Source organism: Saccopteryx bilineata, chromosome 6 (assembly GCF_036850765.1).
Source record: "Saccopteryx bilineata isolate mSacBil1 chromosome 6, mSacBil1_pri_phased_curated, whole genome shotgun sequence".
Taxonomy (NCBI): domain Eukaryota; kingdom Metazoa; phylum Chordata; class Mammalia; order Chiroptera; family Emballonuridae; genus Saccopteryx; species Saccopteryx bilineata.
Window position 1 is genome coordinate 16,283,265 of NC_089495.1, and position 144,179 is coordinate 16,427,443.

Below are 144,179 nucleotides of genomic sequence, written 5' to 3' on the forward strand. Positions count from 1 at the left end.
CGGCATGGCATGCAGGAGTCCCAGGTTCAATTCCCCGTCAGGGCACACAGGAGAAGTGCCCATCTGCTTCTCTACCCCTCCCCCTCTCCTTCCTCTCTGTCTCTCTCTTCCCCTCCCGCAGCCAACGTTTCATTGGAGCAAAGTTGGCCCGGGCGCTGAGGATGGCTCTGTGGCCTCTGCCTCACGCGCTAGAATGGCTCTGGTTGCGGCAGAGCGATGCCCCAGATGGGCAGAGCATCACCCCCTGGTGGGCATGCCGGGTGGATCCCGGTCGGGCGCATGTGGGAGTCTGTCTGACTGCCTCCCCGTTTCCAACTTCAGAAAAATACAATCCCCCCCAAAAATAAACTTAATATTTAATAGATGCAAAGTATACTTACTTAATTCAAGGAAGCTCTTTTTTACTAATTTGTTTCCACGACATCTTTGTAAAGAACTCTTTGTGTTTATGACTATTTCTTCCTAAAACAATCCAGAAAGTAGAAATAGTGGGTTACAAACTATGGGCATGTAATATCAAGAGTCTTAACATTAACTGTCAGGTTAGCCTTATAAATATAGAAAAAAATTACACTCCTTTACAACTGTATAAAAATGTCCCTTCACATGTTACCAACTCTGGGTGTCTTCTTTGTTTTAAATCTTTGCCAAATTGATAGGCAAATAGTAATAAATTGTTTAAATTCATGTATCATTAATATTCTCTAAGACTGAACAGTTCTTTTAAAACATTTTTTGACAACTTATTATTTTTATGCATTGTTTGTTCATGTTTTTTGATCATTTTCCTTTGAAGAATTTGTCTTTTTTATAAGCTTATCAAAGTCCTCAAATACACGTTGTCACTTTTTATCCAGTTAACTGTGTGCTTTTAATGCATTTCAGTTGTGATTTTCTTATCTATGTTCCAAACTTCATCAGTATTTATTGATTATTCCTTTCTTTTGTTTTTATGTTTGGGGGAAATCTTTTCCAATTCCAAGGTCAAGTAAATTATTATCTGTATTGTAATTCATTGATGTTCCTAATTAAGATTCTATTTAAGTACAAGTTAAGTGCATCCTGTCTGTGGTTTCAAGTAATATTTTTATTTTGAAGAAGTGTAAATTTATAACTCAATACTCAATGTTTCTTCTGAAATGCTGATCAATATTCACTGGTTATAATCTACCATTATTACTTTGGTATCAAATATTCATCTAAATTTAAACCAAGACAAAAACCTGATTTTATCTTTACTTCACAAATAATTTCGTCATCCGAGCAGGTCTTTCTTGATCAAACTAGATAAATACTTCTCCAACCATACAAGACTTAAAGCTATTATTCTCACCCTATTACTCTGCTTTGATTTTCTTTTAAGTAATACTTATTGCCTAAAATTAGACTGCATATGTATATATGTGTTAAATATTTTCCCCACATTTCCTAGAATATACACTACTTGAAAGTAGAAACTTTACACTTCATATCTGTTGCTGTAGCTCAATAATAGGCTTTGAACACAGTCACTACTAAACAATATTTTTAAAAGAAAAGTAAAGAGAAAAATATATATTTGTCTTTAACAAATATCTGCTTATGTCAATGAAATTATTAACTTATTTCTATATTTGTAAATGTTTATCTTTCTTCACTTTCTAATGAGTTATAGTTTCTCATTTTGGGCATCTTAATTTTTTCCTACTATGATAATATTTACAATTTTTTAAATTAAATTTATTAAGATGACACTAGTTAACATAATTACACACATTTCTTAAGAATTCTGAAACATTAATTTGAAAGAATATATGCACCCTTTATTCATTGTATTGTTATTTACAATAGCCAAGATCTGGAGACAGCCCAATACTGTACATACAATTTTAACTTCAAAACCTTCTTTTCTTTTTTTTTTTAAATCTGGCTGAAACATCTAGAATTCTTTTAAATAACAGTGATGATAGTAAAGATTCTGGTCTTGTTCCAGATCTTGAGAAAATGTCTTTCATTTTCATTACTAAGTCTCATATTTTCTTTTGTTTCGAGGTAGTTTTTATCACTAAAAAATGCTTCTGATACCTCATTCACAAAGAATTTTAGTCATGATAATGTTTATTTTTCTCTTCAAAAAAGCTTTTTGGCAACTGTCTAGATTATCATAGTTTCTCTCATTTGACCTACTGCTGAGATAGCTTGTGTTAATAAGTATCTAAACTGGAACCTTCTAATAGATTTGAGTTGAATCCTACTTTATCATGGACACTTTCTTGTCATGCTTCATTATCGGAATTGCACTAGTTTTAAACAACAAATTGAGAACATTTATTTCTTTTCCTAGTTTGGAATAGCTTATGCAATAAGAATTTTGTTTTTAAATGGTATAAAATGTGTTATCCCTAAAAGAATGCTCAGCCTAGAAAGAAGCTCAGGCAATATGTTGATGCATGTTTCAGTTGATGTCCTTGTCAGTGATCTATCAGGTGTTCTAAATCTTCTTAAATTATTTTTAAGTTACACTGGACATAAATTCATCTATTTTATTAACATTGTAATATGGTTTTATTGTGCATAGTACTCTTTCAAAAGTCAAAGTAATGTTTCAGCTTTATCTTTATTTTCTTGTATTTAATGTGGGAAGGTTGTTTTATTTTTTTCTAGATTAGGTGCGTTTTATTTTATTAATTTTTTCATAAGCAACCAACTTTTTTATTAATTCTTTTATTTTTTCTCTTTTCAAATTACTCTATTATTTATTTTTGTATATACATCTGTATGCATACATGTATTTGTGGGTATATTATATAATGAAGTTTTAAGGAGCACTGGAGTAATTCTGAGTTTGAAATTTAGCACCATCACTCATTAGATATGTGACTTTTCATAGCTTCTTAATCCTTCTAAATACCACAGCTCCCTCATACACAAAATATAGTAATAATATTGCTCATAAGGAGGGCTTGAGCTAAGACATATAAGGCAATTTCAATATCTGTACGTAACAAGTGGTCAAAAATTTGCAATCAAATTTTCTTCTGGTTTTTAAAAAGTTAGTTTTCTGACTTTTACATTTAAAACACCTATTTCAAGTCATCTTTTTTCACCTCTGTTTCTTCTTATTTTAGATCATTCTATTGTTGCTTCTTTAAAGTCATCATCCCTGATCCCTAACCCTTTATTCTTGGGTAGACTTAAGTACTCCTTTTTTTGCATTCTCATTATATCTTATTCATAATTGTATTTTACAACTACATGCAAGAGTTTTTCTTTTGAAATAAAAATGTGCATTCTTTTAACACTTTAATAACTAGAAATAAAATATTTTGGAGCAAGAGTTTTATTCCTAGAATGGACTCCAATTACCCATTTAAAAAATACTCTGAATACAACATTGGTTAAACAATCAATGACTTGCCCTATTTATTTGGGGTAAGAAAGCAATATATTACGTTTTAAAATTTATTAAAAAATACAGTTAAAAATCTATGTCATGTCTTTTACTCAAGTCTCTGATCAAAAAGTCAGAGAAAAATAACTATAAATAAAACAAAAACTTTATGATAGTTCCTCATTGTTCCTCAAGTGAGATTCTAATTATTCTCAGGCCAAAATGATTTTTTGTATTTTGCTAAAAATTCATACAACATTGAATCTTTTAATTTTTTTCTTTAAATAATAAATTGAGTTTTTAATATTTGTTGGTGTATCTTTAAACAGTTGTTGTTTATAATTTTTTATTAATAGAAATATTGTCCTGAACGTTCAGTATCTATGTTTTGATTTAGCTGAGCCTATAATGCAGACATTAAATAATAGATGTCAGATAACAGTTTCAAGCATTCATTTATGTTTTTTTGTCCTAAGGTGCCACTAAAATGCAAGTCAATAAAAACAGCTGTAACATAATAAATAAATCTAGTGGTTACAGATTAAACTATTTATGGATCATTGATGCTAGCTCACCAAGTTATGAAATATTGATTCTTTAATATTATAGCAAATAGAAATTGAAAAATGTATAACTTTTACAAATACTTTTAATTTATGTATCTTTAAGACTATATTAATTATAAAGTTATAAATCCCAAATAGTTTAAGTTACATTTTCTATAGGAAATAGAACTACTGATTTTTGCATCCCAAAATATTAAGTTAAACAAGTAAAATTTTTATAACCCATTGAATTTTTGCAAAGTTTTTATGTAAGAAAATAACCTACAGTTAGCCTGACCAGGTGGTGGTACAGCGGATAGAATGTCAAACTAGGATGCAGGGGACCCAGGTCTGAAACCCTGAGGTTTCTGGCTTGAGCATGGGATCATAAACATGATCCCATGGTCACTGGCTTGAGCCCAAAGGTTGCTGATTTTGAAGCTCAAGGTTGCTAGTCTGAGCAAGGGGTCACTAATTCTGCTGTAGACCCCCGGTCAAGGCATATATCGGAAAGCAATCAATGAACAACTAAGGTGCCACAATGAAGAATTGATGCTTCTCATCTCTCTCTCTCTTTCTGTCTGTCTGTCCCTAGCTCTCCTTCTGTCTGTCTCTATCACACCTACACACAAAATAAATCTACAGTTCTATAACGCTAATTATTAGAACAAAAACATGGATGAAAAATATTTAAAATATATTTCATGAAATATTTACTACCATGTGACAAAAGTCATGAATTAGGAGATGTCTGTAGTTTTTTTATATTTAGTTGATTTTGTCTTAATCAGATTTATTTATTTTCTAATTAAAAGCAAATTTTGTTCAACGATATTTACCTAAAACAGTAGCTGAACTCTCTAAAATGGGATAATATATATAATATGCTATGTCTGGTATATTTTTCCTCATCTATTCATACAAATTTATTATGGATCTTTTAGTTCTTCAACCAAGCTACTCAACCGGATTTCCTCCTGAGAAACTTCCTTTCTAAGAACTTTCTGCAAACTCATGCTTCATTGGCTTTGTGTTTTCAGTTCTAACATACTGTAGATTTTTAAAATATATAAAAATTTAAAGTATAAAACACATTTTCATCACCAAGATAATTATCTATAACTAACAAGGTTATTAGTTGCAAATGATAGAATTCATTCTCATTCATTAAAGAATTTTATTATAGATAGCTCCAGAGTCAGTGGGAGGACTTGGGAAACTGACTGGAGGCTCTTCCTCCAATAGACATGTTCAGAACCACTCTGCAGACCTGTTCTTATTGAACATAGCTACCACTGCTGCAAACATCGCAGGGCACTCACGACAGGAATTCTTTCTGCAAGGACCCCTAGAGCATCATCAATACCGTTTCTGTGTCAGGGACTTTATCTTGTAAACTCTGTTGTCCACCTTCCTGACTTTTCAGAACCAAATCAGGAGGTCATTCATAATGGCAAAATGCAAACTCTGTTCAGACCATGGCCCATCATACTGCTCTTTCCAATCAGGACAAGAAAAGCTGTCTCATACTTTCTAATGATTGAATCCGTTAAAGGTATGTACCATAATTTAACTGGATCCTCTTACTGATCACAACTTTATTAGATTTTTTCTTTTTTCACTATTGAAAACTTAAAATAAACACTATAGAATATAAAATTTAGATTTAGGTATGCTTTAGTTTAAATTCCTACATCAATGGAAAGGTACACATTAAATTTTGAGAGGTGTTGCTAAATGCTCTCCAAAGAGTTACACCAATCAATACAGACGCAAAACTTATGATCATGTATTTTTTATATACATATATTTTATATACTTGCAAACATGTGTGTTACTACAGTATACAAAAATACTATCTACTTTAAGAGCTGCATATTTCTGTTTCTTACAATTTTGGTATATATTTGTTTAAATAAAGGAAATCAATGATATTTGTCTTATATTTTCAGTTGTTTCAGTTAAAGAAATTATGTATAATTTAATTCAAGTAAAAAATGAGGTAGAGTTTTATCTTATTTTTTTCTCCCAAGTGGATAGTTAATTATCCCAGTCCTATGTGTTGGTCACTGAATCATCTGTGACCCCTATTCAGTCTGAACTAACACATTAAAATGCATTTTTTGAAGTCTGTTTTTAAACTACCTATATATTTGTTTTCTAAGATCAACCTTTTAATTGTTTTAAAATAAACTTTATTTTATCATCGTTATCTATTCTCTTATTTATCCAACTTGGTTCTTAACCCTTATATTTGTGGTAATTGTCCCAAATTATTCCTCTATTTTTCTTTTTAAACATGTCCTTCTTATTTTTTATTTATTTGTTATTTTTGCAATAAATGTTTTCTTTCTCAATTCTTAGCAATATAATCTCCCTTTTCCCTCCATTATTTTGCCATTGTGTAATTAGTATCTTTTTCCTGTTGAATTTATATCCTCCTGTAATTTTGTTTAAACTAAAAAACACTCAAGGGAAGAGTTTTTTCCCCTTTATTTTTGGTTTTGTTATTTCCAGAATGGATTTTCCCTCTTTACTCAATACTCTTCCTTTCTTTTTTTAAATTCATTGTAATAGTTTTGGCTACCTACCATTTCATTTACCTTTTTCATGTATAATATGGAGAGCTCCTCTATTTTGTAGAAAAGTATTATGAATAAAGTTATCTTCATTTAATTCTATCTTTTCTATTTTAGCCGAGAATTGCATTTTTTTCTTATGTTAAAATATGTGTATGTCTTGTGTTTTTCACACCTGAAGGTATTTTCTAGGCGCATATATATATATATATATATATATATATATATATATATATATATATATAATTTAAGGGTGAGTTTGTAGTATCCTTAACTCTAGGGCTAATTTAACCTCAGAGCTAAGACATGATATCTCTTCCATCACCATTTAATGCTTGAGGTGTTAAGGTGTTTCTATTCCAGCAGATAAAACCATTAAATGATTCCCAGCCTTATATGAGATTTTGCAGTGGTTCCATTTTAGCTTCCTGGCAATTGTACTTTCTCTTCCGTTAACTTCTTTACAAACTTCACAGTTTTATTCTGTGCCTGTACAAGTGGGTATTTTGGTAATCAACAAGAGACTGGAGAAGATGCTCATACAGAGCACTGGAGCTCTTTCTCTCTTTCCCTTTCCTTTTATTTCTGGCAGTCGGCCCCATAATTTGCAGCCGCTTACGCTTAGGACTCCTAAGTACTGGTCAGTGTCTTCCTTAGTGCAGCAAAACTGCTGGACCCTTTTTGGATTGACCCTTCCGGAAACAGCTTTTAGGAAAAAGAGTTTGGTTGCTCATTGAGATCACTTAGCTGATTTTCCTTTTATTATTAAGGATTGTAGCCCTGCACTGCTCACTGTCCAATGTCTAAATACTATTGTTTTATGTATTTTGACAAATTCTCTGTTTTTTGTTTGTTTCTTTCTAAGGGAGAGAAATTTCTGTAGCCATTGGTTCTCCATAGGCTACCCCTACATACTAGATTTTATTTTATTTTTTTATATTTTTCTGAAGTGAGAAGCAGGGAGGAAGAGAGACAGACTCCCACATGCACCCGACTGGGATCCACCTGGCAAGCCCATTAGGGGCCGATGCTTTGCCCATCCAGGGCGTTGCTCCATTGCAGTCGGAGCCATTCTACTGCCTGAGTTGGAGGGCATGGAGCCATCTTCAGCTCCAATGGAGCCTTGGCTGCAGGGGAGGAAGAGAGAGACAGAGAGGAAGGAGAGAGGGATAGATGGAGAAACAGATGGGTGCTTCCCCTGTGTGTCCTGGCGGGGAACTGAACCCGGGACATCCATCCACATATCAGGCTGATGCTCTACCACTGAGCAAACCGGCCAGGGCCCCTACTTCCTAGACTTAAATCCTGACTTTGTCACTTAGCAGATGTTATGCCCTGGAACATAATAACTTCTTACCTCTGTTTCTTTGTTTGTGAAAGGGGACAAATAATAATATTTACTTGATAGAACTGTTGTGATGATTAAATAATTTATTGTTTGCAATATGCTTAGAAAATCTCCTGCATATTTCAGCTCTGTGGAAGGCAGAAATTGGAGCTTCACTGGGGAGCAAATATAGACACTGTCCCTGTCCACATGGAGCACAGAGGCTAGCATGCAAAATGCTCCAGTGGAAAGAGTCACAGTGAAGTGTAACACTGATCCCGTGCCCCAGTGATCACTGTGGGAAAGACTTCCCCAAAGAACTGATATTGGAGGTGAAGTCTCTGGCAAATTGATATTGGCAGTGAAATTGGTTATAACCAATTACCCTAATTCTCTCATTCTTTAAAACAGAGTATTACAAACCATTTTCTTTTTTTTTTTTTAGTCCTGTATTAGATTACAGTGGGTTATTCCCTAAAGTTTGAAGAATAGATGCAGTTTACTAAAGTCTAAAACATAAAATGTTTTTAAAATGTGTATTTCCTCAGCACATTTGGATTACACAAAGGGCAACATATCTACATTCAAAGGTTAGTCCATATTTTACTTTCTTCTCTAAAAATAAACCAGAAAGCTCAATTTTGTGTTTTCAATCTGATAGACATTTGATTTACTATAGATAGTTTTTAAAATTTCTAGTAAGGACAATTGAATATGTTTCTTCCTAACTGAAGGGTACTTTTACACTCCAGTGGTTTACAACATGATCACTCTGTCGATCTTTATAAAAACCTAGATGCACTTCCTTGGACTTTGCAAAATGTAGGTAATTGTTGGTGCTTGTTCCTGACAATATAAAAATTGAGTGGGTGATGATGCATAGAAAATTTATTCATTGTCTCCATTTCCTAGAAGTTTGATCAAAGAGGCAAAAGATTGATTTAAAACATGAATTAGGTCCTGATCAGAAGGTGGCACAGTGGATAGAGTGTCAGACTGGGATGCCAAGGACCCAGGTTTGAGACCCCAAGGTCGCCAGCTTGAGCACGGGCTCATCTGCTTTGAGCAAAGCTCACCAGCTTGGACCCAAGGTCACTGGCTCGAGCAAGGGGTTACTTGGTCTGCTAAAGGCCCACGGTCAAGGCACATATGAGAAAGCAATCAATGAACAACTAAGGTGTCGCAATGTGCAACAAAAAACGAATGATTGATGCTTCTCATCTCTGTGTTCCTGTCTGTCTGTCCCTATCTATCCCTCTCTCTGACTCTCTGTCTCTGTAAAAAATAAATTAATTAATTAATTAAATAAAATATGAATTAGGAAAATGGAAACCACATTAGTGTTCATTTTGAAGCTAAGAAACAATAGAATTTTAAAAACCTATGGGCTTGCTAAAAGAGAGTAAAGGCATGAGTATAATTAATAAATTTTGGTTGGGGGAGGGGAGGGGCACAAAGAAAACCAGTTAGAAGGTGACGGAAGACAATTGGACTTCGGGTGATGGGAATGCAGCATAATCAAATGTCAAAATAACCTAAAGATGTTTTTTCTGAACATATGTACCCTGATTTATCAATGTCACCCCATTAATATTAATAATAAAAATAAATAAATTTCTTCAAAAAAGTTTTATGTAACTTTTACAAGAAATTTTGCTATTAGATTCTAAGTAAATTCCCTTGATTTATCTAATAAGTGGTACTCAGAGAATTAAAAAGTTTTTCATGGATGCATGGAGAGAATAAGAGCTTTTCTTAGCTTTCCTGAAGAGGACACATTTTCTTCGTAGACAGCTAAGCTTTCTTCTCAGCCAAGATCTTCACAGCCCATCAGATGTCTAAAAATCAACCTTATTACCAATAGAGGGCTTAATTCATTTTACACTGAAGTAAATATAATTTCATTCTTTTTATAAATGAATTATTAAGATTGTATCTACTTTGTTTATAATTTTATATGATTGCCATATAACAAAAGGAAAAACATGACTTTCCCTCTTTCCTCATAAATAACCACTAACCTGGGGTTGTTCATTCATCTTCCCCATGCAGAGTTTTATTTTCTTAAATTTATATATTTGTATCCATAAACAGAGTATAAAATTTTCAACCTGGCTAACATTTATTTGAATATCATCTTATCTGCTTCTCCATCCCTTTCCCTCTTGCTTCTCTCTCTCTCTTCTCTTCCCTTCCTGCAGACATGGCTCAATGGGAGCGAGCTGGCTCAGGCACTAAAAAATGGCTCTGGTTGCAATGGAGCAGGGGCTCCAGATGGGCAGAGCATTGCCCCCTAGTGGGCTTGTCGGCTGGATCCTGGTCAGAGTGCAAGTGGGAGTCTATCTCTGCCTCTCCTCCTCTCATTAAATAATAATAATAATAATTTTTTAAAAGATACAGGGATTATAGTTTTTTTTAAAGTGATGTAATACTCAATTATAAAGTTTTTGATGGCATGAGTTTTAATCATTAATTCATCTTAATAGGATTTTTAGATTTTTAATTAGAGAAATTGATGTTTTCTACAACATATTTTTGTTAACAAATTTTCAGGCATTGGCACTGCACATTTTCTGATAGTTTAAAAGTACCTATTGTTTATGAAATTATATCCTAAAATAGTTATTTTCCCTTTTGTCGTGATTAGTTTTTCTAGAACTGTGTCTATTTTTAAGCAATTTTAAAGGTACAAAATTAGCTTTTTTCATTTTTAAATGTTTTACTTTTTTTAATTCTTTTTCCTTTTTTTCAAATTAGAGGAGGGGAGATAGAGAGAGAGACTCCTGCGTGTGCCCTCCCCAGGATCCACCCAGAAAACCCTGTCTGGGGCCCGATGCTCTTCCCCACTGGGACCAACTTGCAACTGAGTTATTTTTAGCACCTAAAGGGGAGGCTCTACTGAGCCATCCTCATCCCCTGGGGCCGATGCGCTCAAACCAATCAAGCCATGGCTGCAGGAGGAGAAGAGAGAGAGAGAGAGAGAGGAGAAGCAGATGGTCGCTTCTCCTGTGTGCCCTGATGAAGAATCAGACCTGAGACATCCATATGCATGGGCCACACTCTACCACTGAGCCAACTGGCCAGGGACAAATGTTTCATTTCTATGATGCTTGTCTTTTAATATTTTTGAACATTCTGCTATGCTTTTCGTAATATTTTGAGCTGACTAACCTTTTAATTACAAGAAATCAAGAAAGCTCTGCAGTTTGAATGAGTCATTAGGACTGAAGATGACATATTTAGATACTTGGCACCTGGGGAGAGGGATTTGAAGGGGACTTTAATAGGAGTTGGAAAAGCTACTCCCTAAAAGGTCTAATTTAAAAGGCTGGTCATTAGCTGAGAGGGCATACCATAAAGTTTCTGATGCCACAGACCTTAGGCTGGTTAAATGTACCTGGGATGCTTTAACATAGGAGCAGAAGCAGAGTCAAAAAGATTCTGCTTCCTCCTAATATGGTAGTTTGGGATTTGGGGGACATTGTAATCTGATTTTACGTGAATAGGTTTGGAGAGTGGATGAAATTGGGGTCAGGCCAAACGCTTACTCCCATCTACTGTGAGTGTTGGCTGATAGTTGACGGCTGTCTTCCTTCCTAGAAAATGGCCATTTTACCCTAGGGATCCACCTCCCCAGATAATGGCTCACTCTCACACCCACCCCACTCCCACCCATGCGGACAGCCATGGTCAATAACTGATGGCTGGAGGGTGTGAATGGTCAGCCCTCTTGCTTCCATCTGTGCTTCAGTTTCTCAGGGGGTTCAAGCTGGAGTTAGGGGTGAGCAGACACCACATTCTCACTTGGCTTTTACTCTCCTGCTTATCTTACTGCTTTCAGAACCCTTCTCCTGGGAGAACTCCACTCCCTTGTATAAAAATCCTATAATACGGGTTTTGTTTTTTAATGATGTCTTGACACATTGAAGGAAGGGACCTGACTGGGGCCAGTCAGTTCTGCTTCTTGAACAGCTGATGAAGTCTACACCCCTACCTCCTCCATTATTGGGTCTTATACTCCAGACCAAAATACCCCCTACCTCATTGTCCCAGGGCCAGCTACCAGGCAACTAAGGACTGCTGGCCCTATGTCTTGGATCCTGAAATTTTTGAAACGAGCCAACCCTAAGTGCGCTCATCCTGCTTTGCCTTTTTCTTTCCCTAGAAACCACAGTGAAGATACGTGACCCCAGTTCCCTCCTCTCCTTCTGCCTCACGACTGACTCTGGTGCATCTCCTCAGAGGTACCTGCCTGGATATGTTCTCCTCGGGGAACTGTGAGTAAAACAAAACTGAAAAATCTTCCAGATTAGTTTCTCTTGATCTGCATCTAGCTTCATCCTAACTTACCCAAGGTAATATGGTTAAAACAAGTCCCCACCTCAGGCTCTGCTTAGAAAATGTGTTTAAGACAGGTGGTGAAGCCTGGGAATATCAAGATTTCACATACATTCTGGAGAAAATCTAAATCATGGAGTTATTTGTTTGTTTTTTATTATGAGCTATACATTGGAGTCACACATCATGGTAATAGTAAATTGTTTTAAAGTGTGTACATCTATCAGCTATTCCAAAGATTCAAATTTACTGAAACTATGATGAAGCTACAAGTGTCTGTATTTTTTTAAATCTTCATAAGTTTGTGACACAGTGCCATGATTAAAGACCACTGCTTGAGTTCTTCTCTTTCTATTTTGTAGCTGATATATCCTTTTATATATTCACTGTATTCATGTAGAAGCAAACTATGAGATGAGGACATCTTTCTTACCCTTAGGATTCCTCTTACCGCCTACCTTTCTTTCTCATTACTTTTTTCTTAATCAAATTTCACTCATTTTACTTGACCTTGGGAAAATTACCTGACTATGCAAAATTATTTTTTCTATTATAATAAATTATTAGGCTCTGGTCAGTTGGTTCAGTGGTAGAGCGTTGACATGGTGTGTGGAAGTCCCGGGTTTGATTCCCAGTTGGGCACACAGGAGAAGCAACCATCTGCTTCTCCACCCTTCCCACTCTCCTTTCTCTCTATCTCTCTCTTACCCTCCTGCAGTCAAGGCTCCATTGGAACAAAGTTGGCCTGGGCACTGAGGATGGTTCCATGGCCTCCGCCTCAGGTGCTAGAATGGCTCCGGTTGCAACAGAGCAATGCCCCAAATGGGCAGAGCATTGCCTCCTGGTGGGCATGCTGGGTAGATCCCAGTGGGGCACATGCAGAAGTCTGCCTCTCTGCCTCCCTGCTTCTCATTTCAGAAAAATACAAAAATTAGTTAATTAAGTTATTCTTAAACAATTTGCAAGATAGTATACAGAAAAAGTAGGAAAAGTGCAAATGTTTAGACAGCAACTGATACAGACACAGTAAGCAGTCAACCTATTTCCTTTTTTCCTTCCTTTCTTTCTACTTTCTTTCTTTCTTTTAGAATCCTTTAGATCAACTGAGGATATGGGGTTCATGTAGCTAACTTGCCATGACGTACCTGCATATGTGAAGTATATCAAGTATTTATCATTTTGATGGAAGTTCCCTACTTTAGAAGTACCTGTCCTTGGATTATAATAAAACAACATGGAGGCTAAATAATAAAGCCTTAGGGGAACCAAAACATGTAAAGTTCAGAATTTTAAGTAAATAAGGTTTATTGAACATTAAAAATGAATATATTGGCCTTTCCATGGAGAATAGTTTATCCTTGGTTGAACTGAAGATAAATATTAACAACATAAAAAAGATGCAAATACACATTCTTGGTATGCAAAACATCAATTTTATTTGGCTTCCAGCTCTGATGTTGTAATGCTAGTGTTCACTGACATTTAATTCTTGGTATAATATTATCCCAACTGCTGCCTGCCTTTACACTATGTAATACAAGCTATTGTCAAAAGCGACTTTGAGAAGCCTTAAGGGGCATTCATTAAATTTATAGCATTTATAGAAAAGAGAGCTTGGTGAATACAAAATAAATACAATTAACTTTAAATTTTCTTTGGCAACATAACTTTGCAACACATTTTGAAACTTTCTTACTCTCCAATGCCATGCATATTTACTAAACATTTTTTTTGTTATCTCTTCAATTCCCACCAAAGGGAAGTTTGTTATTTAAAGGGAAGCATTGTCTAACAGGTAGCCCATCTTCATATCTTAGAAAATGTATCCATATATATCTGTGTAACTATATATCTATTGTTAATAAGATCTGTTTTAAGTATGACAAATGAACAGTCTGACTCAGTAACTTTTTTTTTTTGACTCAGTTACTTTTGGAAGTAAAATTCACTAAAATGTCTTCAATCCTTGGGTTGAAACTATTTATAATAATATAAATACAAATACTGTATTGATAATACAATATAAATTAAATATAAAATTAAAACTGAATTGTGCATTGTGGAAACGTATAAAAGCTGACATAAAGAAATTTAAGATTGCTATTTTTCTGTTTGCAGGAATGAGATGTACCTTTTAAAGGTGTCCCTGGGTCCAAAGAAAACAGATTATGACTGCAGAACTATAGTAATATAAAAGGGTTGTTATATTGAGTTTTTATTTTAATCTATTACATGTTATTATATAACATTTTATTTATTGTGGATTTGTTTTTGTAAAACACTTCCTTACACAAATCAGATATATTTCCCCATATATAGTTTTCTAACTATAGTTTTATTTGTTACATTTAATTTAGTAGCTCAAATGAAATTTTAATATTTAGTATAAAATTAAAAGTTACATTTCTTTGTACATAGTTTATCAATTTTCTCAGCACCATTTTAGAAAACAAGCTACTGATTCAAACCATCTATTTAACTAGGGTTAGCAGATATAAAATAAAAATATAGGATGCCCCGTTAAATCTGAATTTATGTAAAATAAATGTTGTTTAGAATATGTATGTCCCATTTAATATTTAAGTCATACTTATAGCAGATTTTTTTGAAATTGGTATTTAGTAGGACATCTTGTATTTTACCTGACAACACTATCTTCAGCCATTATTAATTTTTTGTCTTTTTTCTATGAGTTGGCAAGAGGAGTGCTCATGTCTTAGACATATTTTACTCTCACCTAGATTTTTCAACCACCTGAGCTACAAGTTCTTAATATAAACTCTTTAAAAAAAATCTAAGACAGTTTTTTAATATTGGAACCTGAAAATATTTAACTGACATAGAATGGGTTGCTTTTTTGTAACTGAAATTTCTGTGCATTTTAACTTATTTGGAAAGATATCATTGAATTATTTTATAAAACAACCACTTAATATCTATTAGATATAACTTAATTTTAATATATTTCACATTTAAATTCATCACAGTATTGCCATTGTAAAATCAAGGATCAGAGAAAACAAAAGATAGTGGAATCTTTAAAATAACAGTAAAATTTTTAAAAAATTTTGTTATTTATTCATTTTAGAAAGGAGAGATAGAGAGAGAAGGGGGGAGGAGCAGGAAGCATCAACTCCCATATGTGCCTTGACCAGGCAAGCCCAGGGTTTCGAACCGGCGACCTCAGCATTTCCAGGTCAACACTTTATCCACTGCGCCACCACAGGTCAGGCTCAAAAGGCTTAGTCTTTTTTTTTTAATTTTTTTAAAATTCATTTTAGAGAGGAGAGAGAGAGGGAGAGAGAGAGAGACAGAGGGGAGGAGCTGGAAGCATCAACTCTCATATGTGCTTTGACCAGGCAAGCCCAGGGTTTCAAACCGGCGACCTCAGCGTTTCTAGGTCAACACTTTATCCACTGTGCCACCACAGGTCAGGCAAAAAAATAACAGTAAATTTTTTGATATCGTGGTTATTCACCTCCTAATAGAATAGGATAGGATAATATGCACGAAGTCTGAAGAGAAGCAGTAATTTTCATCACAACTATATTTCATCATATTCTTAGCCATTTCACTGGGGCTTCCCTGCCGTTTGGGGACAGTTAATATGTTAAAAACATTGCAATAAAGTTATTGCCTGGCAACGGGCTCATCTTGAGGGACAGAGTATCTCAAGATGGCAACAGTTCTCTGGGAGCTAAAGAAGCCATTATCTATGTGACCACTGCTTCTCGGTGCACCTCCCTGAAAGTAGAAAGTCTGCATTTGAATTCAGCAACACTGCAGGATACACTGCAGGATACACTGAGCTGATGTTAACAATATCAGAGAGTAGTAAGATGAAACGAGGAAAATCTAAGTTTCTGAAGGTGGTAAAAATAGGAGTATAATTTTCTCAACATTATTAGCAAGAACAACTTGAGCATGTACTGGGAACATACATCGCCAGTTTGAATGGAATTCCAGTTAGTTTTGGTCTCCTGCTCCCTGTCCTGTAACGAGGAGACATAGAAATGTACTTTCTCTTTGTTGATTCTCTAAAGCGTTTTCATCGTCATTTTTGAGTGGAAAGGACTAAGAGAGACACCTTTAAACAGTACAGAAAGATTTTAGTTCATTGGAGAGGGCCTCCCTGTGTAGCCAACCTCACTCCACCTCATTCCTTCAATGCCGCATAATTGTAAATCAGAAAATGGAACAAATAGTTTAAAAAACTATTTTATCACAATATGAAAAATGCTGCAATCTCTCTAAACAAAACGGGAAATAAAATAATATGTTTAAGTGAATTGTATATTTGTTAAAATTAAAAGTTTTTAAATATTTGTTACTGTTTGTTTCTAAACAGATTGTCAATAATAGTTTATGCACAACACTCAATTATAATATAGGCGAGGTCTAATATATAATCTTATTTAAAATTCATTATTATTTTGTGTAACACAGGAACGACTAATGAAGAATGTGCTGAGAAATGGTATTCTAACAAGGAATGCATTTTAAAGAATGATGGGTGATGATTTTATTTTAAGATAAAGACCACTTGAAGGAAATGAAGGTTTTCAGACATCTTAAAATATCAGTAAAATAGTGCTTCATAGAATTTTAAGGTTGGAAAGATACATGACTGGTTGGGTATTTTGTCACGATGGTAAAAATAATTGTGACTAGCTAAAAACTGAGTACTGACATTTTTGAAATAGTAAAGTTAAATTAAAATATATTTGATACATGCTTCTTTTAATTTTCCCTTAAGAAAATGAATGGGTGCGTCGTATTCATTTGCACACACTTTTGGTTATGGAAAATACTTTTCTAACTTTCATTTGTGGTGGCTCTGACGATCTTATATACACTTCTGTGAAGCTACCTGTTTGTTCAGTTATTGCTGTCAAACGTGGGATACCTTCTTTTTATCTGAGCAAAGCATTATAAGAGATCAATTACAACTATTTCTTAAAATCTGAAAATCAGAGTAAAGTGCTACCTCCATTTTCAAAACAATAAACAGAAAAATAAAAACAATGCATTTTGTATTGTTATTTTGTAGACAAAAGGGAACTCCATCCGAAGGGAATAACAATAATTCTTATTTATTAATGTAAAAGGATTCTAAGGTGGGCTTTTTTTTCTGCTTCAGGTATTCAAATAACTTTATTTTGTTCACTGTATTTTGCTATATAAAATGATTCATAGGTTTAGGGGTCATTTGATTGACATATGTAAGAGATTATTCCATTATGCAAGTTAATTCTTCTTAGGAGAATATATTTTTAAAAACCTATTCTCCTAGGCTGCATTGTAAATGGCAAACTGAATTGACAATTAAATTATGTGCATGTCAAATTTTGTCCCTCATTGCTTGACAGGAACACCGGCTGACAGAAATACCGAAAGTCTTACTCAAAAACCTCATTTTTCATTGTTAATTACTCATGAAAACCAGAGTATGAAGATATGTCTTATATTAAACTAATTTTCCTTTTTTTGGTCAGAGTTTTATAATAAAATATAAAATTAAACTGAATTGACTTATATCTGTCTTTGGAAGACATTTGGCATTAATAGAAATAATTATTCTATCCTTCCCAGAATGTCTGGATAAATTGTGAATTGAGCACAATTTATCACAATGTTATTTTTTTTTCTAGCAATGAGACAAAGAAGCACTATAATGCATTCACTTTCCATTATGCCATTTTGTTCAGACACTTGCCACATTATGAGCTCCTACAGGGAAATCATTATCTTTTTCATAAGGAAAAAAATGAGGCTAGTCACCATTTCATTACCTATATTTCAAAAAGCTAAATGATTTAAAATGCTATCCTGGGAGATCCCTGCATTTGCTTGTCTGTGCTTTCACAAGCACTATTATCCTTAGCTATCATTCATGTTGCAAATGCCAAAGCGGAGGTAGAGTAATGTTTACCAGACATAACCAAGTTCATTTTATTGGTTAAAATGAAACCATTGAACATGTGCAGAGGAGACGACAGAGCCCATTCACAGACATAGCAAAATAAGTAGGTGCGTCTAGAGATGCACGGGTACAATTAATAGTATTTATTTGTGGGACTTTACATGGTTAAATTGTTAGGCTGATTTATGACAGGCACTAATTAAGTATACAAACAACAAAATAAATATATATGTAAGGATGACAGGTTAACACAAGTTCTGTATGAACGTGAAAGTGGATACTTGCATTGTGACTTAGCGGACTTTGGAGCAAAACAAAACCATGGTTTCAACCTTAAGTCTGGCACTGTGACCGTGGGCAACTTACTTACACTTACCTGCAGTCTGTGACATCTGGGCTCTGCTACCCAGATCTCTCTTGGGGGTTGAAGTATTTTTTTCTCCCGCTTAGCAGCTTAGAAGGTTGTCCCATAACTGATCTAAGCTGCTGGTTCTTTCTTCTGAAAAGAGCTGCCTTCTATACAGTCATGCCCTCCCTCAAAGACAATCCACCACAGAAAAGGGAACCAAAAGGTCTAGCAGGTCCCTTTGGTTTCTGACATTGACACATTTTATACCAGGGAATATTAATTTGACCTTCACACAGGATGATATAAATCTTCTCAACGTGGGGTGGAGCCCATAATATCAAAGTCCAGGCTAAGGGGCAAGGGGCCCTGTCTCGCAGATCAGATGACCCATGTGACTAGCTCTATTAGTAATGGTTGTGTGTTGTTTCTGGCACGTCCCAATGGAAAAATCACAAAGCCGGCTCCCGGGAGTCAGGACCAAGGCCATGGCATCTCCAGGGAAAGGTGGTTCGCCAGCTAACAGCAGAAGACACCAATGCTTGCTTCACAGACATGTTGGCACACTCCAGCCCTGCCTGTGGAGTGTCTTGAAAGACAATGGGAAGAGAAATCCTCCTCGTCAGTAGGGTTTCGGGTGGTGCATCAGTGACTTGTTTTGTGTAGAAAGAGAATTGTCCTTTGAACGGAATGTACGTTGACTCATGTGCAGTAGTGAGGAGCTAGGAGAGCTGAGCAGGGTCAGGAGGAAATTCTCAGAAAAAGTGGGCTGACGGATCTATGCAGGTGGGCACAAGGTCTGACTGTTACTGTTACTGCATGGCAGAGACAGAGACTATACTGGGGTCTAACAGAAGGCACTCCTTCTCACCAAGCCCTATCTATCTACTGCCATTGATGAACGTCCAGTGTGCCAGCAAGGGACTAACTCTGTCTGAGCTTCCAGAAGAGTGCCATCCCACAAGGAAAGGAGCCAGGTCCTTGGCACTGACTACTGTGTACCTCTTTCGCCCTGAGACAGTAACGTATCCACACAGGGACTGTCAGATTCTAAACATCAGCTCCCCTTTCTTACCAGCAGGGCTTGCAGGGAGACCATTATACAATGGCTCACAGAGTTTTGATCACGAATCATGAACTCATATGACGTCATATCAAAGGACCCACTTTGTAAGTAATGAAATGAGGTTGCGGTCAAGGGATAGGATGAGCAGCTCCTGACACATATGATACCATTCAGAAGTGCTGACCTACCAGAGTGATAAAACAGCCTACTGAGCAGGCAACCTCAGCACAAGGGAAAGCATCCTCCAAGGTAAGGATACTCATTACATCAGTGATCACAGCATGGTGCTGTGTCCTTCAATAGGTAAAATACAAAAGTCTGGGATTTCTGGAGTGAAAGAAGTGGCCTCATTTACCAATACTCTGAACTCTATGGGCTTTGGAAGTCCTGGCTCCCAAAGTAAGGTTGCTGCCACAGGGTAGGTCACAGAAATAGTATTAAACATAAACCTGCAGCTGGAAGCCAGAGTTTAGGCTCTGTTTGCTAAAGAACAAATAGGAAGAAAGATCTCCCTGTAGTGAGGGTGAGGGATAATGGTGTTGCTCCTATTGTACACTGTGAGTAGGTTGGGAGGGGCTTTAGTATCTATGTGATACACTTGGGCATTATTAAGGCACACTCACCCAGCTTTGATGATAAAAGGACAAATGCAGAAGCTGTAGCCTGCAAAGCCATGAGGACAAAACACTTAAACTATTCAGGGATCAAGTTCTGGGTAACCTTAGACGATAAGATGCCTAGATCAACACAGATTGTGGTCAAGGGTGAGAAGAGTCTAGAATGAACAGTAGAAAAGCAAGAAGACGAGTCTCGTTGCCATCTTTCAAACGGCGAGAGAACAGAGACTGTTTCACTCCATAGGATTGTTCATTAGCCACTCAAACATCACTCCCTCCCAGGAAAGGAAGCCCAGCAGAATCCTAAAGGAAAAATTATAGAATTTATAGGAAGCAAGCGAATCCTTGCAATGCATAGGATGCTGTTTTGTAACACTGGGATCGCTTTGAGGCCTGAAAGATGTAATTCCTCAGCACCTGAGAAGGTTGCCCCCTGAGAGAATAACTTCCAAGAATTACCCTTAGCTACAAAGAGCTTTTTGACCTGCTCAAGATCATGTCACTTCTTCCAAGGGCAGCCACCATCCCATCTCACTACAATGAGATAAAGACCCAGGCTCTCTGTCTCAACTCACAATATCTCTAAGTGGGCATTCCAATTTTAGAAGTCCCCAGTGTCAACAGAGGCTGGCACTACCACCCAGCTCCTCTGCCTGCCCAAGTGTGCTTCTGCCTCTTCCACCCAGTTATCGACTCCGAGATCATTTCCGAATTCCTACGTGCTCATCCACCTTGCAGAACTGGCTCCCTGTCAAACAGTGTGACGCAGTTTACTAATATGTAAATATCAATAATCATATCAACATTCAGGTTGGGAAGATCAGATGAATTCATGTACTAAAGCAGCATAACCAGCCCTTAGTTTTTTTGTTTTTTTTTAAATAATTAATTGCTTTGCTACTAAATACAACTGAACTAACACAGGAGTCGTGTCAGCATTTTCTCTGCCGACCATGCCTTTCCCGAAGGTAGAAGACACGAAACCACTTGGCAGCACGCAAGCTCCGCCTCAGGCTCCCTCGAGATCTCACGCACGGAGTTACCTTCTAATAGAATTCAGTTTTCTCAGCCAACTCAAACTATTTAGTTCAATTTTTTTGTGATTTACCTTCCTCTCTTGTCCTGTTCATTCTTACTAGGACTTTATTATTTTTATTTATATTTGCATTCTGAAGTACATGATATGTATCTCCATATGTGGAAAGCAATATATTTTTTGAAAAACGAAGTAGCTGTTTTTTTTTTTTTTCACAAAGCCACCGGTGAGGTAAAAATGTGAACAGAAAACATAATACGAATGGGGCTTCTGAAGTGGAGTTAAGGTGTTGGTATTCAAAATCATGAAAGGGGTGGTAATTCACTTTGGTTTATTATCAGATTATTTTTATAAAATAGACATGTTTCTGGAGATATCTAATAGCCAAACGTTTTATGTAAGAAATTAGAAACACAAAAGCAGGGGCCACTTCATAATACATTTTAAATTGCCTGGTACACAGTTTTGATCACACTCTCTCTGTAAAAGCAATTTAGTTCATTTGGAAATAAATCTCCTAAGAAATTTCCTGTACACTTAGGAAGGTCATTTCAAGCTAAGGGTCAGGATTTGGGATTTTCAGTCCAAACATTCCCAACTCCACTTCTTATATATGCTCAAACCAAGATTGAAGTCAATAACACGTTGCAAAAGTAGAGAGAGATATTAAATTTTCTACTTGATAGATGAAATTTTAAAAAATATATCAAATTGAGGAAATATATCATAGTCTATTACAGAGGAGCAAGATTAATTTCTTTAAATAAATCAAGAAGACTTATCATAAATTTAAAACCAACTTAAAAAATCGATTAAATACAATACACCATGATAATAAGATGAAGAATATAGGCTGTCAAAAATGGAAGGCTTGAGTTTGAGTGCCTGTCTGCTCTCTGCCATGCTAACTCTGCTCTTGGTAAGTCTGTCAATTTCTTCCAGCCTCCCTTATTAAAACCTAACATGATGCTAATATGTCTACAAACTTTATCTCTGCCCATGAGCAAACTTTTGAAGTTTCCTTGCCTGTAAACATTTGGTCTTCTGTAAAAGCAGAAGACTAAATAATCTTTAAGTCCACAGTCTAGAAATCTAATATTTGTACTTTCCAATTTACAAGCTAGTTTAAAAATTAGATAACTAATAAATGCAAAGTGATTTGTGACTGATAAATACTATGTACAATTAACATAGATAAACATGTGTGGACAAGTCCTGCCGTGGGTGAGGACGACGGAGACACAGAGATCCGACTCAGGGGACCAGGTTCAGTGATGCAGATTCGCTTCATTCAGGAAGCAAGCTAACTTATATACATGGGTTCAGCCTATAGGGTGTTGCAGCGTGTCTTTCACAGCCAATGGCTGAAAAGGTCAGGAAGCAGCCTGGTTGGCGCTGAGTCACTTCCTTATAGTAGGCGAGCTCCCTCCTGGGTGTGCCTAGGAGGGTTTCAGGTGCTGGAGTGTTCTCACAGCATCGCATCAGCCACAGCTGCTAGGAATGCACTCTGCACTCTACCCACAAACATGTAAAACTTTTACTTACAAATAAGCAGAACAAAACATGACAGCAAAAGCATATACAAATAATAAACAAAATAACTACTCTATGAAATATTAACTAAAGCGTTCTTAAAAAAAACATATCAGATGAAATTTAAAAAATATATCAAATTGAGGAAGTACATCCTAGTCTATAATAGAGGATATACCCATGATAATAGCAAATATTACTGCCGTATAAGAAGCAAAAAGAAAAAATTTAGATAGGTCTCACTTACAGAGTCTTTGCTGTTAGACTAAACAGAACAATTGTTCACATGAAGCTGATTTCAAGGTTGGGGAACCAGTAGCACAGGTAAGACCATTAAAAAGTAAGAAAAGGAAGGAGGGGAGAGAGAGAGAGAGAGAGGGAGAGAGGGAGAGGGGGGAGAGAAGGGAGGAAGGAAGGAAGGAAGGGAGGAAGGGAGGAAGGGAGGAAGGGAGGAAGGGAGGAAAGAAAGAGAGAAAAAGAAAACCTCTAGCTTGATGGCAAAGTCTGCTTAAAGGATGTGTCAGAACCTTTTCTCCAATAATTTCTACACTGAGACTCACTTTAAATTTTTTGATATCCACTAGATTCTAGGTTCTAGAAACTCATTGGGTTCTTTTTTCAAAAAATGTTTTAACTGTTCTTTGTTATCTAAATAAATTAATCATTTAAAAAATGTACGTGTGTGTCACTTTATAAAGTCAACTCTGCTTTGTGGAGACTGTCCCTAAAGAGCGATTTTTTTTTTCCTTTTCCTTCAACTCATACATATTTCTCAGAAACACCAAACAATGTGGAATTTCCAATAAAAATTTCAAATGTCTCAGTAATTACTTAAAACCCGGTATAATTACTTTCATTTCTTTTCTGAATAGTTGATATGAACCTTAAGTTTATATGAGAACAGATGGCAAAACAGAGTTCAGAGTACTGACTACTTCAGAAGACTATGACCTGCAGGGGCATGAGGGGCGCAGGTGATTGGGACGGGCTACTCTTCTACGGTGGGTGGATCGGTGTCAATTTTATTCCTTGTCAAGCTCAACCTTTACATGGAAAAGTCATTTATTTTACATACGGTTTATCTTATTATAAGGTATATGCATGTTTTGAATATAAGAAACTCCTAAACTCTGCATGAGGGGGCACTTTTAAGGTAGACAATACATGTAATTAGACATAAAAATAATAAGTAGGTGATTTTTATAGAGCCTTTGTTTTTGAAGCAGAATTAACCCTAAAGGGATATAAAATTGTAGACAAAAATCAAGTACTAAAACCATGCACCAAGGACGTCAGAGTAATGGCGGAGTAGGAAGCGATACCGATAAATCTCCCCCAAAACTCAACAAGATCTTCAACCAGAAACAGAAAAACCTATACTTGGAGCTTCCAGATTCTTCGCAATACACCCAAAGGTATGATTGAGTGAAAAATTGGCTAAATATATAACCAAACCCCGAAGGAAATAGGGAGTAAGAAATGCTCCGCCTTCCTCACTAACCTAAACAGGGCGGCTTTCTCTGGTAACTGTGAATATAGAAACTGAGGCGGGCAAAGGGGGTGAATAGATCCAGGCCGCCGCAGCAAAAACGGCCGAACCAGGCTGTGGCTCAGAGATCCAAGCCGAGGAAAATCTGATCCTGTGGCAACCCGGGCAATACAAGCTAACACTCGCGCCAAACCCAAACAAAGAAAGACAAGCGGAGCGGCCATTTTACCCGGTCTCCTGGTCGGTGCGCAGTTAGTGGAAGAGAGATTTCTTCCTAAGCCGCGGAAGTGGGTGCCCGTGTTGCCCCACGGAGAGGCAGGGTCAGAGGCCTTTCTGTGGGCTGAGGGCAGAGTCTCTGGGCAGCCCCAGCGCCCTGGGAAAGCCACGCACGGGAGGGAGTGAGAACTAATCCCAACAGTGGAGATTTTCCGTGCTGGAGGCTGTTTCACTCAGAGGGAACCGCGGCCGGCCTCATATCCCGGTTTGCACGCGCAGATAAGGAGTGAGCGATTCCTCCGAGTGCCTCGGCAGTGCGCGCCCGTGTTATCGCAGAGAGGGGCAGAGTCAGGGGCCTTTGTGTGGGCCAAAGCGGAATCTCGGGCCGCCCCAGCGCCTTGCAAAAGCCGCACACGGGGACGGAGCGAGACTCAATTCCAACGCTGCAACTTTTCCCTGCGGTTGGGGGTTTCACTCAGAGCGTGAGACTGCTGGCCGGATATCCTGGTTGCAGACAGTGAGTGAGAGTTTCCTCCAAGCCCCCCGGAAGTGGGCGCCCGCTTGTGTTACCGGATAGAGTGGCAGAGCCAGAGGTCTTCGAGTGGGCGGAAAGCCCACCTGATTATGCTAGCAGCTCTGACTGACTGAGCCTTACCCAGAGCCCTGTGCTGAGTGGAAATAGAGTGGGGAGTTGCCAGCAATTTGAGCCTCTTACTATCCAGGCAGAGGCAGCAGCAACCCCATACCTGGACTATCAGGCTACTAATTGAGGAAGGAAAGACTAGGAGAAAGGCTCCAGGAACACGGACTCTCTCACTGTCGGAGCCTATAAATGCTAATGAGCCTCGACTCCCAACGAGAATAAAGCACAATACATGACATTGCCATAGAGACTTATCAACTGCAAACCTCTACCTGAGCGTGCCAAAGGGGCAGATCCCGGGGTACAGAGTCACCGACCAGGAAGAGGGAGAGAAAAGAAAAAGCAAGAAGATAACCTCTCAAAATCAAGAATAATCTGCAGACTTTATAACCTATCCCATTTTATTATATTTGTTCGTTTGTTTCTCTTATCTTCATTCTTGAGACTTTTTTTTCCTCCTCCAATTTGGCCGATTAACTCTCTACCGGTCTTACTCTCTCCTCTCCCTGAACTACACTACCCATAAGTGTTACATCTCCCATTATCATTTCTCTTCTCTTCCTTTCTCTCTATGAGGGTTGCACTCCAAAACCCTTAACTCTCTCTCTCTCTCTCCTTTCTTTTTTCTTCTTTTAGTGGTTCCCTCTTTTTTTCTCTCTCTCTCTTTCTTTTCTCCCTCTATATTAGTTTCTTCCTTTCTCCTTTACATCTCCTCTCATTCAAACCTCAATAACAAACAAATTATCTTATCTGGGACTCAAACCTATGTTTGTGGCATTTTGGGGGGTTTTTACTTCACCTTTTTAACTCACTAGCAGTGCTCCCATCCCTGGCTCTCCATATTATCTAGTTCTTGTTCCACTAAATACAATAGTAAGTTTTTAATTTGTCCCCCCATTTTTCCATTTTCCTCTTATTCCTCTCATCATAACTCTTAGAAAACCAACACCTAAAAGCAAATCATTTTATTCTTGACCCAAATTTTTTCCTTATTTGCTTTTTGTGGGTCCATACGCTCTTTTTTTTTTCTTTTTTATTTTTTTTTTTTTTTTTTTTCCTTTTTTTTTTTTTTTTTTTCTCTTTCTCTCTTTTTTGCCCCTTTATTACTTTTCCCCAATTCAGGCCCTCCATCACAGGCATTGTTTGTTATAACTCACAGTCCACCACAAGATTTTCTCAAGAAAGAGGGGAGGGGAGAGGAGAGGAGAGGAAAAAAAGAGGGGGGGAATAATTTCCTTTTTTAAAAAATTTTTATTTTATTTTATTTTTCTTTATTTCATTATTAATTTTTTTAAAAAAAAACAACTCTTTTCAATTTGTTATTTTTTATTTTTTTTAACTTTTTATTCTTTATTAAATCTCATTAATACTATCAACAAAACCACCCTCAGATGCCATTAAGGAAGAGAAAATCGAATATCATGGATACAAAAGAAAGAGAGGTAACACAGCTAGAAGAGGAAAAATCTATGGAGAAAAAATTTAATATATTGGAAACCTTGGAGCTAAATGACAGAGAATTCAAGATAGAAATCCTAAAAATCCTCCGAGATATACAAGAAAACACAGAAAGGCAATATAGGGAGCTCAGAAAACAACTCCATGAACACAAAGAATATATGTCCAAGGAAATTGAAACTATAAAAACAAATCAAACAGAGATGAAAAATTTAATTCATGAGCTGAAAAACGAAGTAACAAGCTTAGCTAATAGAACAGGTCAGATAGAAGAGAGGATTAGTGAAATAGAAGACAAGCAACTTGAGGCACAACAGAGAGAAGAAGAAAGAGACTCAAAAATTAAAAAAAATGAGATAGCCCTACAAGAATTATCTGACTCCATCAAAAAGAATAACATAAGAATAATAGGTATATCAGAGGGAGAAGAGAGAGAAAATGGAATGGAGAACATACTTAAACAAATAATTGATGAGAACTTCCCAAGCCTGTGGAAAGAACTAAAGCCTCAAGTTCAAGAAGCAAACAGAACTCCAAGTTTTCTTAACCCCAACAAACCTACTCCAAGGCATATCATAATGAAATTGACACAAACCAACAGCAAAGAAAAAATTCTCAAGGCAGCCAGGGAAAAGAAGAATACAACATATAAAGGAAGGCCCATTAGATTATCATCAGATTTCTCAGCAGAAACTCTACAAGCTAGAAGAGAGTGGACCCCAATATTTAAAGTCCTGAAAGAGAGGAACTTTCAGCCACGAATACTATACCCATCAAAGCTATCCTTCAAATACGAAGGAGAAATAAAAACATTCACAGATACAGAAAAGATGAGGGAATTTATCATCAGAAAACCCCCACTCCAGGAATTACTAAAGGGGGTTCTCCAATCAGATACAAAGAACAAAAAAAAACAGAGCCACAAGTAAAAGCTCCAAGAAGAACACAATAAAACCAAATTTAAACTGTGACAACAACAAAAAGAAAGAGGGGGAGAAGACGGAGATTAACAGTAGCAAAGGACGATGGAGTGCAAAAGTACTCACAAAATAGTTCGCTACAATGAACAGGGTAGGGACCCTTTTCATTACTCAAAGGTAACCACCATTGAAAAAACCACCACAGAAGCACATGAGATAAAAAAGATAGCAACAGAGGAAAGATGTATGGAATACAACCAAATAAAAACAAAAGATAGAAAAACGAAAGAGAAGGATCAAACAAGACACAAAACTAACAGAAAGCAAGATATAAAATGGCAATAGGGAACTCACAAGTATCAATAATTACACTAAATGTAAATGGATTAAACTCACCAATAAAAAGGCACAGAGTAGCAGAATGGATTAAAAAAGAAAATCCAACTGTATGCTGCCTACAGGAAACTCATCTAAGTAACAAGGATAAAAACAAATTCAAAGTGAAAGGCTGGAAAACAATACTCCAAGCAAATAACATCCAAAAAAAAGCAGGTGTAGCAATACTCATATCGGATAATGCTGACTACAAGACAGGAAAAGTACTTAGAGACAAAAATGGCCATTTCATAATGGCTAAGGGGACACTGAATCAAGAAGACATAACAATTCTTAATATATATGCACCAAACCAAGGAGCACCAAAATATATAAGACAGCTACTTATTGATCTTAAAACAAAAACTGACAAAAATACAATCATACTTGGAGACCTCAATACACCGCTGACGGCTCTAGATCGGTCATCCAAACAGAGAATCAACAAAGACATAGTGGCCTTAAACAAAACACTAGAGCACCTGGATATGATAGACATCTACAGGACATTTCATCCCAAAGTGATTGAGTATACATTTTTCTCCAGTGTACATGGATCATTCTCAAGAATTGACCATATGTTGGGCCACAAAAACAATATCAGCAAATTCAGAAAAATTGAAGTTGTACCAAGCATATTTTCTGATCATAAAGCCTTGAAACTAGAATTCAACTGCAAAAAAGAGGAAAAAAATCCCACAAAAATGTGGAAACTAAACAACATACTTTTAAAAAATGAATGGGTCAAAGAAGAAATAAGTGCAGAGATCAAAAGATATATACAGACTAATGAAAATGACAATACGACATATCAGAATCTATGGGATGCAGCAAAAGCAGTGATAAGAGGGAAGTTCATATCGCTTCAGGCATATATGAACAAACAAGAGAGAGCCCAAGTGAACCACTTAACTTCCCACCTTAAGGAACTAGAAAAAGAACAAAGACAACCCAAAAGCAGCCGAAGAAAGGAGATAATAAAAATCAGAGCAGAAATAAATGAATTAGAGAACAGAAAAACTATAGAAAAAATTAATAGAACAAGGAGCTGGTTCTTTGAAAAGATCAACAAAATTGACAAACCCTTGGCAAGACTTACCAAGGAAAAAAGAGAAAGAACTCATATAAACAAAATCCAAAATGAAAGAGGAGAAATCACCACGGACACCGTAGATATACAAAGAATTATTGTAGAATACTATGAAAAACTTTATGCCACTAAATTCAACAACCTAGAAGAAATGGATAAATTCCTAGAAAAATACAACCTTCCTAGACTGAGTCAAGAAGAAGCAGAAAGCCTAAACAGACCTATCAGTAGAGAAGAAATAGAAAAAACCATTAAAAACCTCCCCAAAAATAAAAGTCCAGGCCCTGACGGCTATACCAGCGAATTTTTTTTTTTTTTTCGTTTTTTTTTTTGTTTGTTTTTTTTTATAATTTTATTTTTTTAATGGGGTGACATCAATAAATCAGGATACATATATTCAAAGATGACAAGTCCAGGTTATCTTGTCATTCAATTATGTTGCATACCCACCACCCAAAGTCAGATTGTCCTCTGTCACCCTCTATCTTGTTTTCTTTGTGCCCCTCCCACCCCCTATCCCTCTCCCATTCCCCCCTACCCCCCGTAACCACCACACTCTTATCAATGTCTCTTAGCTTCACTATTATGTCCCACCTACGTATGGAATAATACAGTTCCTGTTTTTTTCTGATTTACTTATTTCGCTCGTATCATGTTATCAAGATCCCACCATTTTGCTGTAAATGTTCCGATGTCATCATTTCTTATGGCTGAGTAGTATTCCATAGTGTATATGTGCCACATCTTCTTTATCCAGTCATCTATTGATGGGCTTTTTGGTTGTTTCCATGTCCTGGCCACTGTGAACAATGCTGCAATAAACATGGGGCTGCATGTGTCTTTACGTATCAATGTTTCTGAGTTTTGGGGATATATACCCAGTAGAGGGATTGCTGGGTCATAAGGTAGTTCTATTTTCAGTTTTTTGAGGAACCACCATACTTTCTTCCATAATGGCTGTACTACTTTACATTCCCACCAACAGTGTATGAGGGTTCCTTTTTCTCCACAGCCTCTCCAACATTTGCTATTACCTGACTTGCTAATAACAGCTAATCGAACAGGTGTGAGGTGGTATCTCATTGCCGTTTTGATTTGCATTTCTCTAATAGCTAAAGAAGATGAGCATCTTTTCATATATCTGTTGGCCATTTGTATTTCTTCCTGGGAGAATATACCAGCGAATTTTATCAAACATTCAAAGAAGACTTGGTTCCTATTCTACTCAAAGTCTTCCAAAAAATTGAAGAAGAAGCAATATTTCCAAACACATTTTATGAGGCCAACATAACCCTCATACCAAAACCAGGCAAGGATGGCACAAAAAAAGAAAACTACAGACCAATATCTCTAATGAATACAGATGCTAAAATACTAAACAAAATACTAGCAAATCGAATACAACAACATATTAAAAAAATAATACATCATGATCAAGTAGGATTCATCCCAGAATCTCAAGGATGGTTCAACATACGTAAAACGGTTAATGTAATACACCATATCAACAAAACAAAGAACAAAAACCACATGATCTTATCCATAGACGCAGAAAAGGCTTTCGATAAAATACAACACAATTTTATATTTAAGACTCTCAACAAAATGGGTATAGAAGGAAAATATCTCAACATGATAAAGGCCATATATGATAAACCATCAGCTAACATCATATTAATTGGCACTAAACTGAAGGCTTTCCCCCTTAATTCAGGAACAAGACAGGGTTGTCCACTCTCTCCACTCTTATTTAATGTGGTACTAGAGGTTCTAGCCAGAGCAATCAGACAAGACAAAGAAATAAAAGGCATCCATATCGGAAAAGAAGAAGTAAAGGTATCACTTTTTGCAGATGATATGATCCTATACATTGAAAACCCCAAAGAATCCACAAAAAGACTACTAGAAACAATAAGCCAATACAGTAAGGTCGCAGGATACAAAATTAACATACAGAAGTCAATAGCCTTTCTATATGCCAACAATGAAACAACTGAGAAGGAACTCAAAAGAATAATCCCCTTCACGATTGCAACAAAAAAAATAAAATACTTAGGAATAAACATAACAAAGAATGTAAAGGACTTATATAATGAAAACTATAAACCATTGCTAAGGGAAATCGAAAAAGATATAATGAGATGGAAGAATATACCTTGTTCTTGGCTAGGAAGAATAAATATAATCAAGATGGCTATATTACCCAAAGCAATATACAACTTTAATGCAATTCCCATCAAAATTCCAATGACATTTTTTAAAGAAATAGAGCAAAAAATCATCAGATTTATATGGAACTATAAAAAACCCCGAATAGCCAAAGCAATCCTAAAGAAAAAGAATGAAGCTGGGGGCATAACAATACCTGACTTCAAACTCTATTATAGGGCCACGACAATCAAAACAGCATGGTATTGGCAGAAAAATAGACACTCAGACCAATGGAACAGAATAGAAAGTCCAGAAATAAAACCACATATATATAGTCAAATAATTTTTGATAAAGGGGCCAACAACACACAATGGAGAAAAGAAAGCCTCTTCAATAAATGGTGCTGGGAAAACTGGAAAGCCACATGCAAAAGAATGAAACTGGATTACAGTCTCTCCCCCTGTACAAAAATTAACTCAAAATGGATCAAAGATCTAAACATAAGACCTGAAACAATTAAGTACATAGAAGAAGACATAGGTACTCAACTCATGGACCTGGGTTTTAAAGAGCATTTTATGAATTTGACTCCAATGGCAAGAGAAGTGAAGGCAAAAATTAATGAATGGGACTACATCAGACTAAGAAGTTTTTGCTCAGCAAGGGAAACTGATAACAAAATAAACAGAAAGTCAACTAAATGGGAAATGATATTTTCAAACAACAGCTCAGATAAGGGCCTAATATCCAAAATATACAAAGAACTCATAAAACTCAACAACAAACAAACAAACAATCCAATAAAAAAATGGGAAGAGGATATGAATAGACACTTCTCCCAGGAAGAAATACAAATGGCCAACAGATATATGAAAAGATGCTCATCTTCTTTAGCTATTAGAGAAATGCAAATCAAAACGGCAATGAGATACCACCTCACACCTGTTCGATTAGCTGTTATTAGCAAGTCAGGTAATAGCAAATGTTGGAGAGGCTGTGGAGAAAAAGGAACCCTCATACACTGTTGGTGGGAATGTAAAGTAGTACAGCCATTATGGAAGAAAGTATGGTGGTTCCTCAAAAAACTGAAAATAGAACTACCTTATGACCCAGCAATCCCTCTACTGGGTATATATCCCCAAAACTCAGAAACATTGATACGTAAAGACACATGCAGCCCCATGTTTATTGCAGCATTGTTCACAGTGGCCAGGACATGGAAACAACCAAAAAGCCCATCAATAGATGACTGGATAAAGAAGATGTGGCACATATACACTATGGAAGACTACTCAGCCATAAGAAATGATGACATCGGAACATTTACAGCAAAATGGTGGGATCTTGATAACATGATACGAAGCGAAATAAGTAAATCAGAAAAAAACAGGAACTGTATTATTCCATACGTAGGTGGGACATAATAGTGAAACTAAGAGACATTGATAAGAGTGTGGTGGTTACGGGGGGGAGGGGGGAATGGGAGAGGGATAGGGGGTGGGAGGGGCACAAAGAAAACAAGATAGAAGGTGACAGAAGACAATCTGACTTTGTGTGGTGGGTATGCAACATAATTGAACGACAAGATAACCTGGACTTGTTATCTTTGAATATATGTATCCTGATTTATTGATGTCACCCCATTAAAAAAATAAAATTATAAAAAAAAAACAAAAAACCATGCACCAATTCATATTTTACCCTTTGCACCTGCTAGTACCATTTAAATGTAATTGCCATAATTAATGAACAGTCTGCTAAGAGAAGCGGTACCAGCAGTCAAAGGAAATGGTTTCGTGTACTCCCTACAGTTTTGGAGGCTCCATAAAAGTACTGCTTGCAGGAAGGAGAGGGGAGGATGAATGACCTCTGGCCTTACCTAACGTTTGTGCTTGATTGCTTTATAAGAATTGTGCCCTTGAGAAAGGCTTAAGGTGGTCATAAAATTGTAACCAAGCCCTAGAATTCTAAAATTAGAATATAATCCATTCCAGAAGCATAATAAAATTAGTGATAACCTATAGCTATATAAATCAGCTCTGAAGTGGCTTCCAAAGCCCGATAAAAGGAAATTCTGCTTAGAAGGATGTTTTACTACTTTAGAATATCACCGGCGTAGGTTTTCCTGTCCCTGCCATTGCAGACAACAGTCTGCTTCTCTATGGGCTAGGAAGTAAATTTCACTAACGCCTGCATCTTGGAGGTGGAGACCCGTGTACACAGAGAGCAAATGGTAGAATGCACGCCTGTCCTATCTTGAAAAACTGATCTAGTTACCTTAGCTGTTAAACTTCAATTGGTATATATTTTCTGAGCTAAATTGAATCATTTTCCCTCCTCGCATTCTTATGGAAGTTAAATTTTTAAGAATCCATTATTATCAATGAATATCATTGTTATTAATGTTCCTTCCTTAGAAATATAATGACTCCTCTAATGATTCTTCTTTTTATCTTGTGTAGGGACTGTGCCTCTTCCTGTTTCTCAAATATGACTTGTGAACAGGCAGAAGGGATTGAAAAGAGAGATGTTACAAAGATACCCATCTCATGTAATATGTATCTATATATGTATATATAATTCAGCCTTAAAAAATAAAGAAACCCTGCATTTTGCAACAATGTGAATGGCTTTTGAAGGTATTAAAATAAGTGAAATAAGCCAGAGACAGAGAAAGACAATCATTGCATGGTGTCATTTATACATGGTATCTAAAGAAACAAAAAAAGTCGAACTCAGAGAAACAGGGAATAGAAAAGGAATGGCACATGGATAATATAACCATGAGGATAACACATAATATAAAACACAGTGACCTTAATTGATAACACATTGTATAGTTGAAATTTCCTAAGAGAGTAAATCTTATATATTCCCTCAACAAGAAAAAATTGTAAATCTGTAGGTGACAGATGTATAAACTCATTGGGGGGGGGGATCCTTTAACAATGCGTGTGTATTTCAAATTATTACATTGTATACTTTAAATATCTTTTAATTACATTTATCAAATTATGCTTCAATTACTTAAAAAATAAAATAAAGTTCTCAGTGTGGTAAGAAGCCAGGTGTCTTCTGGGACAGCAACACTAGGAGTTAATGAACTATAATTCTAAGTACTCTACCTTACTTATAACTCAGCTTATTTCTTTAAAAAAAATTTTCAATTACAATTTACATTCAATATTATTTTGTATTAGTTTCAGGTATATGGCATATTGGTTAGACAATCATAAACTTTACAAAGTGTTCCTCCTGATAATATCTTCAGTGCCCTATTAGCCCCATACGTAGTTATTACAATAGGATTAACTCTATTTCCTATACTGTATTCCACCTCCCATAACTATCTGTAACTAGCATCTGTTCTTCTCAATCCCTTCATGGTGTTCACCCAGTCTCCTAACCCCTTCCCTCTAACAACCATCTGTCTGTTCTCGGTATCCATGAGTCTGTTTCTATTTTGTTTGTTATATTGTTCTTTAGATTACACATATAAGTGAAATCATGTGGTATTTGTCTTTCTCTGATTTGTGTTATTTAGAATAATACCTTCTAGGCCCACCCATGCTGTCACAAAGAGTATAATTTTGTTCTTTTCAATGGCCGAGTAGTATTTCATTATATATATATATAATTTATATATAATTCATTTATATATATATATATATATATATATATATATATATGGCACAGCTTTTTTATTTACTCAGATCTTATTTCCACTTCTGTACACTGGTTCTAAGGACTATGAGAATTGAGTCTGTTTGAGACTCAATTCCAAATTTTCGGAGGAAAGTCTGATCAGTTCAGTTAGTCATAAAAACCAGGAGCATGGGACCATTTACACCTGCTGGACCTCTGTGTGTTTAAACCTAGATGTGGAAGGAAATTGACCAGCAACAGCATAGTAGGTAGTAATTCATGGACTTGGAAACCCTAAGTAGGATTTTGGGTTAGTATTAAATAGCTCAGCTCAAAAAAATGTTTGTCTCTCTCACTCATGTGTTCATATTCACTTAGTGAATTGCTCAGTTTGCTCAATAGACATTTATTGCTTCCTGAATTTAGTAGAAGGAACTGCAGTGAGTGAGAAATGTTTTCGAAGTTCCCAATCATACTTGAGCTGGTTTACCTGACATCTTGATATCGAGCTCATCAATGGAGAGATAATATTATTACTGTCTGTCTTTCTAATACTCAGAAAGCATGAGATTCCCTCATGTAATAGGATAATATACAACGCCTTTAAAAAATATGAAGCAATATTGAAAGTAGAGAGTTACTATTATTTATAACAGATGCTATGAAAATATAGAAAGTGATTTATAGAATATACAAATGAAAATCTCTGACTTTTAGGAGGTCATGAAGTTGTAGTGTTTTCTTTCTAATCTATGCTTCTTCAGGATGGTTAAAAAACAAAATCAAAAGAGTGAAAAAAATAATTAAAGACAAGATGATATATGACATATTGGGAAGGAACATGACTTTTTAAAAAAAATTTTTTAATCTCCTAATTAAATTATGTATTAAACACTGAAAGCTGCTTTAGAATTAAGACTTTTAAAAATAATAAAAAAGTAAAGCCTTTTAGTGATATATACCTAAGTGTAGTGAATTATTATTGTGTTCAAGTAAACGTTTTCAAGTTTTATTAACAGTTTTCTAAACAATCATCAGCTGTTTTGTGTGTGATATAAATATATGATAAGCACCTAATAGTTTAATAACATATAGTTTTCATGATTGGAATGTTCATAGTTTATAGTGAGCAGACTCAAAAATTATAATAAATTATTTAGATTTTCTAAAACCCTAATATACATAAACTTGATTGTGAGGCATGCATTTCCCGTATGAACAGAAATGGAACACAGAAACTTTTGTTCAGAAAACTGGTAATGGTTCAACAATGAAATACAAAGTATTTTCTTATTACTCAGAAAGTCAAGTGACAATTTTGTTGTTAAGAAGAAAATAAATCAAAGGACAAAGAGGATTAGAAACATACAGAAAAGGCAGTAAAATCGGCTAAGTAAACAAGCAGCATGTTTTAAATTAAATAGCTTTCCCCCAGAACACATTTTGCCAAAGGAGGAGAAGATAAATTGCCAAGATAGCTGGTTAGTTTTTGCTTGTTTTGTATTCAGCTGTGCCCACCTCTCTGTCAGGCATTGTATTTGGCGTTAGAGATGCAAAAATAATAAGATACACCCTGTGCCTCTTGCCTTTCGGATAGCTGGAGGAAAGGAGCAATGGGGATTGTTGTGGGTTTGGAATCCTTTGCAAAGAGGTGGAAGGATTCCGTGTTTTGCCCAGTCGCACCCCCTATGCTACACAGAAGCGGTAAGAGATGTCCTTTCACCGGTCCTGCTCTCGGTTCTTTCTGGCACTCAGTCTTGCCTGAAAGAACATCTCTTTTAGCCATTCCCTTCTATCCCTAGGGGGTTTTACTATAAGTGGATGTTAAATTTTATTCCATGGCTTATTTGTATCTAGTAAAATAATCCCATGATTGTGTGTTGATAAGGTCATTTCCGTTGATTTTTGAATGTTAAATGAACTTGCATTCCTGCGACACACCCCATTGGGTCACGATGTGCCATCTCTCTTATACATTACTGGATTCAGTTTGCTAACGTTAAGAATTGTTCTGTGTTCATGAGGGATATTAATTGGTAGTTTTCTTTTTTGTTTTTATAACTTTTTTTTCTAATTTCATAGGAGACTAAGACTAGCCTTTTAGAGAGCCTTTCAAAGTGTTTCAATCTCCCCTGTTTTCTGAAAGAGATTGTGCAGAATCAGTATTCATTAAAACCTTTTCAATAAAGTCTGAGCCTACATATTTCTGTGTGGGGATGTTTTATTTATTTATTTTTGTGTGTGGGGGGGATGTTTTAAAATAAAAATTTGTTTCAATAGATTTAGGATAATTTGGGTCATCTATTACATTTTTGGCAGTATATATATAGAGAGAGAAAGGGATAGATAGGGACAGACACACAGGAACGAAGAGAGATGAGAGGCATCAATCATCAGTTTTTTGTTGTGGCACTTTATGTGTTCATTGATTGCTTTCTCATATGTGCCTTGACCGCGGGCCTTCAGCAGACCGAGTAACCCCTTGCTCAAGCCAGCGACCTTGGATTCAAGCTGGTGAGCTTTGTTCAAACCAGATGAGCCTGCGCTCAAGCTGGCGACCTCGGGGTCTCAAACCTGGGTCCTCCACATAGTCCAATGCTCTATCCACTGCACTACCACCTGGTCAGGCTTGGCAGTTTATATTTTATCTTTCCAAGAATCAAAGCTATTTTCATTTAAATTAGCAAATTTAATAGCAAAAAAGTGTTTCCTAATATTGTTTTGTCTTTTAATGTCTATTTGATTTACAGTGATGTAGCCTCTCTACTTTCTAAAATGAGTAATGTGTGTTTTTTCTGTTTAATTCATGATCATTCTAGAGGGAGTTTTATAATTTTATTAATATTTTTAATAATGAGTTTATATTTAGTTAATATTCTCTCTTATTCTTTTTCTACTTTAAATTTTATTGATTTCTGCTATTTATTTATTTATTACTGCTTATTTTAGGTTTCATTTGTTTTTTCTTTTTAATTTCTTTTTATTTTTGAGAGGAGGGAGATGAGAAGCAGACTTCTTCATGCACCCCGACCAGGATTCACCTGGCAAAGTTCATCTAAGGCCGATGCTTGAATCAACAGAGATATCCTCAGCCTCTGGGGCTATGCTCAGATCAACCGAGCCACTGGCTGTGGCAGAGTAAGAGATAAAGAAGGGGAAAAGGAGGGAAAGAGAAGTAGATGGTCACTTCTCATGTGTGCCCTGACTGGGAATCAAACCTGGGATGTCAGCATGCTGGGCTGATGCTCCATCCACTGAGCAAATAGGCCAGGACTCTTTCTAATTTCTTAACATGAAAGATTAAATCATTGGTTTTGAGCACTTTTCTTTTTTCTAAAATACATTTTTGCTATGAATTTCTCACTCAGCAGTGCTTTAGTTGAGCCCCACGAATTTTGTATGTTATACTTATGTTCAAATCCAAATATTTTCTAACTTTCTGACTTCTTTTTGACGAGTGGGTTGTTTAGAAGTAACCTAATTTCAGATATTGCTATTGCTATATTTTAGATATCTATTTGTTATTGGCTTCTAGTTCATTTTCATCTGGTCTTATATCATACTTTGTATATTTTTTTATTTTAATATTATTAAAATTTAGCAATATAGACCTGTATATAGTCTGTTTTGAGGAGTAATCTATGCTTATAAAGAATATGCATTCTGCTTTTGGTTGAGTTGGTTGATAAAGTAAGTTGTTTTTATCTTCTCTTTATTGATTAATAATTTCCTATTTGTTCTATTAATAACCAAGAAAGTAATGTTGAAGTCTCCAACTATACTTTTGAATTTTTTATTTCCTCCTTACGGTTATTTCTGGTTTTCTAAAGTTTTATTTTTGAGGCCCTATTAGTTAGCACATAACTATTTAAGATTATTGAATTTTGATGACTTCATCTCTTTTTAGTTATATAAAGGCCCATTTTCTTGAAATGTATATTTCTTGTAAGATCCACATTGGTGTATATAAATAGAGCATTACCACTCTTGTAGAATTAAAGTTTGCAATGTTTATTTTTTCCATTCTTCAGGGTGTTTTTTTTTTTTGTGTGTGTGTGTGTGTGATAGAGACAGAGAGAGACAGAGAGAGGGACAGATAGGGACAGATAGACAGGAAGGAAGAGAGATGAGAAGAATCAATTCTTCATTGTGGCACCTTAGTTGTTCATTGATTGCTTTCTCATATGTGCCTTGACCGGAGGGCTACAGCAGACCAAGTGACCCCTTGCTCAAGCCAGCAACCTTGGGTTCAAGCCGGTGAGCCTTGCTCAAACCAGATGAGCCTGCGTTCAAGCTGGCAACCTCGGGGTCTCAAACCTGGGCGCTCCGCATCCCAGTGCGATGCTCTATCCACTGTGCCACCGCCTGGTCAGGCTAGGTTTTGTGTGTGTATATATATGTATTCATATATATATGTATTTATATTAAATTTCTCATAGGCAAAATGTACTTAAGTCTTGTACTCTATCTAGTCTGACAATTACTGATGTTTAATTATTGTTTTTAAACTATTTATACTTATGACAACCGTTGACACTGTGGGAATTTTAAATCTGCCACCTCAATAGTTCCTCCCTACTTTACGTGTGCTTTGTTCCTGTTTTCTGGTTGGCCCTTCCTTGAATTTGAACATATATATTTATTCTCCATTTTATCTTATTACTGGCTTATTAGTTTGCATCTTTTAAAAATATTTTCAGTTGTGGTTTCGGTGTTTACTATATGCATCTTTGATTAATCAAAGTTTATCTTCCAATTATATTATACCACTTCCGATATCATTTAAGAATCTTACAGCAGTGGATTTTTAACATTCACAGTCGCATTCTTTGTGCTCTTTGTGTCATACATTTTACTTAAAATATGTTTCAAAACCTTGTTTTTATTTCTATGAAAAGTAGTCAGTTATCTTTTTTTTATAATTATCCCTATTTTTTCTATTTCTCCTGATTTTTATTTCTTTGCGCTAGTCTAAATTTTCATTGTGTATTATACTCTTTCTGTCTGCAGTTTTTTCTTTAATGCTTCTTATAGTTCAGGTCTGCAGAAAGTGAATTATCTTTCAGCTTTTGATTGTCTGAAAAAGCCTTACCTCATTTTCATTTTTGAAAGCCCTTTTCATTGGTAAAGAATTCTGAGTTATAGCTACTTTTCTCTCAGTACTTTACAGATGTCACAGCGGCCTTCTAACATGTATAGTTTCTGACAAGAAGTCTTTGTACTCTTCAGATATGTATTCTGCTCCATTCTTTAAGAATTTATGAAAATTTAAGCTTTTTTTCCCTCTTATCTTCCTTAATGGTGGCTGCCTCTCCCTGCCATTGTGTGCCGAATGTGAAACAGTTCGTGGTTTCTAATGCCTCCTGAATGAGCTTGTCATCCTTTGAAATTCAGGTTAGCTGGTTATCTTGTGAAATTTGCTGTGTGATGTGCTCAACGGTAAGGTCTGGTTTTATAGGTTATCCAGCTTCCTCTCACTGTTAGGGTGGGGGAGATATCCTCTTGCAGTTTATTTCATCCTAAGTATGACCAGTACTCTAGAAGGCCACGTTTGATGGATTATTTTAAATATCTGTATAAATGTAAGACAAGGGATCTGCTAAGAGTGAAGAGTCTGATTGTGGTATGAAAATTTTAAGAGAATGAGAAGAGTTGGATAAAGGGAGGAAAAACTTGTTATAGAAATATAAAAAAAAATTTCAAAGTAACGTGAAGATGTGTTTGATGCTGGGTATCGTACTTTGCCATGGTACCAATAAGTATCACTGTGAATTTCATTTGCAGCATCTTGTTTCTATCATCAGTGATTTAAAGGGCATTCTCATTGGGATGTGGATACTTGCATGTGTAATTTACTAAAAATGAACAGGAAGGCTGAGACCAAACCTATGTGTTTATGGAGTCAGGTAAACTCATCCAGGCCTTTTCGGTGAAGCCAAAGCAGAAAGGATGAGAGTAAAGAAGCAGAAGATTAACCCAGGTATGGAGATATTTAGTTCAGTTTATAGAATAACCAGATAAAAAGTTTGAGGACACTCACTGAAGTAATTTAACAAAGTATAAACTTGCTAAAGAAAAAACTGAAGAAAAGAAATAGCAGATGATCTGGGAGAACATATCACAGTCAAATCAATGGCAGAAATGAAATGTGTTCCAAGACGATTGGAATTTAGGAAGCAAAAGAACAGGGAGACTAATATTCAGTAAGTTATCCATGTAGCTTATGACTATCAGCCACCTACAGACCTCAAAAGAGAGACAATCTTCAGAGAATAAGAGCAAGTAACAAGAAAGTACACTCAAAGATGTACTTTGAGGGATACAGAAAAGTAGCGGTCTGGAAGTGGCTTAATGAGCATGAAAGACTTGTGTGCATATCCTAATAATGAGTTATGTGAGGAATGGCAGAATTAGTACATACATTCTGGTCCCTGTGCAAAGAGGTGGAGGAAACATTCAGTAAAGAAACTGGTGATTCCAGCCTGACCAGGCAATAGTGCAGTGGATAGAGCATTGCACCGGGACGCAGAGGACCCAGGTTCGAAACTCCGAGGTCACCAGTTTGAGCGTGGACTCATATGGTTTGAGCAAGGCTCACCAGATTGAGCCCCAGGTCGCTGGCTTGAGCAAGGGGTCACTCAGTCTGCTATAGCCTCCCAGTCAAGGCATGTCTGAGAAAACAATCAATGAACAACCAAGGTGCTGCAATGAAGAATTGATGCTTCTCATCTCTCCTTCCTCTCTGTCTGTCCCTCTCTCTGTTTCTCTCTGTCTCTGTTACAAAAAAAGAAAAAGAAAAGAAAAGAAAAGAAAAGAAAGAAATGGTGATTCCAGAATAATCAGTAGAACATTTTGGGAGGGAGGACAGTAATTGATATTTGAGTCAGATATCACAAGATTTAGGGAAACAGAAGAAGGAAAAAATGATTAAAATCATTTGGGAAATCAAGACTAGCCAAGGCAATTTTGAAGGAAAATGAGAAAGAACTTAGCCACTCAACAACAAGCTTTGTTATAAAGCTACTCTGATAAAATAGTATGGAGAGACAAGTACACCAATGGATTAGTAGAGTAAATGGGGAGAAAAAAATCTAGATAATAAGTGGAAATTTGATACATAATAACTGTGAAATTACAGAGCAGTGGAAATAGAAAAACTATTTCAGTAAAAGGTTCTATGTCAGGTAGAGAGACTCATTGAAAAGGAACAGGAAATAATTCCTATTTTTTTTTATAATTTTTTTTATTTTTTATTTATTCATTTTAGAGAAGAGAGAGAGAGGGAGATAGAGAGACAAAGAGAGAGAAAGACAGAGGGGAGGAGCTGGAAGCATCAACTCTCATATGTGCCTTGACCAGGCAAGCCCAGGGTTTCGAACCGGCGACCTCAGCATTTCCAGGTCGACGCTTTATCCACTGCGCCACCACAGGTCAGGCCCTATTTTATAACATGTAGAAAAATGAAGCCCACATTGTCTGTAGATTTAAATGGTATAGGACAAACACATTTCTTGAATTGAAAGAATCAATACTGTTAAAATGTGCATACTACCCAAAGCAATCCATGGATTCAACGCAAACTCTATCAAAACTCTACTAGCATTTTTCACAGAAATAGAAAAAAAATAACTTTAAAAAATAATATAGAAAAGTATCTTCATGACTATGAGGCAGGAAAATTTTTCTTATTCAAAGTAGATAAATATTATCCATAAATAAAAGATTGTAATTTGAGGTTAAACTTTAGGGCCTTTAAATATCAAAGGAATTCATTGTATTTAAAATAAACCTGAGAATAAGTCAATCAGGGCAAGACAAGTAAAATATGATTTTACTTATATGTGAAACCTAATGAACAGAATGGACTAACAAGCAAAATAGAAACAGACTCATAGAGAGCAGGTGAACAGCTGTCATGGGGAGGAGGGGTGTTGGGTGAGGGAGGTAGAAGGATAGAGCGAAAAACAACAACAAAAAAGAAAAAGAACAACAGTGTGGTGACTGTTGGGGGGTTAGAGGTAGAGGATGGTGTAGGGGGGGTAAATGGAGAGGGACAATGACTTGACTTGGGGGGGTGAACACACAATATGGTGTGTACAGAGATGTGCTATAGAATCAGGCACCTGACACCTGTAAAAGTATGTTAACCAGTCTCACCCCAATAAAATTCCATTAAATAATAATAAAATATAATAATATAAACCTGAGAAAAGCAAGCCATAGTACGATTGTTTACACGAATTGTTTACAAGCCTGAAAGTAAGGAGAACTGAGAGTGACAAGGCCAGCCACAGACTTGACAAAACATTTCAGTGCATGTAACGTCCAGAAGGCCTGTACTTAGAAACAACAACAACAACAAAGAGCCTCAACTCGGGAAGGGAAACAATAATGAAACAAATACATGAATAGATCTGAAAAAGGTTTTTCTCAATGACGGAATCCAAAAGGGCAGACGAAGAAACGTTCCAACCCGTTAGCAATGACAGACATGCACCTTAAAACCAAGGAAGTACCTCTACTCATCCGCCAAAGTGACCAAAATTAAAATGTATCCAAACCAAGTTTTGGGAAAAATATGAAGCAAAGATGAGAATATAAATTTATAAATCTATTTTAGAAAACTGGTTATTGTCAACTAACTTTCAAAATAAATATGCATACCTTAAAAAAAAAATTCAGCCCTGGCCGGTTGGCTCAGTGGTAGAGCATCAGCCTGGTGTGCGGAAGTCCTGGGTTCAATTCCCAGCCAGGGCACACAGGAGAGGCGCCCATCTGCTTCTCCACCCCTCCCCCCTCCTTCCTCTCCATCTCTCTCTTCCCCTCCCGCAGCCGAGGCTCCATTGGAGCAAAGTTGGCCCGGGCACTGAGGATGGCTCCATGGCCTCTGCCTCAGGCACTAGAATGGCTCTGGATGCAACAGAGCGACGCCCCAGATGGGCAGAGCATCGCCCCCTGGTGGGCGTGGCATGCGGGAGCCTGTCTGCCTCCCCATTTCCAGCTTCAGAAAAATACGGAAAAAAAAACCCTCAAAACAAAATATGCATACCTTATGGCCCTGAAATTCTACCCCCACGTGTATATCTTACATAACATTTGAGCCCAAAAGTATAGTATATTCATATAAGGTAATACTATATAGCAATAAAAATGATTAAACTTCTGCAACATGAAATAATATGGCTAAATGTCACAAACATGATAGTGTTTCAAATAACTTTAAAAAGGGAAAAAATGGGAGGAAATACATACTGTATAATTCTACATATGTAAAATTCAACATAGGCAAAATTAGTATGCCAGTAGATACTGTTGGAGATGAGGGCGATGAAGAGAAATAAAGGAGGTTTTGGGGGTGCTGCTCATATTCTGTTTCTTGTCTTAGGTGAAGATTACACAGGTGTATTCATTATAAAATAACCTATCCATCTATGCATTTATGATTTGAAAACTTTTTCTAATGTTATCTTTCAATAACAGTTTAACTAAAAAGATGCATTTCAAAATTAAAAACTAAAAATATGTGAAAGTCAGGGTCTAATTTCTGGAGAAGTACATATTACCAAATTCCTAATTACCCACTTCCTTTAGACTTAACTTTTATGGTATATAGCTTCACTTCCATCAATAGTTTAATGTAGTTCTTTTCTCCTGTATGTAGACTCAACTGGCTTAAGTCCAATAAGCAACTCATTAAGATTAAAGATTCTCTGTTCTCAGCATACCTCCTAATCAATAATTCCTTAACTTTATGAAATTTGTGACACTTTTGCTTTTTCCCAGCAACAACATTTTATTAATGTCTACATAATTATAAAAGTACAATGTAACACTTTAATATTTCTACAAACCCAACTATAGCTAAAGTCAATGACAAATAGTATTAATCACTGGCAGGCTGCAACAATATATGATGATACAAAATACCCACATCATAGCTGATAGACACAATTTTGCATATAAAAGTTATTATAATTATGTAACTGTAACTTACTATAGGGTGAGTTATTCAAAAGCATAATATATTAAAATTAATAAGCACTTATATTTTAAATTATTTTATAATAGATCTTACTGTTTCAAATATCTCCATACGCTATTTCCCTGACCCACTGCCTGCTCTATAAGAACACCCTTTGTATATTTTGTTAAAATTATCTTTAAAAAGTGCCCTATTTTTAGATATGTCAGATCTCATGATGGAAAACATTTTCAGAAAAACTTTCATTGTATGCAACCAATAAATTACTGTGAATGCCTGAATTTTACGTATATTACATTAGGCACTCAAGGACTACCTACACATAGTTCACTGTGGGCAAGAGGATTAAAATTACACATAGAATGAATGGTTGATGTAGCTGGATATAACCCTAATAGGTCTTTATTTCAAGAGCCCTAGTTTAAACAATAAACACACTGGGCAGTGTTCTCATTTTAGAAAACAATATTCTTCCACATCTATGTTATTACATTAAAATATGCTCAGAAATAAGCATTGCACTGTGAAACATAAAAAAAGAATGGGGAAAGACGTGCCATTTGACTGAAATATATTTTATTATAGTTATATTTTACAGTTACAATCGATTGCATTTCTAGAAGCTTAGATGGCAAGTATATAAGAAAATATAGAGCCTAATTATTCCTAATACTTTTCTTTTTCCTATATTATCTAAAATTAGCTTAGTGAACAAATATTGTTGATTGGGCACATAGCTGAGCATCACTCAACCTTAAAAATATTTTCCTCAAATTTGTCATCAGCTAAATCAATGCCATTAACATGAATAGTTCAAAAGATTTCTCACTCCCTGATCATTTGATAAGGTTCACTGGCGTGCACTTAAGTTTAAATGTAGAACAGGGGTCGGGCCCTCTTCCCGGAAAGAATAAAATAATCTATGATAAAGAGATAATGAAGAGCAATGTTTCAGTTCATAAAAATATCAGTGCAGACAGACTCCTAGACTTAGAGATGGCATGTTCAGAATATTCCGCAAATTCAAGCTCGGATTGCACAGTTTGTTCTGTGTATTGTCCTACTGTCCTCAGTCACACGGCTACCACTCTGGCAGTCTGTGCAAATGTGTCAGCTCCCAAAGAGCAGGGGGTACTATCCAGGCTGAGAATATGCCTCCCATATGTTTCAGAATCAATGACTAATGTTATGAATAAGAAAAGTTGCCTCGGGCAGCCTTGGGGCGCCAAATTAGCTCTCAGAGCCCAGAGAATAACAGATGAAAGGGAAACCCAATCCGGGGTAGAAGGTGGAGGCAATCTCACAAAAATACTTGTTTTCTACTGATTATTTTCAGTAGTTGACCTGTGACAATGTAAGTATATCCCACCTGGGGACCATTTGCAAACACTTATCTTCCCCAAATACATGGGGTGGGGTATAAGTAGGTTTACAGTTGTGAGTAAGTGAACACAGAGTTAATAAAACTCTTGTAATAATCATAACCTGCTTGCCTCTTTCCACACGAAAAAACTGTAAACAATCCTTTGGCCCACCCTGTAAAGTGTGGTGTTACCTACGTCACAGAAAATGCAGAGTGCTTCTGGTTTTTGTATACATGGTGATCTGCACACTAGACGACTTGGGGGTAAAGGGATGGGGGTGTGAGTTATTCTGTGTGGCCACTGAGTTCTTCAGACCAACTTTTGCATCATTCTAGATTTGTCACCTAAGAAAATCTACCCAGGCTCATAGCACACTAAATAGAAACCCTGAGGTATCTGTTTTCCCCAAAAATCGAAGTTTTAACTACCTCCCAGTATTTTTATTAAGAAGGGCATTAGGGAGTGATGTCACGGAAATGGCACCGTGAGCAGCGCGTTCGACAGCTCTCCCCTAAATCACAACAAATTTATCAACTAGAAACAGAAAAATTTATCCTCGGAGCATTCCGGAGTTCCACACAAACTGATAGCGAAAGGACTGTTATCACTTGAATCTGAGAGACGAGGGTGTGGAGGAATCGACCACAGGGACGTTCTTTCAAACCGCAAGGAAGTGCGCCTGTGGTGAGTCAGCCCATATACTTGGGAACCGCGAGCCGCCGCGAGCGGCCGACGCGAGCCGCCACCGCGAGCCCCCGCAGGCCGCCGCGAGCAGCCGCGCACGCGACGGGTCCGGTTGAGCACCGCTGACGTTCCCAGCGGCCCGCACACAGCGAGTGGGGGTCGCCGGCCACCGGTGCCCGGAGCGCCCCATTCGCGCGCGTGCCTTGGGCATTCCACGCGCCCAGGGCGCCCTGCTGGCCCGCTCACCCAGGGGGCTCCATTATCCTGCGCCTGGTGCGGTCCAGCCGCCAGCGGCGGGGCGAGCGGGAGAGGCTTGGGAGATTCTCTCCGTGGGCGGGGCACCTCACTCAGCCATTCAAGCTAACAATCAAGCGTTGGGGGAGGGGCGCGCGCAGGCAGCCTAAAATACCTTCGGAAGCACAGCTGCGACCCAATCACTGAAATTAGCTTAACCCATGAAATCTGCGCACCCTCGGTTCTAATTGATAAGATCTCTCTCAGTTCAGCGATCCAAGACAAGAGGCGTGATATTTTTTAGTGCCTCTCGCTAAAGGGGCGGGGGCAACTTCTGATTGATAGAGCCTCCATATTCAGGGATAAACGCTAACAAGAAGGACTTGGCAGATAATAAGGTCTATACTACACTAGTCGTAAGCAGAGACTAGTGCCTCTTCTTCCCTGCAAAAACAGGCTACAAAGTGTGGAAAGCCTGGGTTGAGAGGTCCAACTAAATGATAGGCGCTGAACAGTCACCTTGACAACAATTGACTCCCACCCCCGCCTGATTACACTGGAGGCCCTGACTGTCAGAGCCTTTCCCAAAGCCTTGCACTGAGTGGGGATAGAGTGGGGATTTCCCAGCTCTTTGAGCCTCTTACTCCCCAGGCAGAAGCAGTTGCAGCCTTATAGCTGGATCACCAGGCTGCTAATTCAGAAAGGGGGGACTAGGAGAGAGAATCCAGGAAAGCAAACTCTCTCATCGTTGGACCCTGCAAACGCCAACAAGCCTTTACTTCCAGCAAGACTAAAGCCAATTATATGACATTGCCATAGAATCCCATCAACTGCAAATCCCTACCTAAGAGTGACACAGGGGCAGAGCCTGGGGTACAGAGTCACCGACCAGGAAGAGGGAGAGAAAAGAAAAAGGAAGAAGTTAACCTCTCAAAATCAAGAAAAACGCACAGACTTTACAACTTGATCCACTAATTTTTTTTTGTTGTTGTTGTTGTTGTTGTTTGTTTCTTCTATCTTTTTGCCTTTATTTCCTCCACCTCGGTCCTTCTATTCTCTGCCCATCTTATGCTTCCCCTTTCTTGAACTACACTACCCATGAGTGTTGCATTTTATTTTTCTTCTTCATCCTCACCCTCCTTTAAGGTTATACTCCAAAACACTTAACTCTCACTCTCTCCTCTTTTGTTTTGTTTTTTTTTTTGTCTTGCTTTATTTTGTTTGTTTCTCTTCCTATTTTATCTCTTCCTTCGTTTTTCTCTTTTTCTTATTTTTTCCTTTCTATTCGTCTTTTCTTTTCTCATTTTACTTTCCTCCCATATAATCCTCAATCACGAACATATTAGTTAATTTGAGACTCAAGGCTTTTTTTTGGCTTTATTTCTCTTTTTTGCTTTTGTTTTTATTTTTTTTCCTTGTTTGTTTATTTTTGTGGCATTTTGGGTCCTCCCAACCCAAGGTCTCCATTGTATTTAGTCTTTGCTCCACTTAATACAACAGATTTTTACTTATTATTTTTATTTTTTCTTCTTTATTATTCTTTTTTGGTCCTTTTTTCTGGTTCCCTCTTATCCCTCTCATTATATCTCTTAGTTGACCATCACTTACAAGCAAATCATCTTATGCTTGTCTAAGATTTTCTTCCTTTTTTTTTTTTTTTTTGCATTTAGTAGGTCCCTACTCCCTTTTTTTTGCCCCTTGAACTCTTCACACCAAATCAGGCCCTCCATTATAGGCACAATATTTCCCTGAGGAGGGGAGAGGAGGGAAAGAAAAGAGAGAAAAAAAGGGGGAAATAATAAATTATTACTGTTTTTTTTTTGTGGGGTGTTTTACCTTTTTTTTTTACTTTTTACTCTTTATTAATTCTAATTAGTGCTATCAATAAGACCACCCTCAGATGCCGATAAGAAAGAGGAAATCGAATATTATGGATACAAAAGAAAGAGAGGTAACACAAATAGATGTGGAAAAATCTATGGAGAAAAGACTTAACATATTGGAAGCCTTGGAGCTAAATGACAGAGAATTTAAACTAGAAATCTTAAAAATACTCAGAGATATACAAGAAAACACAGAAAGGCAATATAGGGAGATCAGAAAACAACTCAATGAACACAAAGAATATATTACCAAGGAAATTGAAACTATAAAAACAAATCAAACAGAAATGAAAAACTCAATTCACGAGCTGAAAAACGAGGTAACAAGCTTAGCTAACAGAACAGCCCAGATTGAAGATAGGATTAGTGAAATAGAAGACAAACAACTTGAGGCACAACAGAGAGAAGAAGAAAGAGACTCAAAAATAATAAAAAACGAGAAAGCCCTACAGGAATTGTCTGACTCCATCAGAAAGAATAACATAAGAATAATAGGTATATCAGAGGGAGAAGAGAAAGAAAATGGAATGGAGAATATACTCAAACAAATAATAGACGAGAACTTCCCAAGCCTGTGGAAGGAACTAAAGCCTCAAATTCAAGAAGCAAACAGAACACCAAGTTTTCTTAACCCCAACAAACCCACTCCAAGGCACATCATAATAAAGATGACACAAACCAATGACAAAGAAAAAATTCTCAAGGCAGCCAGGGAAAAGAAGAGTACAACATATAAAGGAAGGCCTATTAGATTATCATCAGATTTCTCAGCAGAAACTCTACAAGCTAGAAGAGAGTGGACCCCAATATTTAAAGCCCTGAAAGAGAGGAACTTTCAGCCAAGAATACTATACCCATCAAAGCTATCCTTCAAGTATGAAGGAGATATAAAAACATTCACAAATACAGAAAAGATGAGAGAATTTATCAACAGAAAGCCCCCACTCCAGGAAATACTAAAGGGGGTTTTCCAACCAGATTCAAAGAACAAAAGAAAACAACACCACAAGTAACAGCTCCACCAAGAAAACAATAAAACCAAACTTAAACTGTGACAACAAAGGAAAAAAAGGGGGGAGAGGATGGAGATTAACAGTAGCAAAGGATGATGAAGTGCAGAAATACTTATAAGATAGGGTACTACAATGAATATGGTAGGTACCCTTTTCATTACTTAATGGTAACCACCCTTAAAAAAACCACCACAAAAACACTTGACTTAAAAAAGGTAGCAACAGAGGAAAGAAGTATGGAACACAAACAAACAAAAACAAATGATAGAAAAACAAAAGAGAAGAATCAAACTAGATACAAAACTAACAGAAAGCAATTTATAAAATGGCAGTAGGGAACCCACGAGTATCAATAATTACACTAAATGTAAATGGATTAAACTTACCAATAAAAAGACACAGAGTAGCAGAATGGATTAAAAAAGAAAATCCAACTATATGCTGCCTACAAGAAACACATCTAAGCAACAAGGATAAAAACAAATTCAAAGTGAAAGGCTGGAAAACAATACTCCAAGCAAACAACACCCAAAAAAAAGCAGGCGTAGCAATACTCATATCTAATAATGCTGACTACAAGACAGAAAAAGTACGCAGAGACAAAAATGGTCATTTCATAATGATTAAGGGGAAGTTGAATCGAGAAGACATAACAATCCTTAATATATATGCACCAAACCAAGGAGCACCAAAATATATAAGACAGCTACTTATTGACCTTAAAACTAACAAAAATACAATCATACTTGGAGACCTCAATACACCGCTGATGGCTCTAGATCGGTCATCCAAACAGAGAATCAATAAAGATATAGTGGCCTTAAACGAAATACTAGAACACCTGGATATGATAGACATCTACAGGACACTTCATCCCAAAGTGACAGAGTATACATTTTTCTCTAGTGTACATGGAACATTCTCAAGAATTGACCATATGTTGGGCCACAAAGACAATATCAGCAAATTTAGAAAAATTGAAATTGTACCAAGCATATTTTCTGATCATAAAGCCTTGAAACTAGAATTCAACTGCAAAAAAGAGGGGGAAAAACCCACAAAAATGTGGAAACTAAACAACATACTTCTAAAAAATGAATGGGTCAAAGAAGAAATAAGCGCAGAAATCAAAAGATATATATACAGACAAATGAAAATGAAAATATGACATATCAGAATCTCTGGGTTGCAGCAAAAGCAGTAATAAGAGGAAAGTTCATATCACTTCAGGCCTATATGAACAAACAAGAGAGAGCCGAAGTAAACCACTTAACTTCACACCTTAAGGAACTAGAAAAAGAAGAACAAAGACAACCCAAAACCAGCCGAAGAAAGGAGATAATAAAAATCAGAGCAGAAATAAATGAAATAGAGAACAGAAAAACTATAGAAAAAATCAATAAAACAAGGAGCTGGTTCTTTGAAAAGATCAACAAAATTGACAAACCCTTGGCAAGACTCACCAAGGAAAAAAGACACAGGACTCAAATAAATAAAATCCAAAATGAAAGAGGAGAGATCACCACAGACATCATAGATATACAAAGAATTATTGTAGAATACTATGAAAAATTATATGCCACCAAATACAACAATCTAGAAGAAATGGATAAATTCCTAGAACAATACAACCTTCCTAGACTGAGTCATGAAGAAGCAGAAAGCCTAAACAGACCAATCAGCAGGGAGGAAATAGAAAAAACTATTAAAAATCTCCACAAAAATAAAAGCCCAGGCCCAGACGGTTATACTAGTGAATTCTATCAAACATTCAAAGAAGACTTGGTTCCTATTCTACTCAAAGTCTTCCAAAAAATTGAAGAAGAAGCAATACTTCCAAACACATTTTATGAGGCCAACATAACCCTCATACCAAAACCTGGCAAGGATGGCACAAAGAAAGAAAACTACAGACCAATATCTCTAATGAATACAGATGCTAAAATACTAAACAAAATACTGGCAAACCGAATACAACAACATATTAAAAAAATAATACATCATGATCAAGTGGGATTCATCCCAGAATCTCAAGGATGGTTCAACATACGCAAAACGGTTAACGTAATACACCATATCAACAAAACAAAGAACAAAAACCACATGATCTTATCAATAGATGCAGAAAAGGCTTTTGATAAAATACAACACAATTTTATGTTTAAGACTCTCAACAAAATGGGTATAGAAGGAAAATATCTCAACATGATAAAGGCCATATATGATAAACCATCAGCCAACATCCTATTAAACGGCATAAAACTGAGGACTTTCTACCTTAAATTAGGAACAAGACAGGGTTGTCCACTCTCTCCACTCTTATTCAACGTGGTGCTAGAAGTTCTGGCCAGAGCAATCAGGCAAGACAAAGAAATAAAAGGCATCCATATCGGAAAAGAAGAAGTAAAGCTATCACTTTTTGCTGATGATATGATCCTATACATCGAAAACCCGAAGGACTCCACAAAAAGATTATTAGAAACAATAAACCAATACAGTAAGGTCGCAGGATACAAAATTAACATACAAAAGTCCATAGCCTTTCTATATGCCAACAATGAAATATTAGAAAACGAACTCAAAAAAATAATCCCCTTCACGATTGCAACAAAAAAAATAAAATACCTAGGAATAAACATAACAAAGAACGTAAAGGACCTATATAATGAAAATTACAAAGCATTGTTAAGGGAAATCGAAAAAGATACAATGAGATGGAAAAATATTCCTTGTTCTTGGATAGGAAGAATAAATATAATCAAAATGGCCATATTACCCAAAGCAATATACAAATTTAATGCAATTCCCATCAAAATCCCTATGAGATTTTTTAAAGAAATGGAACAAAAAATCATCAGATTTATATGGAACTATAAAAAACCCCGAATAGCCAAAACAATCCTAAGGAAAAAGAATGAAGCTGGGGGCATTACAATACCTGACTTTAAACTATATTATAGGGCCACGATAATCAAAACAGCATGGTATTGGCAGAAAAATAGACACTCAGACCAATGGAACAGAATAGAAAGCCCAGAAATAAAACCACATATATATGGTCAAATAATCTTTGATAAAGGGGCCAACAACACACAATGGAGAAAAGAAAGCCTCTTCAACAAATGGTGTTGGGAAAACTGGAAAGCCACATGCAAAAGAATGAAACTCGACTACAGCCTGTCCCCGTGTACTAAAATTAATTCAAAATGGATCAAAGATCTAAATATAAGACCTGAAACAATAAAGTACATAGAAGAAGACATAGGTACGAAAATCATGGACCTGGGTTTTAAAGAACATTTTATGAACTTGACTCCAATGGCAAGAGAAGTGAAGGCAAAGATAAATGAATGGGACTACATCAGAATTAAAAGTTTTTGCTCAGCAAGAGAAACTGATATCAAAATAAACAGACAGCCAACTATATGGGAACTGATATTTTCAAACGACAGCTCAGATAAGGGCCTAATATCCAAAATTTACAAAGAACTCATAAAACTCAACAACAAACAAACAAGCAATCCAATAAAAAAATGGGAAGAGGATATGAACAGACACTTCTCCCAGGAAGAGATACAAATGGCCAACAGATATATGAAAAGATGCTCAGCTTCATTAGTTATTAGAGAAATGCAAATCAAAACTACAATGAGATACCACCTCACTCCTGTTAGATTAGCTATTATCAACAAGACGGGTAATAGCAAATGTTGGAGAGGCTGTGGAGAAAAAGAAACCCTCATTCACTGTTGGTGGGACTGTAAAGTAGTACAACCATTATGGAGGAAAGTATGGTGGTTCCTCAAAAAACTGCAAATAGAACTACCTTATGACCCAGCAATCCCTCTACTGGGTATATACCCCAAAACCTCAGAAACATTGATACGTGAAGACACATGTAGCCCCATGTTCATTGCAGCACTGTTCACAGTGGCCAAGACATGGAAACAACCAAAAAGCCCTTCAATAGAAGACTGGATAAAGAAGATGTGTCACATATACACTATGGAATACTACTCAGCCATAAGAAATGATGACATCAGATCATTTACAGCAAAATGGTGGGATCTTGATAACATTATAAGAAGTGAAATAAGTAAATCAGAAAAAAACAAGAACTACATGATTCCATACATTGGTGGAACATAAAAATGAGACTAAGAGACATGGACAAGAGTGTGGTGGTTACCAGGGGTGGGGGGGGGGAGGGAGGACATGGGAGGGAGGGAGGGAGAGAGTTAGGGGGAGGGGGAGGGGCACAGAGAACTAGATAGAGGGTGATGGAGGACAATCTGACTTTGGGCGAGGGGTTTGCAACATAATTTGATGACAAAATAACCTAGACATGTTTTCTTTGAATATATGTACCCTGATTTATTAATGTCATCCCATTACCATTAATAAAAATTTATTAAAAAAAAAAAAAAAAAAAGAAGGGCATTAGGTTTTACAATTTCCAGAAATTATCTTATTGAATATTGTGGGAATCTAAATAAAATCTGCAGCTCTATTCTACTTATCATTGAATCCTCTGCCCCGAGGATGGAAATGACCACAGAACATTAGACTATACTTTTCTACATTTGATTCCCAAACTTGACAGACACAGTGATTGAAAAAACTCAATGGGGTATCTATTTGTCACTTACAGGAATCTTTTAACATCTCTATTCCAACTTTGCCATATAACTATAAACATTCAAGGGTACATAGGAAATATTAATAACGTTTGTTTTTAAAACCTCATTCCTAACATCTTTCCATTTATTGTATTTTCTTATAATGTAGTTCCCAACTTCTATAAATGTAGCAATAAATCTTGAGTATAGATCTTAATAAGATTAATTTGGTTCATAAATAGATAAAAAATATGTTTTAAGATTTGTTTTTTCTCTCTCCCTTTCTTTGTTTCTTCTTTTCCTTCCTCCCTCCCTTTTTTCCTTCTTTCTTTCCTTTCCTCCTTCCTTCTTTCCTTCCTCCCTCCCTTCCTTTCTTCCTTCCTTCCTTCCTTCTTTCCTTCCATTCTCTCCATTCTGTCTTCCTTTCTTCCTGCCACTCTTCCTGTCTTTTTTATCTCCCTCGTTTCCTTTCTTCTTAATTTCTTCCTTCCTATTAGAGCTACCAAAAATGTCAAGTGACTTGTCAGACAAAATATATTCCTGTCAAACCCACATAACTCTGAGAAATCACAGTGAATCATCTAGTTCATAATACAGTAAGATATCACCATTCTCTCTACTTGGACACATGCTGAAAACGAATGCAAATCCTACTTCAATAAATGTGCCCATGTCATAAAAACAACAATAAATGTAAGACATGCTCATAAAAGTCTACTCTATCTTGTTTAGGATCCAGGGTCGAGTTATAAATTTAAGATGCTCAGTGATAGTTATCACTCCTTCGCCTTCCTGCTGCCATTGTGATCCAAAGGAAAATTAATGTGAAACTCTAAAATAAGAAGAAGGAAGCCATTCAAGTTCAAATTTTCTTCATGGTGATTATTTCAATGTGCTTTGCATTGCAGGTGTCGCTGTTCCTTCACAAAGTGTCTAATTTTTCAATGGCTATTCCTGCACTGTTTATGTCCTAAGTTCTTTAAGTCCATCTGTAAGTGATCTAGCATGGTCACCAGTCTTTCAACTTCATTGGTCACTAGGGGAAGAGCTGGTTTATGCTTATGTTTCCCTGCCACCTTCCAAATAAACCTCTTCTTCATTGCTCATAGTTATTCTTTGTGGATTTAGATATATCCATAGACCAATCAGCACATGCTTATAAAACAACCAACAGGAGAAACAGATTGTAATAGGTACTATGTGCAGACCAAAAATAAAGACAAAGGAAAATCCCTTTCCCTTAGACTTTTTTAAAGTTGCTGAAATGATGAAAGACCATGGAAAAATTGAACATATTGTAGCAGTTCAGGGGCAGAGAAGTCAAGTGAAAAATTAATGCTAGAGGCATCCGGATTTAAGATTAGCATAAAACTCTCTGGATTTTGTTTCTCATGAAGAAATTCTGACTTGATCCCTCTTGAAAGATAATTAAGGTATTTTATAGGCAAAGAAAAATGGGCCAAAAATCAACGGTATCTGAAAGGTATAGGCAAAGAGAATGTATAAATCATATTTGAGCTCTGGTAAATGATCAGCTAAAGTGAAAGCTTTTAATAGGTGGATAGTGGGAGATAAGTATATTAAATAGTTTAGTTCACATGATAAGAAACCTCAAGTACACTGCCAATGAATAAATCATGTATAAATGAAGAGCCACTGAAATCTTTTAGCAAGAGAATGAAGCAGGTTTTCCGGATAGGCTTTGTAGCAACATGCAGTGTATGCCAGAGCCAGGACACCCGGGTACTGCCATGCCCATTATTTAACATTCTTACAGTTTTGAAACAAGTCAAAAGCTCTTTTTAGATATCATATGATAGTGTAAGAGTTCCCCTTTCCCATCTAGCATGGCATTATACTTCTCAACATGAACTCCTCTTGACAGCAGATGTCAGAGAGGAAGCTTTCCCCAAAGCTGTTCCACATGTTCACAATCCGTCCATCTCTGAATAAGCCAGGCACACCCACGAACACAACATGTTTGTCCAAGAAGAAAGTTTGGCAATTCCAAGCTGTTCTCCTTTCCTAACCTTTCAGTTATAAGATGTCCTTGATTTGTAAGATGGTTTCACACTCTAATTCTTTTCTTCCTAGTTAGTAGAAGGTCCAGCATTCACTTCCTCCAATGCCCTTGAAGGGTATTGCTTTCTACCGTGTATTATTGTGTTTCTCAAATTTATTTTGCTTGGCTTGTAAATTACAATCAATTATATGCATCTGTAATGAATAAAGAACAATGAAAGCTACTATTCTTTTCTCAGCTAAGTCATCCATACTTTTAAGAAGACTCTAGCTTTCTAAGAGCTCATGGACTCACTGAGTGGTGTTGCACAGTTTAGTGGGTGCTGTTAACTTGTCTTTAAAATTTGGTTCTTCGTCTTCCTAGGGACTCAACTTTACTTATTTTCAAGTTTGCCTTGAAGTTAAATGTTTTCATGTTGAACTGAGTTGAAATCAATGGAATATAATCAAAAGTAATAAGTGATAGTTGAGCACACTGTTTAAAACTTTTATATATACTTGCCACATCGTTTCTCCTATGGCAAACTGGAAGAAAGATAATCCCTAGGTGGACTTCATAAATCACATATGGAGGGTAACAAAATCTTTTTAATCCATATCCTTGATGATTTAGGACAGTAGGTCATCCTATCGATGTGTTCACCTATCCACTATTGGTACATGAGTAAGAAATTGACTTATACTCTTACAGAAGCTGTGTTCTGCTCTATTTTATTCCATTCCTTCCCATTCTGTTTCATTCCATATGAGACCAGTGTATATTTTGCAAACTTATTTTTCCATAGCAGTTAGTTTTCCATAACTACACACAGACAACATTTGGTTTGTTCTATCGTGAATAACACAAAAGTGGTTTCAAAAAGATACACATTCTTGAAAAGTAAAATATTAATAATTAATTTTGTGGTTAACAAAGCTTGAAAATATAGAAATTAAAGGGAAGCCTGGTTACAGGATTATTCAAACATTCACCATAAATACAACATAATTGGGCATATTTAGATGACTAATTACTGTCAAGGCTTTTTATTTAGTGTGCTTGGTTGAAAGTAGCTTTTTAAAATATTTGTGTGTCACCAGTCCCATTTTTATGTGTCTTATCACTTTATTTTCTAGGATTTAAGTAAGGTGAGTAAAGAATTACTATTTGCCATATATAAAGGCAAACATATTTTGAAGAAACTTTTTTAATCATGTTTTTCAAATATAAGTTCATATGTGGACTGTATATCTATCTATCTTTCTATCTTTCTATCTATTGATCTATCTATCTATCTATCTATCTATCTATCTATCTATCTATCTATCTATCCATCCATCCATCCATCCATCCATCTATCCATCCATCCACTTCTTAGAAGGTCAGCTATTTTGGTGAGTTGAACAGGACTGCTTTAACCATATAAGAAACAACCTGTGTATGCCATGCAGTGACTTAATTAATAAATTTCTAAATCTGTTAAAAATAAAAATGTCCATGTTGAAGGAACAGTTAGAACTAGAGTAGATTTTAAAGTTACCTCTACCACTTTTTTACACAATGATATTCCATTCACAGTTAAAGTCTTTACATTTTGTTGAACACCTATTGGTAACTATCTGATCATTTTTTATTTTAGTCTTAGAGTGCTTTAATGGTTTTGGAAACATATTCTGTCTCTCATTGTTTTTTTGTTTTGTATTTTTTCTATGTGCAGGTGATGAACATGATGTAGACTTGAACTTTTTTTCTGAAGATAACAGGAGTCCTAGGGTCTTTGACAACTAAACTTTAATAATATCTTCTAAAGCATTTTACATTACAAAAAAATTCTCATTTAAGTTGGCTTATTGTTTCTGGTGGGCTTTGTTTTGTTTGGGTTAATAACTGGAGATCACAAATGACTAATTCACTGGTTTACAGCATTTTTGTATTCTTTATTGGGGCACAAGTCCACTGTGTAAACTTGCATTTTAGGATAGTAACCGATTAACATTTTAATATTAATTTGAAAGTAATAATAGTCACATTTGCTTAATTCTAAGATTTTAATGATAAACTTCACTAAAAGTTTTTATTTTATTATTTATTTGTATGTTTATTCAGATTGGGTTTTCTCTCAAGAATTTTGCTACGGTTTCCTCAGAATTTTATTCTTATCATCTGAGTGATGATGTTTCACATGCAATATTAGAAAATTTTGTTCTTTTCTTGCTATTACATTTTCTTTGTACTAATATTGATTATACAAGTGACCTAGTTAAATTTAACTAATAAGCATGCCTCATTTTTCTACTTAGTGCTGAAGACATATCTGCAATACATTGCCAAACTCCAGCAGTGAACTCATCTTAAATATAACGTGCAATATTCCTATGTGCATCACTCGAATCATCTTAATGATTGGATACACAGTATCATCAGTATTAAATCGAAGTCACTTGTTGATTTTTGATTCTAAAACATAAAGAAAACAATGTGAGCACAACTACGGTGGTGAATCATTCACTCATTGCTGTGATTCCATCATTCAGTGCCTAACAATAGAAATCTAATTGTTCTTCCTTGGTCCAGAGTTCCTGATCACACATAGAAATTCCCTATTTATTCCTTTATTTCCTACCGATGTTAAACATTGTCCAGTATTGTCATTTAAACAAAAGGAGAAAATGCAAACACAGTCTGGGTCTTCACTGAGGTTACATGCTAGGAGAGCGATTTTAGATGACAACATGGAGTAAAATCCTCTTGGAAAAATGTACAATATCTTTGCAATTAAAGAGCATTATTTTAATAATTATTTTTACTATTAATAATTAACAAATAGATTAAGTTCTATAAAGACATTAACTGGTAATTTTCTTTTTCATTTCTATTTATTTTAGAGTTCTCAATTTAATATGTGCTGTATAATGTTTATTAAGTGTCAGTTTTTCAATGCTCTTATGGGTAGTACATTTTTTAACTAAGTCTTTGCAACAATATTTTGGGATAAGAATTATGATTTTTCCAAGTTTATATGGGAAATCTAAGCAGTGTGACAGTAGGCAACATGTCCAAGAGCCCACTGCCGGTGAACAGCTGAGTTTGGATCCAAATACAGTCAGATGGAGGCAGTAACCAGGGTGTTGTGCTGACTCTTCACACAGTCAAACTGTAATTATTTCTCAACAATAACAGATACATACATACATAAAACTAAGCACAGAAATAAATGTCACTGTGCCATTCTCACTGGTTTCTCGACTTTCTTTCCAGCAGGATGGCTGACTATCTTTTCTTTGAAAGCCAAACCGAGAAAACTCAGAGAAATGTATTTTTCTATTTGTGCTCTTGATTTTTCCTTGGGGATTATGTTGTTTATTTTATATTTTTTGTTTCATATTTGTGTTTATCTTTTTTACCTTTTTAACTGTGGTAAAGTTTATACTACATAAAATTTACCATCTTAACTGTTTTCTTTATGTGTACAGGTCTGCAGTGTTAAGTACATTTAAACTGCTGCACAAGCAATCTACAGAATTCTTTTTTTTTTTTTTTTTTTTTTTTTTTGCAAAAAGAAAACTCTCCATTTCTCCCTCCCCTCAGCCCATGGCAACCACCATTCTACTTCTTGTCACTATGAACCTGACTATCCTAGGTACCTTATATAAATGAAATCATAAAGTATTTGTCATTTTGTGACTTTCTCATTTCACTTCAAATAACGTCTTCGAGGTTCATGCATAGCTGGCTCTTCTATAACATCAGAATTGCCTTCCTTTTTCAGGTTGAATGGCATTTCATTGCATGTATATATCTCATTCTGTTTATCGATTCATCCCTTGGACACCTGGGTTGCTTACTGTTCTTTGTTTTTTTGTTTGTTTTTAAATGTGTAAGTGTATTTTTATTTATTTATTTATTTATTTATTTTTAACAGAGACAGAGAGAGAGTCAGAGAGGGATACATAGGGACAGACAGACAGGAACGGAGAGAGATGAGAAGCATCAGTCATCAGTTTTTCCTGGCCACACCTTAGTTGTTTATTGATTGCTTTCTCACATGTGCCTTGACCGTGGGCCTTCAGCAGACTGAGTAACCCCTTACTCAAGCCAGCGACCCTGGGTCCAAGCTGGTGAGCTCCTGCTCAAACTAGATGAGCCCACGCTCAAGCTGGCGACCTCGGGTTCTCGAACCTGGGTCCTTCCACATCCCAGTCCGACACTCTATCCACTGCGCCACCGCCTGGTCAGGCCTGTTATTTGTTTTTTAAAGACTGTTTACATTCCTTATGCCTCAACTGATGCTTGAAAACTTCTGAAACATAAAATTCCACCACTAATTTTATGTCCCTAATTTGGAGTCTCACAATACATTTTATAATCTGGGATAAATGAGAATTGAGATTTCTATAATGTAAAGATTTTTAGTAATAGTTTTAAGAGTCAAATATAGGCTTTTACATTTGAAAAAAGAAAAGAAAATCATGCCATCTTTAAGACACTTTATCAATGGTCCTGGCTGGTTGGCTCAGCGGTAGAGCATTGGCTCGGCCTGTGGAACTCTCAGGTTTAATTCCCAGTCAGGGCACACAGAAGAAGTGATCATCTGCTTCTCCACCCCTCCTCCCTTCTCTCTCTTTCTCTCTTTCCCTCTCTCCCTCTTTCCCTCTTTCCCCCTCACACAGCCACGGCTCAAATGGTTTGAGCAAGTTGACCCCAGGCACTGAGGATGGCTCCATGGCCTCATTTCAGGTGTAAAAATAGCTTGGTTGCTGAGCAATGCAGCAAACCCCCCAAATGAGCAGAGCATCACCCTATAGAGGGATTGTTGGGTGGATCCCGGTTGGGGCCATGCAGGAGTCTGTCTCTCTGTCTCCCCACCTTTCACTTTAATAATAATAATAATAATAACAATAAAAAATAGTTTATCAATAATGATTTGATTATATATTTTCTTTCCAGTTAAACAATAACAAGGAATGCCATATAAACTATAAATACGCTTTCCAGTAATAAAACTAAATGAGGGTAGGCGGAGTTTCAATTCTAGCTCCATAAATTCCCAAGCTAAAGGAGTTACAAAAATGAGTTTAAACTTCCATTTTTCTTCTTTGTTAAAAAGGAGGTGAGACTAAAGGTCCTTTATGTCCTCTTACTCTGTGAACTGATCATCTCCTTGCTCAGCGTACGTGGAAGTTGAGGCTGACAGTGTTTTTCACAAGTGCAGAAACTCACCTAACGTCAATTCCCTTGGAGAACAAATTTTGACTTGGCAAAACAAAGTTCTAAAAGAAGGAGAATTTCCACAATATACACTTGCATTTAGAGAGTAAATCCATATGCAGACAGGAAATAGGAGGCAACGATTAGGAAATGAAAAGTCACCGTGGCAAACACCTCAGTGGGAAACGGCATACCCTCCACCTTGCAAAGAAAATATGTTTTTTTTTCAGGTGCATCCTTCTCCAAAGGCCACACTCACACACACACACTCACACACACACACACACACACACACACATGTTTTGCACATGGGCACTGGGTTTATTCTAGCATTAGAATAAACTCTAATTCTAGTGTTTATTTTTAAGTGGGTATTTTCAAGTGAGCAGCTCGTGTGCACACTGTTGGCGACGTTGTCAAGGTTAAGTGCAGTGTCGAGGTGTTTTAAAACCTAGGGACCTCTGAGTTGTCCCAAAGTATTTATTTCTCATGACCCTATTATTTGATCCCAGGACTCCCACTAACTGTACTGCATATAAAAAGTAATTTTTTTTGTCTAGCTTCGGTCTTCTATGACCTAGTAAAAAATGTACACTATTTCCAAGAAACACTCTGTTATGCCATCTAGTTTCGGATTTTCATGTGTGTCGCTTCTTATGGTACAGAGATAATAACTTTAAAATTGAAAACTCAAAAAATGCTTCTTCTAAAATAATTTCCCATAGTCCAGTTTATACCGAGTTCATAAGCACGGGCCAGCCCCACAAGTGTTGTGTGCACATCAGCAATATTTCTAGTCTCGTTAGCTAACCCAGTTAGATCAAATCTGGAAGAACACCAAGTTGTCTTGGAAGTGAAGAAATAAGTGTAGCTGACCCCACGTTTTCAGTGAACGGAAGGGATTCTTGTGAATTTCTAACAAATAATTTGACTTTGGCGACTGTGTTTGTGTTTTCAAATCCATTGATATCATTAAATGAACCACTTAAATTCAAATGTTATCAAGCTGTAGTTCAGTCCTGCAGAATGCAAATGTCATTTCCCAAAGCATAGATTTAATCTCACCAAATTTCTTTATACTGTACCTTCTCATCAGAACGACTCTCATTTCTCCTCCCTGGATTTCTGTGGCTTTCCCCCTCTCTCTCAAAATCAGTCTTATAAAGGAAAAACAATTTTATATGCATTTCTACGTATTCACCTGCCCATAGTTGTGCTATTTTTTTGCATGACTTTCATGATATATCTTCGTTAAGGAATCAGATGTAATTGTAGCATGGTTTTCATAGGATGTCAGCATTTCCTCAACCCACTTGCACGATGATCCAACATCTGCAATAGAACAGATCAAACCTGGTTTGAAAACAGGATTGAGACCAATATAGCAGAATCCCTGTGCCCTTTCTGCCCAAACCAGGATCTCTACAGAGATATTTCCCCAAAACAGAGCCTTAGTTTACCACCAACCTTATGCATGGGTTTTATGGACGCCAACTTGGTCAAGAAACATGTGAATGAAAAAGTTCCCAACTTTCATAAATATTTGCATCTTGGGTATAATTTATAGCAAGGAAGCCTACTTTAACCTGACTGCACTTTTCAGGGTGCTAAGGGTCAAAGACCCTTCTGAAGGCGGGCTAGCTTTCTGTGGTACCTTCCCAAACGGAGGCCTAATAAAAGGTAGACCATGAATAACTCAGGAGTTACTTGAACTAAAGGGAGTTCCAGTCCATTTTAGAGTCCGGGTAAGTCTTTTCTAGAAAAGTGTCATTCAAATAGCTGCCATACTTTAACAAACCATGTAGTTTTAAAAGCCATTATAAAAGAAAACTTGGTAATTTTTGTGATTGGTATGAAGGCAAAGGCACTGTGTTGGTTTTCAGGGAAGTCCGCAGGTGGAGAGTATTATTGCTAGCGCATTAATTCCTTGGTGGTGATTTGGACAGTGGCTCATCAGAAATCACAGAAATCGGGCTCTGAGTGACAGTGCCTCCTGTTAGTCATTGTAACCAACACACATTCCCTGAGTGCGGATATATGTGTGCAATAATGTGCTGGGCTTGCCTTCTGCTGTTTCCACCTGCAGCCATTTTCAAAACAAAGCCTCATTGACTGACGATGCTCCCGGGAGAAAGAAACATTTTAGCTTCTGTTCTCATGGTAGGCAACACTGCTGCCTTCCCGCAGAGATCTCAGAGGGTCCTCATTTTGCTCTATGACAATGACAAGCATGGGTTTTTCCCCCTTCTGAATAAAGATTTAATTTCATCTACACATGAACAAAAATGAGGGAAAGCTCATTAGCAAACATTATTTAACATAGTTCTTTTTATACGAGACAGTTTCCCCAAAATTATAGTCATTGTAAAGAATACAGGTTTAATCTTAATATATTCAATGGGAGAATGAGCTAAAATAGGAAATGATGCAGATTTAACAGTTTAAGAAAAAAGAAAAAGAAGAGAGAGAATGCTGCTTCGGAGTAAGTGATGGCTATACCTAAAAAATTCTACTGAGATCACAAAGTGCTTCTCAGTTTTATCTGCAATACTAATCCCATTGTTTTTAGGTATTGAACTTCTTCCTATGTTGTTGGGGAGAAGAACTGAGAGGGCGAAAGAGCGGGAGAAGAACTGAGAGAGAGGGTGAAAGAGCTTTGGTCATTTGAAAACATTTTAGAGAATACACCCTTGAAAGTTGATACAAACTGACAGAATCACTCTAACTTTTACAGATATGACCTTCCCTAGTAGTGAACTGAACACTGTTTACAACAATTAACAGATTAGGCATCCACTAAATTCTGAAGGTGTTACTATAACCTGAGAAGAGTGTAGACTTCCTCACCATCCACAGCTGGAAGGCCAACAAATAAATCACTATCTAAACATGTTCACTGAAATGACCTGGAAGAGTTAATAGTGTTACCCATGGGTCTATTTTACCTTGAGAACACATTCATGTATAAGTGGGATCCGACTCAAGGTTTAAAGAGTCAGGCTCACAGCATTCCCTTACCATCGCTGGGCAGATATTTTTATTTCTACATTGTAGATGAGGAACTAAAACACAAGGAGGAATTCTATTCTTAGATACACAGCAACTTGAATGGCACGGCCAAGGCTCATATGAGGCTTGTTAATGAATTTGGCTCTAAAATAGTCAATAACCCTTATGGTAAATGTGTTATAAAGTACCATACCCCAGATTCTGAAAGGCACCATACCTCACTTCATCTAGTCCACATAGAGACACTGTAAGGCCAGGAGCTACCATTGTGGCCATTCACATGCAAGTTCACATTGGATTCAGACAGTTGGTAAAGAAACAACAGAGCCAAAAGCTGATAGGCCATCATCTTTAATCCTAGCTTGCACCTGGCGGGCAAGTGTTGGGCAGATAAAATATATTATGCTCACTCTGTTAAAGATGGAGCTGCCCACATGGAAGCCCGTCGCCTAGGTGATATTAATGTGTGTTGGGCAGGCAAGATGCTTGTAGCCTGGGGCTTGGTTTTAGGACTAAGCCTTTCTCACCCTTTTTGATGTGGGGTGGTACAATCCCATCATGCCCCAGATAAGTGACTTTGTATTAGAGACTTCCCTATTTTGTATATTGGATTAAAGGTTTTGATTTCTACACTATAAAATGGGGGCAGAATGGGGCTTGCGCTCTCAGTTCCTGAGATTAGCATTAGAGAGCAGAGAAAGGCCACATGGAGGAGGCCAGGAGAAGCAGCCAAGATGGCAGAATGGTGAAGGAGAAGCCAGTTAGTGCAGAGTTTGTGCAGGGAGAAGGAAGGAGATGGGGAACAGAGGTGAATAAGTCTGGTGAGCTAGAAACCTTTGATTCTAGGAAACTCGGATAAGTCAGTAGCTTTGTGAGCACTGAATGTGAGTGGGTTTTGGAGCCCAGTGTGTGTTTTTACTTGCCCGCCGGGTACAAGCTAGGATTAAAGATAATGGCCCACCAGTTTTTGGCTCCGTTGTTTCTTTACTGACTGTCCGAATCCAATGCGAACCTGCATGGGCCAGGCAGCTGTGATGATGGCTGCGGGCTACTGGCTTTACAGCAAGTAAAAGCACACACTGGGCTCCAAAACCCACTCGTTCAGTGCTCACAAAGCTACTGACTTATCCAAGTTTACTAGAATCAAAGGTTTCTACCTAACCAGCCTCATTCTCCTTTGTTCCCCCCCCCCCATCTCCTTCTCTCTACACAAACTTTACACTAACTGGCTTCTCTTTCAGCACTCCACTATCTTGGCTGCTTCTCCTGGCCTCCTCCATGTGGCCTTTCCCTGCTCTCCTCTCTAATGCTAATCTCAGGAACCAAGAGAGCAAGCTCCCAGTCTGCCCCACTTCATAGTGCAGAAATCAAAACCTTTAATCCAATATACAAAATAGGAAAGTCTCTAATACAAAGGCACTTATCTGAAGCATGATAGGATTGCACCACCCCACATCAAAAAGGGTAGGAAAGGCTTAGTCCTAAAACCAAGCCTCAGGCTATAAGAATCCTGCCTGCCTACAGCCTGTCCCCCCACATCCAATACAAACTATACAAACTATAAGCAAGCAAACATATATATCATATTTACAAACTTATTTTACCAACAGACACCAGTCCAGATAATTTTTGAAGAGTTTTATTGAAGGAGGAAATTTGTTAAATATGCCGGCCGCATATGGCTAACAAGGGGCAATTGCAAACCCAAATCCTGCATGCTGAGTATATTTCAGAGGCTGGTTATATACCCTTTGACCACATACAGGTTGGGGGGCATGATAGCATGACACAATCATTAACAAGATTATAACATCTATCTTGGGGATTTACAAGAAACGTTAAAACTTTCAAGGTAATACAATCAAAGATATTCACAAATCCTTTTAGTATCTATCTCTCTTCCTTTGCCTAGAGGTACATGTTAATCTCAAGATTCCAGGAAGGGAGAGAAAGCTAAAATCAGGGTAGGGTGGTACGTTAGTTTTGTCTCTTATTGAAGGAGAAAGGGAGTTCTTCAGATAACTTTAATCCTTTCAGAGAACTTAAAACTAAATGACCCTAGTTGTCCTTGTAAGTCAGGAGACTTCTATATTCTTTTTCCTTCATTTTCCAAAGAAAGGACAGGAAAGCCTGACCTTTTCTCCCAGAATATTAATATTAATTTGCAGCTTTTTGATACCTTACAACATATGTACACTGACATTCTTGGACAATTTTTAAATCACTAGTGAACTTTATATTCCGTGGCCTTGATAATGGTGGCTTGGTGCTGTAACTAAAGATATCTTTATTCTTTTCTGCTATGTGATTTTTAAAAACAACCCTTGAAGGTGGCTATTAAGTTTAGCTATTTTCAGTGAATTTTAGTATTTGCTGAGGAAAAATATATAACAGGAGCTATAGAAAAATTAGCCAGAGTCAAAATTAAAAGAAGGCACCGATTTCTTTGATGTGAAATTCAAGGACCTTAAAGTATAAAGCTTGGTACTCACCTTGCCCAACAAAATACAAAAAGGCTTAGTTTATGTGTCCTTTCTTGACGACAGAAAAAAACCCTACAAACAGGTCATTATGAGTTAGAAATTTTAAATAACAGAAGCAGGAATGCCGGAAGAGATTCTGAGTGTCATTTTTGTCTTAGAAAAGCAAACGACGCTACTTGGTTTATGTTTTACTCCAAAGGAGATTTTCGAAATGCAGTTGGCAGGATCTTTAAAGTGCTGGAGCTGCACTTTAAACGTGTGGTTTTTCAAAACCACTGCATAAATACAGATAAAGTTTATATTCATCCTTTACTGTTTACTAACTGTACAGAGAGGGGAGCGCTTAAAAGCCCTACAGCTCTCACGTTGCAGTTTTGATACTGCGTTTCTCCAAGGGTAAACAGAAATAATTAAGGTAATTAGTGTTCGGATCCTTTGGCAGCAAAGCGTATGTTTATTTTAAGCAATAGATGTTCAAAAGATGTTTGAAAATGCATGATTCGACCTGAACCACCGTTTCATAAGGAAAAAGAAAAAAAAAACCCAAAAAACAAAAAACCATGAGGCAAGATTTTTACAAGCCTGCAGCTTCTCCTGCCCATGTAAATAGTTTCACTGCTGAAGAGCTGAGTCATTGGTTTTTCCAACAATCCTTTCTCAGTAACTGAAAGAAAACAATACTTTTTTTTCCTCCCAGAAGCCAGCGCAACCGAGGCCGTTAATTAGTGTCTCTGGGTGGCATCGGAAACTCTACTAGCCAAACATTTTGCATTGAGGTAGGGTATCAAATTAACCCTGGTGAGAAGCCTCCTCGGGGCCTTAGCCTGCCAGCAACACTCCCCCGGCCCACTCTGGATTGCAAAATGAGGACTTTGAAGGACTATTAAACACTCTATAAAATGCATGCAACAGATCAGCATAAAGCCGCACAGTGCAGGTGTTCTTGTAATTGGAAAAATGCTCCGTGTTCAATGGCCCCTTAAATTCACCCTCTTTTCAGGCAATCCTTTGGGTTTTACAAAGCAGTTCAAGAAACCCAAGTGATGACTGGACTTTTCTGAATATTTAGGCGTACACATTTTGTGTCAAGTGAGGGGGTGGGTTTTATTTCCCACCAGCCTTCCCTGAAGAGCTGGCATTCCTGTTGGGAAGACAGACATCTGCAGCTCCTTCTGCAAGTCCGTTTGCAATCAAGGACTCCAGATGCATGGAAAATTCACACACGAGGAATTAAGGAATATGTTTCAGTAGGAAGAATGTATACAAATGTTACAAACCCCTTTATTTTCAAAACTTACAGTGTTGTATATAAATTATTTCTTCCTAAAACTGAAAAAAACTGTATGTATTCTTTTTAACTTGCCTAATTTCTTGATTTAATGTCTGTATTTTTCATTATTATTATGAAATACTGTGAAATGTTATTGGAACATGCCCATTATTATCTTTAGAGTCCTCAACCCACACACAGACACACACACACACACAAAGAAGAACAGTTAAAAAATAACAGATTAAAAATGATCACTAAAAATGTTTCATTCATCACAAATGAGCCAGAAAAGTGGGAAGAATAGAAGCAAGGTAAATAGAAAACAACAGGATGGTAAGAGTGAGACTAATATATACCAATTACTCATTTCACTGGATTACACTGAACCATGTAAACAGTAGAAATAATCATAGCAATATAAACAAGCAAGTACAAACTTACATACATCAGTGATTTTTTTTTTAGATTCTGGATTAGAATCATATTCATTATAAAGATGTTCCTCTTCTCTAGGCAGAAACAAGTAGGTGCTACCCAGCTAAGAGCATTTTAAGTTAATATTTACAGATGAGATACCCCTGGTGGTGCAGGGACTGTAAATTCAGACCACAGACCTTCATGACATCAGATTCAGTCATTCTCAGAAAAAAAAATTAGCATCATATTTTTCCCCTTCACCTGGAGTCTTCAAAAGAAATTGCTCTCTGTATTGATTCTAAATTGCTAGCAAAAATTAAGGGTTATTTCAAAATGAATACAAAGCAATAAAATATCCTCTGATTTTTGTGAGAAGAATATTTATTCCAAAAAGAACAATTGTCAACCCTAAACTTACACTGAGATTACGGCATTTGGAGGCACAGGTGTGTCGCACTCTCAGAATGAGGTTCTCTTCTCTGCCAGGCCTAAGTTCTAGTGTCCCTCTCCCGTCCAAATTCCCGACTCCCGCCAGAGACCTGTGCACTCGGGGCAGCCTCAGGCCCCCTCTCAGCTCACGCATCTGGAATCAGCTTACTCTTTTCTGGGGAAAGCAGGGTACGGAGGCCCTTGGGGATCTGTCACCTTTTCATAAATTCAACAATGCCCTTAAAAGTTTATGGTTGTAATTTACCCAGCATCTGTATATTTTACACCAGGAAGGAATGTCAGAATATCTGCTCTGTCATTCTGATGAAAATATAAGTCTGGATTTCGTGGGTTTGGTATTTTGGGAAATAATTTTTCTAAATCATGTATGAGGGCTCACATACCATGATAAAACCAGGCCTATGTCTTCTAAGTGGCAGAGCCTAATTTTGTTGCATTTGAAAGTTTGATTCAAAAGGTAAACGTTAAGTAAGACTCTCTCACTCCCAAAGTGATGTCCTTGGTGTCAGGTAAACTTGGGAGCTGCTTGGTCTCAGGCACCCAGAGAAGAGTGGAAAATTACTGTTTCAGGAATTTGGGCCTTGGGAAATACGGCTCAATGTGTACCTGCTTTACAGGAAAAGTAAATTTATACAGCTGTGAACAAAACCACTATAATTTGCAACACACCCTCGTTTTCTGAAGTATTATTCTAAGCCTTTTCTTTGCTCTGAGTCATACAGCTCATCAGAAGAAAACAAACATTTCAGCTCTCCCTTACTGTATTTTAAACTAAGTGATACGTTGAAAATTATAGTGCTGACAAGCATGATCGGATTAGAATGCTGACACATGGATAATCCGACTGTTTCTTTTAGCCCATTCAGCTCATATGGTTTGGTGTAAACACTGAGGTATCACCTGCCTTCTTCCGCATGCCCATTAAAAAATGCAAATAAATCCTGGCTTACTTTGACTTTAATGGTGATGGTGTCTGCATTTCATATTCGCCTCTGTTCCCATTCCATAGCAAGTATGGCCTTCCAAACACTTTAACTTTTTTAGTGCAATTTTTTTTTCAGTGCACAGCTGGGCAGTTCATCTGGTTTTCCGTCAACGAGCACAGCCCATCCACGGTGTGCATTGATTACATGATCTGTAGTGAGGGAGTAATAAGGAACTTCGAAGTCAGAGTGTCCCTTTAGGAATATTGCTGGCTTAAACAAAGCCTGGAAGTGTGCGACTCTCTTTTAAGTTTCCAGTGATATGTGTTAAGTGTGAAAAATAAAACGTTCTGATAACACAAAGAATAGAATAAACAAAGTACATGAAATAGTTTGGGCCCCATGAAATAAAAAAGTTCACTTTCTTATTTAAAAGTTAGGTGTTATATTTAACCTACTATACGGATAGCTCGAACATGGCTTTCAGAACGGGATATATAGTACGTCTTATCATACAATAGTGTGATTAGGAGGCTGGCTCAGCTGAATGCTGTATTTTTATGTCCACCTATGACAAAGAGAGTTCTTATACACCAGGACAAACCACCGAGGAACAGCCCAATGACAGAGAAGTCCCCTGTTCCTCGGGCTCTCTGTGGACTTAGCAATCACTTAAAAGTTTATGGTCATTATTTCTCCAGAATATCTGTGATTTATAGCAGAAGGACGTTTCAGAATACGTGGTCTGCCCCTCGGATGGAAATGTCGTCTGGACTACACCATGTTTCAATATTTTTGAAATAATTCTTGTGAAATAATACTATACAGAAAGCTCCTACAAGCCTTGCAAATATGGGCGTTAAGAGAATCGTTTGTTCTAAAATTTGCTCTTTGACCCCAGTTGCTGACACAGAGTTCTTAAATCCCTTGTAATTTCCTGGGTGATAGGAACCTCTTTTATTCTAACGAAGTAACTCTGAGTGTCGGTCTCCAGAAAGACCAAATTATGTGAGACGGTTAGAACTGTGGGCAGCCCCTAATGGCAAATCCCAGGGTGATCATCCCATTCCCTGGAGAGAGGCGAGAAGCTGGAAATAGAGTTAATAATCTATCATGTGATGCAGACTCCATGAACCTCCCCAAGCACGGAGATTGGAGAACTTGTAGGTTGATGAATAATACGTCTACAAGCTGGCAGTCTGCCACACCCCAGCACACACAGACAGAAATTCTTGGGCTCCGGTCTTTTCCAGAACTTGCCTTCTTGTATCTTCACCTGACAGTTCACGTGTACCTTTTAAAATATCCTTGGTAATGAATCCTGCCTGGGTCTGCGAACTGCTCAGCAAATCTTCAAACCTAAGGAGAGGTCTGTGGGAACCTCTGATTTGTAGCCGAGTCAGACAGAAGCTGTGGGTAAATTGGAGACCTGTTTACTTGCAAGTGTAGAATGTGACGTCCAGGGCAGTCCGTGGGACTGAGTGCTTAACCTGCGGGATCTGAGCTTATCTGGTAAGCGGCAGAATTGAACTGAACTGTAGGAGAATCGGTTGGGATAGGAAAGAACCCACACATCTGTTCATAGACTTGTTCTGTGTGAGTAGTGAGTTTTTCCTAAAACAACTTCCTAAATGTAACTTAAGAGCACAGAAACAATAATGAATCGATTCATGTTATCTGTTCTCAGGGCTTCATCCTTGTCTTCTGCATGATCTAACTAGCCAGTACATAAAGATAATATACCCCAGAGAAGGCCTTAATGAACCTCAGTGCTGATTGAGAAAGGCACGCTCCTATAGGAATGTGGTGGACTGCATTGTTCCCCCAACAGTGATAGGTTGAAACCCTAACTCCCAGCGTAACTCATTTGGAGTCAGGGTCTTTAAGAGATAATTAAAGTTAAATAAGTCATCTGAGTAAGTCCATGAAGCCAACACCGACAGGACTGACGTCCTTTTAAGAAAAGAAAGCGACGCCTGTAGAGCATGCGCACATAGAGAGAAGGGCATGGAGCTCGCAGGCAAGCAGGCTGTCTGCAGGATGAGGAAAGGGGCCCCGGGAGAAGCCCGCTCCGCTTGCACTGTGACCTTGGGCTTCCAACCTCCAGAACTGAGAAGGTAAATTTCTGTTTTTCAAGCCACCGAAGCTGTGGTCTTTTGTTATGGCAGCCTGGCTAATAGATCCAGACATGCTCCAGAACATAGAATTATCGAATACGAAGAGTCATCTATGCAGTTACACCTTGCATAGCATGAATGACAGAGAAATTCAGATAAGTTACTTCATTACCAAATGTTACTATACAAAATTATCCCTGCAAAATATTGTACTCCAATATAGCTTTTTGAGGAGGAAAGATGTTAGCAAACTTGAATAATAATAATGGCAATAGTAATAACTATGATATATATAAGTATTTAATAACACAGTATAATGATGTGAGATTTGGCCCTAATACTGTAATAACAAACATTTGATAAGTATTTGTGTTACGCTAGACCAGCACTCCTTTCCTCTCTTTCTTAGTATAGTTATCAATATTCTCATTTACCAATGAGCAAAGCGAAGTTCAGAGATACTCATTATCTTGCAAGTGGTCCTAGAGTTTATAATCACCCTAGAAATCTAGCACATTCATAGGAACCACTTGGAAGTGTGAGGCACAGGAGCATAATATCTGTCGGGCATTTCAAAGCGGGATAAAGATTATACACAGTTCTGGGCTTGGTCTAAGACTACACTATCAGATCAGCGAGCAAGGTGCCCAGAAAGTCTAAAAAGCATGTTCAATATTAGCCATCTGGTTAGTAATAAAATCAGAACTAGAACTCAGATTAATTAATTAACAAAATATCTTTCTCTTATATACTGTAAAAAATCATAAAGTGTTAAAATGTCACTAACATTAAAATTATATATGATACTGAAAAATGTGAGATCCAACAAAAAAGAAATAAAATGACAAAACTACCAACTTTGATTTAACTTATTTCTAATTCTGATTTGGTTAGGTTTCATATGATCATAAGAGCATTTACGTTTTTAGAACAATGTTTTGTACCATTCATGCTTGCACTGAAATAAACTTAGTGAAGAGCTGATGTTGATAAGATGTGGGGTTAAAAACGAATCTATAAGTAAATAAATAATAAATAAAGCCTTCCCATGGAATTTCTCATAAAAATTTTAAATTGTTAGCTAATTTTGATTATTAAAATATAGACTTCAACATTCAATTCAAATTTTCATTTGGAATTTTATGATTCCTCATATAGCCTCCGTACTAAGGAATTTAAAATTAGAGGTATCAAATTATAAACTTATTTTTTCAGCACATAAAATACCATCTAAATTATGGTTTATTTTTTTAAATTGAGTTTTACAGTTGTCTCATTTGTTCTTCAGTCACATTTTCTGACTGCATAGGATTTAGAGAGAATAATCATAGAATCAGTATGGTTGGAATCGTTGAGAAAAAAAATCTTGTAGGTTAATCCTAAAAAAAAAAATCTTAATACAATGTTTTTATTTTATTTAAATAAGGCCATTTTTGAAAGTAAAAGGTTTTTTGTTTTTTGGTTGTTGTTTTTTTTTTTTTTTTGTATTTTTTCTGAAGCTGGAAATGGGGAAAGACAGTCAGACAGAGTCCCGCATGCGCCCGACCGGGATGCGCCCGACAGGGATCCACCCGGCATGCCCACCAGGGGCGACGCTCTGCCCACCAAGGGGCGATGCTCTGCCTCTCCAGGGCATCGCTCTGCTGCAACCAGAGCCACTCTAGCGCCTGGGGCAGAGGCCAAGGAGCCATCCCCAGCGCCCGGGCCATCTTTGCTCCAATGGAGCCTTGGCTGCGGGAGGGGAAGAGAGAGACAGAGAGGAAGGAGGGGGGGTGGAGAAGCAAATGGGCGCTTCTCGTATGTGCCCTGGCCGGGAATCGAACCTGGGTCCCCCGCACGCCAGACCGACGCTCTACTGCTGAGCCAACCGGCCAGGGCTGAAAGTAAAAGGTTTTGATAAAATGTTTCTAAAATATGTAATGGCTCCCAAATCATAGAGGTTTTTTTTTATTATTATTATTAAAGACAAGTATCATTAACACAGATGTTAAGTGGGCATCTTCTAGTACTGAGGCCACTCCAAATGGGCTTGCCAGCTGGAATCTACTACCTACCAAAGTCCAGCTAAACAACATCCAGCAGAAGAATGTGAATTCATCCATTTTCAGGTACATCAAATGAAGTCAAATATTCAGTCTAGTAAATCATACCTGAAATCCATATGTAATTAAATTGTTTTTGTCCAGTATCTTTTGTATTATGTACAAAATAAGTGCCATATTATTATACATACCTATAACAATAAACTAATAGTCTCCAACATTTCCTTTTAAGTCTCTTTTAAAAAGAATAAAATGAAATGTTCTCACCACAAAGAAAGAAATGGTAGTTATGTGTCATGATGCCAGTGTTAGCTGTAATGGTAGTCATTTTGCAATATGTCAGTGCATCAAATAATCATGTTGTACACCCAAACTTTCACATTATCTATCAATGATATCTCAGTCAAGTCGGGAAGAAACCTCAAACCTATGAACTTCTGAAGTCTTTCCATTATGGAATTTTCTTTCCTGTGCTTATGAATTCAAAGATGCCATACTACTGACTGGTTTTATGTGAAGTGTTTTAATTTCTAAAGAATCTACAGGAAATTTTATTAATAAATTAATCTAGACCGCATTTATCAATACTAATAAATACTGTAAAAATCCACAAATACTGACTTGCCCTTTTAGAGATGAACCACATGTATGGACTCAAGACCAGTTTTTGTGAAATGCAAGTACATTGGGGATAAGAAGGATACACAGAAGGTACCAGTTTGTCACATGTAGCTCTCATTTAAGAATATGCAAACCGGCCCTGGCCGGTTGGCTCAGCAGTAGAGCGTAGGCCTGGCGTGTAGGAGTCCCAGGTTCTATTCCCGGCCAGGGCACACAGGAGAAGTGCCCATCTGCTTCTCCACCCCTCCCCCTCTCCTTCCTCTCTGTCTCTCTCTTCCCCTCCCGCAGCCAAGGCTCCATTGGAGCAAATATGGCCCAGGCACTGAGGATGGCTGTGTGGCCTCTGCCTCAGGCACTAGAATGGCTCTGGATGCAACAGAGCTACCTCCCAGAGGGGCAGAGCATTGCCCCCTGGTGGGCATGCCAGGTGGATCCCGGTCGGGCACATGCGGGAGTCTGTCTGACTGCCTCCCCGTTGCCAACTTTGGAAAAATGATAAAAAAAAAAAAAAAGAAAAGAATATGCAAACCCCTGTTATTTTTTGACCACCCGTCATTCACCGAAAATAGTGCTTTTCAGTCTTGATAAATCATTTATTTATAAATGTTAATTTTTGAGAAAACTTTCATCTTTGAAAATAAAATATTTAGAGAACAAATGTGAGACTTTTAAAAATAATATTTTAAATATTAAGTTAATTTAGCTCTACACGTATATCTACTTGGTTAGATAAAGAGTGCACCATTACAGAAAGACATGGAGAAACTTGTAAATTAGAAATAGGAAAGGACCAAGTGAGGATAAAACATGCTATATGTATATTCTATCTTGGAATTTCAACGATCTTTGTTTATATAATTCCTGTTGGGCTTCCAAATTGTAGGTCACTGCTTTTGATGATAAAATTATGTTTGGAAAGATTACATAGTTATGAGCTCAGATAATCACTCTGTATGTAACTTTGTGCAATCCTGCCTAAAATAATTCATTTTTCATACTTTCCTTTCTCAGAATGTGAAGACAGGCAGAAAATACCAAATCATGAACACTGGGACCAGATACATTATAATTTCAACCACCTACTTGTTACCGACTGCTTCTCTCACCCAACTTCTCACCAGCCCTTTCCCAAATGTTTGCTGTAATTTTCTATCACAGGACTACACCTGCTATGCCCAACCCACTCACTGTACTTGATTGCAAGCACTTTGATGTCAAGATCGCCATTTGCTTTCACCATCATAATCCTGTGCCTCTCACGGCTTGGCCAGTTCTGACTCCCCACCTGGTATGTTCACATGTATGTGCAGTTATTAATGGTCTACAGCTATACATCTGCCATATTGGTCTTTAAACTTGCCTCATCTATAATTGTGACATTACTAATTCCCAAGCCCTTATGAAAATCGAGCTTGTTTAGATTTGAGTCAGAGGCTCAACATTGTTTTAGGAAAGTTCTGTCTTCTAGCAATTGTGGAAACACGAGCTTCATTGAACACTGCTTTTTCACGGCTCAGAGCTAGGCACCAAGGCAGTACAGAGCATTTCTGCCGTGAGAATGCTGTTGGCTGGTAAAGACTAGATTATCCATACCAAACAATTTTTCAAACAATTAAGATGAATCATTTCTATTACCTTGCTGGGTTGGGGTATGTTATTTTAGTCATAAGTATAATAAGATTTCCCAATAGGCTTTAGAGAAAAACAAGGAACTCTTCTTGTGGCATGCTAAGCATCTGAAAGATCGTGAATTAATGTTGGGTAGAGCAGTCAAGCTGGCAAATGCTGGCAACAGCCTTAATTTTCTAGTTAGAATTCTTTGTAAGTGGGCAGGTCAATCACTGTCATTTAAACCTTCACATTGGGGCATCTTTGCTGTTTGAATCAGTGACAAATTTAAAAACAAAAGAAGCTATTACCTCCAGAATAACACAACCCTTGAAATGATGAGTGACAAATTCTACAAAGGAAATTGCTGTCCTGTGGTATTCTTACTTTTTTTTTTAAATAGGGATTTATGTTTACTGTCGGCAGGTGCATGTGTCTTCGCATACTGATGAGCTGTCAGGTGCAGTGTCATTAAGCTCGAGAAAGCAAAGCTTGCAAAACGTAGAAAATAGTTAAGTAAAACTGCTGCAGGTTGCAACCACCTGCTCCCAGCCTGGCTTGGGCAGTGCTGTAAGTGTGTCGCCAAGTTCTTAGAAAACACATCGACCACTACTCTCCCTCTCCAGAATATTGATGAGAGCAATGGTTCTTCAGTGTACTGGAATTTGTGTCAATCTCTACTCAGGAGAATAATCTGAGTGAGGATCCATTCTTAGCATAGGGTGTGTGTGTGTGTATGTATGTGTGTGGTGCATGTAGGGGTAGCAGACGGTGGAACTGCTCAGATAATAGCCTAAGTTTTAAAGTATATTATAAATTAGGCATTACACTTTAAAACTATATACTGAAAAACACTCTAACCACATATTACATATGATACACCATTTTTGCCAGAATGTTACCTTTATGAAGGTGGAGAGTTTTCTGTTTTGTTCATTGCTTCCTCTTCACTAAGGAAAACGCTTCCTTCATGAGAGATACTAGGTAAATATTTGATAGAGTAACTAACTGAGTGTACACGTTATGAGTGTATATGATTATTTATAAATGTTTTCCCTTCTATTCATATTAATGAGTATATTATTGTACTGTACTCGGTAGCCCATAAGTTCAAAACAATCTCTTCTACCACATGCCAGGGACCTTCACATACAACACATTATTTCATGACAAGTTTATCACATAGGAGTTCTGATTTCTTATTTTACAAATAAATAGAATAAGGCTCAACAGTTTTTCAAAGATCTGTCAAATGTCACCTACCTAATAAGTGGTGGATTTTGGTTTTGAGACACTTGATGGCGTTTAAACAATGTGAATATCACAGGTATTCTTGCTCCTATTCTGAGTCGATTGCATTTTGTTTATTTCTTCAACTAGAGGTTTAATCTCCAGCTATGTTTCTCCACTTTGAGTTGAGATTTTTCTATTCCACGCCAGTTCTTTGCTCATTTATAATTTATACTCACTGACACTAGAGTCTTCACTAAATGGACTTAAAGGCCAGGCAGGAGTCTGAAACTGAAACCAAACAGTAGGAATGCAGACCCAAAGGAAGTATCTCTCTGATTCTCCATCACATGTGACAAAAGAAGGAAATAGCAATTTATAATAAGAAAGTGGGTCCCGAAAAGTCAGGAGAGTGGAGACCCAGGAGGGAAGAAGCACGTGAGCGCGCACGCGCGCGCGCGCGCGCGCGCGCACACACACACACACACACATTATTTTTTTAATTCTATCTTGGAAAAAACTGAAATGTAGACAAAATAGAGCACAATATAATAAAACTGCTGCATCTATCACCAGTTTCAGCAACTGTAAAACTATAGCAAATCTTATTTTATCTACATCACCTTTAATCTCTCCTTCTCCCTGGGCTATTAGGAAACATATACCAAAAGTATATCAGTGCACCTCTAAATCATTCAGTGTATAACAAAAGTCAGAGAAATTATGTAATATAATTAAATAACCAGGGCATCTTCTCTGTATCCCATATTTCAGCTCATTTGCCTGAATCAGGTCTTGATTAGATCCATCCTTCGCAACTGCTTGATATATTTTTTAATTCTCCTTTGAGCTCTAGGTTTCCCTACTCATTTTTTCTCTACCTCTTTGTTTTTGAACGACTAATTTTTTTTTTGTTTTGTAGAACCTTCCACCAACTGGCTTTCTCAGCACTTCTTTCAGTGATGCCATTTATCATGTCCTTCGTTCTCTGTATTCCCTGTACATTGCTGTTTGAGTCGCAGGCTTCATCAAATTTGGGTTAACAATTTTTGCAAGAAAGGTTTGCAAGCATTGGGAGCTTCCCTCTAGAGGCAAGCGTCCAGATGGCTCTCGGATGTGACGTTAGCAGTCACTGGTGGCCACTGTCTATGTGTCCATTACTGCACTGGGTGTTGCAAAGGGGTGATCTCATTCTATCAGGTCTTCTTCACTAATTAGTGAGAATATATTTATAAAGACAAACAACCATCATCTGCGTGTTCACCTGAGGAGTGATTTATACGGGAAGGCAGGAGGAGAGCTTTCCTCCTACCAACTGGCACATTTTTGAGTGTGAAAGGGGGCAGCATTCATAATTATGTGTAAACTTGATAAGTTCTGGGCAAGATAGAACATATGGTTGCTATACGTATAATTTACTGTCATATATATAAACGCACACATTTTTTCCCCAGCACAGAAAATTTATATGCTAGGCATAAAAATTTTGCAATCACGGTTATCTTGAGGTCCCTGCCCTTACTAAGATTTCTGAGAGGCACAGTCAGATGTACACTCAGAGTTTCAGGAGCCAAGATAACATAGAGAGTTGGAGGTGCTAGAAATCGTTCTGCCCACATTGCATTTATCAGAAATCAGTGACGTGCTCCTCTCTCCCAGCCAAGGGAGGCAGGGAAGGACTCTGGCTATTTGCCCAGAAAGAAGTTAAAACAGGAAGGATGAACAATTAGCAAATTATAAAACATGCTTTCTTTGTAGAGCAATAATAATAACAATAATAATTTTAAATATACGCAATTTATTATAAGACATCAGTAGGTATATGTACATGAAAATTTATGATAATTATAATTTCAGCTCTTTTTTTCAAGTAGTATTCAGACCCACCATTTCTTCCTAACGTTTAATTACATAGCCCCATCTTTAACAGGGTCAAGTCTGTTATGGCAATTAGGAAGATGATCTTGATAAACTGGCAGGTACATACCTAAATTCCAATTAAAGATTATGGTAATTAATTTGATGATGAAGAGAAAAACTCAAATAAAATAAATCAAAAATATTTTCATTTGGTTGGAATTCCCCCAATTTTCTGTTTCAGTTGGTTGACATGGACAGTTCCTTTTTTTTGTCTGTCTTTGTGCGTGTGTTTAAATCAGAGATGTTTTTCTTTTGCAAACCTAAATATGTGCTTCCCAGTTTCAAATTCCCATCTGTACATTGCAAGACACTTCACATGATTAAGCTTCGGTGGGAACTGCCGTCAGCCGCTGGGCTAACGGAGTCAATGCAGGGAAAGGACATGGGGGAAGCCACCTTCTCATTTCCGCTGAACTGCCTGGGTGGATCTTTCGTCTTCTGTGAAATTGGAGCTGTGTAGGGTACTTATTACCGATGCATTCTATCAACATGATTTTACCTTCCTGTAAAATTTTATCAAGAAATGGTTATTTCAGATGCAATGTGACTCAATGTCAGAGAAGAAACAGGGAAAAGAAGAAAGGGCGTGGATCACTAGGCAGGCGAATTCCCCCTACCTGTGGTCCCTCTCATGGTGATAACAGAAATTTGAAAACAGAAATTATTATAGACCTCGGAATATTTATCAGGTCAAAGTACATTGATGCTTAACTATATGTGGGGATTGTAATAAATCATGCTAGATCAAAAGGCCTACAAGTTGATAGCTATAAAAAGATAGGAGTATTTTCTTTCATTTTAGACTAAAATCTCTCAAGACTATATATGCAGTGTAACAGAAGCAGAGAACTACATTCCTATACAAATTTTCTGCTGTTTCATGTCAACATTGAAACACTTGCTCAATGTTATCCTTCAATTCTAATTCATGAGTCTGGCATTCACAAATTTAAGAATCCACTTGATGGTCATTTTAAATTTCATTTTGGGATGAATTGTGAACTTGCAGTGAATGGAGATTCTCGGTATATACTTGTTCATGTAGGAGAAAATGAAAATAAGCTTTTTGCCATTTGATACAATAGGAAATAAAATATGATAAGATTTGAAGATGCAGTCTGATTTGAAATGAATATTCATCATTTTCTCTCATTGACACACACTTGACTTTATTAGGTGATATGATTCTGAGGTTTTAAAATTTATAAGGTTATACTTAAAATATAACCTACATGTAATTTGATAGCTGGAATATTTCAGAAACATATTTTGGCTGTGTTCCATTCACTAAGGGAGATGGAAAACTAAGGCTGTAATAAGGTAATTAATCAAATTAATTATCATAATGTTTTCAATTCCCCAAATCCCTCTATGCTCATAGATACAGGAATATCTGAAAGGACTGTAGAAAAAATTCCATTACTATATTCATAAACAAGAAAATATTATATAGGTTGCTTCAAAGTTTGAAAAAATCAACTTGAATACCACTAGGTAAGTTGAGGGTGTGGAGTATATTAAGAAATGCCAGAAAAATATTGACGTGTTAACACTATGAAATTCTGAGGCTGTCAATTATCCTAGTGTCTAGCGTGAAGCTGCTTCTAAGATAGAGTACATGTAGGATAGAAGACATTTAAATACTTTCAAATTATTTAATTGCCTCCCTCATTTTTTTAGTAAAAGTTTTAATTGAAAGTATAGATGTTGAAATAATTTTCCAAAGTCATTTAACTAGATAAATTCTAATTTTAAAGGGAAAGAAGGAGAAGTCAGCTTATCTCTAGATTTCTGTGCATCAGACAAATAATAAATGGGTATTTAATGAGTTTATTATAGCTCCCTTCTTCCTCCATAATCAGCTAAATTACTTATCTCAAGTTCCTGAATCCAAAGTACAACATGGAAAATATTATTTGCCAGACACTTTTCTATTAACTGGGCTGAGCCTTGCATCACAGGACCCATCTTCCTCAAGGACGTTAACTAAACTGCAGCGTTGACAAAGTGTATTGTAAAGCAAGACTGCACAGGTAATCTGAATGATTTCTCACCATTGTGTTTTATCAAATGGTTGTATTTTACGAAACCAGCTACACAACACTTTAAGAGGGAAGTTAAAGCATGATTTAAAATATATTCATCTGATTGAATAGTCAAAAAGGTTGCTGGAGATATACGATTGTAGTTCAAAGATAGTTCAGTTGGAATACAGAACAGACAAGAATTAAAATAGGGGTTTAAATGCCTTTTTCTAGGATGAGGAAAAACGAAAACAAAGAAGTTCAAGTTTCTGGCTGTTCTTCACAGAACTGACTGGTTAGACCACAATTACACAACAGGAATTTAGACAATCAACTCTTAGGTAAGAAATCGAGAAGCCACGGGCAGATGGAGCAGAATTTCTTCCTTAGGGGGCCAAGGTATTCCTCCCTTAGGTTTTTCTAGAGAGTTCTCTGCAGAGCACTAGATTCACCACATATTCAATTTAGAAAGTTTTCATGATTTGGCATATTTTAGAAATCTATTAACAGATCTGAAAAGTCCTGAAGGAATCTTGTTTACGATATTCAAACCAGAATTCTTCAAAGTAATGCAAAGAAATCCTACTGTCTTCCCTGTGCGATCTATTAGCATTCTGGGGGATCCCTGTTTCAAGAGACAGACTTCTCACATTATTGGTCAGAATCCTCTCAAACACATACATAGAGTCCTTTTGTGCAAGCAGAAATAGCCTTTTTTATACTTTCCAAGTAGCAAATGCCTCAGAAATCCTCAAATTTCACTGAATCAAGGATTACACAGATTACCACTGGTTCCAAGATAAATCTGTTGATCTTTTTATTCTTTTCGTCTTTCTGACCACCTGTGACTGATGACCTTAAACCCATGTGTTCCAGCCTACCTTACCTATGACCCCTGCTGACTTCAGACAAACTGCTCCTTCCGGTTTTGTCCTGTGGCTGCTTTGTGTGCCATGATACAAAGTAGAAAGGGGAAATACTCACATCAACATGTGAAACTGTACAGTGCACATAGATCTCAGCAAGTTTAAATCTCTGATCTAAAGAGAACACAGCAAGAACTCCCATTTACCCTTTGCTGTGATACAGGGATGACTATATATGCAAGTGACCGTGACCACGGCATCCCTCCTATTCTAAAACTTTTCTCTAACACCATTAAAGAGTTACAAGGAAGCTAAAGCTAGTCATCATCCCTTGCTTCTAAGCAGCGAGGATTTTCCTTGGAACCAAGAATAAGAGCAACTACAACACAGAGACAAAGTTTCAAAACAAAAAAAGTATTCTATTACCCACTCAGCTCTAGTTGAGCTGAGGCCGGGAGAAAATGCAGACAAAAAAAAAAAAGACAGTAGAGCCAAGAAGCATCAGGGTGCTCAAAATAATAACCACCTTCGAAAGCCTCCGGGTTAAGTCCTCTACAGTTAAACAAATTCTGCATTAGGCAAATTGTTTTGAAAATATGATAACGTCTTAGAGAGGTATAAGATTGTGCATTCTTTATGGAAGCACTATGTAATCTGGTGTTGTTCTGGTAGTTACAGCAATAGCTGATGATGGAACAGGACACCGACTAACAGTCCTGTGCTTGAACTTCCTAGTGAGTTTTCACCCCGTCAGCATATGCTATTTCAGGTGTCTGCGCACCTGTATACGTGTCTGTGCATGTTAGGTGCCTAGCTCATAATAAGCAATACATAAATAGCAGCTATTTTTATGAAAGCTGCTAAAAATGTTAGAATCATGTTCTCATAGTATAGAAACTACTTTGAAAAGACCTGAAGCCTTCTGCTTCTCCAACTTATTTGGAATGTCAAGACACCAATTTTACCAAGCACAGGCCACTCTCCCCACGGGTAGGAAGGTCATTTGTCAGCTTTGAATCTTGAGTAGCGCTGGAAGCCAGGGTTTGCCGGAAGAGAAAAGACTTTTTTATATTTCTGTAGCTCCCACGAGTACTCGAGCATGAGCCAGGCCTGGCTGCCAGATGCCAGTCTATTCTTAATGTGAAGTTGTGCCTTTGAAGATTGGGATGCACCTGTTCCCACCTCAGTGGGCTGTGGGAAGGAGAAGCAAAAACAAGGCAGAGAGGGCAGTTCAAACGCCAGGGTCCTATACGGCTTCCTCACCTCCCTGCAGAGAAGTCCCCGTGTGGTCACTTCCAGCATAGGGTGGATGTGTTGGTGGAAGGGTGTGTCTGCCTGGCTGCATGGCCCCCCGCACTACTCCTCACTTCCTGTGGCTCAGTGCTCACGGATCCAGGGATTGAAAACACACGGGTGGGTCTGAAGCTCCATGCAGAAAAGAGTTAACACAGACAGCTTGAGACTGTTGGCCGAGTTGTCCTTGGCTGGTTTCCAGGAACTTGGATTTGAGGAGGGGTCTCACCACTCCTTGCACTGACAGGAGTGGCTCTCTGTGCCGAAACTCTTTGTACAAACGGTATGGTTTGCGCCCAATACCGGCCTCCCTTCCGGAAGCCTGGAATTTTGGTACGTGCTAGATAAAGGGGACCTACAAGACTGACCTCAACCAAACCCCAGGGTTCCAGGGCTCAGCAGAACGTCCCCGATAGAAACCGAACAAATGAAGCGCATCCTGTGTGACGGGGCCGGGAGGGGCTGTCCCTGGTCTCCTCTGCTGATGGTGTTGTGTACCCACTCATGTGATCAACCACAGTCATGAGTATCATTACATGCTGAGCCCTGGGAGTCCTCCTAGCTAATCTTCAAAGTTGGGGGTACCTTGGAGACCCATGACCCAGGCCCTTTTCCCCTCCTCTAAGCTGTCACGTGATCCCTCCTGCATACACCAGCTGCCGTCTCCAGAGAAGCAGCTGTGCGTGGAATCTGAAATACCGAGCGTTTAACTTTGGGGGATCTATCAGTTCACGAGGTTGTACAAGTTATTTATTTGACTAAATTTTGATTCACTCATTTATAAGGAAGTAAATTATTAGGTTATAGCATAAGACCTGTTGTCCCAAAGTGAAGGAAAAAGTTGCAGAGTTGTGAATATGAATATCAGCACCAAAATTTTTTTCTGATTCTCATTTAAATTTCTAAACATGACAGAATTATACAAGATTTTTTAAATTGTGCATAGGTGTTTGTGTGTGTGTGTGTCTTTATGTTTAAAGATAACTGGTTGATTATAAAAAAGAACAATTTTAAAAGTTATAAGAAACTAAAGCAACACAATCTTATGCAAGAAGTCAGATTTAAATGTTGTAGCATATACTTGATGTCAGACTCATGGATTGGTTGTATTTGATGTTATTGATAACCCAACTAGATAGCTTTTAAGCAGGAGTGTCATGATTAGATTTATTAAAATCACTCTGGTGTGGTGAAAGGGATGGATTAAAGTGGGGAAAGATTAAAGGTATGCCAACCTAAATTAGAAATGTTTACTTGGCCTTATTTAGTTGATTTAAAGTAATGAAAACTAACAATGTTGATATAAAACTGAAGCTTATTAAACAGAAAATCCATAAATAGGCTGGGTAATTTAATTAAAAAGAGGTAAGTGCTAGGAGATGGAAAATGCTTGGCCAAACGTAATACCAAAACCAATTTAAATGAATGTAAATAGTGTAGTTATAATGCCTTAGCTTGCTTTACAATACGCTCAGAGGCAGGGTGCCTCCCTGCACCGTGCTGTCAGAATGTCCCGCACTTCACTGTGACTCTCTTAGCTCTGTCTTCCTCCTCCCTTCTCCTCACTTTCAGTCTGACATAGCAACTTCAAGTCTGAAGCAACTTCAAGAATCACGTCCAGACATTAGACATAAAGGGCCATCCTTTTCAGTATCTTCTTCTGATGACTTGAGGAAACCTTTTTTTTTCTAGGAGCCCTGTTCCTGTCTTTCTGATATTTGTTCTCAGGATTCATTGGCCAGAAGTGAGTTAGTGTGTCATATGTCCACCACTATTGGAGCCACTGATAAGAGAAATGGAATTATATACATAGTAGTTGGCTTTGACCAAAATAAATAAATAAATAAATAAAAATCTGTCCATGAGATGTGAGAAGGTGCATTTCCTGAGGCGAAGTCACTGAAAAAATTCTGGAAGCCAGAGGAAAGGAAGAGATATTGATCATATCAGTAAATCAATAATGTCTTCCATCTACTGTCATGAAAAGTCAGCTAATATGTATCCGTACTGGAACTTGGGGTTTTATCTGGAGAGTAGGTCTTCCTCTTCCGCCAGCTTGTTACAGTTCCCAGAATGCAGTAATGGAAGGCCATATTTCCTATCAGACCTTACCTTCTAGAAACAGCTCATTCAGAAAACTTATTTAGGAAGATCCTTTATTCCTTCTCCTTTTTAAAAGTTCAATCCTTCCTTGGATTTCATTTTTCTTCTGAAATAACACTGTTGATAGTGAATAGAAAGCTCCATTAAATATAGTCATTGTAAGATAAATAATCTGAGTTTCAGTGACTACTCCAACAGTTTATGAGCAATATAATGACAATTTACTATTGTGCAAATGGTAGCTATTTAATTGAGTTCTATCTGAAATTAAAGTTGACATATAAATAGTCTAGTGGTTTTTCAAGTATCTAAATAAGAATCTCTTCTTCCTCCACTTTTTTTCAATAAGCATCATTACCCTCAACCCACTGCTCTGTGATATAAATTCTAACCATGCCTTATCAAGTGGAAAATAGTGAATAAGCTTGAAATTAAACAGATTTATTAAAATTATCAGTGAATGTACATAGAGCTCAAGAACATCAATAATGTACATTAAGATTTTTATGTTATTTTCATTATTTAATTTAATTTAATACAGCAATTACAAAGCTGTATTCTTCTAGAGTATACTGTACACTAAAAACACTGCAACACAGATAAGTGGTTTATTTGACTGTGAGTTTTATCTTAGAATAATTAAATAACAAAGTAAAGATAGTTTAGTCCATTCTTAAAACACAATAATATCTACATATGACTTGCATAAAGTCATTAAATTCAGAGTAAACTATATTAAATTAAATAAGAGCTCCATCAATAACAAACTATGACTTGGGAAATTACAAGAAAACTTAGTTGAGACATAAAAAACTAGAGATAGAAAGGGGAGAAAAAAAGGGAAGAAGAAAAAGAAGGAATGAATAGAGGAAGGATGAGTGCAAGGGGGAAAGAAAGGGGAGAAAGAAGGATGAAATTCAATTTGGTTCTCCATCTTAATTTGATTGTAAAGATGCCTTAAGCAAAAAAATTGATACTATGAGGTTTGCTAATTTGTTTGTATATATTTTGTTGGCAGAGCATAAGAATATATTGTATACTTGGAAACAATCAATAATATAATTTTCAAAAATTATCCATTACAATCATCTATCTTAACATTTAACTGAAGTTCCAGATTAGAAATAAATGACTTGCCTGGCCGGTTGGCTTGTGGTAGAGTGTTGTCCCAGCATGTAGCTGACCTGGATTTTATTCCTGTTCAGAGCACACAGAAGAAGTAACTATCTACTTCTTCATCTCTTTACCTCACACTTCTCTCCCTTTCTGTCTCTCTCTTCACCTCCTTCAGACATGGCTCAATTGGAGCAAGTTGTCCCCGGGCACTGAGGATGACTCCGTGGCCTCCACCTCAGGTGCTAAAAAGAGCTTGGTTGCCAAGCAACAGAGCAACACCCTAGATGGGCAGAGCATCACCCACAAGTGGGCTTGCTGGTTGTATCCTGGTCAGGGCACATGCAGGAATCTGTGTCTACCTCTTCTCCTCTCAGTGAAAAAAAAAAAAAGAAGAAGAAAGAAAATAGAAATAAATGACTCAAATATTCACAGTGAAAATTAAAGTGAACAAGTGGAAAAACAAGATGCCATTTAATGTGCCAGTTTTCTGATTATTGTCAAATAAATGATAGGGCAAGCAACTAATTATCAAGTAGAACACTCTGAGAGAGCAAAATACATACATAAATGTGATATTATTATTTATTTATTATTGAGTTATTTATTTGTCCTTCTTAGTTAATATTATATTTTCTTCTAGTGTTTCTAATTGTAACCCACAACACCTGCCCCTATTATTCAACAGCCTACTGTGAGATTTGCAGGTTATAAATGATCTGATGTTGAGAGGACAGAAAGGAGGAAGCCTATAAAGAACATTTGATGTAAAGGACAGACTTAATGTGACTACAACTACACACTATAATGATGGGTCTGGGTCATTTAAACGGCCAATTTTCAAACAAGAATCTTTTTTTATGGTAATGCACATCACAAAGGCAGAACACTACCAAAACTGTATGATTAACAATGATTAAAAATTGTCTCAGTAGCAACCAAGTAAGCAAGGCATCTGAAAGCATCTTGGAGGAGACATTGTCAGAACGATACCCATACCTAAAAATATTTGATCTTCTATGGCATCAAGAAATGCTATCAGTGCTGCTAATGAAGGAATAATAAGAGCAAAATGAGAACTTTGAATTTACTTTACTATATTAATTATCACTCAAAAGTCAGTTACCACCCGGTTTGTGAGCTCATAAAAATCCCTTCGCAAAGTAAGAACACTGTTCGGGACCCTAGTATTGGTCTGTTTTAGTAAATGTGTTTTATTCTTTTACCTGAGAAAGAATAAAATGAGAAGCAAGTTAAATACTGGTTGTCCCTCTGATAATTCCTTCCTTGAACTCACAGTCGACAGTCCAGAGAAAACACCTAAAACCCTGTTAATGGATTAGGGAGACATTGCTTGGAAGAGACGGAGATTACCTGTATGTACATCACACAAGGCACAGGAGCGCAAATCTATTACCACATAAATCCAAACCAGTTCAAATTAATATCAGGGCGTTCAGTAAATATGCTGTGATCTCGAGGTAAAACAAGGTTAAGACTTCACTTCCTCATGATACAAAACATCTTTTCCAATAGAAGTCATATTTTCTCAAGCAGCCAAAATTTGCTTGGATAACCACAGAGGCCTTTCACTCACTGTTGAGCACAAAGTAAATATGTGTCTGAGGATCTAGCCTAAGTGAGGATGTCTGGGCACACTTATCAGGCAATCTCATTCCCATACCACTTCCTACACTCCAGGCCAGCTGGGGCACAGATTGTATGACAAGCAGCTAAGAGGTGGATGTACTAGCTGAGCAGTAATTCAGATCCCAGTGAGTCTACGGCCATACCACACTGAACGCGCCCGATCTCATCTGATCTCGGAAGCTAAGCAGGGTCGGGCCTGGTTAGTACTTGGATGGGAGATCCCAGTGAACTGAACCCTTTATAGCCACACAGGAAACACCAAGATAACCCCATCATTCCTGTCTGGTTCCCTGTTCAACTTCAGGTGGAAGAAAGCAACCTGAACTCTCAGAACACTCATATTGAAAAATGTGAATTGATTTGAGTTTTCCAATATAATACCAAGAAAGAGTTTTCTGTAATATTTTCACGTGCTTTAAACCAGCATAACAACACGTACCATCTCCGGAAATCCTTCTCATAGGATTTGAAAAAGATTTTGCATATTCCCAGTATCTACACAAAGAAGGGTTCACACTTCTTCATTAGGGCCAGGCTTACCCTGTGGAACTTGCAGTTTTCATACAGTTAATGAACTCAGCCAGGCACGTAGTTCAAGGTTTCTCCTCCAAAGGAGTGGCCAAGCAAAGCAACAGTGCACTCTTAAGCTCCGGAGTCTCCACTTCAGTGAGGGGCCCGGGGGCCAGGGGACAATAACTTGACATGTCTGCATGGCTAACCTAAGCAGCGAGAGCCAGAAGCAAATGGGCAGAATGTGATTTCTCAATATTTTCCATGTGTCTTGCTGCTACCATAAAGTATCCATTGAATGTGCTTTGGACGCCATGATGCATTTTGGTGTGAAATGCTGAAAACAAGCATTACGACCCGAAACCCGTGATAGAAAGAGCAGCTAACACATTTGGAAAGGGTCCTGCCCGAGAGTTCAAGAGTGTAGGATAATAAGCTTTGTAAAGTATGTGATCAGGAGAACAAGACTGTGTACCATGCCTAGGCAAAGGAAGGCTAAACTGCACACCAAGCACCATCCACAATGAGCAGTTATTGATTCCACTTGTAAGAATTTGTAAACATGCATCATTTATGTACAGAGAACACGACCATGGATTTTAAGATATTTCAGCTATGATTACTTCAATTCATAGTTGTATGAGTTGGAAGTATATGTTTATATGATACTAAGGGAGGAAGTATATGTTTATTTTATCTTGGGCAGGATAAAAGTGCTATCTTTCCTTATATATGTAAATTACATGAGCTTATTTCTACCCTATCATTATTCTGATGGGATGTTTTATAAAATGGTAGTTCAGAAAGATGATATATTCTGAACTCAAGTGGCACCAGGAAAATCCTGACCACAGGAAACCAGAACTGAGTTCCAAACATATTTAATGGGTTAGGCCAAGACCTGGAATTCCTCAACTGGAGCAAGGCAAGAGTGTATTTACTTTAGAAATAGAAACTGCAAAACAGAGGGTCTAAATCAGTCCAAGGGACCACAGCCTCAGGGTGGCATGATGGCGCTAAACTCTGGAGTTCATAAATAGGGTTCAAGTTATTACAGAAACAGAAAAAATAAAAAAAGTGGGTGCATAAGGCTATAAAACTTATTGGAAAACTGGAATAGAGGAGAGTGATTGACTAACAAATGTGAAACAAGAATTTGGTTTCTATCCTACAAAGGTCCGAGTTGGACTAGACGGAGTCACTTCAATGTGAATTAAGTGAACAATTTCTACGTTTCCTCTTATCCTTCCTACTAATAGGCAAGATCAATCTGGGAATAACGATTCAGAGATAAATTGGTTACATTCTCACTACTACCACAGTAAAACATCGGCGTGAAAGCCCAGGCAGGATTGCACATGTCCTGTACCTCCAAACTGAATTCTTTTCTTTGTTCTGTGGACACGGTCACAGAGATACAGTCTAACTCCCCCAGTTTCTCTTGGAATAAGTCTGCTGATATGACTAGAGATAGGCTTAGTAGATGGAAAGGAAAGTGATTTGTAAAAAGTCTAATCTAGTTCCAAGTCAAACTGCTTCCCTTGGGCGGGCATGGCCTACCCATCCACCTACCTGCCTCCTGGCTGGAATGAGCATGTGCAGTAACTAAGCACATGCCCCAATCTTTCCAAAGAGTGCAGAGCAAAACAACAACGTGAAGGAACGAGGCCCTTTAATGACTTGAAGAAGATGGATTGTCATCAGGGCCAGGCAAAGGGTTAGATGACTGAGAAACAAAAATATATCATATTTATTCCACTTTGCTTGGATGTCTATTGTTTACAACAGCTGAGTCTTTCTCCTAACTAATTATGTAGATAATAATCACCATTATAAAAATGATTAGTTCATGAACAATTACTGTCAAATGTAATTTCAGTTAAATATTCATAATTTGGATTAAACTAATATAACAGTTATTTATCTGCATGCCATCTCACAAAGCTTAGTTCTAGATATTGCAAAACATTTTTTTAGGTCTATTGCATCATATTCTGTTATAAGCTGAACTCAAACAAGAAAAACTATCTTTTTTATTTTAGTAGTCTTTACTTTTCTCATTGACTTTTTCTAATTTACCTCATTGGGATTAGCTCCTTGCATCAGTAACTTAGTTTATATTATGACTCAGTAAATTACATTGTGGGAGAAAAATAAAACTTAAGGTGCACATCTTGTACTGTTTTATTTTTCTGGTTGTGTTAATTAGGCTCAGACATTTTCCCTGAGCTAACACTGCAGAATTTTATTTTCAACATTGTAGGGATGTGTACTTCATTCACGTATTTGTCAGAAGTGACACAACTCACCTATGTCACCTCCTTTTTTAAACAAGGTTGATAAAGATAATATAAATGTTTAGATTTCATAAGGATATTTGTTTTCCTAGGGTTTTAAAACCAACCTGACCTGTGGTGGCGCAGTGGATAAAGTGTTGACCTGGAATGCTGAGGTCGCCAGTTCGAAACCCTGGGCTTACCTGGTCAAGGCACATATGGGAGTTGATGCTTCCAGCTCCTCCCTCCCTTCTCTCTCTCTCTGTCTCTCCCTTCTCGCTCTCTCTGTCTCTCCCTTTCCTCTCTAAAATGAATAAATAAAAAAAAAAACCAATTTAGAACATATTGATGAGAATATCAGAATAAATGTGAAAGAATCTATAATGACTGAAATATAATAAGGGAGCTATTTTAGTAAGATTATGAGGTTATCACCTTGAAGAATTATATATTTTATTTATTTGTAAAATTTTGACTATTTTACCATAATAATTAAGAAAATTATAGATATCAAAGAATGAATAAGTAATCATTCTATTATTATTATACTTTATCGGAAATTTAGAATTATCACATGGGATAATAGTCTACCTTGGATCAAATAGTTTCAATCTCTATTAAGTAACATAATTTCTATTTATAGAGCAGGTACCTGAAATCTTATTTATTCAAACTAAAGAATCAACTAAGGAATCAAAGAAGGAATCTGAGCAACCATAAAAAAATGATAAAATAATTTTAATTACAATTACATACTTTAATGATTACCACTAACACTTTCAAATGCTATTGACCTTTAAAACATTGGAATCCATTTGAAATGTATTTATTTAATTAAAAATAAGTTGTTGGATGCCTACCCTGTGCTACATGTGGCTCAACTATTTTATCTGAAAGGGGATCCATCAATAAATAAAACAGACCACTATCTTTGTTTCCTGGAACTTATCTTTCAGCAAGAGGAAGTAGGAAAATAAGTATAATAAACAAGCATATTGTTAGTTTTTAAGATGATGAATACTTTGAAAAAAATAAGACAGAGTAATGGGACATGACATTGGAAGAGTACACAGGTTGCAACTTTAAATAGGGAACTAATCAGGTTAGAAAACACTGGGTAGGTGGAATTTGAGCAAAGGTACTAATGACGTAAACAAGTTAGCCAGATGGATGTCTCAGGGAAAATGGAAGCAGAAATTGAAATTTTAAAAAAGCTGTAAAATGGAGGCGCATGCTTGGTGGGTTCCAGGACAGGAAATCACCCATCAGGCTTGAGTAGGCTGACCAAGGGCTGAGGAGAGAGCTGGAACTGTGCACACAGTTGGGCAGGCTTTGAAGGTATTATAAGGAATGAATTTTCCATTGCACAAAATGGGAAGTCACTGCAGGTTTTGAGTAAAAAAGTGACACGATTAAATTCATATTTTTTTTAAAAAATATATTTATTTTTTTAAACACTAAGTTATTCTGTTTTTCAGATCAAAGAAAATGAGAACTAGTGCTTTAGATGAAATGAATGACCTCTAAAACAACCATATTTAAACAAGCCAAAACACATGGCAGTTTAAAAACAATAGACAAGAGAAAAAGAATCATATAAAGAGGTAAAAACAACACAAACGCTCAAATAATTAATTACGGGGAAAACAGTTTTAAATATCTCAACAGCTACTGTAACAGAACAGTAAATATTTGTATGATCCTATAACATAACTATATTTTAGTAGATTATTCTAGGAATTACAATAAATGATTTTGAGACAATAAAATTTCAATAAGTTATAGATATCTGATCCTCTTTTTAAGAAAGATAAATAAATTTGTAAGACACTTTAGAATTAAAAACATTTAAATTAAAAATCTCTCAAAATTTAAATGAGTACATTTTAGTTTTCTTAAAATTTCAGCCCTGGCCAGTTGGCTCAGCTGTAGAACTTCAGCCCAGCATGTGGAAATCCCAAGTTCGTTTCCTGGTCAGGGCACATAGGAGAAGCGCCCATCTGCTTCTCCACCCTTCCCCCTCTCCTTCTTCTCTATCTCTCTCTTCCCCTCTTGCAGCCAAGGCTCCATTGGAGCAAAGTGGGCCCCAGGCACCAAGGACGGCTCCATAGCCTCTGCCTCAGGTGCTAGAATGGCTCCAGCCACAATGGAGCAACACCCTAGATGGGCAGAGCATCGCCCCCTGGTGGGCATGCCTGGTGGATCCCAGTTGGGCGCATGTGGGAGACTGTCTAAATTTGAAAAAATACAAAATAAAATTTACTTTTGTTGAAAAAAAAATCCCCTATAGCAAAAAATAAATGAGATGTTATTGTGTCATTATGTTTTGGTTAAGTTTGCTCCACAGAAAGATTGAATGGAGAGAATAAAAATGATGTGAGGTGCCTTATTTTTATTTCCATCAGAAAGGTGAATATGGTTCTCCCTATACTCAGAGTGTAGGAAGGGAAAGGAAGAAAACAGAATAGGGATTCTTGGAGTAATAAGGTAGAATTCCATTCTGCTTCAAGCATCCTTTGTTATCTGAAGTGCAAATGTGATTGATGGAAAGAAAATGTATCGATGATTTCACATTTTTTCAAAACCCCAATAGCCATTCCATAAGACTCAAAGGTCCTTAAAAATTGTTTGTTTAGAAATAAGTTCTATCTCACGTGAGCAATGACAATGTCTCCCTTTAACCTTGAATCAAACATCAGTAACTGCGAACTAGGCACTCAGAAGAAGCTATTGTATTTTGTATATTTCTTTGTATTCTTTCCTTTAAATGCAGCTCTTTCTTTGGAGGCTTAGCCAGATACCAGATTTAAAATGGCTGTGTTCAGTCGTTTTAGTTATCGGGCACCCATTTCTTCATAATCCAAAAATAGCTGAAAGAATTATTTTTCTTAGAGCTTTCCAAAAGAAATACCTTATCACTTAGATGGAAGGGAAAAAAATTGAATTCTAAACCCAAAAGGGTTATGAACACCCACAGGAGTGAAAACAGGATTATAAAAGGCAACTTGAATCCACACATTTTTATTGTATTTGCCACTATAAGCACTATCGTTAACTTCCATTTTATTTCCTGGCCTTATTGTTATAGCCAAACCTATGTTGTTGAGACATATATTAAGGAGTCAATCCATACTTTTTTCTGGCAAAATTTTTGAAAAATAAAAGTAAAATAAAAAACATAATCTGAGGGAGGGGTGGAGTGTAAAAAAATAGTAATATATTTTTTTCTATTGAGTTGACTGTCTATTCATGAAACAATTTACTTCTATGTCATGCACACAAATTCTAATAGTACAATAAAATTGCTTCAGAGACCATTTTCATTTAATCTGAATGGTACTCTTTTTCATATGTGGTACCAAGAAGACAGCACAGATAAACTGCGAAATTTTAGCTACCTCATTTGCAATTCAAGATTTACTATCCTATTCAAATAAATCATAATATAATATCGACAGAAAGAAGGGGACTATCTCAATATGTCTCAATATCTCTCTCACTGGACTGATTCAGTCACCTAAAATTGTCACTGTGTGCTCTCTTAATAAACATAGATTCTTTCTCACACAACAGTGTCTGCAGTACTTCGGTTATGGCTTTGAGGCAATGACACTTATGTTGGAGTTATTTCAGCTTCCCCCATAATAAATATATCATCAATTTTTCATTTGTCAAGGAAGACTGGAGTCCCAGTGGGTCCAATAAAGTACATTTCATTGAGGAGAAATTTGCCATGTTCTCTCAATCCCTGCTCCTTTCCCCATTATGACATCATTTCAAGGGATATTGTGAAATGAATCATGACATGGTAAGGCTTTCCTGGTCTTATGAATGGGCAAGTAGAAACAAAAGTGAAGTAGAAAAAGAAGTCCAGTTTGAGCTTAAAGGTCACATCATTATCTTATCACACTATTTCAAACTCAAAATTTAATTTAGACTTCTTGAATTTCTACCTCAAGGGTGCCTATAAAAATCAAAAACTGCCGAGAGTGTTAGGAACATAAAGCCAGAATAAATTTGTCCCAAATGATTCCTAGAAAAGTCTGCTGGAATAGAATTGAACGATTTACAATTGATAGGGCTGGGAAGGTGTCTCTGCAGTGTGGCTACCTGTGCATATATGAGCCTCTATGGGGTGGGGAGGATGCTGAACATACCGTGCAGAAAGCAAGAATGCACAGCTCATTCTCTCCGACATTTTGCCTGAGTCCAAATGTTGAGTCACCAAAAGCAAGCTTGGTTCAAGTCCAGCTACTACGAAGGGACAAGAAACATGATTCTGGTGACTCATGAAGGGTGCAATTATCTCCTAAGAAATTTTTTTTCTTTTTTTTTCTTTTTTTTTTTTTTGTATTTTTCTGAAGCTGGAAATGAGGAGAGACAGTCAGACAGACTCCCGCATGCGCCCCACCGGGATCCACCCGGCACGCCCACCAGGGGCGACGCTCTGCCCACCAGGGGGCGATACTCTGCCCCTCCGGGGCATCGCTCTGCCGCTACCAGAGCCACTCTAGCGCCTGGGGCAGAGGCCACAGAGCCATCCCCAGCGCCCGGGCCATCTTTACTCCAATGGAGCCTTGGCTGTGGGAGGGGAAGAGAGAGACAGAGAGGAAGGGGGGGGGGGTGGAGAAGCAAATGGGCACTTCTCCTGTGTGCCCTGGCCAGGAATCGAACCCGGGTCCCCCGCACGCCAGGCCGACGCTCTACCGCTGAGCCAACCGGCCAGGGCCTCCTAAGAAATTCTTAAGTCACCATTTTCTGAACCAAGACATTGACCAACATTATTCATTTATTTGCACATTTATCTACTAGTCAAATGTTAATATGGGTAATATGCCTGAAATTGTGGCAACATCTTGGAAGATATAAAAATAAACAGAACACGGTGGTTTCGCTCAAGAAATTTACACTACCAAGGGAGAGATAAAGCCAGGAAAAAAAAAATTATAAGAAGCAACAGGTGATGGAGAAAGGTGAAAATGCAAGGAGAAGAGCATAATCTGGAGAAGGAATCTCTGACAAAGAGAAAAATAAACCTTTTTTGGTGGGAGGTAGCCTGTGAAGTGAGCTGTGAAGACAGGGACTTTTCAATAGGCAACGCTGGAGGTGGCAATAGCCAGCACATACAAAGTGAATACATAAATGAGTCACGCATACTGGAAAGTATATTGGATTAGCATATTTCAATAATGTAGAGTCCCTCCAGTTCTCCTGTATTCTCTTGTGCAAACTTTCTAATCTCTTAAGCCTCAGTTTCCCATCTGCAAAGTATAAGGATTTGATTCAGTTGTCTCTAAGTTTCTTTTCACCACTCTAATTCTACAAAGGCGTGGAGTTCATGTTCGGTCTCCATATTTCCTGTGGTGAAACTTACTACCCTTGGTAGTATTTATTAAAGTCACAGAATTCTGCATTGGGTACTGTGGTTATCTTACCAACCTTCATTCTCTCCTACTACCCTTTCATTATTTTGTGTAGCAGCCAGGAAGTTTGGGTGGGATAGATTTTTTTTCCCTAAATTTAAGGTGCCTCCTGGTTTTCTTCTAGTTTTGACCATGAAGATTGTTTTTCCATGTTTGTCATTCATCCTCTAACTCAGTCCTAAACAAAGACCAAGCAATACTGTGGCAAAACAAATTGGTTCAGAGCTGAACACCTTCATATAGACCAGTGAGAACAAACCCAGGATATATGTTCAACAGTTGAGGATGGTCATCATTTTCTCACACTGGATTGAAAAAACCTGACAGTGATCATAAGACCACAAAAATAGCATCTTGAGGATCAAGACAATAAGCAAGAGATGGCAATTCAAAGAAACCAAGAAACATAGAAACAGGAGTCTATCCTTGGGCTTTTTTATTTGGGAGCCAATAAACTTCCTTCAGTGTTTAAGATATAAGATATAAGAAGTTGTTTTTCTGTATCTAACAATCACATTTCTAAACCACTAAACCACTTTTGAAGACATTTTTATTAGTAAAACTATTTTTTTTCCTATACTAGTTTTACTAAACAGATCAAATACTAAACCGTAAGTTCAAACATACACATTCTCAACTTAGAGGATTTACAAAAACTCACCTGACAAGATTCCAAACAAAAAGCTATGACCTTCTCTCTCTGAAGTAGAAAGCTCTGTTAACTTTATGTTCAGAGCTTTAATATTAGAAAGATCTTAAAAAGATGAAAAAAAAAAAGAAAGCGTCTTTTCTTTGAAGGTTCTCAATCACTCTGGTATAATTTTAGTCCAGGATATTTTTGGTGTCATCCTTGCTCCCATATCTTTAAAAAGTGAATTCCAACTCTTTTGTTAGGGAGAGCAGATGTTTTCTAGAATCAAAAATAAATAAATAAAATAAATAATTTTTTCTACTGCCATCTACCTTATGGCCTCTACACATGAGGGATATTAGTTCCAAAGAGTTTATCCTTTGCTAGGGACAGAGTGGGGACAGAATCTCAGGTGCAGATGCTTCCCTTCAGAACAGTCTCCACCTTATTACCGCTGCAGAACATTCTGGATTGGCAAGTTATCTGTGAACACTGCCATTCAGATAGACACAAAGCTATACCAATTAATTCTTTGCTTTCTTCCCTTTCCCATTGTCACTTTTCTAACTCCCAATCTAAAGATTATAAAGAAGTACTGAAAATTTAAAAATTCAAATTATTCAAACAAAGCTGTTATCCCATTAGTAGCTGATGTAGGAGTATATACAGATCTCCAGACTCTAGTCAAGGGTCCAATGTTCTCTTCATTCCCTTGAGTGAACAAGATGTAAATGTTTCTCTAAGGTCTCTCCACGAACAGATCAGCTTTTACTATAGGAATGATAAAAGTAAGTCCATTTAATTATGGACCTGGAAAGAGCCTAAAAAATCTATTTGCTAGACCTATTCTTCTCAAAGAAGAGGTGGTCCCCATTCTACATAATGAATGTTCTCTCATATTTAGAGCTGGGCTCAGGTCATAAAATTTGAACACTAAGAAAATTCTAATTTTTGGCAATAATATTGTTTTTTTACTATTAAATGTTATCAAAAACAGAAAAATAGTTAAAGAACAGTACCCCATTCCAAAACTATGTTATTGAAACATTCACTGACAACCTAAAATTTCATTTCTGAATTACACAAAGAAAGATTATTTCGCATAACTGAACACTAAAATACGATTACACATGAAATATTACTTTTCTTGTCTAGTGTTAGTTTTTCCTGACTCTGAATTTTCTCTAAAGAATCCCAGAAGAAAATTCCCGTTTCATATGTTAGTCTGTTATACTTATGCTTTGTTCTGCTGGAGAGTTTCAATTACATATTATATCCCAGTACAAGAAAGATTTAAATGGTCAAGTTCAAACTTTCAGATGACCGAACAGTCCTTTCCTTGTGACCACAAAGAAATAGTAGGTATTGTCAGCTCTGAACTAGAAAGGTTCAAATGTAAGTAAGTCATACAATGTTATGAAATATCTGTAGAATTTTGAGATGTTAGTTAATAGATGGTTGACCTATTATATATATATATTTGTGGGAACTTGCAGTGACAGGAAACAATATAGTTTAAATGGTTTAATTCTTCAGACTATGGTTATTAATGGATAGTGGCTAATTGTTTTACAATTTATTGAGGACCATAATCATATATTAAATAAAATTTGAAATAAACAGACTTGGTTGCTCTGATTTACTATAAATCAGGAAGTAGAATGATATATTTGAAAGGGAATGGACTTGAGCCCCAGCCAGGCTGGGGTTGAAATCCTAGCTCTAACGTTTATTTAGTGATGTTTTGGGCAATACACTGAACAACTCTGGACTTCTGTTTCCTCACCTCTAGAAGCAAAAAAAAAAAAAAGTATTTACTTCTTAAAATTTTTTTAGAATTAGAAGTAATACATGTAAGTTAAAGAGATCAACAAGTTGTAAATATTGATATTTATGAATGAGAAATGCTAGTTTTTCCATTCACAAAGATAGAGCCATAAGAAATCACAAAATTAAATTTTTAAAAGTCACATCTGTTTTTATCAGACACTAAAAAAATCAGATTCATTTATTTTATTAGTGAATTATTGATTATTAAAAACATATCTAGCTGTCTCGCCTGCTTTAGTAATTAAATAGGACTAACTGTAACAAATCAAATTATTTAACAGTGCAAATGAATCAGGATTCATAATTTCTTCAATGCCATATGTTAGTCTTGTCTGTTACTCAGAACCTCCATTTCCCACTTCCTCTCAGTGAAGAAGCTTCGAAGAACAAACACAATTAAAAACAGATTTAATACCAAATAGACATGAGAACTGACATTGAGTGGTGAAAACTATTTTATGCAATTAAACTACAAAGATAAACAATTTGCTTTTAAACCAAGAATACTTTAGCTTTTGTCCCTTAATCAGTTGTATTTTAAATAAATCAAAAAATCTTTTGAAGGTTGTGTCATAATTTATCATCTGTTGCTTGAAGAACTGTTGTGTTCATATTAGTTAGGTGTCAATATAATGAAGAAAACAGCTTTGTAGAAGTGTTTGCTGATTTCAAAAATGCCACAATGTGCTTATAACCAGTTGCAAGAGAGGAGAATAAATTGATGCTTGTGACCCTACATTTTTACTTGTTAATCAGCTTTTCACTGTCCTTTTCTGTATGTTTCTGCTTTCACCTTTCCTCCGTATTTCTTATCCATATTGTGTGCTATAAAACATAACATTTTGTGTGCTAATAAATATAAGATATCAAAGTATCATGGGAGAATTTTATTATAGCAACTGTTTGTCTAAGGTCATGCCACAGTGACCTTAAAATAAGGCATGATAAGAAAAATCATTCAAACATAAGAAAGTTATGAATAAATCAGGGAAAACCAGGTGTGCCTGAAAAGGCTAATAGACATGTACTCTGTATTCTCATTTATAAGGCTGATTACCTGTGTGATCGTGCTTCCATAGAATATGCATTTGAGCAAATGTTGTAAATTATTACAAAGCACACATAAAGAAAACTTTTCATAAGACTTCCGCACTTAGTGCTTTTCTGTATGTAGAAAGAACCCTGAAATGCACAGATGTGGTCCTCAAAGAGTGGGGCTGAAGACAGAGATCATACTAAGCTGCTGCACCCCTTTCTCAGCATTGTATTGGATGCATGAGTGCTTTGGGTGCTCGGGTAAAATACGAGCAAGAGGACCCTGTGATGCAAACCATCTAATGGAGAGGAGGGAATGCTGTCTCAGCCTCTACTATTACTCAAAACAAAATAAAACAAAAAACAATAGAATGCATATGCATTAATAGTATCTTTCTTTTGCAAACTTGACCTTGAACAAGTTACTTACATGAACCTTTGTTCTATCATCTGTAAAACAGGAATAATAGCTGCCTCAAGAAATGATTTCAAAAGTTTAAACTGCAACTGAGGTTTTTAAGAAATCTGGCACACTATTGAAGAAATTTTTTAGGACACTGGGTGATAAAAATTTTGATCAACTACCTTCGTGCCTTCCTCTTTTCAACTGACTACTTTACTTATTTTTGTTTTGGTATAGGTGGGAGGAGATTTGGTGGAATGATTTCATTGATAGGATGGTGATAGGGAGAAATGTAAAAAATGTAAAAAACTTGCAAAAATAAGCAAAGACATTAATTTTGAGGAAAAAATGCTTCATTCAGTATCTTAAATATCATTTCCCCAGTAAGATATCCAGTAATTATGTATTGCACATGAGAGCTATAAAATCATATCTCTTTTAAAATGATACCTTAGCTCATTATTTTATAAGAATAGTGTGCTAAACTATTACCATTAAAGAAGTTGAGCTCTTAACATAATACATAAGGTCTTGGTTTGCAAGTATTCAGAAAAACATGTACATAATTATACCAACTTTAAAGATGTGCCAACAATGTAAACATGGCCCAAAGGGTTCTAGGTAGTTTATACAGGACATGAAAAGAAGGCAGTGACATATTACTGAATTTGGGGCTAAGACTGGGGGTAACAGGCAGCGGTATGTTCATATTGATAAATGTGCTACTAGTGAGTTGTTTTTTTTTTCAAGTCTTAATTAAGAGGGCACGACCAGTCAGAAAAAAACAGGAACTACATTATTCCATACGTAGGTGGGACATAAAAGTGAAATTAAGAGACATTGATAAGAGTGTGGTGGTTACGGGGGGAGGGAGAAAAGGGAGAGGGAAAGGGGGAGGGGGAGGGGCACAAAGAAAACTAGATAGAAGGTGACAGAGGACAATCTGACTTTGGGTGATGGGTATGCAACATAATTGAATGACAAGATAACCTGGACTTGTTATCTTTGAATACATGTATCCTGATTTATTGATGTCATCCCATTAAAAAAAATTAAATTATTTAAAAAAAAAAAAAAAAAGAGGGCACGACCAGAAAAAAATGGGATCACAATGCAATGATGTCAAGGGGCTGTGATGCTGGAGTCAGGGCTTACGTGATGTCTTGAAAAGTAGAATGCAAGGACTAGGGTCTCGTCTCCAGCACTATCCAGAGTGCTAAGGTCCTATCTTCCAGGATGAACTGTTAGATTCCATCATTTATTGTGGAGAAGGGACATCAGAGCACTGTAATATTATAATACCATCCAAATTGGCCATCTATACTTACTGAATTATCTGTTAATTTGGCTTTTTATTCAGGTTAACCTGCAGAGGTCAGAATTTTCTGCTCAAAGGGGATGGATAATGATAACTACGTTGCAGTATTTATTTTATTATTTTTTAAAAATTGGTACTCTGAATAGTCAACCTTTTGGCAGATAGGTTGAATAATGTGAACCAGTTCTGTAAGCCTGATGTACAAAACAGAGGCCAGGACCCTGGATCTTGGTCACCCTGTACAGGTACCTGAGCAAACACTACACCTGTAGGGACAGCAGCTTCATCTTTGACAAGCTTTTAACTATGATATGTGGTAAATAATTAAAGTAACTGGTAATTGAAATTCTATACATAAATAACTAAAGTGGGTTATATTTGATATGATGTACATAAACAACCTTAACTAAGAATTAAGACAATAAAAAACTATTTTATTTTTAAAAGCATAAGGTTTGATTTATTGCTCCTATTACAAAATATCTCCAAAACAGTGGCATAACACAGCAATGGTTTATTGTTTCCCATAGTCTGGTGCATTGGCAATCTGGACAGCTCTTCTGCTAGTCCAACTAGGGTTTGCTCATGTAGCCGTGGTCGTCTGATGGCTTAGAAGGGGCTAGGAGGTTCCGTAACCACTTTATTCACTCATCTAACAATCTGTGATGTCTCTTGTTTGGGCATCTCAGTCTCCTCCTGGCTCTTCTACCACATTCTACTGATCAAAGTCAACTAAGAGTCCTGCCCATTATGAAGGAGTTGAAGAAAGAGCTCCCACCTCCTGATGACAAGAGCAGCAACTTTCTATTGCAAAGAGGCATGGACACAGAGACACTAACTTCACTGGAGCCTGATTATTGCAACCCTGTCCACGCTTTCTGCTCCAGGGGCTCCTGTCCTGCTTTTCCCTGGCTGCCCAGTATTTCGGTCCAACGCTTCACTGAGGATGCGCGTAAAACCAACAGCAGGAGAAACGGGAGGTGGAGAGCAGAAGTCACGGCAGTAACCAGAGAGATACTTTTTGTTGTTATTGAAAATATAAATCTCTCTTTTCAAAAAAAAAAATGTCATGGTTCTGTGCTGATCTTCACATAGAAAAAAAATCAGTCAAATATATCAACGACTTAGAAGAAAATAAATTCTGAAACGTATTTCATAAAGTAAGGCATACAAGAAAATAAATGCTTGTTGTTTGCTAAAGTTCAAAATTTTCACTAAAATACATTTATATCAACATGGATTTCATAAATTAGTGTTTTGTGCGAAGCTTACAGAACCAGAAATTGATTCAGCTACTTTGCTCATATTTTTATTTGTTTGGTATCAAAAACACTTCCCAGGTCTACATCAAAACTGTTTGCATCAAGAAAAAAAATGTAAAACATTTATTTTCATGATGAAATAACACTTTTCAATTTGTTAAAAAAAAACAACACACACACACACACACACACAAAAACAGAAACAAGTACCAGCTACGATATTCTTTGTTTAAATTGGAAGAAAAAAATATGAAGAAAAAAGAACACCAACAAAACTTCCAAAGAAAAAGAATATTAGGTAGAAAGGAACCACTTAACAGTAGCTAAAACCAAAATTGATGACAGACAAGGTTTCCAAGTCCCTGAACAACTTCTGCTGTTTTGCCCTTAAACTTCAAACAAAGGAGATATTAGACCAATGGGAAATCGCTGCTCCAGAAACTCTGATGACTTCCTTTTACCAATAAATCAGACTTCTCCCTGTGGAAACAACGGCGTGTCTATATGCACCTCCCACTGGAAGGCTCCCAGCTGGTCCGTCACGACTTTCCTGCAGGAAGCCTCAGCCCATGCACGCAACTGTCCCCACACCCGGCATTGATCGCGCTGCCCTCCAGCGACCCACCAGTGCTCACGCCACCCCTCCCTGGAATATGCTGGACCTCATTTTCTAATCATTCAAATCATAGTCCTTCAAGATCTGCTCACAACCAACACCTTCCATTAAGCTCCATTCAACAATCCTAGGCTACACTGGCTTTCCCTTTCCACACTTCCCTCGAGAATTTCTGGAACAGGTAGCATGTAATAATAATCATTAGAGAAACAGCATTGGCTGCTATGTAGGCTGCTCTTTATGTGTCAGTGTGGTGGGTGATGTCTTATGGTGGTTTCCTAGCTCCTGCTCTTCCTCTCAGGTAGCGTCCCTCCTTACTATTTATTGCATGATGATTTTGGTCTCTTGGGTATAGCCTTGAATTGAGGACAATTCCAAGAGACTGTCTTTCAGTACAAAGGCAATGGGCCTGAACTTTCTCTTTTAAAATATCAAGATCCCACGGGAAATAAGTGGGCAGGAAATAAGCGGGAAACTGGTGCAAGGGCCAGAAGAATGGCCCAGTCGTTGACGTTGCTGTAGACAGTCAGCGGAGTAGTGTTCGCAGCCTTCTGTCTTCCGGCCTCCTGTCTTCCTGGAGCTTCTTGGTTCTCGTCCTTCCTCTATCTGTGCTGGGTAGTCTTCCGCTGATTCTGGGAACTCTCTGACACTTTTCAACAAATTGCTTTTTGTCAATCAGCCTAAATCTTTTAGTTATTTGCAACCCAGTAGCATGATGAAGCCAAGGCCTGGAGCAGGTACAATCCCAGTCACAGACACAGGCCTTTTTTTTTTTTTTTTTTTTGTATAGCAGCACTTAATGGTTATGTTGTTCGGATGGAAGAGGTTCGTGTTAGTTAATTCAGGGCTATCTTAGTCATTTATGTGTGTCTTTAGTCAGTGTAAAATCTCACCCTGCCAGCATTCTCTTTGTGTGTGTGTGTGTGTGTGTGTGTGTGTGTGTGTGTGTGTGTGTGTGACAGAGAGAGAGAGGCAGAGAGAGAGAGACAGATAGGGGCAGACAGGCAGGAAGGGAGAGAGATGAGAAGCATCAATTCTTCCTTGCGGCACCTTCACTGTTCATTGATTGTTTTTTCATATGTGCCTTGAGCAGGGGGCTACAGCAGACCAAGTGACCCCCTGCTCAAGCCAGCGATATTGGGCATAAGCTGGTGAGTCTTGCTCAAAACAGATGAACCGGCGCTCAAGCCAGTGACCTCAGGGTCTTTGAACTGGGTTCCTCGGCATCCCAGTCCAATGCTCTATCCACTGCGCCACCTCCTGGTCAGGCTGCCTGCATTCTCTTGATTGCTTCCTGTTCCTGGGGCTTACAGGACATGGCTGATCAGGAGGAGGCTCTGTCTCTTCCTTGTTCTCGCCTCCCCATGTTGACACCTATTGAGATGCCTGATTTCCAGTCAGATCCACGGCACTGTCACGGGCCCAAATATGCAGCCCCCAAGGACACCTGTTGATGCCCTGGTATCTCAGGATGTGACTGTATTTGAGGAAAAAGCCTTTAAAGAGGTGATTAAGTTAAAATGAGCCTATATGGGTAAGCCCCGATCCAATCTGGCTGGTGACCTTACAAGCAGAGGAAATTTAGACAGAAAAAGAGATACCAGGAATGTGCAGGCACTGAGGAAGGACTAACAGGACACATTAATAAGCCAGCCACCTGCAAGCCACAAAGAGAAGCCTCAGGAGAAATGAAACCTGCTGACACCTGATCTCAGATTTCTATCCTCCAGAGCAGGGAAGATAGAAATTTCTGTTGTTTGACCCCCCATCTGTGGTCTTGCTCTGATGGCCGAGCAAACTAAGGGCAGCATTGCCCTGTGCTAACCGTCTGTTTACACCGTCCTCTGCGTTAACCTCCACACAGCTGAAACTGAATCTCATCCTTACCCTTTCTTGGGCTTCTTGGGCTGTTCTGATTTCCTCTGTAGCCTCTGCTCTTAAACACTACCTTAGACTGTTTCCTGCCAAATTAGACCGTCATATCACTTGCCACGTGCATAGATGTCTAGTACATACTGTGTTCTTAAGACAGAACACATAAATTCACTGAATAATTAAGTTCACCGTCATACTGATAACTGACACAATACCTCACTTTACTTCAAGACTCCTGTCCCCAGTGACAGTATCCTATAACTGATTAATGAGAGAGAAATCTTGGATGTGGGCTCACCATACAGTAACAATTGCTTTATCTGGAAACATTTAGGTCAAACTTTCAGTCAGTTTGACTTGTAAAGTTTATGTAAAATAACTAAAGATACACACACACACACACACACACGGTAATGATTTTTCTTTCTATAAAGTTATTCATTCTGGAAACCTTTTAAACTTTTATATTAATAGATCAGGATCAAATTGAGTCTGGTATCGTGTCCAGTTCAGAGTGGTTATTTAATAAATATTCATGTTAATAAATATTTCTTTAATAATAGGTACAGAGCATAATTAACACTAGTTCATGATTTGCTGGAGTCAATGACAATTTGTTAGATTTTTGTTTTCTCTTTGGATTTAAGAAGACATGAAGAGTTTTCATGAAGTGAGAAAAAGAGAGAGCTGATTCCCCAGCTGATACGTGAGCAAAATATTGTGGGACAGGCTACATCTGGTATCATTTACGTCTGGACTGGACAGTGAAAAAAATTCATGCCAGAGGGAACAACCCTGCATTTGTAGCAAAAAGAAGGAAATGGCTCGGTCGGTCTTTTCAGTGATTAAACACCTATTTTCACACATTCTCGCTACATAGGGGCCTTTGTCTTTGTTCAGTTTTGTGTTTCATTTCTAGAAAACAAACCCGAAAGGCAAATGTGCTTGAATTCTATATATTTTCTCCGAGAATGCCAAGAAAAGGTATTTTAACCTTCTCAACCCTTCAGCGAGCTCCTTTCCAAGGCTGCCACAGGTAAAAGTGCACTAAATTCAAGTGGAGGAATCGGATGGTCGTTCTCCTTCTTAGACCTAAGAAATAAAAAAGTACTCTGTCCTTTCCAGGTTGATGTATTTCCAGGAAATCAGGGCAAATTAAATCAACTTGTGTTGGGAGTACAGATGTTTGTAGGTAATAGCTTCCCTATAAATCAATAGTGAATTCAATGTTGCTCATTTGCCTTTCCAGGTTTCAATATATTTGCAATATAGCCACATGGCTGCTAGGTACAGGAATATAAATTTCCTAAGTGCCGGCGAAGAGCAGTCAGTCAGCTCGCCTGAGTGGGACAAGCCCAAGGCCAGCAGGATGAAGTGCCAGGTCCCCGTGGCCTTACAGCTTAGAATCCTTCACTTGCCACACAGAGTGTGATATAGGCTCATTCACAAGCATTTCCTCCCTCACCAGCTGACTTAATGGCCCCCTGTGCAATTAGGACACTCTTCTTGATTCTATATGACTCCATTAAAAAAGCGATGAGTTATAAACTTTATAACATAGCGACAATCCTGATACTAAAATTTAAATGAATGCACTGAGGTTGAAAGCTTACTGGCTGGAGAGGTAAGTTTATCTCTTGCTAAAAGTGAGACCGTAAGTCAAATGCCAAATATGTGTGACAAAATGTGGAATTTTTACTTTTATCTAAGAAATGTATTTGTTATCATTAATGTCCTCAATGATTTGTCTTTCCAAGTTAGCTTAGGTATTATATGGTTCGAGTATAGCAGGTGGTCCTGGGCAGAAAAAGAAAAAGAAAGACTTAAAATTTTGCAAATATTAGACAAAAAAGAAAAGAAAAGAAGAGTTTGGCTACTGTTCTTTAGGACTTTCTATCTATCTATACACACAAATACATGTGTGTGTATATATATATGGAGACTTAAATATGTATATATTTATACATATATTTAATACAAATTTTAATTGTCTTTCTAGATAATAATGTTTCAGATAACTTACCAGTTGTTTGTTTCCTCGTGAAGAAGAGAATTATATGTAGTAAATGGCTATGGGTTTCCCAACAAATATTCTTTCCTTTTCACTGTGCAGACCAAGAAAGGCCACGTTGAAGGACATGGTTGAAGCCTGTTGGTCAAATCGTTCTGCTCATTCTGAATCCCAGAACTGGACAGGCGTCCATGCCCAGGCCATACAACGCCCCCTCCTCTCCAGGACCACAGTCTCTGAAGAGCCAGAAGAGGTCAGCTTCCAGCAGCAACTCGCACCCCCCCCCCAAAAAAAAGATGGAAGGGATGAACAGAGAAGGCATCATTTTTCCAAATTTTTCAATAGATCAGTCATCCCATCTTCCTTGGGATGGCTTTAATAAAGGAGTCCCTATCAGCAGTGTGACAAAAACCTATCCAATTTAAGAGCTATCATTAATTATCTAATGCTGAAATTATTGATAATTATCCAGAAAAAAAGCAGACACTGTTGAGCCGTTGAATTGAGGTCAGTCACATGCCCTCCAACAGGGCAGCCATAGAGACTTCTGAGTAAGGAACAGCTGGAGCAGGAATATCACTGATCATTCTGATGAGAAGTGCTAGTTAGAAGAAAGGGCACAGCAAAATGGTGCCCGACTATGGCAAGGCTAGTATTACTCCTCTTTGTACCACCAGGTCCCAAGAGGAACAGGGCCAGGTACTCATTAAATGTTTGCTGAAACTTAATTGATAACTTAATTCAGTTTTGCTTCTGAAAAATAAACCTACCTTAATGTGTATGGGGCTATCTAAGATGCTGAATAAAAGTATGAGCTGGGGACTTAGACTGCCTGTGGTCAAATACAGGTTCCCCAGGTGCTGGACAGATGAAGACTTGGGTGTGTAGCCCTCTGTGCTTCTGTTCTCTCATCAGTGAAGTGTAAATGTGGAGGTATCTACCTAGGGAGGTTGTAGTGTAGAATACAAGAGATAAAACACGCAGACCCAATGACTGGCAATAGTAAGAAGTAAATATTTTATGAAATGATTAAATTACTTATGAACTGAATATGCATGTAACTGAGTTTGACTTTTCCTTGAGGATGCTTATATGAAAAATTATTAACAAGGACCGACAAAGAGTGCAAAAGAACATTCGGTGCTGCCATGATTTTATAGAGCTCTCTTTCCCTAAAGAACCTTCACAAACACTTTTTGTTTTTATATATTTATATTCGTAATATTTGACGATAAATTCCACTGTGCTCAATGTTTCAGTCAGTGGTTTCAATTCTTTCCAGCAACTCTGAGATATGTAAGTATGCAGAGAAGGTAAAAGCTAGGATGCAGAAGTTAATAATATATGCATGAAAATGTGCACACAGTGTGTTGCCTACAATATTTGGATAATATATTTCCTAGCTGGTTGGCTCAGCAGTAGAGCATTGGCCCAGTGTGTGGAAGTCCTGGGTTTGATTTCTGGCCAGGGCACACAGGAGAAGCACCCATCTGCTTCTCCACCCTCCCCCCCTCCTCTCTCTCTATCTTTCTCTTCCCCTCCTGCAGCCAAGGCACCATTGGAGCAAAGTTGGCCCAGAAGCTGAGGATGGCTCCATGGCCTCCACCTCAGGTGCTAGAATGGCTCCAGTTGCAATGGAGTAACACCCCAGATGAGTAGAGCATTGCCCCCTAGCAGGCGTACCCAGTGGATCCCAGTCAGGCACATGTGGGATTCTGTCTCTGCCTCTCAGCTTCTCACTTCAGAAAAATAAAAATACTAGTAATCGTAATGGTAAAATATTGCTATCTGGATTTATTGCTTAGGAACAAAATAATTTGCTATCCATTTGTCTATGAAGAAGAACAGATTTTGCATAGACTGGAAATTGATTAAATTATAATAATTTGCATCAAAGTCAGAGCAAAATAAGTTCCTTAACTGATAAAATGAGCCTTAAAAATAGATCAGAATATAATAATATTATTCCTAAAAAGGAAGAGTCCCTGGGGATGTTTTGGGAAGCAAAGGCACAGTCAGTAATCACTGAACACACACTCTGTCAAGGGATTACTACAGACTCTAAATGTCACCTGAATAAATTTTGAGTTCCAAGTTCTTTGAAGTCACTCAGTACTGTAGCCCAGTTATTTATTCTTATGCCTCACATTTCCCTTAAGGCTTTTGATTGTCATTTACTTTCATAACCAGGTTCAATGTCTTGAGAGACCCCTGTTCTATAATTAGCGGGAAATCTATTGTTTCTTCCACTCTCTGGGGTGAGTGTTATGGTATAAATTACATTTTTCCTGGTAAATTCTTTCCTTTTATCATAGCTTTATCTTTACTAAATTATCCACTCATTTCTGATGACGGCTGTGCCTTTTTTCTTTTTATATATGTCTCAACATATAGATCTTAATTTTTTCTTTGTTCCCCAAAAGGCCCACTACCACTAGGATGTAGTACTTAGATGCTATTTTTTCTAACATTTTGATTTAATAAGAAGGATTTCAGAATGTTGATGAACTACCAGGAGCTAAAATTACAAAGCTGCCATCCTAAAAACCCATGGGCCATTTACCTACAAGAGATAATCTCTCTCAGTCTCTGCCAATTATTACAGCCCGAGGTTATCATCATTTAGGGGAGATTTTCTTCTTCTGAGACCCTTCTGTCCTTTCTAGGTGTCAGTCCTCAACGTCCACGTTTTGTTAAACTTTCTTATGCGAAGTAATTGGTTTCCTACTACTTCCTCCAAATAGAGTCCAAGCACATCATATAAGCAGAGTAAAGCTCACTAGGGTGCCCCGTTATTTAAGCAGCTATATACCCTGGCTCTCACCCCTTCGTAGTAAATGCACTAGTAGAAAAAGGAAAATAAAAAATATTTTCTGGTTAATGATTATCAAATCTTTAGGTTCTCCTAGCAGTTTTTGACTATAGAGAGGCAGCAATGGAAATGTATTTTACTCCTGTCCAGAGCAAACCCCTCAAAGTCTTAAATTTCTGGTATTGTTATTAGCATACATGAATTATTCCTGTATTAGACTGTAAAATCCCTAAGGTCAACATTCAGTTTTGATTAATAGCTGAATAAACCATAGAACCTAAAAAAAAATAAATGCCAACATAACTAAAAAAGTAACAGTACTGTATACTTAATGCCGTCAATAAATAATAATAAATAATAAAACAATAAATGCTGAATGAATAGCATTAGATGTTATAAAACACATTGAAAATGGAAATTTTACATTAATATACTTATACATCTATACCTAGATAAATTAAAATAATAAAAAAGTTGAACAACAACATATAGAGGATTCAGAGAGTTTTTGACTCAGTACTTACTACATATACCCCGTACAACAGTGGTCTCCAATCTTTTTTGGGTCACAAACCGGTTTAATGTCAGAAAATATTTTCACAGACTGGCCTTTATGGTGGGATGGATAAATGTATCACATGACCGAGACAAGCATCAAGAGTGAGTCTTAGATGGATATAACAGAGGGAATCTGGTCATTTTTTAAAAATAAAACATTTTTCAGACTTAAATATAAATAAAACAGAAATAATGTAGGTTATTTATTCTTTCCCTGCGGACGTGTACCAAATGGCCCATGGACCAATACCAGTCTGTAGCTCAGGGGTTAGGGACCACTGCCATACAATAAACATATAACTGGGTTTTGAAGCCTGTTCTTCATGCAGAATAGTCTAATGAGTGTCAAGGAGGAATTTCAAAAACAGGGCTAGTAGGGTTGCTTGTTCTCATGAGCCACGTTATATGGAGATGATAGTGGGAAAATCACAGCTGGGCTTTCCACATTAGCAGATAATTTATATCTCCCTGAAGTCCTCTGCGTTACGCAACAGGTCCTCCTCATTCCAGTGACAGCATAGCAGCATGACAACGAAGACCTCGAGGTGGAGCTGGGATGCTCCTTCTGGCTGGACTCCTTGGTACCCTGCTACCGAACCAGGCTGGAAATGCATGCTCACACCTGGCGAGCAGCACTCCCTCATCATTCTGATTAGCTCCCCAAAACCGTTACTGAAAGAGCTCCTTCCATTGTATGTATATATGCTGATAACAGCAGACTCTCATTTCCTCTAGTTTAAACTTCTCCCATGTAACGAGTTACAATGGAAGGCTACTCTTCTCTATGATTGTTGATAAGAAAAATAAACTCCTCCGTATGGTTCTCCGGCAGGAAAAGTTTGGGATGGGGGGAGCTATATATCCAGGCAATATCAATGGCAGTGAGTCAGTGGTCTTTCCAGACTGAGTCTGGGAGAATTCATGAAGAAGTCTAGACAAACTGAGTCTGCAGGAAGGCCAGGTAATGGTCACAGGGCTTTAGATTCTGGGTTAGTCTGCTTTGGCTGCCAAAAGGAAGTACAGCAGCCATGTGCATTTTCACAGCTCTGAAGGTTAGAAGTCCAAGATCAAGGTATCAGCAGGCTGAATTTATTCTGAGGTCTCTCCTTTCATTACATGATCTTTCACCTATACACACACCTGCCTGCCATCTAAATTTTCTCCTCTTATAAGGACATGGTCTGACTGGATTAGAGCCACCCTAAAGACCTCCTTCTAGCTTTATTACCTCTTAATACCTTTCCCTCTAAATAAAGTTGTATTCCGAGGTACTGAGGGGTAGGATTTTAACAAATGAATGTGGCGGGGGCAGGGGACAAAAGTCAGTTCATAACAGATGACATTCAGCAAGTTAACAGGAAGGATAAGATTCTATCTTAATTTTTACCTGTGTGATAAACTGATAAACTCCTCATGCCAGAGCATATGTATTCCAATAAATGGAAACCTGTTAGTAGATTAGGATTTACTGTTAAATCTACTATTAGTAAAGTTTGGAACTTTGTTGCCATGATTTGCACAGTCCATACTTTCTTACTTAACTGTAAGAATTTATGAGACATTTTACTCTCTAGAGAGAACATTGCAATTCTTTGCAGACTTTTGAAAACACTAAAAAATAATCTGCTTAATAGGCCATTATAAGCAGAAATTCAATATTGTCTTCACATATTTCTTTTTTTTTCTTTTTGTATTTTTCTAAAGCTGGAAACGGGGAGGCAGTCAGACAGACTCCTGCATGCACCCAACTGGGATCCACCCGGCATGCCCACCAGGGGACGACGCTTTGCCCATCTTGGGACATCGCTCTGCTGCAACAGAGCCATTCTAGTGCCTGAGGCAGAGGCCACAGAGCCATCCTCAGTGACTGGGTCAACTTTGCTCTAATGGAGCCTTGGCTGCAGGAGGGGAAGAGAGAGACAGAGAAGTAGGAGATGGGGAGGGGTGGAGAAGCAGATGGGCACTTCTCCTGTGTGCCCTGGCCGGGAATTGAACCCAGACTCTCGCACGCCAGGCCAACGCTCTACCACTGAGCCAACCAGCCAGGGCCGTCTTCACAAATTTCTAATTCTAACATTAGGCAGTAGCATTTTATTCTCTAGGTAAAATTTTTGAAATAAAAGCAAAATTTGAAATATGCAGCAAGCATGTATAGAATTCACCTTTGTTTTTGTTTTTTAAGTTAAAGGAGGGGAGAGAGAGACAGACTCCCTCATGCACCCCAACTGGAATCCTCCCAGCAAGCCCCCTACAGGGGGGTTCTCTGCCCATCTTGGAATGTTGCTTGGCAACCAAGCTATTTTTAGCACTTGAAGCAGAGGCTCCACTGAGCCATCCTCAGTGCCCAGGACCAGCTCACTTGAACCAATCAAGCCATGGCTGTGGGAAGGGAAAATAGAGAGAGAGAGAGAGAGAGAGAAGAGAGAGAGAGAGAGAGAGAGAAGGGGAGGGGTGGATAAGCAAATAGTCTCTTCCTCTGTGTGCCCTGACTGGGAATTGAACTTGGAACAACCACATGGCAGGCCAACACTCTATCACTGAGCCAACCAGCCAGGGCTGAGTTCACCTTTGTATGCAATACTAGAGAAGGAGGTCTGTAGATTGAAATTGAAAACTAAGTTCACATATTAACAGAGAAAAAGTGTAACATCATCTTTACATTAATTGAATTTCCCTTTGGAATTACATTTATCTCTTTTAACAACATAACTTACTCTTGCAATTATTTAAACTAACTTGAAAATAGTTTACACTCATTAAACCAATAACAGCTCAAATCAAAGGAAATAGGTCATAATTGTGATAAATAGTACAGACCATGAGACTGCAAGCAATCTAAAAAGTGGATTATTCTCGTGTGTATACAAGAGAATTCACTTGTGGGAGAAATAATTCTTTGTATATGTTTGTTTTAATGTGTTTCTTTTTATCCAATTTTTCCATTTAATTTCAAACTTTCTGTAAGCAGTGAAAATTCCTTTTCTATTTCTAGTGAAATTCCTGCATACATCAGGTAAAAAGCTAGGATTGATTGACTGATTAACCAATGCTCCATTAGAGAAAGAAAATTGCCATGAGTATATGTATAGAAGCGTTTAAATATCTCACTAGCTGTAATGTGCATGCAAGTGTTTTCATGGTTTCCCATCTGTATTGCTAACCTAGCACTGTGGGACAGCTAGCAAATATTCTTCATCAACTCAGTGCTTGTAGCTCATCTGCCTCATGCTTAGCATTTTTATTATATCATATTTCCCTATAAAGTCTAACCTCAATGGAGAACACTTAGAGAGGAAAGCAAATACGTTTTATAGAAGAGCTGTATTTTTTTATTATATGAGAATATTTAGTGAGTTTGAAGTTATTTTAATGCCTATTTGGTTTTACTAAAACTTACTCTTCACTGAAGAGTTATAATAGATTTATCTGGTAGAAGATACGTTAGGAAATATAAACTTTCACTTATATGTGTGATCTAAAAAACAAAATAGGCCCTGGCCGGTTAGCCCAGTGGTAGAGCATCGGCCTGGCGTGCAGGGGTCCCGGGTTCGATTCCCAGCCAGGGCACACAGGAGAAGTGCCCATCTGCTTCTCCACCCCTCCCCCTCTCCTTCCTCTCTATCTCTCTCTTCCCCTCCCGCGGCCAAGGCTCCATTGGAGCAAAGATGGCCGGGGCGCTGGGGATGGCTCCTTGGCCTCTGCCCCAGGCGCTAGAGTGGCTCTGGTCGCGACAGAGCGACCCCCCCCCCCCCCGAGAGGCAGAGCGTCGCCCCTGGTGGACGTGCCGGGCGGATCCCGGTCGGGCGCATGTGGGAGTCTGTCTGACTGTCTCTCCCCGTTTCCAGCTTCAGTATGATAAAAAAAAAAAAAAAATTAAAAAACAAAATAAATGAACAAATGAAACTCAGAGATACTGAGAACAAATTGATGTTTGCCAATCAGGGAGGAGATTAGGAGAATGGGTTAAAAAACGGGTCAAGGGATTAAGATGTACAAATTTCCAGTTTTAAAAACAGTCTTGGGGCTATAAAGTACAACATAAGAAACATAAACAATAACATTGTAATAAGTATATATGGTGTCAGATGCACACTAGACGTATTGGAATGATATAACTGTCTGGTCACTATGCTGTATCCCTGAAATTAATATAATATTGCATGTCAATGGTATATTAAAAATTAAAAATAAAATAAATCCAAATAAAATATTCAGATAAATAGAAAATAAAATGAATAAACACAAGTAACCCAACCATATATAACAGTATCAAATATGTGTTGCTACATCGAAAAAGCTGATTTCTATCAAATGTAATGAACTGAAAATTCCCAGAATTTTTGTTACTGTCAATTTGTTTTGTGCTCCAAACCACTATCCAATTTTTAGTATTTTATTTGTTATCTCTGGTTAAGTGGCTCTGTAATACAACAGAACCTAGCAAAGGCAAAATGTTGATTTTTTTTTCCTATGTAAGCTTAATTTAATGCTTAAATCCTAGTAGTATCTTAAAGCAATGACACAAAAGAACTGAATTTATCTCCCCTCATTTGCTAGTTGTTTTAATTTATTTGTTTGGGCACCCCTCATTCAGTAGTGTGCACTGACCTTACTATGTATATATATTTCATTACAGAAAACAGAATCCAAAGTATTTCTTCTAATACTAACATCAGATTCATTTTAGAGTCAATCTAGCAACTAGATGATCTCCTAAAGGCAAAAGAGCACAATTACCCCATGGAAATACACATCATGGCTCCCTTATGTCTAAATGAACTGAGCATCTTCCCAAAACCTGCTTTGACTTTGAATGAAGGTAACTGAAGAAATCATGGAAAACAAATTTGCTTATTACACTGGGGAACAATTTTTTTTTCATTTTCTGTTGCATGAGGTTTTAGAACTGTTTCTATATACTTCTGCATCACTGATTCAAAATCTGAAATCTGTTTTTTTGATGCACGCTCTAGTTTTTATGCAATTTTAATTTCTTTTTGTTACAGTTAATGGCATGCATTAGTTTTTAAATTGGAGTTAAAGGGCAACGACTCTTGGATCGAACATAACCACAAGGCAATTAATGTTTTATAAACATCACTTTTACATAATTGTAGTTGTTTTTAAATGTAAAAAATTATTATCTGATAAAAACACCCTCTTATTTTGTTTTAAGATTGAAGCATGGCTTCTTCGAGTAGGCGTAAATGTAAGAATAGTCCTGACACCTTCTGTTATATATGTGGCTGTTACACACTTCAACGTCAAAGGCGCAATATTTCATCATTAGTGACACGTGCATATATTGCCTATTTTCAAGTTCCCCTTGGCAATCAAGACAAGAATCAGGCTTCTCATACTATTTGTCATAATTGTGAGAAAATGCTTAATGACTGGACAAGAGGAAAATGCAAAAGAATGCCTTTGGTATTCCTATGGTTTGGCTTGTACCTAAGGACCACAGCAGTGACGGTTATTTCTGTCTGTTTCATACAAAGGGCATCGACAAGAAAAAACGGCATATGATCCCATATCCTAATATTCCTTCAGCAATACAACCTATCCCACAATCTGAGACACTCCTGGTTCCAGTTTTTAAAGGTTTTATTTCTTCTAAGGATGAAGAAAGTGAACATGGTGATCAAGTGTATTTAATAAGATGCATGAGGAAATGGTTGTAGAATCTGAAGGGTCTTCTTCTGATGCCAAGCAGTAATTAGCCCCTCAGCAGTTTAGCCAACCCGAATTGAATGACTTAGTAAGAGATCTGGGCCTATCAAAGAAAGCAGCTGAGTTATTAGCCTCCAGGCTTCAAGAAAAAAATATACTTTACCGGTCAGCTAAAGTATCCCATTTCAGGAAGCGTGAATAAATTTTTGTGAATTTTTTTTCCCCGAAGACAAACACTTTGTTTACTGTCATGGTATCAGTAGTCTTCTCAGCCAGCTAGGTGTTACCACTTACAGTCGAATAGAATGGCAGCTATTTCTTGACAGCTCTAAATGGAGTCTGAAATGTGTTCTCCTACACAACAGTAATGTTTATGCAGCGGTTCCAATTGGTTATTCAACTCATCTGCAAGAAGATTATAATGACATAAAAATTGTCCTCGACTTACTGAAGTATGAGGAGCATAACTGGATCATTTGTGTGGATCTTAAAATGGTAAATTTCCTGCTAGAACAACATAGAGGTTTCACGAAGTATCCTTGCTTTCTGTGTTTGTGGGACAGCTGAGCTCGGGAGAAACACTGGACACAGAAGGAATGGCTGAAATGTGAAGCTCTGGAAGTAGGGATGCAAAATATTGTGAATGAACCTGTAGTTAATCGAGACAGGATCATTTTTCCCCCACTTCACATCAAACTTGGCTTAATGCAGTTTGTTCAGGCTATGAATAGAGAAAGTGAATGCTTTCAACATATTATTTCTGCTTTTCCTACCTTGTCTTTCAAGAAGATAAAAGCAGGTGTATTCGATGGACCTCAAATTCGAACCCTCATATGTGATGAAGAATTTGCGAGGAAGATGAATAAGGAGGAGAAAGCAGCATGGCAGTCTTTTGTGGCAGTTACAAAGAACTTCCTTGGCAACAGAAAAGCAGAAAACTATAAACTTCTGATTCAAAGGATGCTGTTGGCTTTCCACGACATTGGATGTAACATGAGCATTAAGATTCACTTCCTGAACATGTCACCTTGATAAGTGTCCCAAAAATCTTGGAGCTGTTAGTGATGAGCAGGCTACTGCTGGAGCATCAAACGAGATTGTCCTCAACAAGTACACAAACGCAAGAGCTACAAATGCAAATTTTTGCCTGAATAGAATTTAAATAAGTTTTGTGCAAATTTTATGATTAAAATGAGTGTTTTAATATGTTCTATTTCAAAATTGTAGACGAATTCTGATACAATCATATCTTTTAGTGTATTAGTGTATTTACTGCATTATATGAATTATTATATTTTTACAAAGATGATGTCTAAGAAGACATTCAACTTCATTATGTTAAACTAAATGTTGAAAATTTTACAATAAGATGAAAACCTAAAATCTTGAATTGCAAAAAAACTGTAGCTTACAGAGAAAAACTAATGTCAGATTTGAGATCAGCACACTGGAATTAGGTAAGAACAAGTGTTTGTGTGGATGCAACACAAATTTGGTTCCCTGGTGTTATTCAGATTCTGCTAAGTTGTGTTACTGAAGTGCTTTTGGAAATGTGCTCTAACTGTCAGGTAGAAACAGGCAATACGCCTCAGGAAAAATTAGGGCAACAACAGACAAAAAATATACATACTTTCTATCAGTTTGAGGTACTGCAATGAGTCGTTATTTTCTGAATTCCAATGATGCCCTTGGAGGTCAAAATATAAGTTATTTACATTTCAACTTCATCAGATTTTCTATTTTAGCATAGTGTAAATCAGTTGCACCTTCATTGAAGATAGCTGTTATCAAAAACAAAAATAAATAAAACAATAAAAATTTATTCAGTGTGCTGTATTTCACAAATTGTTACAACTCCCATTAATGTGGTTATTTTTAAATGTTTCACTTTTTCTTTTTATTGCTTTGTAATTCAACTTAAAAACTACAGTGCATCTCAGACAAATGGTTGGTGCTCAGAGCCTCTGCTGGAGTTTCTGGTTTTGAGAGAATGAAACTTCATCAATCTGTTTACATTTTCCTCTTATTTAAAGAGTTTCTTCCTAAAATGAGCTTGATTTGGTTTCAGTGTGGAATTAGTCCATTTTTGGAACTTTTAATCATAATATAAAAACACTCCAATCTGTGCCACCCGTTTCTGAATAGCCATGTTCTTGTCCTGGATGTCCTTTCTTATGCATTTTACATTCACTGATTGGAGCTTCTACTACGAGTCCCACGATTTCCTTAATGAGTGCTTGTCTCAAAGAACCATGAAATGAAGTGCTATTAACATCGGCCTGATATATACTTTATCGTATTGTCATTTTTTTCTAAAATGCAGATAATTACTTGATTGCTGAAGTGAACCATTACTTTGCTTGGAAACAATTGCAGATGTAAAGAAATGCACTGGTTTTCATAAAAACACTTTTTACAAGAACCAAAGTACAATATGTAATTTTCAGATTTTTAAAGTCCTATTAAGTGAATCTTTAATGTCCCTTTTCTTGCGTGGCATCTCTCATTAACTACATTTGAGTTAAAGAAAACTTTTCTCCTTCATTTGCATTGACAAGTTCAATGAAGTGGGGCAGGTAGTGAACTGGAAATGTATGAAAATTGACTATGTAATGATGTTTATTACAGAAGAGGAACTTTACACATAAATGCGTATTGTATTCCCTAGGAGATGTTTACTGTTTATTGTGTCTATTTGGGACTTTTCCTTATTTACCTTTCCCGTTTTCAAAGTCAAGAGAAAATACATAACAATGGAGTATGTTTTATAAGACCGAGTTTGTACAAGCCTCAATAAGATATGAGGAGAGGATTTTCATTATAGGTCATAATTACCAACAAACTACCAAGGTTTAGAAAGGTTAATTGTTTGTCACAAGGTCATTTTATTAGTAAGTGGCAGAGCCAGGATGAACTCAGATACATCTTACTCCCATCTAGTGGTCTTAATTTTTACGCTGCATTGTTTAATCCTCACGCTGCATTGTTTAATCCTCACGCTGCATTGTTTAATCCTAACGCTGCATTGTTTAATCCTCATTGATCAGCTTTATTTGGATGATGTCCTAACTCTTGAAGGTCCTCTTGCCTCAAATAAGACCTCTGTTCTTTTGCTTTCTAGGCAGCAAAAAGGAAGGCGAACAAAAGTGCGAAATGTGCGCCTCTCCCCTGAGTCAGGACCAAAGTTTGACAGAGTGCTGGGCTTACACATCATTTGCCGGAATCTAGACCCAGGGACTGCACCGAGCTATGAGGCTGGCACATGGACTTTATGTCAGATACAAAGGAAAAGGACGATGATATCGGGGCACCAATAACAATCTAGCTAACATATATGTATAATTTGGAGAATAAGGTCACATAAAAACTACAACTCGTGGCCTTAAAAAATATACCAGCATGGAAATATAGGAAAACGTGGTTAAAATTCTACCAAAAAACTATGGTACAATTTTAGATAAACTTCTAGAACAGTGGATCCCAAGTAAATCTTAGAAAATTTGTGCACCTTATTTGGCTCCGTTGATAGTAATAATAATAATAATAATAATAATAATAATAATAATAAATCTGCCTTTGAGAGAATACAAAATAATGTTAATGAAAAAGATACCAGAAGTAAAAGGGGGTGGGGGGAGTGGAGGAGAGGATGGGGGGATAAATAGTGGGGGACGGAGACTTGACTTGCAGTGATGAACACACAATACAGTGAGCAGATGACATAGAGCTGAGCGCCTGAAACCTGTACAATGATGAACTGGACCTGTCTTCTTAGATGGCAAACACCAGCAGCAGTTCCGTGTCTGCGGCCCTTTGGGCCCACGCTGCACTGCCCTCCCCACACAGTCAAGTCACCGCGCTGCTCCCTGTAGACGGGGAACTCCCAAACGCTGCCCAGGTGACCGACACCAGCAAAGCCTTCTCCCCTCTGCACCCCTCTGCATAGGGTTCCAACTGCCTGAACCATTCTCTCCATTTTTACTTGTCAGATCCCATCTGTTCAATGTCACTGCGTCTGTCACCTTACTGCAGTGGTAGATGACAGCATCATCTCATTGTTACAAGACTCAGTTTATCTTCTGCTTTCTTTTTTTTTTTTTTTGCATTTTAATAGCATTTTTGATTTTTTTATGAGATCCTTCCTCATTCTCTAGAAATACATGTAACCAATTTTTACCTTAATGGAATGATTGAAGACAGTGCTAGAGGAAGTGATCACGTATGTTTACATGGAACATAGTTTCACTGCCCACTTTAGTAAGCGTCTTATATATCCAACCTCCACACTATCCATATCAGAAAGACATCCTAGCGTTTAAGTCTGTTATTTTCCAAACAAGAACAAATCCACAAGTTTATTTTAATGTTTTCTTTGGCCACACGGTTTTCAGCAAGCGTGCTTATCACCTTACATTTGAGATAAAAACGAAAAACAAAACGAAACAAAAAAAGTGTTTTCTTTTTGGATTGCTTTGTTATCTGTGCAATAGATGATCATTCATTGTGTTCAATAAGGAAAGAAAGGGACTGTGATGAACTTCCCCTGGCTTGTGTTCCTTGTGGCGGGATGTGCAATGAGTGGCTAGCCTTCTGAGAACCCAGCGCCACCGTAAAGGATGAGCATTCCAAGTGTTAGAAACTTAATTCCAACGATACAAGCAATAATTCTCAAACTGCCCCACTTCTGCTAATACAAAATAACACATGTGAGAAAAGGAACATTCATTTCCTTCCTGGAGCATTTCCAAGTTGTCGGAGCAGTTGAAATTTTCTATTACATCAAAATGGCCACTAGTGCTTGTCAATGGTTGCCTTTGTTGCACAAACTCCTGGGTTTGAAAAGAAAACATCCTTCCCAAAGCTGTTTTGGTGCAATATACACACACTGTCTGCATTAAAATGAAAAGATAAAAAAAATCTGTCCACAAAAGAAACAGAAGTGGAAAATAATGCAATAACTTAATTATAATGGATTATAGGATGTCAAACGAGTTACAAACATAAAGGTATGAGGAAAAAATAGATGTCAAGCTACGTACTATCAGTGCAAATTTTTCCAGGATCAACTGCACTTTATTAACCATCTAACGGACAAGGTAATGTACTGTGATAGCTACAGATGTCTATGACAGCTTTACTTTTCTGGTAAATCATTTATCAACAGCACTCAAAACCATTCCACAGAGCATTCCCTTCCACGCACTATGTTAATGCTTCTCATGTATTCAGGTCTTCAATTGATATTTTCTTTTCAGTGTCACTTTTTAATGCAATTTTTAACCTTTACTGCTTGCTGTATCTTGGGATTGCTGGCCAAGCGGGGTGATTTTCCTGGCAGCACAACATCGCCATGTGGGAAGGGGTTTGAATACGGTCCTCGGCCAGCTGGAAGGTACCAATGGTAGGGAGATGGGATACCTCATCTGTTTCACCCACATCTTCTTTATTACATTCCTCCTGTATACCAGGCACTATTCTAAGCATTAGGTTTGGTTCTAATAGGATGCCTATATAAAGACAGTAGTCCAAATGACTATTGGACTATAAAGAATAGATTATTTACTGAATCTAGGCTATGTTAAAATTTCATATTTTAGCAGGGGGCGGCATCCAGGATATCTGCTTCTAGTTCCTAGCTACTTCTGTGCTAAGCCAAAATCCAGGCAAGAGTAAGGAGAGGTCCTAGAGCGATCTCTGGACAAGACAATCTATAGAGACAGATTTCATAGAATGAGTCTAAGCCATTTGTCTACTTGTGCAGGTTGTCTAATATTCATGAACACCTAGCAGGGAGGTGAGTGCTGCTGAAACTCAGCACCTGTCCCCCCTTCCAAGCCATCTAGCCTGGCAGGAGGTGACATCTCCCCAGAGCATAGGGCCCCTTAATGAACCACATATTACAGAGTCTCAATACCAAGTCACTCATCACACGCCTAGGACACAGCCCGTCCAGAAGGCGCTCTGTTTCCTGATTTACGCTAAGACCCTCTATCCGTTAGCATCTTGGCATGTGAGTCCGGAGTCAGCAGGCTGAAGGTACTTAAGCATTGGAGACTAAGAACCGGAACAGACTCACTGAGTTGGGAAATGACAACATGAGATTCCACTTGGAGAATGGTATAAAATCCCATTCCCGGAAGCTTTTCCTGGGACCACAGGGACGGGGGGAGGTTTGGAATACTTGATTCAGAGCACCACAAAGACACAAAGGGGTAAGTGTGGGGGCACTGGGATGTGTTAAAGCAAGACCATAAGGGATGTCCTCGGTTTGAGACTGTGAAAGTGCCCTTCGCCACCACTTTGAATTGGTCTGGGATCTGGGATGTGGCAGAACTAGTGTGTGCAGAGGATGAAGGTCTGAACAAGAGGGGAAGAGGGCTGGGAGCCTAGAAGGCTGCTCAACGCCTTCTTCTCTGGGCTTGCTTCCGACTTCTTTCAACAACCACAGGGCAGCCCCGAGTCAGTCCAGGACCACTGTGGCCACAGCCTCTTCACCCGGAGCCCTGGACTGGGCGGGAAAGAGGCTGAAGGGAAGGACCGAGAACGGGATCAGTCTGTCCTCCAGGCCACGGTGTGACCGCAAGGTCCTTGGCAGACGTGTCGCCAGCTAGCAAGTCCGCGTCCAAGCCCCACACGCCACGTACGAAACCTCCCCTGTCTCATTCATTTAGATACACATTCACAGCCTACTTTCCATATGAAACAGCTATAAAAGGAAATGAGGTTTTAGAGCAAATAGGCCTTTCTTTCCTGTACGTGTAACTCTCTAAGGACCCGTCATGGGTTCACGCTGCCACTTTCCTTTGGTGAGCGTCACAGCCAGTGACTGCATCCTACTGAGCCCGTTCCCAAACCACCAGGAACCCAGGTGACAAGGAGCATATACCAGTGTCCTCGAGTTTCTGGAAGTTCACTGCATGCCGCTTTGCTTTTTAAAAAAACCAACCCTACATTAGTACCTGTTTATGCTAGATGAAAGAAATGCAATGAGGCTTTTGCTTTTACAAAAATAAAATAGCATTTGGCATTTATTTTGCAGAGTCATTACGGAAGCCACGCACACCCCGAGCTACGGGAGTGCCCCCACTCCTGCCCCGGAACCACCCCCGGGGTCCCCGCGTTGCCCCCACTCCTGCCCCGGGACCACCCTCGGGGTTCCCGCAGCCCCGGCCAGGGCTTGGACTTGTGCCTGTGAGCATCCGCGCTTTATCTAAATTCACCTTTTGCTTCCATTAGCAAGATGTATCTTTTAAGTATTATTTGAAAATAAGGTGTTATTTTTAGGTTTTACGCATTATTTGGTGTGATTTGGTAGGTGATGTTTTGGGTCTTAGAATGCTCAACAATTTTTCCATATAAATGAATGGTATATAATTGGGTCTTCGCTTTCTGCCTTTTTGGCTTCCGTCTCGCCTCGCAGGAAGCCTCTGTCTTCTGATAGTGGGGAACCCTGTATGTCAAAGCCGGCACAGCGCAGACGCTGTGAAATGATGCTTGGTGTGCAGCAGGGCGAGCGGGAGGAAGAGTGTTTCACGTTCGCCGATTATTTTTTCTAAGGTTGGACGTTCTCTGACTATTTTCCTAAGGTGGAAATTCCGAAGCAGCGCTATATCCCCAGCACAGCTGTAAAGGGCTCTTTAGAGATCGAAATAATTGCTTATTGGAGTCTCTGGGGAAGAGCTGTGGTTTGCTCTTCAGCCAAGAAACAGCAAGAGCAAGATGTCCCCACAAGGCATTATATCTTTACACGAGCCTGTTACAGCTCCCAGCGGCTTCCTTTCCTTGATGATGAGCTCAGTGTGAAGCTATCCCCAGAGACCTCCCGGAGGCCTGAGAACATGCCAGGGTCAGGGGTAACCTGCCGGCTGGGTATTTACCAGAAAGGCCCAAAGCTCTGTGCTTGGCATGAGCCATTCCGCTCAGGTGATCTTTCCAGAACTGATGCGTCACCGAAGCAGAGCGAGGCCAGCATCCCTGCGTTAGGCAATGCCCAGAGCTCTGTCGGGGGCACAGCCAGAGGTTCCCCTTGCCCAGTGTGGCCTGTGCTTCACCTCTGCCCTTGATCATCCGCAAGTGGAAACTGCACTGCAGATCCCTTAATAACGCCAAACTCAGAATACAGCAACAACTAGCATGCCTTTGATAATTACTGAACATTAAAAAGAAGATCTGGCATCTCTTTTTCCTAAAACCAAGAAGTCTCATTGCTAATGTCACAAGTGTATCAATTGTCTCACACAGGCCTCATCCTGTACTTCAGCTCTCTCAATATCTACAGTGACAAATTTCACATCGTTAATGCTTCAAATCATAAAAAAATTATTTTTCTCTAAAAACCATTATACCAGAAATGAGACCACAAATAAGCAGATTTCAAACATTCTAAACACTTCTCTTTAGTGATAAACACATTTTATCATTTTATATCAAATCATATATCTATATACGTGCATACATATGTATATATGTGTGTATAAACAAATGAAAGTTTAATTTGTTCTATTCATTATATATGGTTATAGTCTGTCGCTGAAAATATGGTAGCTGTACCCTACTAAATGTATTTCATGATCCACTCATAGGTTGAGACCAACAGGTTGATGAAAACTATTATGAACAGTAGAGTGATTTGCAGAATGCTGTCGGATGCTGAAAAGTCTATCTGGTGAATAGTATTTCTCACTATCACAGGCGGTAATAAGGCCATTTGCAAAAGGCATTGCTCTAGCCCTGGCCGGTTGGCTCAGCGGTAGAGCGTCGGCCTAGCGTGCGGAGGACCCAGGTTCGATTCCCGGCCAGGGCACATAGGAGAAGCGCCCATTTGCTTCTCCACCCCTCCGCCGCACCTTCCTCTCTGTCTCTCTCTTCCCTTCCCGCAGCCAAGGCTCCATTGGAGCAAAGATGGCCCGGGCGCTGGGGATGGCTCTGTGGCCTCTGCCCCAGGCGCTAGAGTGGCTCTGGTCGCAACATGGCGACACCCAGGAGGGTCGCAACATGGCGACGCCCAGGATGGGCAGAGCATCGCCCCCTGGTGGGCAGAGCGCCCCCCCCCCCCCCGGTGGGCGTGCCGGGTGGATCCCGGTCGGGCGCATGCGGGAGTCTGTCTGACTGTCTCTCCCTGTTTCCAGCTTCAGAAAAATGCAAAAAAAAAAAAAAAAAAGGCATTGCTCTAGAAATCTCCTGTTAAAAATGCACCCCTTTAAACTGAGATATTCTCTACCATAGGATCCTCAATTTCCAGTGCCATCTATATCAACTTTGTAGATATCAATCATCAATTATTACTAATAAATCTTGATATCCTTTCTCTTTGAGCCTAGGTAAGACTTCAGGTCCCTTCACAACACGACACTTGAGTCATTGGCTACTGATTTACTGTAATTGAAGAGAAAAATAACACCAATTTGCCATCTGATCTCTAGTTCTTTTTATGTTTGTTTGGAGTCATCTTCCAATTTGACATTTCTAGACAGATGAGGAACTTTGAAGATGAGATGAGAAAAAAGATGGTAAAGAGATGAGCTAGGTGACTAGGAACAGTTCAAGGGGAGCCACTTTGCTGAGAGAGACTTGGGGTAGGGTGGTTACACCAGGCATGGCCAACATACGGCCCGCGGGCCAGATCCGGCCTGCGTAATGAGTTTCTGCGGCCCGCGATTAAATTTTTAATGTTATCCACTACTTTAAAATCTCAGCTACTCAGAAGCAGAAGCGTCTTTGATTATTGGAAATTGAGATATTTAAGAAGATAGGGATACGCGGAAAATGATTCCGCGTGTAATTAATCTAGGGTTAACTTCCAATAATTGGTCTAATGGATTTGTGCTACTTCTTTATTTTTTTTTTAAATCCATTATAAAGATTTACAACTTTTGTACTCATCTGTACTCGATATGAACTGTTTGACGTTTAGTGGCGATGTGAAACCCACATTCTTTTAGGTGAAGTTTTCCAGTGTGCACCCAAGGCCAAAAAATTTGTTATTTTTGTGGTCAAGTACTCTGAATCAATTGGCATTGTAGCAAAGACAATAGCTGCAGTTGATAACTAAAAATGTGTCCAGGCTGTTTGTAAAATGAAATAATTGTTTTATTTGTGATATAACCCCTTCAAGCTCATTCTATTAATTAAATATTGTTTTGATTATTGCGATACAGTTTGGATATTTATATGGTATTGTTGAGCAGATAAAATATATTATGCTCACTTTGTTAAAGATGGAAACCCGTCGCCCAGGTGATAATATTATTTGCCCTTCTTGCCTGGGATGGGCGTGATTATATTAATGTGTGTTGGGGGAGGGCTTTTGTGCCAAAAGGTTTTAAAAGGAAGAGAGATCACGTTGTTCTGGGGAAGAGTGATTACATTCTAGGAGAAGCCCATGTTGTAGGAGAGCAAAGAAAGGCCAGGAGAAGCAGCCAAGTTGGCGGAGTGCTGAAGGAGAAGCCAGTTTGTGCAGGGTTTGTGCAGAGAGAAGGAGATGGGGAACAGAGGTGAATGAGACTGGGGAGGTTAGGAACCTTTGAATCTAGGAAACGCCGATAAGTTAGTGGCTTTGGGAGCCCTGAATGGAAAGGGAAGTGTTTTCTCACTGTGTGTATTTCTTGCCTACTGGGTGCAAGCTAGGATTAAAGCTAATGGTCCACCAGTTCTTGGCTCCATTGTTTCATTACTGTCTGTCCGAATCTAATGCGAACCTGTATGGGCCAGGCAGCTGTGATGATGGCGGTGGCTACTGGCCATACAAGTATGTAATTATATTTTTATTAAAATATATTTTAATTAAAATAATATTGTATATTAAAATTTTTTCACTCACATTTATAAACAAATTACATAATAAAATTTTGTCTACTTAAATGAATTATTTTTGTATTTAACATTTTTTAATTTTAATATTTTGTCCAGCCCATGAAAAAAGCTTTCTTTCTAATCTGGCCTGGGGGCAAAAACTGTTGGCCACGCCTGGGTTAGACGGTGCTAAAAGAAACTGCATAATTTTTCCTGAAACTGCTCCATCCCATATTCTGAGATTTCTGTGCCCCATACTCTAATCATATATCATCATTTTTATGTGAAAGTCTAGCTTGACAAATGAGCTGACGGAGGTCATCATGAGTGGTCTGTAAGGAGGTCAGAGGTGGTTCTGCTCCTTTATTCAGGCCTGCTTCCTTCTTGATACCCCTTTGAATTTGACTCTTTACTCATTAGTAACTTTTCTTCAAGCTTTGCTTTATTTGCATCAACTCTCCCTATCCTAGAGATATCCTTGTCCATACATCATCTTGGGTAACATTCAAGGTAGGGCTTTTATTCATAGATATTGAGGTGTTTATTACTTCACTATTCCATGGCCCAAGGAACGATTAATCACTCTATAGATGTTAACTAGCTTCCTATTAATCAGTTATATCTGCAGAAAATTTTAAAGAGGGTTAATACTTAAAATATATAATATAATGAAATATCTATAAGTATTTTAATGTTATTATGATTTTGAGTTTATTTTGACTCTTGTTTTGGAGGTAGATACTATATCATTTTGTTTGTTTGTTTGTTTGTTTGTTTGTATTTTTCCAAAGCTGGAAACGAGGAGAGACAGTCAGACAGACTCCCGCATGCACCCAACCGGGATCCACCCGGCACGCCCACCAGGGGGCGATGCTTTGCCCACCAGGGGGCGATGCTCTGCCCCTCTGGGGCGTCGCTCTGTTGCAACCAGAGCCACTCTAGCGCCTGGGGCAGAGGCCAAGGAGCCATCCCCAGCACCTGGGCCATCTTTGCTCCAATGGAGCCTTGCTGCGGGAGGGGAAGAGAGAGACAGAGAGGAAGGAGAGGGGGAGGGGTGGAGAAGCAGATGGGTGCTTCTCCTGTGTGCCCTGGCCGGGAATCAAACCCAGGACCCCTTGCACGCCAGGTCGATGCTCTATCACTGAGCCAACCAGCTAGGGCTTATCATTTTTGTGTTTTTTAGGTAACATTCCTGTAAGGAAAAATGCAGAGAACTTAAGCATACAATTCAACAAATGTTGACAATGTATAAACCAGATGATTAAATTCCTAAACAGACATTTTCACATCACCAGAAATTTCCTTTATGTCCCTTGCCTGCCCTTCATAAACAATCACTGTTCTGATTTCTATCCTTACAGATTGGCTATGCCTTTTTCAAAAACTTAGATAAGAACCATAAAATGCAATGTAGCAATTTTAGTCTAGCTTCATTAACTTAACATTTTTTTTGAAATTGACTCTTGCTGTTACACAATGGCTCTTTCTTTTTTATTGTTGAATAATATTCATTTATCCATTCTCCTCGAGCTTTAGTGTTTGGCTGTTGTAAATACATATTCCATAACTATTTTTGTGCAGCTTTTTGTGGAAAAATGTCTTTATTTTGCTGTGTGTACACATAGTTATGAAATTATTATACCAAAAGATAAAAATGTGTTTAATTTTATAAAACATTGTTGAAAAGTTTTCCAAAATGTACCATGTCACACTGCAACCAGCAACGCAGGGGAGTTTTAGTGCTAAAATGTTGTGTTGTCTGTCTTCTGACTTTTCCCACTCTGATAGTCAACTAGTAGTATTACATTCTCAGATCGTGGTTTGCAGTAATGAGTGATGCATGGGAATCTATCTAGTTTGCTATATTGAAAGACAATGGTCATGTTTAACACACTCACAAATACTAGTGAAAGAGACAGAGGTGGTAACAGAAATGTGGTAATGAGCTCATATACTCTAAATTAGAAATATTTTCATACCTTCAACATACAGAGTTAATGGTAAGTCAGTATCTACTATTTCTCTCTTCTCTCTCTGGTATTACCTGGGTTGACTATTCTTTAGGGCAGTACTCATTGCTTATAAGGCTTCATGGCACGATTTTATACAGACACAGAAGAATCTACTACCCTCTTAGTAAGCCTTTACCTGCATGACAATGCCTAATGGCCCACCAAACTCACGCATCCATTAAGAGCATTGTCCTGAAACAAGGTTGCAGGTTCCACCCCCAGTCAGGGCACACATGGGAAGCAACCAAAAATGCATGACTGAGTAGAACAAATACTTCCCTTTCCCCTCCTCTCTCTCTCCCCTCTTCTCTCTCTGTCTCTCTAAAAATCAATAAAAATTAAGCCATGGCTGGATAGCTCAGTTGGTTGGAGCATCGTCACGAAGTGCAGAGGTTGATGGTTCGATTCTCCAGTCAGGGCACATAGAGGAGCAGCTTGATGTTCCTGTCTCTCTGTCTCTCTCTCCCCCTGCCTCTCTCTCAAAAACAAACAAACAAAGAAATATGAGATATACTATATTCTCTGATATGGACTTACTGATCTTTTCTTCATAAAGCTCTAAGTATGTAAATAACTGTACTGAGTTTAAGCAAGGTAAGTGAGCTCTCTTTGTGCCTTTTCGACCATCACATTTAACTTCACTTAACTCCTAAATACTGTTGCTCATTAATTACATGCGATGGTATCTTCATAACTCTCATGTTAGTGAATTTAGTGAATGACAGGCGCTGAGAAGCCAGTCCTGACAGCTGCTTCCCACCAAGTTTCTTATCCAGCCTCTAGATCTGTCATCCCTCCAGCTTCCTGTTCATGTTGCCTAGGTGGAGGTTTGGGAAGGATTCAGGCAGAAGCAGAAGTTGGCACTGGAACATTTCTAGCACGAGCTCCTTTTCTCTCAGACCTTCCTGCGTCGTCCTAGTGTTTTCTTCCAACCTGTCACCGAAGATGTTCTTCACTTGATTCTCTCCCACACTCCCGCGTACCGCAGCCATATCTTTTTAAGTGTCTTGTCTCTCTTTTTCTGATTCCACATTTCTTCACACATGCAAATCATCCCCATTCATAACACCTCTCATGACACCAAGTACTTCTGAACTCCACACTCATGATGTACGGATATATTTTCTTTTGAAAAAAAAATACATCTTTATCACATCCACTCTCTTCTCATGATTGCTACATGAGCTCAGTCCTCATTCATTTTTCACTGTGGCATATACAGTTTCTAAGACTCCTAATTCTTAATATTTTTTGTTATCTGTTCATGAAAAAAAAAATCCCTCCATACATTATGTAATACTCCTCTAAGTTACCCATTTCTTTTCTCAAAGTGTAAGTTTGGAATTCTTTAGGCAAAGAAAAGTTCATCATCATCATTTTGCCCCAATTCTTAGTTTTACTTTTCCCAGTTTTGCATGTGGATAGACTTTAGCCACACCTATTTATTCACCAGTCATCAGTTAAAAGCAGCACTTTCAGTCCATCGTACATTTCCAGAAGCGCTTCTTTCTGTGCAGATGCCTCCCTCTCCCGTCAGTGCTGTAAGCCTTCCAGGCACTTTCTCACGCTGCCCGCCTTGTGATGCCGCTCCATGGGAACCGGCCATGACAGTTAATGCTGCTTTTGCATTCCCAGATTCTCTTATGCCAGTTTCTTATGAACCTAAAACTTTGTATTATTTAATCTAGGTTAACTCCCAGCATTGTACACTATTATCAATGTTTAATAGCACAGAGCGGTTAGATTCCAAAGTGTAATGAACAAAATGAGAGCAGAAAGTAAAAAACAAAAACAAAAAAACCTATAAGATTCCACTAGGAAAAGTTCCCAGTGGAGACTGACATACCAATCCTCAGTTATTTAATATAGCAGATTTTCTCCGGTGCTGGGGAAAGAAAATTACTGCTATTATTTTTTTTTTCAGTTAAATACCATATGATGTAGTTGGCTTACTTTTACAACTTAGCAATAACTTGTATGAACTTAGTGTGTTTGTGTATGAATTTTGTATATACTTCATTTTTAGTCTTTCAAATATGGAGGAGGTGTTATATCCTATTTTTGGACAAAAGGATACATGTTTGAGGAGCCCACTGACTTGCTCTAAACTACTGTTACCTGAATCATAAAAATAGATTTTTAAATTCAGTGTTTCTAGTTCAAATCATCTGTGCCAGATTGCTGTTGGTTCACACCATTAAAAAAAAAATACAAATTAATACAAAGTAAAAATGCTCAAAAGATTAAGATAAATCTCAAAACTCTTCAATGCTACTAATCTTCATTTAATGTGCATAGGGGCTTTGAAAATTTCCACATCTGCTACCTGTGAATTTTAAGAGTAAAATACTCAATGCCTTTATGGTGAAATAAATACATATACTTCACTGAAGAGTTAGAAATCTGGAAAAAAATCTAACATGGTTACATCAAGTGCACCTAACTTGGTTGCATTAAAAAAAAGAGGTTCACTGAATAGTAGCAAAAAGAGAGGCATTTTCCATGTGAACCACATTTTTACGTTAATATTCTAGGTACCAACTTTCTCCTATTTCCACTTAGCACTATAAATCTACCGATGAGCAGTAGATTCTCCTTGAGAAAGCAAGACCACATTTCTTTCAGGAGCTATAGTCAGAGTAAAAGATTGCTTGACCCCAAACACACACACGGATTGTGTATTCTGAAGTTTGAATGTTCCAAGTTAAAAGAATCCAGTCAGGGACACCGTCTGAGAAAGCTAAATACTTCAAAAATGTGTCCCGAAGACACAGTCTGTCTAACTTGAAGTAGTTACTCGGTGGGAAAATAACAGCATTTAGTAATTACACAGAAGACACAAATACAGGATAAAGGGGAGATGGGATTGAATCTGATCAGCACCCAGGTGTGACAGAAACGCCGTGAAATTATCAACTAAAGGCGAGTGCAGGGGACTGGAATACTGAGCACTGAGGCGGCAGAACACAGCTGGGACACTGAGGTGGAAGCAAAGAAGGTAATTTACAACCTCTGCTCTGAGCTGAAGCCCAGACAGCGTGTCCCCGGGTCCCAGAAACACACACTGAGAGCTTCCTCACAAGCCAAAGAAGAAATCAGAATAAAAAGGAAAAGACGCTGACAAATGGAGAATCTACTTTTACGAACAAAAACCTAACAATTAAAAAAAATTTTGTGTACAATTTTTAAAAAGTTTGCTTTTGTGGTTGTTTTACAAAACGCCCAAGGGAAGAAAATTTCTCTTAAAAACTAGCACAACGGAATATTAAATTTCTTGTACTGGAGAGCTGTTAAAATAAAACATGTTGATGAGTAAGTAGATTCATAGCCAAAAGTTAGAATTCCGATGACACTACAATTGGTTGCGTTCTGTTTAAGGGGACTATTATATAAAAGATAGTCATCACAAGCATCAATTCCCTCCTCACTGTCGCTCTGCAGGAGCACACAGCTTATCAGCAGCACCTGTGGAAAGCACGTGTGTTGCAGGATGATTTTTCTCAAACTCGGGTAGGAATTTAAGAAATCCGAGTAGAGCCAATCAGGTGCCAATATGGTCAAGGTCAACTGCCTTACATATTATAGGTGATTTCTCTTCTGCGCTTTGTGATACAAGCCACATTGCAGTAGAGAGATAAGTACAAAGGACACTAGGTACCAAACTATCTTTCATCCCCTAGGGATTCCAGCATTAAGCTACGCTACCAGTGCTGAGGTCATTCCCTGACTTCAGAATTATTTCAGGCCCCACTCACGTCAAACTTGAACCAGGGCCAGCCTGACCTTGGTGTCGTGTCCTCCACTTCTCCTTGAGCAATCAGACTGCCTGTAGTGGAACGATGACAGCCTTGTCTCTATACTAAATCTCTTAGGTCATTGATGGAGAAAAGGCATTTTAACTTGAATTCCATTTTAGTTTCTTTACTTTAAAACCTACTTGATATTGTAACTAAGTGGGCTACCTAATATCTGGCAATGTTCTTTTGCAAGAGATTGAGCCGCCTGCTGAAGCCCATTCTCACAGTGAGTCAAGACTTTAGTCCATCTCCAAATATATGAAGATGGGTAATTAGATGACCTAGTCCTAGTACACAACGCCATAAGCTTAAACCTTGGCAATCTGGGTGACAAACTCAAAGTAACCTGGAGGTCAGATTTTAGTCATGGCATAGCTGGCAAAGGTAAAAACATTTCCACTGTAGATGAAATAGACAAACCTGTATGTATCCTCTCCCCTGAGCAAACTCTCTTTATGAAATGCACACTTAAATATACCCATTCATAAACACACAAGCATAAATACACTCCCCCAAATGTAGCTATGGCTTATTGGTGAACCTACCCACTGTTTATCCTTTTATTCATTTGAGTGTTTTTTAAAAATAAATGAAATGTTCTGAATTTGTAGAAATTATCAAACTAAAAAAGACTTACAGACTTAAAGCCTTTAAATCTCCACGAATAAGCAGCAATGGGAAATCTGGGGCCGAGGGGGCACAATTGTTAAGTCATATTAATGATTAGAGGTTACATTAGAAGTTTTGTGTTAAGGTGAGAAAATATATATGGCAGGTTAGGAGTTATTAACAGCTGAGATAAAAATATAAGAATGTAGGGAGGGCTACTAATTTCTTAGAATAGCTGTTCAATATGACAAAATATCAGGTATGTTATGGGATTATTATATAAAATGCCTTAACAAGTGTTGTGGTAATCAAACCTATACCACCAAACAGTATATGATACAAAAATTAAGAGAACCAGAGGCTACTCAAAACTATAGTATAAAATAAAAGTGGAATTTCTAATATCTGAAGATTGGTGTTTAGATGGAACAGGGGAGGCATGAGCCTAAAAGTTGAGCAAGTGTAATAGACTTCGGGTAGCAATGGACCCAGGCCAGTTCGAGACACAGAAATTCTCTCTGTCAGTTCAGCCAGAGGGACTCCATGTGACAAGTTGTCTCAGCACACTTCAGAAATGATGCTGATGATCTATCAGGATAGGAACAACAACAAAAAAAGTTGAGTCCACAGACATTCCTGAGACTTCTAAAGTGGAACAGGTATATCAGTGAATAAACTATTGATTTCACCTCTAACCATGACGTTGGAAAGAATGGATTCAGATTTGTAGGCATGCCAGAGATAGGCATTATTGATGGAAGGAAGACAACGATGTTTTTATAGAATGCTGACTATCTCGTTTCTGCTGGAGGGGGAAGGTGAACTATAGAAAATAAGGCAGGAAAAAGGGAATTAATGCAGAACTTCTTGATTAGTTAGTTTTGAGCAGTTTTTATAATTTATATATAAATATGAAATATGAACATGTAGAATATAATACAAATTTCAAAAAGAGACTGTAAAGACAGACATTTTAATGAGGGAAAGAAGTTGCCAGTATATGAAGCAGAAAATGAGCAGTCAGTTAATAGGATAGTGCTAGTGAAAAAGCAAACCATGGATGGAAGAGACTCAAAAGTTATGACATGCTTTAAGCAAGTCAGAGAAAATTACTTTCAAGTGATTTCCATTTAATTTGTTCTCTTTCTTAAACAGGTATAAAATAAATCATTTTATAAGTCATTATTCCTTTAAAATGTTCCTTGGTAAAACTGTCGGCCCTGGCCGGTTGGCTCAGCGGTAGAGTGTCGGCCTGGTATGCAGGAGTCCTGGGTTCGATTCCCGGCCAGGGCACACAGGAGAGGCACCCATTTGCTTCTCCACCCCTCCCCCTCTCCTTCCTCTCTGTCTCTCTCTTCCCCTCCTGCAGTGAGGCTCCATTGGAGCAAAGATGGCCCGGGCGCTGAGGATGGCTCTGTGGCCTCTGCCTCAGGCACTAGAATGGCTCTGGATGCAACAGAGCAACGCCCCAGATGGGCAGAGCATTGCCCCCTGGTGGGCATGCTGGGTGGATCCCAGTCGGGCGCATGCAGGAGTCTGTCTGACTGCCTCCCCGTTTCCAGCTTCGGAAAAATGAAAAATGAAAAAAAAATGTCAAAGATTTAATGTCAAAAAACAGATTTTTTCCATTAAATAATTTTTCCTTTTCATTATTAAAGGGAATGTTAATATCATATATTATGAAGCCACAGTTACAAAAAGAATATCGTTTTGGCTTAAGAAAAAGTGGAAACAATGGCCAAAAAAGAAAATAAAGAAATCTATCTATGTGCTATGACCACAAAACATATGTAATGATGTTGTCACAAGTCCGTGAGGGAATAATAAACTGTTTTGGCAGATGTGGTTGGAAAACGTACCTCGTTCTAACAAGAAAAAAAAAGCCAAATCCTCACCAAAAACAAAATACCAAGATGAACTTCAGATGGGAAAGAGAAAACTATGAAACTAATAGTCAATCAAATAGGACAATATCCTTGCACATGGCGATCAGCATGCTAACAATAATCAGTTCTTGGGACAACGTCCTTGAGACATACTCAGATTCTTGAGAAAACATTCCAAAGTGCAAGAATGGCAAAATACATTGATAAATTTATATAGAATTATGCTATTTTAAAATAAAGGAGATTATGAGTAGGTTAACTAATAAAGAAAATATCAGAATAAATGGTATGTCATGTCTAATATCAACAAGAGTACCTATAATAGAAAGAAAATTCCTTAAATTCATGAGCAACATTAAAAAAAAAAAGATCACAAAAGAAAAAAGATGGAGGAAAAGAGATATAGAGATTTGAGAATGAAATGAATTTCAAGGGCCAGCCATACTTCAAACACATCAGTAATTAGACATATGCACATTAAAATAATAAGATATCATTTTACATTCACTGTATAGATAAAGGTAAGAGTTAGATAATGCAAAACATTAGTTGGAGTGTGCGATTATAGGCATCCTTATTAATGCCTAATAAAAACAAAATCTAAAGACTCCTAAGAAATGGAAGAAAATACAAAGACAAGGAAAACAGTACAGAAAATGTGAAATACTAGGACAGATCAAATTTTCTAAATTCAAATATAAAAAGAGATTACAAAACTAGGGAGGGAATTAGAAGAGAATTATCAACAAAAAAAAATTCGGAAAAAAAATCCATCACCAGCAACACAAGAGCTTCTAAATTGGAATAGTCTAGCATAATGGGTCATAAAAGATTTTCATGCTAAGGCTTATCACCAGGAAAATTCAGAACACAAGAACAAAGAGACATCCTAAAATCTTACAGGAAGAAGTTCACCTGTAAAGAATAAGAACTCTGATAGGCATCTGGCTTTTTCAACAACAATGTTAAAAAGAAGAAAACAATGGAGCAATGGCTTCAAAAAAAATAAAAATTGTTTCCAATCTGAATTATATATCCAGACAAGCAATTAATCTGAGCCTTGAACTTTCCATCATTAATAGCATAAAACTATTTTATTTTGCAAACAGGTTCATATATAGCTTCGATAAAACTAAATCATTTAAAAAATGATAATATGATGCCAATTGAACCAGAGCATCAGAACTTAATATTATTAAAATTATCCAACCATAACTTCTTATTTAGACTGCACACTCAATAAGCATACTAATAAGTCCTTTCATTTAAATTCCTTACCTGAATATCCAGACCATGCATTAGCTCTAAATCAAAGTAACAATTTATGATTGCTTACAAGAATATTTTATTTATACACACATATCATATATATATGCTTACATACATAAACACTTATATACACACACACTTACATGTTTATGAATGCATATAGTACCATGTTTTCTGGCCCACAATAACAATAGTTTCTTTTTTTAAATAGAGATATTTTTTAAGCAACACATTTCCTAACTTATAAATTATGTCTATAATCTAAAATTCTGAATATCAGAGTTTTGAATGTTAACAGGTCATCATTGTAATTGAATGCAACTGGTAGAAACACAAAATAATTTACTATACCTTGAATTTATGTGTTTAGACTTCTCTTGCTTATAATTGGACATGCTTCCAAGAAGAGACTAGAATTTGATTCTGAAGTTCTGAGAAGTAATATATTGTTATTGACCCATACTGTCTTTCACAATCTAATAGAACAAGTTGTTTATTCTATTCAAATAAATGTACAGTCTGTTCTCTGCCTTAGTGGACTCATTGAATGACTATATCTTTTGGATATACTAATAAAAATGACATCTTTCACCATTTGTGGTTTTTACAGTCCCGTATATTCAGTCATTTATTTTTCCAAAAGTCTGAACATCCTACTAGTATCCTCTCATACGATGACTAACTTTCTTTGTTCCGAGTATAACAAGGCAATCATATGGCAAAGGCTTTTATTTAAGAATTAAAAAAGGTTAATCAACATAAAGAATCTGCAGATAGATGATTTTTAAAAACATAAATAATGGATATAGTAAAACTGATTTTTTAAATTTAAAAGAACTGATTTTAAATGTATTACTAATTACTCTGCCTAAAAGGAAGGTCGCTGAGATTTAAGTAATTGCTTTAATGAAGATTAGGAGCAAATGCCAAAAGGCAATGAGTAGCACACCTTCAGAGACATTAACCTGTCAGAGATGACATACTAAAGGCATTTATTTTGGCTCTGATTGCTTCAAATACAGACATCCCTTTGAGACCTCTAATAATTCACATTGATTTTCTACTCTTCCTGACAAATAAGTGCAAAGCATTTGTAGTAGCGAAATCTTGAGATTATGCTAACACAGGTAAACCAAAGTATAGACCAACTCATCATCTTTTCTCCTCTCAAAAATTAATTGCCAGTAGCTTCTCCCTATCAGCTTTGTCACCCTAAGGTTTCACATCGAGGCTAAGCTTTCATAAGCTTTGCTCATCAGCAGAACTGTATACATGCAAAAGAATAATAAGTATTTTTAAAAACATATTCTTCAATTAAAGCTAATATGGCTGCTTCACAAAGAATTCAAAATAAAATGGCTTAAAATAGTAACACTTATTTCCTTCACAAATCTGCAGTTTGGACATAGCTGAGTGGAATTGTTTGATTCTGCTCCAGTTGGGCTCCATGAGTGAGCTAGAAGTGTGGGGAGTGTAATCACTTGAAGGCTCACCATCTCAAATGTCTGCCAGTTGATGATGGCACAGCTGGGACCTTGCATGATGCCATTGCTCAGAACACCTACATTGTGATGTCTCCAAGAGGTCTAGGTTTTATTACAGCACAGAAGCTGGGTTTCAGAGCTCAGAGCTCATGTTCAGAGGCAGAGAACTGGGAAAGAGCTGTATCATTTTATGCCTTAGCTTCAAAAAGCACATGGTATCAAATCTGCCACATTCTACTGGCCAAAGAGTCACAGCCTCACTTATTCAAGGAGAAGGGAAAAACACTTCATCTCTTCCTGGGGGTCAGAGGGGTGTCATTCACATTGAAAGAGGAGCACATGAGCCTGACCAAGTGGTGGCGCAGTGGATAGACCATCGTACTGGGATGCGGAAGGCCCAGGTTCAAGACCCTGAGGTTGCCAGCTTGAGTGCGGGCTCATCTGGTTTGAGCAAAAGTTCACCAGCTTGGACCCAAGGTCGCTGGCTCGAGCAAGGGGTTACTTGGTCTGCTGAAGGCCCACGGTCAAGGCACATATGAGAAAGCAATCAATGAACAACTAAGGTGTTGCAATGCGCAACGAAAAACTAATGATTGATGCTTCTCATCTCTCCATTCCTATCTGTCTGTCCCTGTCTATCCCTCTCTCTGACTCTCTCTCCTTGTCTCTGTAAAAAAAAAAAAAAGAGGAGCACATGAGATGAGTTACATATGTGGATAGGTTTGCTTCATGTGTATGTGTCCATGCACATGCAGGCAGACAGATACATATGTAAAAGCATTTAGGAGATGCAATCTGCCACACCTGCCTCATTTTAATTCCCATTAAAGAATGGAAACTGTTGGTACTCTCTTCGAGGGGTTGGTCAAGAGCTAATTTACTCCATTAGATGAGTTGAGTGAGCATTACCAGCTAAGACACTTTTATTAACCCTTAGATTCTGTCAGGACTCTGGGAAAATAAAACCAATTAAGAACAGGACAATAAAATGTATCAAGGATGAGGGATAGTGAAAAGCTGTCTTTCTGCCAAGTCAGCATCCCCCCCCAACTACAACATCTATTTATTTGGGGGAAAACTGAGGCCCTGAAGAGGGTTATGATATCGCTTGGCACCTCTGATAGTCGCTGACACATGCCTAACCAATAAGATTAATCCATCTCCCGGGCCATAGTGATGGACTTATCTATAAGTTATAGCCAATGTATATCATTACTGGGACTTTGGCTCAAACTTTGTGGAAAAGTATGACCACTGCATTGACCAAGCAGGTTGAATACAAGTCTGGAAATTGTTTGCTATTGACATAGAGGCATATGGAAGAAAGCAAAGACAGACAGAAGCAGGCACTTTATGAATCATTTGAGCCTTTAGATATACAAGGTAACCATTCCATAATGTGAGTAAATTCATTCACTTGTGTTTGTTTATCTGTTTGTTAATTCAGGTCAGTTGGGTTTCTGTCACAATCAGGAATACTGAATAGACTGTATGTGGTGTTAGGAGAAGGAGAATGGGTAGAATGGACTTTTTGTGACGGAAATGGCGTTACTTGCATTCTACAAAAAGCAAAATAGCAAAAAGGCAGGTGTAAATTCAACCATACATTAAAGACTATCAAAAAGACAGAGATTGTCAGTATTTTTTAATCCAACTACATAATGACTCTAATTAAGCTTTTCTACTTATTCCATATAATTATTTAAGTAAAAGAAATATAGTAAAAATTTAAGTCACTAGGTCTTGGTTGACTTCTAGTGAGAAGTCAAACACTTAGATCATTACCACTTGACTCACTAAAGAATCAAGAATTAAGCCCATAAATCACCAAGCCCTAGTCAGTGGCATATCTTTTTTCATTTAATAAACTTCAAATTACTTTCTTTGAAAAAATGGTCTGTTTTAAGAAGTCTTTTTATTTCTAGAATGGCTGTGTGATAAGTTCATTAAAGTTTCTCCTCCAAATCAGAAAAAAACTAAACAAAACTGTCAACCAAGAGTTCCATATGCTTTGACAGCATGCTTCAAAAATGAAGCATTTACCACCAAACAATCCCCTATGTCAGTGGTCCCCAACCGCCGGGCCACAGACCGGTACCAGTCCGTGGGCCATTTTGTACCAATCCACAGAGAAAGAATAAATAACTTACATTATTTTCATTTTATTTATATTTAAGTCTGAACGATGTTTTATTTTTAAAAAATGATCAGATTCCCTCTGTTACACCCATCTAAGCTCACTCTTGATGCTTGTCTGGGTCACGTGATACATTTATCCATCCCACTCTAAAGGCCGGTATGTGAAAATATTTTCTGACATTAAACAAGTCCGTGGCCCAAAAATGGTTGGGGACCACTGCTCTATGTACCACCATGGCTTAAATTCCACAACCCTATTTTCTCCTCAGATAGTGTTGGCAAGTTACACCTGGCAGCACAGAAAGCTATGAGAACCTCGAATATAGTCCAAATACCATATCAGCATTTGGCTGTGGCATCTTTTTTTCCCTTCTCGATCCTTATACCCAATCTCTAACTCTTTATGAATGAGAGGCCTCCCAACCAGAACGACTGCAGGGGATTAGAGCAACAACTAGTTTTCCAGGAACTGCAGTGCCTATAAAACTTTAATGAACTCATGAAACTTTTACCATTTTCTCTCCTTTTTGACTAGTGTGAGATATAACCACCACCACCAAAAAAAAAAAAAAAAAAAAAAAAAAAAAAAAAAAAAGAAAAACACAAAAGAAATGTTCATGAAGATAAGTCAAGTATGTCACAGTTCTTTAACTAACAAGACTGGAAGCCTTCATTAACCCCGTGAATGATGTCTTACTAAAACAAAACAAAAGCAACAACAACAAAAAACCCATAAATCTGTAAGAAACTAAATGGTTTGCACACTATCATGGAACTGTCAGCCCTGACCTATTAGAAACACTGACTGCACTCATTCTCTTGGTTACGTGTTTTAAGAAGCTAGAAAATGGGGTTTTAAATATTTTTAGGACCCTTTTTTAGACTCTCCATGACAACCGATTTGTGCTGACAAAATAAACACATTGCTTCTGAGAAGTTTAAATTCAATACTCAGTCCTCTTCTTTCCCACCTTGTAATCTCCTTTAGACTCTCTTTTCTATAATTTTGAAGAGCACGTTTTACAGCACTCCCTCCTAATTTCTTTTACTAAGTCAATTGGCCTTTTTTTTTTCCAAACAGAGAAGGGAGGGGGGGAGTAGACAGACAAACTCCCGCATGCTCCCAACCGGGATCCACCCAGCATGCCCACCAGGGGGCGATGCTCAGCCCCTCTGGGGTGTTGCTCTGCTGCAATCAGAGCCATTCTAGCGCCTGAGGTGGAGGCCATACATGGAGCCATCCTCAGTGCCTGGGCCAACCCTGCTTCAGTGAAGCCCCAGATGCAGGAGGGGAAGAGAGAGATAGAGAGAAAGGAGAGGGGGAAGAGTGGAGAAGCAGATGGGTGCTACTCCTGTGTGCCCCAGCCAGGAATCAAACCCCAGACTTCCACATGCAGGGCCAACACTATTCTGCTGAGCCAACTGACCAGGGCCCAATTGGCCACTTATAACATAAAAATCTTTATATGACTCTCTTTAATTCAATTACTCCTATTTTAATTTCCTCATATTTGCTCTGAATCAATTTTTCTTGCACAATCACTTAGACTTATCCTGTAACTCCCACACATACACCAAAAAATGCAATTCAAGATAAATCTGTTCAAAACAGGAGATGGTACTTTTGTTGTTTCTAGTTCTGGAGCTTAAAAAAAAGGTGATCATAGTCTGTCTGAATATTGCCAAAATATTTTTTATTAACTTCTGGCTAACCTTTGTTCTAGTATCTGATCAGATTGTTAGAAGAAGAGGAAAAAAAACAGAGCAAATTTGCAGCTCAAACATAGAGCTTTGTGCATGAAAGCCCTTGAGCTCCAGAGCCTTGTGTGCTTGGAGGGTGAATGCCTGTCGTTGCAGACGAACAAGTTTTCCATTTTGTTCATAAATGCAAGAAAGGTATCACTTTAGCAGATATATTAAGCTAAGCTAATGATTCTACTATGTCCATGGGGATGAGTTAAGTGACAGGGCACCAAATACTGCCTGTAATAGGTCATTAAAACCTGGACATCCTGAACAGCATGTTATGAAGGCCCAGGCAGCAAACCCATCAGTGTAGCATCCTGAAATGTAGTTACAATAATAGTGCAATTTCACACTTCTAGTCTCCTTGTATTTATGATCACAGGAACACATTTGATCTCTCTAAAGTATGTCATGCTATAATGAGATTTACACACTGAAAAAGTTAAAACAAATAAATCACCAGAGAGGGAAAAATAACAGATATCAAGTTTAACTATTCTATATTAATTAGCCAGCTCGGTGGCCCAATTTGGAGACTAAAAGAAATCTTTCTCAGTAAACATACATATTTAACTCTTTATGCTGCTGTTAACGACACTTTAACATTCTAATGTTTATTGATATACAGTACTGAATAAGAGAAATAAGCCTATCTATTGCCTTCTGACAATTCACATTTGTAATCCCATGTATATCAATAGACATTAATTGCAAGAAAACCCTGAAACCCTGAAAATCCCAATATTATGTTTTTTGTGTAACAATAATCACAATATTTGCTCTGTCATAGGCTTTAATATTTCATGCATAAACAAGTGAGCCCCAGTTGAAAATTTATTGAAAATTTTAATTTTTAATATGATGTTATAGTGATCCATCACAAATGACAGTGTTTTCTCCTCTTAACTATGCCAACACCTGAAATATTCATTTCTCGGAAAGTATAAAGCAGTAATATGTGGCATAACTAAGAAGATTTGTTATTAAAGCTCATTTACCTATTGGAGTTACTTTGGTTTTGAATGGGAATGATTGTGAAAAGTTGCAAGGACAAAATTAATTTATAGAATCTATAATTAATGTCATAATCCTGCAGCTAAAATCTAGGGCATAAAAATATGTAAATGATTTACTTTCCATTTCCCCGAGTGTGAAGTATTAATTATTTCTGAAGTCAACAGTGGCATATGTCAAACCATTTTAACAGTGAGAAGGAGAGAACTTTGATTCTCAATATTTTTTCTTTAAAATAGTAGCAGAACATAAATTTCCTGCTATTATTTTATATCAGGACGTACATGGCTTTATTTTAACAATGCTCCTTGGCTTCTTTTCCCCCCCTTTTTTTTTCAGGTATCATCAGTATCATTGTTTTCCCTTGTGACAAGAGATTGTCCTTGGCAGTGGTTCCCAGGCT